Here is a 144,179-nt window from a genome sequence, read left to right as displayed (position 1 = left end):
TGCCAATCTCTGTAGAATTTAGTCTAGAATGTTTGCAGGCTGAGAAAGCGCTGAAGTTTAGGGCCCAACTAGAGAAACACGTAGGCATGTTCTCAAAGTCAGAGAGTGATTATGGTCTCACCACTGCCGTTACTTATCGCATCCCTACTGGTGATGCCCAGCCAATCAAACAACGTCATAGGCGTATTCCACCTCAAGTCTTTCAAGAAGTCAAATGGCATGTACAAGACCTTGTTTCCCAAGGCATCCTAAATGAAAGTTGCAGTCCATGGACATCACCCGCTGTGATTGTCATTAAGAAGGATGGGGGAATAAGTTTTTCCTGTGATTACAGGAAAATGAACCAGGTAACCTGTAAAGATGCATACCCGCTCCCTCGGGTGGAGGAGTCAATTGATGCCCTGGGAAACAGCTGTATATTCTCAACACTTGATCTGACTTCTGACTACTTCCAGGTTGCCATGGATAGCCAGGATCAGGAGAAGACAGCAGTGACTACTCCCTTTGGCCTATTTGAATGAACCCACATGCTCTTTGGGGTATGCAATGCCCCGATGACCTTTCAACGCCTAATGTGGGTGGTCCTGGGAGATTTGACATTTAATACTCTGCTGGTATATTTAGATGATATCATAGTATTCTCAAAAGTCTTTTATGAGCACTGTGAGAAGCTGGATATAGTATTCACTCATTTGAGGGAAAACAATTTGAAACTGAAGCCTAGCAAATGTTCTCTGTTCAAGGAAAGGGTCGAGTTCCTGGGCTATATTATATCCAAAGAAGGTATCCAATTAGAACATGGAAAGGTGCAGGTATTGGAGAGACGGCCAGTTCCAAAGTCTACTAGGGATGTACGACAGGTATTGGGGTTCATGAGCTATTATCGTCGATTTGTACCCAATTTGCACAAATTGTAAGGCCCCTACATGAGTTGGTAGGTAAATCCAACAAAGATAGGACATCACCCAAAACCCCTGCTTTCCAGTGGTCTGAGCAGTGTCAGAAGGCCTTTGATGCATCAGGGAAAGCTCTAATGACTCCTCTAGTGTTGGCCTTTCCTGATTTTAGCCTTCCATTTACCCTGACAACTGATGGAATTCTTCAAGGCCTTGGAGCCATCCTGTCTCAGAAACAAGATTGTGTGGAGACTGATATAGCATATGCCAGCTGGGGGTTGCGTGGCTTAGAAAAGAATGACCACAACTATAGTGCTTTCATATTGGAGCTCTTATCCCTTAAATGGGCAATTACAGAGAAATTCAGAGAGTACTTGTGGTACAGCCTTTGAGATACCTCTCTTCTGTGAATCTCAGGGCTGTAGAACAGTGTTGGGTTGCTCAGTTAGCTGAGTTCAACTTTGATATCCTGTACAAACCAGGAAGGCAGAATGTCAATGCAGATGTTCTGTCCAGGATCCCAGATCAGATGGAACCAAAACAAGCTGATATAGAGCCAGACTTTTTGCTAATAAATGAGGAAGAGGTGAGGGCCAGTCTTATGTCTCATTCCAGGTGCAATGAGAAGTGTGATCAAGTGTCAGTTAGACAGTGTGTAGTGATGGGGCAGTGGCTGGTTATGATTGAGAGGAAGTACAATAACTGCAGCAAAATGACATCACTATTGGTGTAGTACATACAGCTATCAGGGTAGGTATAAGGCCAACAAGAGACCAATTGAGGGCCATGGATATACTGACTAAAAAGTTGGCTGGTCAGTGGGACCACCTGACCTTGTGTCAGGGAGTGCTCATTAGGAAAATCAGAGATCCTAGGGATGGTGAGGAGGTTAGGAAGCTGGTGGTGCCAGAAGTGTTGCGCAGACAAGCGTATGAAGCAAAATATGATCACGGGGATCACTTTGGTGAGAAGAACACCATCTTTTCAATGCAAAAATGCAACTAATGGTCAGGGATGTCTAAGAATGTCCAGGGGTGGATAAAGCAGTGTAAATGGTGTGCATTGTCAAGGGATGCTTTTCCGACTCAGAGGACCCCCATGACCTGCATTAATGTTGCTGCTCCATGAGAGGTAGTAGCTATGGACTGCATAATGCTAGAAAAGTCATGTGATGGATTTGAAAATGTCCTTGTATTGATCGAAATGTTTACAAGGTTCACTATTGCTGTGCCAACGAGAAACCAGACCGCTCACACCACAGCTTAGGTGTTGTTGAACCACTGGATCATGTATTATGGCTGTCCTGCCAGGCTGCATTGTGATCAGGGCCATTGCTTTGAGGCTAATGTCATCAAAGAGTTATGTGAGCTCTATGGGATGACCAAAAGCCATACAAGTCTGTAATGGGAATGGGATGGGCAAGGAGGAGGCGGGAACCAGCTGAGCAGTCAGTGAAACTTTTAATGACAAACTCAACTTAAAACATCATAAAACATAAGACAAACACAGCAGCTGTGCGCATTTCTCTGTCTCCTGAACTGGCGTCTCTGGCTCCCTTTTATCTCGCTCTCCCGCTGATCAGTTGACTCAGCACCAGCCATGCAACCTCACGTCCCGGCCATGCCCTCCTCCTCATCACAAAGTCCCTATCACCCACAGCGTAATGGACAGTCTGAGTGATTCAATCACACAATGCATGAGATGTTACGAGTTTTGCTTGCAGAAAAAAGCGCAGATGGACAGACCATCTCCCAGAACTGGTAATGGCATACAATAACCAGACTCACTCCTCTACTGGTTATTCTCCATTCTACCTTATGTTTGGGACTGATGCATGTCTACCTTTTGATTTACTGGCAGGAGAAAACCTAAATGTAGACATGGTGGACAATCTTGATGATTGGGTCAGAGCTCAACATCAACGATTGAGTTCTGCTACAGATATCGCCCAAGCTGTGTCTGAACAGTCAGCTAGATGAAGAAAGAGAATCTATGATAGGGCTGCCTCGGGAGCATTGATTCGGCCCGGGGATTGTGTCTTGCTTCGAAATCATAGGCATAGAGGTCGGAAAAGATTCAAGACAGGTGGGAAGATCATACATCTACTGTGGTGAAAAAGAATAGTGCAGAATGCCCTGTGTTTACGGTTAGACCAGAACTTGGAGGAGATACCAAGGTTGTGCACAGAGACAAAATGAAGCCCTGTACTTAAGAGACCTTGGTAAGACGGGGTAATCGAAAAAGTTTCAGGGCTGACAGACACACAGATACATTGCAGCATGAGAATGTGGGGGGTGATTTGTATCCTGACTCTTTATGGGTCCTAAAACCCAGGGTAGAGTCAGTGAGAGAGCCCACAGAGCCTACATGTTTCACAGACTGTGACTCTGTGTCAATTAATGAGTCAACTTCTGTTTTGAGGAACTCACCTGGTGTTCAAAAAGGGGAGGTTGATTTCGGCACTGCAGGTTCAGTGGTGGAGTCTAGACGCTCCACAAGAGAGTCAAAGTGTAGACTTCCTATGAGGTTTAATAATGAGTACAGTATGTCATGGGCTAAAGAATGTCATGTCAAATGAATACTGTCATGTGTATTTTGTATTATTTTGTTCTGTTCTGGAATGTCACAGTGATGGCAGGGTTTAACAGGGGGGATGTAATGATATAAGGGAATGTGTTGCAACATTTGATTGGTGGTGCTATGGAAACCAGAGGAATATGCAAATGAGACTGGGAAACAAGAGAAAAAAGAAGAGTCTGAGCAGAAAGGAAAAAAAGGATGCAGCAGAAATGAACAAGGGTTTAATTGTTTATTTTGGACTAAAAGTGAATAAAATACAATAAAGTTGGACTGATAAAAGATGTGAGTCTTCCTGAACATTTAAATGCCTGATTTGAAAGTTTCTTAGGCACTCAGAGAGAGAGAGGAAATTGTATGAATGAGTAGACATTGCTAAATTTATACTGATCCAAGTTTATATTGATTGTCGTCGTCGAATTAAACATTCAATCCTGACATTTTATCAGATTTGTTAAGTTGCAGTTGGAAGAGGATCCAAGCTTTGAGGGTTTTGTTTTTTTTTACATCTCCTGACATTCAGGGAGCTCTGCTAAAGGGAGACCTGCTTCACACCATTGTTTATCTGACTGGGAAGCAAGAAGATGTGAGAAATCATTAGGAATGTGCCGTGATTGAGCAGCGTCATCATTTCAGTTCGTTAGAGGAGGAATTAACCCTCTCAGCATGGATGCAGGGAATCAACAGACAAGTCCAGTCTACCCTGCCATCCGGTAACATTGCAGACTATGGAATTTCAACCAAGTAAGGTGTTTTATCATGTATTCAGAGACCTTTGTGTTGAAGAATTTAATATTTCGAAGTGAAAATCTGAACAACCTTGAACCTTTCTAACTGGAGTAATTGAACTGTTAAGGACTGGATTTTGTTGAATTTGACTGAGCGAATCACAGTTCTGCTGATCCGAACTGAACTTGATATACATCTGAACTACTGATAAAAGAGTTGGACTGTGTTGAACTTAAAAAGAACAGAACTCTAAAACAAAGTGAATTGAATCTTCTTTAACTTGGGGAAAGAATCCACATCCCCTGTAAACAACGAACAAGAGGTTTATTTGTTAATGTGAAAATTGTTATTTAGAAAAAAGTGAAATTTTTTATTCAAACCGTAAAAATGTTTATCAGAAAATGTGAATATTTTCTAAAAGAGTTCATTGAACAATGTAAGTTTTTTTTTTTTTTTTTTTATGGGATAAGGTTGAACTTGCCCTTAATTGATTCTCTTTCTATTTGCCGATTCAGTGTTTATTTTCATTGACTGAATTTTAAGCTCCTTGTCTCTACTGACTCTTTACTATTTGACAAGCATTTCAGTAATAAATTGTCTGTTCATGTTAGATAAAATCTACATTGCTTGGTATTTCCTCTTGCTCAACTGCTCCTGGTGTTAACAGTATTTAGGCTTTTATGTGATCATTGGTTCTGGAGTAGGAGCACCTCTCTTCTATGCTGCAGGGCATTGTGAGGTTGGGAGGTACTAAGTGGTATAGTGCACTACTCATATGTACCAATATCTCCAGGTAGATCCCGTGACAAAATACAAAGCCTGGAGCCACCTCATTTTACCCAGATTGTTCTGGCAAAATAGTACAGGGGCAAACTGAATTGGGGACAGGAACTAAGATCCTTTTGTCAACATTCAGCCGGGGCCACACTTTACTCAACCCTAACAGACAGGTATAGTTGCCTGTTACACATATGGGCAAAAAAGCTTCAGTTTAGTGCTGTGGTCTGTGTGGATATAATGAAAGTTTTTACAGATTTGACGCAGCACTTCAGATTTAACTTGCAAATGGAGCAATCGATGTTCAGCGGTACAGGCGGTTATCTGGCGCAGAACTGATAGCGCATGGAAAGAACAGTAGAACAAAGTCCCAACGGCTCTTAGGCACATCATTAGGCATCTTCTCTAAGTGTTGTTGAACAGATTGTCTTGGTCAAGGTTATGATGCACTCATACATCTTAAGGAATGTGTGTGGCACTTGGCTGTCTCCCCCCACCCGCATCATCCACCAGAAGACCATCTTTACAAGGTGACCTGAAGAAGGTGATAAAAGTAAAGACTAATCAACATTTTCCATGGGAGGCATTGAAACTGGGACAGAGAAAAGTGGTGGCACTGCAGTGCTGAAAAAATAAAAACCCACCCAATATAAACAATACTCACACAAACCAAGCCAACCATATTCCATCCATGGTTCACTGAACTAGATCGGCAGAGCTGAAGATTGTGACATGGGACTCTTTTTTTAAATAGATGAATTAACACTTAAACACACACACAGATCTAGACACTTTCACACAAAAGCATTACATGCAAATGTACTGCATGTCGTCTCAAAAGAATGAATTTCCATCACACACCATCACCCTCTTGTTCCGCTCACTGAGTTTAACAGGATACTCTCAATACATTTATAATTGAGAAAGTGTTTCTTTACGAAACAGCACAAAACAAAAAAAAAAAAAAAAAAAAAAAATCATCACTACATTTTAGTCTTTCTTCAATGTTTTATTGAGCAATGGGGGTGGGGCAGAAATAGCATAAAAAAACAGAAGATAGCAATCCATGAGTGCAGCCATTGATAATGTTTTGTTTATAGCTCCTCAAGAATAATCTCAAGTGTGTGAGCAAGAGTGTGTTTCACCGGTATCTGTCATTCGAGTGTCAATCCAACTGGCACATTTTACACTTCGCTAGCATACAGGCCTCACCTGCTGACACAAACACACAGCACCCACTCTCTGCCAGCATTGACGCAAGAGCATGTCCAATCCATCAAAAAGGGACCAAGCGAAAAGAGAGAAAACAAAATAAACCAAAGGCAGCAATTTGATGGAGAACATTCACAGAAACCTTCTCTGTCCTCTGGTACATGTCCTGGTATAAATTGTTATGTATTTGTTTAGAAACGAGCAGGCAGAATAAACTACATTTGTTGCATTTTAATTCTGCAGAATGCCTTTAAACTAGGGCTGTTTATGATTAAAATTTTTAATTGAATTAATTTACATGAGATGCCGATTAATTAATCAAATTAATCACACATCAATATTTTCTGAGAAAGGCACTCAAATAAAAAGAATTAAATAAACAATGGTTAAATAATTAGACATTGTTTAATAAACTATAAATATAATTATATAAACTCAGCAAAAAAGAAACGTCCTCTCACTTTTAACCTCTTTTATTTTCAGCAAACTTAACATGTGTAAATATTTGTATAAACATAAAAAGATTCAACAACTAAGAAAAACTGAACAAGTTTCACAGACATGTGACTAACAGAAATGGAATAATGTGTCCCTGAACAAAAGATCAAAATCAAAAGTAACAGTTAGTATCTGGTGTGACCACCAGCTGCATTAAGTACTGCAGTGCATCTCCTCCTGATGGACTGCACCAGATTTGCCAGTTCTTGCTGTGAGATGTTACCCTACTTTTCTACCAAGGCACTTGCAAGTTCCTGGACATTTCTGGGGGGAATGGCCCTAGCCCTCACTCTTCGATCCAACAGGTCCCAGACGTGCTCAATGGGATTGAGATCCAGGCTCTTCACTGGCCATGGCAGAACACTGACATTCCTGTCTTTCAGGAAATCATGCACTGAATGAGCAGTATGGCTGGTGGCATTGTCATGCTGGAGGTTCATGTCAGGATGAGCCTGCAGGAAGAGTACTCCATGAGGGAGGAGGATGTCTTCCCTGTAACGCACAGCATTGAGATTGCCTGCAATGACAATAAGCTCACTCCAATGATGCTGTGAAACACCACCCCAGACCATGATGGACCCTCCACCTCCAAATCGATCCCACTTCAGAGTACAGGCCTCGGTGTAACACTCATTCCTTTGATGATAAACGCGAGTCCGACCATCACCCCTGGTGAGACAAAACCGCAACTCGTCAGTTCAGAGCACTTTTTGCCAGTCCTGTCTGGTCCAGTGAAGGTGGGTTTGGGTGACGTTGTTGCTGGTGATGTCTGGTAAGGACCTGCCTTACAACAGGCCTACAAGCCCTCAGTCCAGCCTCTCTCAGCCTATTGTAGACAGTCTGAGCACTGATGGAGGGATTGTGTGTTCCTGGTGTAACTCGGGCAGTTGTTGTTGCCATCCGTACCTGTCCCGCAGGTGTGATATTTGGATGTACCAATCCTGTGCAGGTGTTGTTACACATGGTCTGCCACTGCGAGGATGATCAGCTGTCCTTTCTGACTCCCTGTAGCACTGTCTTAGGCGTCTCACAGTACGGACATTACAATTTATTGCCCTGGCCACATCTGCAGTCCTCATGCCTCTATGCAGCATGCCTAAGGCATGTTCACGCAGATGAGCTGGGACCCTGGGCATCTTTCTTTTGGTGTTTTTCATAGTCAGTAGAAAGGTCTCTTTAATGCCCTAAGTTTTTATAACTGTGACCTTAATTGCCTACCATCTGTAAGCTGTTAGTGTCTTAACGACCGTTCCACAGATGCATGCTCATTAATTGTTTATGGTTCATTGAACAAGCATGGAAAACATTGTTTAAACCCTTTACAATAAAGATCTGTAAAGTTATTTGGATTTTTACAAAATTATTTTTAAAATACAGTGTCCTGAAAAAGGGACGTTTCTTTTTTTGCTGAGTTTATATATATATATATATATATATATATATATATATATATATATATATATATATATATATAAAATGTATGTATTCATTCAGATTAAAATACGTTATATTATTGTGGCAGAACATTGATTTGACAAAACAAAAAGTAGCTTTAGAATGCAATATGTTGTTTATTTCCATTTCAAGCCTATCATTGGCCTGTAGTCTGTAGCAATGCATTTTTAATTGAATTCGTCAATCTGTCCACGATGTGCTTATTGTAAGGGCTTTTTTTAAGGAACTGTCAATGTACACGTGACAGACGGAAAGTTTTGGAGCAGTATCGCACAATGAACACAGTTTTTAGGATTTAGTCAAACATGGTTTGAAAGTTAAACATAGTTCAAAACTTAAAAAACACATCTCAAAATATTTGAAGTTGCACCCCATCTAGCTGTGTTTCAACACATTAACATGCCACAGCCACCACCATTGTGTCCTTGACCTAACTACATGTTGCTCTGGGGGAATTGTCCCTGTAATAAGTGCACAGTAAGTAGCTTTGGATAAAAGTGTCTGCCAAATGCATAAATGTAAAATGCAACAGGTTTGTTGACATTATAGCTGTGTGTTGCCTGTATTCAGTGCAAGTTGTGCCTACTGTCCCCTGCTGACTGTGGCTTGCAAAAACATGATGTTGGTACTTCAAGCCTGAATTGCTCAGTTGGTAGGAATTTTCTTTATTACAGTCCAAGGCGTAATATTGCCTTAATTTTTTTTAACAAGTAATTTTTTTGTGTTAAATTAATCACACTGAAATAACTTGTTAAACTGACAGCCCTAATTTAAACATGTAAAAATTTGTTAAACTGAGTTAAAAGTACAACAATCTTAATAACTACTTAAAGCACTATAAATTGAGCTAATATATTTAATAAACAAATATGCAAGGGGAGTAGGATCTGTGGAAATTTGTGAATGACAAGTGTACCAAATCTGTGGAAATCAGTTTTCTGCTGAATTTCTGCACATGTAGATTCTGTATGGGCATGGAAATAAGAATTCTTACATGCTGACACAAAATACAGTATATTACGAAAATACTGTATATTCCAAGTGAGGCTAAACTAGAGGTTGGATGATCTGTAACAGTCTGCTTGCAGCATATAAACTGCAAATTTACTCTTTGAAGACTAAAGAAGAGGCTATTTTACTTATTTTTTTTCTCTAAAAATCGACAGCAACAGATAATTAAATTTGATCAATTACTGTTGTTTTTAGAGCATTTGCATGCTCTTAAAATGTTTTTACAGCATTTTCATAAGCGTTCAGAAACACAAATGATGCAGATTAAGATGTATTAGACAGGTTAGAGATTTAACACATGTTGTTAATATTTATGCATCAGAAAGAATCATGTTGGTGATTAATGCAAACAGACTCAAAGCTGAGTCCCTGCATGTTGCCTGCATCTGTCTTTCTATGTGTCTACCTGTCTACTCCAGAAGTGTTTAATGCATAATATTCAGCCTCTCACTGAGGTGTGTGAGCCTGTCTCTCTTTGTCACATGAAACACGCACACAGCTTAACCAGGTCAACTTAAACCAGCTTTACTCCTCCTTAGATTGCCAATGCTGGCACTCAACATGGCAGTGCCAGATTTCAGTTTCCTCCTTCACACTTTCATATACTCTGTTTATGAGAAATATGCCATCAGAGGCTTCACGTGAGCATCGTTGTTTCTCAAAGCTCTACTGTGACCTCTGTCACTGCTGGATTTTGGAGTGAGACAGGATATCTACCTCTGCATGAATCCTGTGTAGTACACTTAATTCCCAGAGGAACACAGTGAGCAGGAAGGCTTCGGCGGGGGAACAGAAAGGCATTTGAGAGCAGATTAAGAATATGAACAGCAATATTCCCGTCGGCGGCATCTGCATGTGCCCAGGATTACAGGGTTCTGAGGAGATTACTGGCAGGGGAAGAGAGGTTACAGGGGCTGCAAACTTCCTCACCTAATGTATGGCATGGAGCATGCATGCACACAAACATTCATGAGTTTTATATTCAGTATATCTGATTATGAGTTTGAGTTTGATATTATTTCTTGAGTTTATGAATGTGTGATCACCTCTATCGCATTTATGTGTGACGGCATGGTTCATGTGACACAAAAATTTCACATGACATTCCTTTGTTTCTTTATAACAAACAAAAAATAAACCATGTAGTAGTCTGATATTTTACAGGTCTGATATTATTAGTGGAATAGTGCACTCAAAAATTACAATTCTGTCATAATTGAATCACCCTCATTTATACCAAACCTGTATGACTTAAGTTGAAAAAAATGGTGGTGTTTTAATGACTATCACAGTCTGTATTTTCAATACAATGGCAGTTAATAGTGCCTCATGTTAAAGTTTAAAAGAGGACCCAAGAGCATCATAAAAGTACTCAACGTAACTCGTGCGAGTCTGGTGACAGACACCAGGTTTTGGTGAGAATCAACACAAAATCTAAGTATTTTTCAGTGAAAATCTTGACGTTAATTGTGCGTTCATGAGCGATATGAGAGACGCTCACAGTGGCTTGCATGTTCACCAAAAATTGTGACCTATTGTATGCTTTCAGAAAACCTCAGAAAAAGATTATGATGCATGATTCGCATGGACTACTTTAATGTTACATTTGGGTTCTTTTAAAGCTTTAAAGTGAGGCACTATTCACTACATTGTATTGACCGAAATATTAATTAAAACATCTATTTTTGTGTTTCATATAAGAAAGAAATCATACAGGTTTGAAAAAACAAAAAGGTGATTAAATTATGACAATTTTCATTTTTGGGTGAAATATTCCGTTAAAGATTTTAATTAATGTTCTACAAAGCCATCATTTTTAAATCTAATTCAATTTCTCAGAAAACATCTGTACAAGTATCTGTATCTGTACATCTGTAAATATCTTTATATAGTCCCTTGAAATATAGATCAGATATGATTTCAAAAGAAGTCAAATTTCAGATGTGGTGATTACTTACAGCCATCAGTCATCTCACAGACAACAAAGAGTTTGTGTACATCATGGTGTAATTGCATCCAAATGTCCAGTATGAGCAGTTACCCCCCCCCCCCCCCCCCCGCCCTCTCTCTCTCTCTCTCTCTCTCTCTCTCTCTCTCTGAAAGGCCAATGCTCACCTTTTTTTATTTACATTTGTTAAACTCATAGGTATTTCATATTGTATGTATAAAATGTGTGGGGTGTAGGTAGAAAGCAAGTGATAGTTGTTGTTGTTTTTTGTTTGTTTTTTGGCTCATTTCTTCCGTGCCTTAACTGTCAAGCTTGATTTTAGCTTCTAGCACGTGCTGTTTCCCTCTACCTCTGGCCTGTCGCTTGGCCAACTGTTTGCCACGCGTGCAAAGCAAGCACAGGAAATCTGTCCACCCCTAGGAGACAGCTAACAATGCTATGACCAGGCAATTTCCCTCCGCACCTTTCGTGTGAGGGAACATATACATATCTCATACTCAACCACCATGTGCAATCAATTACAAGCCTAAATGAATGCCAGCCGGGCATTCACACACAAAAGTGTGTGCATGTGTGTATGTTGAGGGGTTTGAATAAGCTTTTTACCATTTAAGTCTGTACAAGAATTAAGGCTGTAAAGAAACATAAATATAAACATATTACAAGGAACCTAAAATCTAAAAGAAATAGATTTATGTTTTTACTTAGTTTGACTTCCAAACAACATGGACAGAGAGAGAGTGAGAAGAAGGACTAAAGAGAGAAAGACACAGACATATGTTACAAATGTGTATCAGGAGAGATAGAAAGCAGGCGTCACCACTTCCCAGACACAAATGTTAACTTTGTTGATGGTAAGGAGGCCACATACATATTGGGAGGAAGGAAGGAGGGTAGGTGTAACCCAGCCACTTCATACAGGGTTGTAGTATCTCTGCCAGTCTTCCAGTGTTCCCTGTTCAACGAAAGACCCAAGAGACATTCAACAGGGACTTTCCCAATGAGTTTCCGTGCCTTTAGCTTCCGAAATGCGCTCAGTAGTCATCAATTAGACTCCTGACAGGCAAGGTCTAAACTTCACACTAAAACCAAAACACACACAAAACACTCACACAAACCAAGACAGTGCTCAACACAGGCTGCTCATAATGAGGTTTGATGATTTGACCTGACCGGATACTATGATTCCAACAAGCTATATCAGAGCAAATCTTGTAGTTATTCCAAATTCCAAATAAACTCCTTGTGCATTGTGTTCTTTTAGCCTTTGACATTGAACAGAAAATATTTAAACAACTTTAAAGATGTACATAGTATTTTTATTGATTTATTTATGTATTTATTTTAGCTAATTGCTAAAAGTTTAAACAGAAATAGTTTCAGCTTCAGCATATCGCCGCCCGTTCGGCCCGGTTTCACAGCTGGCCCACCAGGAAAAGTCCCGGTTCTCCCTATGGCCAGTCCACCCCTGATGAGGACCAGTAGGTTGAGACCATATGACCACCCAAATATATTATTTTAATAATTCCCTTTAATTGGACACTTTCACTTGTGGAATAAATGTATCATAGTTGACTGTGAATAGCGCATTTTTACAATGCCATCGGAAACTGAGAACGTTTTTTGCGTAATGCTGCATCTACGCTGCTAGGTGTCAGCATAATATAAACACAGCGCTAAAGATAAGAGAATGAATTTCACATTTTAAATGTATTATTGATGTTAATTAATTCTTTTCATTATGATATTTGTATTTAAGTACATATAGTACATATTTTAAAAATGTAGTCTGTTATATGTAAACTCAAGAGATTATACTGTAGATCTTAGCCTTGAAACACACAAACATATTTATACCATAAGGCAAATTGAAGACAATTTCCTACCACATCAAAACAAGCTGTTTTTTGCTCATAAATCTCTTACTGTCCTCCTGCACAGAGTTAAAAAGAATAAAACAATTGCACTGCATAATGGTTGCTATCGGTCTTACATACCATAAATTGCTTTTTACAATTACAATACAATTCTGCGGTGGAAAAAGCCTCCCTCATTATCCATAGGATTAGAGGGCAAAAGTGATCAAAAACCGTTCCTAAATAACATCCAAAGCTCCATCAGCGGATACATCTCTACTCATAAGGCAACGAATTTATCATTATTGAGATAATGTGGTGGATGAATTACCCAGCGTGCATGGGCCTTGTGGGGGCTGATCCAAGATCAGTCTCAGATTAAAAGAACTGGAGGGTTCAGGAATTATTTTGTTATATTGCAAATGGGCATCCATATCAGTATGCTTAAAGTGCCTCTGAGGAGATGTGTATATCTGTGAGTGCCTTGCACTGCAATAAGAATACATTTTCTATGTATATGTACAAGAGACCAAACAAGATGCAACATTGCAGCCGAGTGTTAAGGGGATAGTTCAGCCAAAAATTAAAATTGTGTCATTATTTGCTCACCCTCATCTTGTTCCAAACCCATATTACTTTTTTTCTTTTCTTTGGTGAATACATGTTAGGGAGAATGCTAGCCTCATTCAACATTCACCTAACATAATTTAGCATGATAAAAATGCTTGAAAACCTTTTCTGTTAAAGTTATATCCAATTTTACAACTCCATTGCCATGACAAATTAATGCTGTAAACCCCAAAACGACTGTAAAAACGATAATTTAGACAACTTTACAGCTCAAATACAACACAAGTTTTAAAAGAAGCATTAATGTAAGTGTTTTTATAAAATTACAAGCTTCACATATCTGCCTTTAAAACCTCCACAATTTAGCTCCATTCACCATTGTAAGTTATTCACTGTAACCTCGATTTATGCATCTTTTATTTGTGTTTTTTAAAGAAAAGGTGGAACGAGTTAAAATTAGTTTTTGAAATAATCAACATTGTCACAAATGCTGTCGATTGAGCTTAACTTGTATTGAACCCGGAATATTCCTTTAACATTCTGCCAAACATCTGCTTTTGTGTTCCACAGAAGAAAAGAAATCATATGGGTCTGGAACAAAATGAGGATGAGTAAATGATTTTTGGTTGAACTATCCCTTTAACAGATTTGAGCTATAAGCCTGCTGCAATTACTTCTGCAGTGGGAGTGTTATGAATGAGAAGCTGATTTGGGAAGAGTAATCACAGAGGACCTAGTAATGCAGCAATGGATATGGGTCATGATAGTCTTGACCTTTGCTTTCTCTCTTTAAACTCACTTCCGATTCCCTAATTTCATAAACACACACCCATACATGTATGCACACTTTCTGTCAAGACTGATCCCCTTTCAAGAGGAAGAAGCTTTTAAATTATTTAGCACTATGATCCAGAGACATTCCAAGCAATTTCATACACCACTGATATTCACAATACCGCTCTTAGGAAATGTGTGGGGCATATGCTACCCCCACGATGCTCATACACACACACAATAGCAATTGTGACATTGATGGGAGATATAAAAAATAATGCAGGGGATTATGGCCTGATACTAGGCCTTATTTACTCATAGATGTATTAGGAAAAACACCTGCCTCCGACTCCAATAGGATCAAGAGATTAATCTTACTGAGACTTAATACATACAGATGGTCAGACAGGAAAAATTAGAAAAATATGAAATATGAATACATTCGTCTTGTATAATATAAAATATGATTAATCTTTTGCAGAGATTATAGCTTGATGCATTGGTGTACTTAACAAGGAGACAAATCTAATTTCTTTATAGGCCAAATGTTGCTGGCACGATCCCTAGTATAATAATGATTCTTCTGGGAATTTTATATAAATTAAATTTAAGCCGTTGTCTCTGTTTGCATATTAATGGCTGCTGGTGCTGGACTTTTTTGATTCTTACGCTGTCAGATCTTTGTGCAGCTGCCACAATGTTCTGCTCCTAACATCTGACAGCTCAGAACAAGTCATTTATTCAACACCAAATCACGCTCACCTTTAATGTTGGAGATACCCTACATAGCCCAGGCCTTTTTCAATCTGAAGATTACAGTTTATGTGCTGTTCTGGATCTACTAACAGTGCTTATAGTGCAATGTCTTATAAACGGAGACTCTGATTTATTGAAGTACTTTAAAAAAAAAAAAAAAAAAAAAAAAACAATAACAATATGGAATAGGAATTAAGGCAATTGCTGATCGTCAAAGCAAAATTTATAATAAAGGTTCTCAAAGGCTCTGATTTTCAAGCTGCACATTAGTACTGTAAAAGTTAACTGCATCCGTTTTACCTACACTCTGTAAAGTGATCCAGTAATCTCACTTTGTGTCTCTTTCCTCCCCAACACCCCACTGGCCTTTACTTCCTCACAAAGGTCCTTCTCCATATCCTGAACAGAGACCAAGAGGGTAGAGAAAGGTATGAGTAAGTGAGGGAGACAGAGAGAAATTAACAGAGAGAGAGGGGGGAAGAGGAAAGGAGAGAGATGGCGTGCCAGGTAGAGCTTAAAAAAAGAGAGGGGGCCATTTAGGCAGGATTTAGATCACAGGCAACAGGAATGAGGGGAGGCAAGATGTCTGCACCAGAATAATCAACATTCTTACTCCCTAAACACATGCACACATCACAACAGAGGTGCTAGTTTTATGCAGCAGACATAGACGCCAGTCTACTGTTTTCAGGCGGCACATTCATACATGCAAGAAAACCACTAGCGTGACTGATTCTGTCTTGTAACACAAAAGTCCTCAGACTGTAGCCTCCGGGCTGGATATGACTCAATTCCTAATATCTATGGCCTCTTGAACAACATCCAAATTCCAAAGAGAACTTAGTCCATTCCTATTTAAAAAACTGCCTAATAAAGTGATAACCAAGGAACTTCCAGGAAATGGAAAAAAAGATTATTGAAACTTATGCTAGCAGCTAGGGGGCACTACTCTCTTTCAATTCAATGAATTCTGACTTGTCAATCAGAGACAAACATGCTGCAGATCAGATGTGGCTGAAAATATACTTAGCTCATAAATCAACCATTAGAACTCAAATTTCTAATTAATTTAGTTAGACCTATTTTTGGTTTCTTCTTTCACAAAATAGTTTTAGTTCTCAGCCAACATAAATTCAAGTGTAGGCTCTCACCTTTGTTTATTTCAACAGCTTTTATGTCTGCTTATGTAATGTATGAGTTCTAAGGCATATAGACCCTATTCAGAGCACAGCGGCATTTTTAATTTTTGACAGGAATGAAAACAAGGCTGAGAGATATGAAGTCTCATCAATGCGTTGTACTGTTGTGAAGATTGTTGTTGATTGTTCAGCAGATGAAACCTTGAAAAACATTTCCAAAAAAAAAAAAAAAAAAAATAAAAAAAAATTCAGTAGATCCAAAACTGCAGAAAACAAAAATTAGTTGTGAAAATTAGATGTGATCTAGGAACTTTATATAGTGAATTACATTGTTAAGAGTCTAACAGCCTCATTTTCATCCCATCAAAAAATACAGCGCTACTAAATGTCCTATATGTAAACAAATACCATACCATCTTTGCCTCTTTTTTAGTGGCTCGTTCATTTTGTGTGCATGTGTGTAATGTGTATAACACATGCAAATCCTTCTGTATGTGCAAGTTATGTTAGCAGAGTAATTCTGAAAACACTGATTGTAACTGAACTTTTTTGTGACATTAAGAACATGCAGTCTGATTTGGAAGTTGTGACAGGGGACAACCCAAAGCAGAGTAGTTAAATATTAAAAATCCATATTTGTACACAGTTATTCAAATATGCTCTTTGGTATTATGCCATCTGTGTCACATATAAATCATATTCATTCAAATACATCTCTTACTGTACCCACACAGTTAAAGCTGATTAACTATGCTTACCTGAGTATATTACAACAAACCTCAATCAAGGACAGCAGGACAGAATTAGGACATTTTAATCTGTGTGAGAGACAAACATGCAGCAAACTATTCTAATATCACAAATAATGTATACACAAAGTGCACACAGTAAAACACATGTTTGAATCCATATTTGCCAGGTAGATATTAATGTATTCATAACTAAGTACAGGCAGGATAACATCAGAGCACATGGCTGCACCTAGGGTTCCACTTAGATGGGAGGAGAGTGGGAAAGAGACACTTTGACTGATGTGCCATTGTCACTAAAGCACTTTCAACAATTGCCTTCTTTTAAATCTAGAACAAAATAGTTTACAACATTGTCAGTATTCACATCTTTAAATGCAGCAACTCAGAAATATATGTATATATATATATATATATATATATATATATATATATATATATATATATATATATATATATATATATATAATTTATTTATTTATTTATTTTTTTAATCATTAAAAAGTCATCCTGTTCTGTCAGCCAGCTGAGAAATAGCCCTGTAATAATATGTAAATATTTTAAAGTAACTAAAAACAATTCAAGGTACCAATGAATATTTCATCTGAATGTTCACACACTTCTTGATATCCTTTAGAGTAATGTGTAAGAGGCTTGAGAAAACATCAGTATTTCAAACTGGTAAAGGGTAAACAGGTTCAGAAAATGGCCTAAAATGTGATTCTCCGAGTTGAATTTTCTCAGTAAACTCAACCACACCATCTGCACCAACAGCAAATAGCACTAGTATGAATATGCCTGAGTTTAGATGAAGTGCTGTTGCCAAATAATCTAAACGTCAGTTACGTCCTGATTGCTCTGAGGGATATGTGTGTATGTGTTCCAAGCAAACGCACGCATTACAAAGGCAAAGCAAAGCAATCACTCAAACTTGTTTCCACATGCGCCTGCGGAGCGCGCTCACACAGGTTGAGAATATACGCACTCGCTTGTCCTATAAAGGCACAAATCATTTACATGCTCGTCTCATCAAAGGCAGCTCTGATAATCTCCACTGAGATTTTCCGCTGATCAGAGTGCTCCACTTGCATCTCCAAGCATGACGGGCTAACCTTTGCGACTGCCAAGAAATGTGATACATTTTTTAAATACAGCTGTTGACCTATTATTGAGAAAAAGAGATGCCACAGGAGACACTCCATGCACCCACTCCGTCATTATGGAACGCGTTATTCCATCAGTGTTTACAAGCTCACGCTCAAACAGAAACATGCTTGCGGAAAAGGCGGTGAACCAAATTTTTACAAATACTGTTCTGTGCCATTTTCCTGAGCAAAATGCCAATCAAACCAAAGCCCCTAGATTCATCGATGCCTTTTGACATTAAAATAATAACAACAATAGAGAAATAATCACTTCAAGAAGCATTTGAATAGCTTATTAATGCACTCATGATTAAACTATGCCAGAGATAATGGGTTTATGTTCAATAATTCATCGCAATATTTCCATCACTGCGCTATGTGTCATGTAACTGTAACAGCATGTAGGCCTACTTCACAAAATTAGCTTGACAAAAGTACTTAACACAATTAGCCTAACCCGTTCTTTTTAGTTCAGTTCAGTTGTTTTATTGTCCCACTCTGGGAAATTGGATTTGCAGCACTGGTACCACAGTCTATACAACACTTAAATACGACATAAATACACCAATACTAACGAAAACAAATAAAAGTTTCATTACATAAGAGCACAGTATATTTACAGTGTTCACCACAATTTAGGATAGCAGATCACTCTTCAGGATTAATTTAGTAGTACAATTGCTACCGACACAAATGAGTCCTTAATTCTTTTGGTCCTGCCTCTTGGCACTCTAAATTGACGACCAGATGGAAGCATCTCAAAATTTGTTTGTAAGGGATGACCTGGAGTACTAAGAATTAAATGTGCTTTACTTAAAACCTGTTCATTAAAAATAATAAAGTTACGGATGTCCCGATACCGATACTGGTATAATACAATAGCTGAAACAATAACTTTTAACAGTTCATCTCTCTTGGTTTTCTTTAAAGTTGTTATTTTAAATAGATTTTTTTTTTTTTTTTAAACTGTAACATTACAAAAAAAAACTGGTATCGGTATGGGTGAGTACTGAAAAGGAAGTTCTCCCAAAAATGGTATTGGGACACTATTTTTAGACAATATATTTAGGCCTATTTAAGATCAGTGTTGGGTAACAAATGACTAATTCTCTAAAACTATAATCAGAATACTTTCGTGATTACTTCATGGAGAAAGTAATCAAATTACAAATTAAGTTGCTTTTAAATTACTTTCTAAAGTAATTTTCACATGATTTTTGTGTGTGTTTTTTAGGGATGGGAATCGTTTGGAATTTAACGATTCCGGTTCCGATTCCTCTCAACGATTCCAGTTCCTTAATGGTTCCAGTAACAATTCCAGTAGTTCTTTTAGTACTTTTGAGGAAGAATTATTTGAAAATGAGAAATGCAATTCTTATTGGATTCACTCTCCTCTACAGTCTGTTGCCAAATGTTGAGATCCTTTAAGATTTCTTCAGAGCAGATATAACAAATCTTGTTCTTGTAAAAGGTGTGTTTGCTGACTTTTTAGAGATATATATCCATTCCAATAATTGATCCTAACTAGGCTATATATGGACTGTATCTAAACAATAAAATAAAAAATAAATAAAAAATAAAAATAAAAAAATAACAAAATTCCTTGTATTACAAAACTTGTGTATCTTTAATTAAACATTGTCATATGAACAACCAGTCAGTAACTGTACTGCTTGATTAATGTCTCACAGGTCTAAAGTCACATCGCATAACAGTAACAGTTCCAGAGACAGTTTAGACTGTGTTCTGTTGTCTAATGTTGTACTTCAGGCTTGTAAGACTTCAACAGTTCTTATTTAATTTTGAGTTGGACATTCATAACTTGCACATCAGTGTGATTAATACTATACCGGACTAGACCGTAAGCACTGTATGTTTTTGCGCTTAAGATTTAAAAGAATCAGCTCATATGAGTCATCCTTTCGGAAATCGGACTGTTCCGGAAGCGCTGTATGATTCACACTGTAGATTCAAATGAACTGGCTCATCTAAATCGTTCTTTCGGAAATCGGACTGTTCCGGAAGCGCTGTATGATTCACACTGTAGATTCAAACGAACTGGCTCATCTAAATCGTTCTTTCGGAAATCGGACCATTCCGGAAATGCTGTCTGTTTTGCACTGTAGATTCAACAGAGCTGGCTCATAAGAGTCATTTGTTTGTGTGTTTTACGCTTTTGACCCAGTAGAGGGCAGCCCTGCTGCAGAAATACGCTGCTGGAAATACTGTCAGAGTATTTCAGTATGGTGTTCCCCCTGCATCAGCGGAAAATTCACGCAGGGGAACCATTAACAGAACAGAAATTCACGAAGATCATCCGATTGCGGTATTTTGTAAAGAAAACAAAAAACAGTTTTCGGTTCCCAACCCTAGTGTTTTTCCACTTCACACATTCAAAATAATGTCTATTTCATCCCTGTTCATTTATCACTGTTCTGAAACACAAGCAAATGTACAAATGAACATAATTCATGTTTCAAATGTTTTCTACATAAACATTATTTTTGAGATGTTTAAGCTAAGTAATGAACTTAAAGTAATTAACGTGATTGAAAGTCAGTAACTGTAATCTGATTTCTTTTGACTAAAAAGTAATAAGATTGCAGTAAGTAATTACTTCGTAAACAGATCACACCCAATCAAAATAGCCTAAATTGTTAATCAAAACAACAAGAAGTGATGAGGTGCTCTCTTTATAAATAAATAAATCCTTCCTAGTGCATGCAAATCATGCCAATTTTGTGAGGGTTTCGAGTGACCAGCATTGAATTTAACTTTGTAGGTCAGACTTGTACACTTGCACTTTATCGAAAAATGAATTCACTTTGTTGTGAGCACTTGTACACTCTCACATCCAAATTGGAACAGCACCACAAGTGTCCAGTGTAGAACAAACCAGCAGGGACAGGTCACAGCTCAGTGGCACATGAGAACATGGTCAGAACATGTCCCAAATGGACTGATGGGCCGGCAGTGATCTGATGTGTTGACAGAACTTCTGACATGACCCAAATTAATCCCCAACACTTCGCAGTACCCTCCAGAATAAAATGGGCCTAGCCTGATTCAACCAGCTGGGAGTACTGCAGTCAAGAATCACACTAGTGGTTCAAGAGGAGGAGCAAGGGCCAGCTGGACATGAGAGAAAGAGTAGAAGAGGACAGTCACAAGCCTCATGTAGCATTCCCCTTACACTAGTGACAACATGGAGAATGTGTAAGTGTGTGGGAAAGAGAGACAGAGAGAGAGATGGCTCTTGAACAGACATAGATCCTGGCCCATGGGAACTAACTAGAGAGAAATGCCAAGCAGAGTGAAATATGATGTTTTCACTTTGTCAAAGGCTTTCCTGACTCCTACAGAGTCATCTTATAAATGTAGCCTATTTAGTTTTAAACTCTGCCAAGAATGTTGATTAATTTTTTTATTAACCAACAGATGAATAAGTTGTGCATTTGCATTCTGGTGGAGAAAGTGTGCATGTGTGGTGGGGTTGGAAAACATCAGCAAGAGAGACACAGAAGGGAGAGAGCAAGCTATATAGGTAAAGGATCTCTGGCAGTCAATAAATGGAGAACAAAAGAAACAATTTGCCTAGTTTAACATCACAGTCTCCTTATGCCTGTTGTGCATTCAAAACATAGAGAGAACAGGACACCTCTTACTGTTCAATTCACAGGTAGTAGTCCAAATGGTGCTTTCATCATATAAGAGGAGGGAGAGCTGGTGCAATAAGCAAAGCCAGGCACAAAGGGGCCAGAAAGAAGAGAGAGAATGAGAATCACTTCACACTTCAGTTAATTTTGTTTGTTTTTTTTGTTTTTTGTTTGTTTTTTTTCATTCTGTGTATGGTCCTGAGCATGAAATGAGTCTTGTCTCTGGAAAGAGATGAACACTCGCACCATCTGCAAACACTAAGAGATTTATATATATATATATATATATATATATATATATATATATATATATATATATATATATATATATATATATAATTTTACTCTGTGCAAGGAGAATTGACAGGTGAGATATGCAGTAGAACTCCTTTTTGAGAGCATTCAGACTGTTCGATTTCAATGCTAAGTTCTCCTATAAAGAGCCTACATCAATATACTGTCGACTTTAATCCCTCCTTTGGAGAAAAAGAGAGATGTCAAGAGGAGTTAGAGGAAATCCAGGGCCAAACTGCAGGCTTGCTGAAGCTCAATAAACCCCACTGAGGACACATCAAGATATGTAAGACCTTATGTCTACCACCAGAGGGCACACGTACTCTAATTTGGATTCATTTTAAGGACTCAGACCTTACACTCATTTGGTAATAATAATACAAAGGTAATATCATATAGGTAAGGTTGCCATTAATTTACTCTTTTTTGTAAAAATTAAATAATGTAATTATTGTATAGTACATTTAAAAACTATTTTTTGTCTAAAGTTGTGCACTGCATTATCACACAGACTAATCATTGAAAAAGTGCTATACTCAAAATAACAAACAAATGGCTTACAAATACAGTGCTTACAGACTTAAAGGAACAGTTTGCCCAAAAATTAAAACTGTGTCATCATTTACTCACCCAAATGTTGTTCCAAAACCTTTTCTTCCATCACAATAGTAGTGAATGGATGCTGAGACTAACATACTGACTAACATCTTATGTGTTCCACAGAAGAAAGTAAGTCATACAGGGGAGTAAATGATGAAAGAATTTGTAATTTACGGCAAACCAAAGATCAAAGAAAAATATGTCAGGATTTAAATGTGTCAGTTGTGTAGTGAGGGCATAATGTTCCTTTGGAAAATTAATTTATAGCCTTGGCAAAGCAACAAAGAAGACACAATCACCTTTTAACATCAACCTTAACAGAAGCAATTGGTTTGAGGATTTTTTAGGCCTGGTGTCAAGTCATGAGCTGCTTACCAGTGAAGAGAGAGCAGTAGGCCTGTACTGAAAAAAAAAAAGTGTCCATTTGTTCAGCGCAGGTCAGGAGTCTAGAACCTTCAGTCTGGAGTAACTGCAGTGAACACAGGGATGAATCTCAAGATAATTTCAGGCCAATATAGCCATTGCTCTGAGAAAAATAAATAAATAAAAATAAATAATAATTTTCAAAAAATCACAATGGCATTTATTTATTTATTTATTTTTAAATTTAGGGCTTAGTCACATTTAAACACAGAGTTTTTTGACATTTAAAGTGTTGCATTTGAGGATAAGGACACTAAACTGTACACCAGTGCTTGAATTTTTATTTTAGTAAAGATAAAGTACGATAGTGAATATATATTAAAAATAAAATGGAGTAGGCAAGTTTCCTGTGCCTGTCAATTAAAGAGTTAAAAACTCAGATGTTGTTGTAGCCCAATCTGGGAGGGTACATAACCAATAGGTGAGATGGGGGATACAATGTTACCGATAAAAGAAATGATTAATGAGGTGAATTTCGGTCGTTTTATCCACATTAGGCCACGTTTAAAGCATCGTTTCAGTATTTCAAAATGCATTTTCACAACTACACCACCAGAGGGAAGGCTTTTAAATTGGGGAATTGGCGAATTGGGTCACCTCGTCTGGCCTGAACACATCTGTTGAAGTCAAAGGAGCGTTTTCAATTTAGAACCACGAAGGCAAACATTGGAATCAGGCACAAATTTCTTCCCTGGGAAAAGATGTAAACAACTAACCAACATCATTGAATCACTATTTATTTATTAATCTGCTGTACTGTAATAGTGTGTTATGCTATACTGTACAGTGTGTTGTAGTTTGTACAATACCAATTCACCAAAACAAAGTCCTTGTGAGGGCAAACTAACTTGTCCGAACACTTGAAACTCCATGGCTCTGTGTGTACATGGTGCGCGCGCACACATCTCTCTGTTGCTCGCTCCCGCTGTCTCTTCTCATATTTCACTGCTTGCCTGAATTCTTGGAGCTGGAGGCAGAGCAATCTCTAGCATCAGAGCAAGCAGAAGTCATTCCACAGTCCACGGGAGCAGGATGTTTCGCTGAGGAAAAGAAAGAATATTTGAAGTGCAGTCGAGAAACTCTTAAAAGCTTTTTGACCACCTTAATTTTAAGGTACAGGCATCTCTGAACCAGACCAAAATGAAGCGCTTTAAGTTTTTCAACTGTAGGCATTTTGTCCTCAAAGTTTTCCTTGTGCATTTTTTTGCGTCCCTGCAAACCTTTGCTGCGCCCTCACCCATCATAAAGTTCCCAGGGGATGATAATACTCACACAGACAAAGAAGTGGCCCTGGTGAGTGTGCTTTCATTTTACTGGAAGGATTAAAACAGTCCCAATTTAACAATTACCACAATTTAAGTTTAACACCCTATGTAACCTATGTCCCTATGTAATATTTATTAGTATAAAAATTATACTATTTTTTTTATTGTTTATTTATTATACTATTTTTCACTATTACTTATTGTATTATTGCATCTTTTTTATTAGGCTATATATTTTATATTTATTTTTTAAATGTTTATTTAAAATCTATATAGAAACAACTTTGTAATGCATTGGTAATACTGTTATAAAACTGTCATGCCAATAAAGCTGAATTAAAAGAAAAAGAAAAAGAAACGTCTATTATGCATGTTCTTCTCGCCAAAAATAGAGTAGCATTTCATGTGTTGACTCTGACCCTTGAAATATGACTTTTTTCTTTTAATTTGGAAAAAAACTTTCCTAATATTAACACACTAGCATAATTTATTTGTGCAGATTTTTATTTTTTCTCCTTTGACGCACTGTTAAATGGAATCTCTCTCTCTCTCTCTCTCTCTCTCTCTCTCTCTCTCTCTCTCTCTCTCTCTCTCTCTATCTCTCTCTCTCTTCCACAGCATTATTTAAATAAGTTCTATGGCTGCCCAAAAGACAGGTGTAATCTAATGGTGTTGAAGGACACACTGAAGAAGATGCAGAAGTTTTTTGCCTTGCCGGAGACAGGGGAGATCGACCAGAAGACGGTAGAGATCATGAAGAAGCCACGATGTGGAGTTCCTGATGTGGCCAATTACAATTTTTTTCACAGGAAACCCTTGTGGGGACAGAAAAACATTTCATACAGGTTTGTGTGTGTGTGTGTGTGTGTGTGTGTGTGTGTGTGTGTGTGTATGTGTGTGTGTGTGTGTGTGTTTTGTCTTACTCCTTTAATTCCCCATTGTTAGTCAGCAGTTCCAAACCAAGTTCATTAACATTAAATATGTATGATCTTATATGGTCTTGACAGTGTTTTGCATATAAAAAACATTACAAAAAAAAGAAAAGAAAGAAAGCGGAGACCCTGTTTGTATGACGCAGTAAGCCAGTCAAAAATACATACATAACTTTTTAAGAATGTTCCCATTAGGACCTTTGTGGTTAACTTGGAGAACACATATGGAGGTGGAACATCTAGAAGAGCAACAAATCTAAATTGATTAGAGGTTATAAGTTACTGTGCTGACAACAGGAAATGCTACTATAAGGAATGTTGGCCACAATGTCCAGTTAACAGAATTTGTGCTGTTGGTGAAAGAAACTGACCAGTAAACAAAGCACAACATAGACTGTTGTAAATAAGGACTAATACATATTAGAATATACAGTATGCTATAAGCTTTAGTGTGAATAGTTCATTCTAAGAAAAGAGGGGACAGAGTTAAGAGATGGGGGAGATTTACTGGCCTACATGTCCCGACAGCTTTTCCGTTTAATGAGTCATGACCACAGCTATGTTGCTTTAGCAGTAACCAGCTTTCAGGCTCAGTATGCAGATTGTGGAAGAAATGGTTCAGCCTCAGCTTTTCTGCCAGCATGCAGCTTTGCTCTCTTTTAAAATTATACAATTATAGCAAATGAGATCTAGATTCAAAATTGCTGAACTGACATGAAGATTTATTTAACACAGGTGTTAAACTGAATACTCCAGTTACAACTGACTCTTCTGACGCAATAATATAAAATAAAAAATGCCAAATATCAACTGATTAATCAACCTAGCCAAACACAGGATTGGTGGACCACTAGCACTCTAATTTTTTAGGGAACATAAGCATAGGATGATGTTTATAGGCGGTGCAGTGATTTTTTATTTTATTTATTTTTTTACCAAGTTTGCTTGTTTGTTGCCATTGACCTTGCTTCACTGTTAGATTATTTAGATAAAAGTGCTTGATGTGCTATGAAACCATATTGCAGTTTTTAGAACTCAAAATTTCCTCCCCAGTCCAAAAAGAGCCTTTATTGGAACTAAGATGCAAAATTGTCTCGTTCTGAACTTCCGCAACTCTGTGACATCACATAGATGAATGTATCAACACATGATTGTCTAGGTTTACTCGTAAATGAAACCTATTTGGTGTTCAGAAACTTGGCCCTTCCAGTCATGGTGAGGTTATAGGGAGCAAGCCAGATGCTTTTATTCCTTAATACTGAAGAACTAACAATAAGAGTAAAATGAGGGAAAGTTAATCAAACCTTGTGCTGTTGCTGGCTGGGTGTGGTGCCTGTCGCTTTGCATAAACTTTTCATTGTTAATAACACCATTTGTGCAGCACATTTCAGCATGGATTGTTTTGATAATTATGCCACAATTTAATGGTCATTGCAAACTATTTTATTTTTGACACAACAGTAAACCCAGACTCTTCAGAATCTGTCATAATAACAGTGTCATTCATAAAAGTTCTACACATTCCCTACCCCTTGCATGTTTTTTTTTTTTGTTTTTTTTTAAAGAATTTCATCATTAATCATTGAATAAAGGCTTAAATTTGGGTCTGTTCTTCTTCAAGCAAAACAATTAGAAGACTTGAATACTACCAGAACGGAACAGGTTATTTCAGTAAAGCTGAATGTGAAAACAACGGATTAAACGTTAACCATTGCAAACTAACAAATGTTGATGATTAAACATTAACCACTGTGAAAAAATGACAAAATTGTTCCCCATCATATAATTTCATGATGATAAAATTCTGATGCCCTTCGCATCAGTCTATTGATGTCAAAGGTTTCTCATTGAAAGCAATGTGCTTGCCGGCTATGTCGCTACAGGATGCTTTTGCCGTCTACATAGTGACGCGAAGGGCTCTTGCACAAACGCCAGAATTTGATACCTTGGGCGTGACTTTAATTTGTACTTTTTTTAACAGTAGCACTTTATTTCAGAATGCCTCAGGTTTATCTAAGTGTTGGGTTGCATACTAAAGATGTTAAGTTTTGTGATTAAATTGCAATTAATGTTTCCTCCCGAGGACCCTTCCCAATCATGCTCATGTAAGGAATGCTGCACATTGGACAGATGCACCACTGCTCCATGCCAGCTAAATCTTCCTGCAGGGCCTTTGTAGTGATATTGGGGCTTTCTTTTGCTTTCCTGACCAGTCTACAGGCAGTTTTTTCTTTGTCTTTCAAATCTAGTCTTTTTCTCTTTTTTCAACTTCCATTTTTAATGACATTGCGGACAGTAGGAATTGCAAGCAGAGGAGCCCATGGCTGGTGAGTGTAAGCATATAACCTTGAGAGGTTTGAAGATTCAGAGAAATTATTAAACTCTGGAACTGTCATTACCTGACACAGATCAAGGCCTAAACAATCAATTAGGTTATGAGACCTTATAAGAAAAGGACGCTTGTGGATCAACTGGAAAAGTTGGAAAAAACACTTTTTTCACATTTACTCTTTTATTTTTTCTATTTGTTAATATCAAGGAATAAATAGTAACTGTTTATTAATATGTGTTTGGTCACTGCTCTGCTGAGGTTGTGTTAACTTCACTTTTCTTTTTCAAACTTTTGCATACAGCTGTAATTGTCACATGCACAGTGTGCATTTGCTAGTTGCTTTGGTGAGCATGCACCTGCCAAGAATATAGTTTTATTGTTTCATTAATTTCTTCATGAAATATACTTGCTAAAACTATGGCAAAATCTCAGAAAAGCATACAACCTTGTGTTCTTGTTTTTGTTGTGATGATTGTGTGGAAGGTTTCAGTGATGGTCTAAATGTGAAACCTTGGACATCCCCATGTCTCTTTTTGATGAAGAATGAATTGGTGACGGAGCATTTTTTTAATTATTATTTTATGGCAACAAAAAATGAACAAAAAATGATGCAGTGAACCCAAAGATTCACTGCATATGAGCAGTTTAAATCCAGGAATTCCCTCCCAACATCATGCCATTGTGGAACTTGACATTTTCCCAGAGAGTTGTTACCTGGACTTATTCCCTTAACCTTATGGATTCCTGAGCAAATCATAAAATTGTGAGGGTGAAAAAAGCAAATGCATTGCTTGCATAGAAATAATACTAATAATGCTATAATAGTATCATAAATCTTAAAAAAAAAAAAAAAAAAAAAAAAAAACAGCTTGAAAATGTGTTGCAAGTATTATATAAATAGCAGATAAATGCAGGAAATAATTCTTTATTTTCTAAAGTATGAAACATGCTGGGCAATATAGATAGAAAAAGAAAGCAATACATGATCAAACTGGAAGGAGCTGAAACCTACGCAGTTTCAAGGAACAAATTTTATTAGGATGTAAAATGGCTCATTGTAAGTTTTCTTCCTTCCACAGGATCTTGGGCCACACCCCGGATCTTGATGAAGAGACAATTGATGATGCTTTCTATCGTGCATTTAAAGTCTGGAGTGATGTCACACCTCTGAACTTCACCAGAATCATGGATGGAGAAGCGGACATCATGATTAACTTTGGCCGAAATGGTAGCCCAGAAAATGTTTGGTCTTTCTGTAGAATGTTTTAAAATGTACAAAATTCTGTAAATTTACAGACCTCAGTTTCTTTTTGTCCTTTTTTAAAATCATATTTAAAGCTCTAAAGTTCTATTTTTTCAATACTATTTCAACCAGTCACTCCAGAAAATCATTAGTATAAATCTTCTTTCACCTGAGACTGTTCGTTTTGTGGTCTTTAGAAATAATCTTTCTAATTGCAGAAGGCAATTACTAAACAATACCAACAGTATGAAAATTGCATCACAATTGCAAATTAATCTTTTCTGAGACCCCTTGGCTTAAAACCTTGCAATTAGCTACCTTGTGTTCAGTTATCAAATGGCTAGCCCTGGTGCATTGGAATAGGTTTATTTGAAGTTAAAAATGTCCTGTATTTTCTGTAGAACATGGTGATGGTTATCCATTTGATGGGAAGGATGGTCTTCTGGCTCATGCATTTGCCCCTGGACCTGGTATTGGAGGAGACTCTCACTTTGATGATGATGAGCTTTGGACGTTAGGCGAGGGACAAGGTATCGATTTAGTTCTTTTGTTTCTGGTAACTTGTTCTTTAAGTCTCCTTTAGGTCAAGCAGTCCAGAGTTTTCTAATAGTTTACTCAGAACAATATCAAATCTGTTCATTAGAAGTCACAGAAGGCAATTGCAAATTGCTCTCTCTCTCTCTCTCTCTCTCTCTCTCTCTCTCTCTCTCTCTCTCTCTCTCTCTCTCTCTCTCTCTCTCTTTCTCTCGTTTTAGTGGTAAAGGTCAAGTATGGTAATGCCGAGGGGGAGTTCTGTAAGTTTCCATTCTTGTTCATGGGTAAAGAGTACACCAGCTGCACCTCTCAGGGTCGTGATGACGGGTTCCTTTGGTGCTCTACCACATACAACTTTGATGAAGATGGAAAGTATGGCTTCTGTCCTCACGAGCGTGAGTATCCTTTGTGCTAACTTGTGCAATGCATTATGTGTTTACAGATGTTCTACCCAAAGAGTTTAAAAGTTCAGAAAGTTAGAGCTAAGACATAATTTGAGGAAAAAACACTAAAAATATAATTACCAGAAAATATCACAATCACTGACTCATTGAGGTTTGTATTCCTCCCTGTGTTGCAGTCCTGTTTACATTGGGTGGAAATGCTGATGGAGCCCCTTGCAAATTCCCCTTCACATTCCAGGGAGAGAAATATGATGGTTGCACAACCTCAGGCAGGGATGATGGATACCGTTGGTGTGCCACAACAGACGATTATGACCGGGATAAGTCTTATGGATTCTGTCCAGAGACGGGTGAGTCTATAAGTTTCACTTTTCTTCATGTTTTGGTTGGAGTATATATATATATATATATATATATATATATATATTTTTATTCAATTGTACAATGCAAAATCTAATCACTAATTATTACGTTTACACTGCGCTCAACCCTGGGTTCTCGTCTTTTTAAAACCTGCCTTTAACCCCATGTAAACAACGTTTCACACTTATGATTTAGAAAGGGGCTTTTAATCCGGGGTTATGACACCCTGTCCCAGATCAGGGTTAGCACAGCTTTTGCGGGGTTGCGGTGCCAAATGTATAGAGTGTGAAACAATGCAGTATTAGAATGTTTCAGAAAGTTGTATAGCAACAGACAACTAATCATATAATGCCTCAGTACTTACCTTATTTACGATTCACATACTTTGTCGCAGAAACGTTGACAAGCTGTTTGCATTCTCCATCTGAGGGAAACCGGTAAAATGTCGAACAGTGATGGCAAAAGCGAGAGACGGAATTCCTTTTCCATGTGTTTTCGTGGTATGTTTTAAGAAGACAAAAGGCAAACAGAGCTGATTTGCTTGGCAACATTTCCACAGAAGAACATCTTCTTTGAAAGGCTGCTTGTCCATTGCAAGCTGTGTTCGTCCAATCATTCTTATTGACACTGCAAATATGCAAATATCTTACTGACACTGCAAATATGCAAATATGGGGTTTAAGAATGTACAGTGTGAAACCTCAGAACATGAATACCCAGGGTAAAGTATGAATAGTGTGAAACACGAAGCAAGATACTGCAGTGATAAGGATGACCCTGGGTTAACAATTCAACTGTGAAAAGCGCTGTAATGTGGTTTATTTCATAGATTTATTTGATGTCATCATTATCAGGCTGATTTACCTTTAACATGCAACAGGTGTCAGTAATTTATTATCGGGCAATAGGTGAATTAAACAGTTTCAAGAGCAGTTCTCTTGTGCTGGGCTACAATGTATGATTCCTTGTAATTTTACCTAACAGGATTTTTCCTGGTTCAAAAATGGTCTTCGGTGGTGGCCGAAATACACGTTCATCATGATGCAGTTTTTTTTTTTTTTCATAATTGCAATTAATATCTAAGATAAGTTGTTGCATTTCATGTTTGTAATGAATATTATTTATTTTTGATCATCTGAGCATCTAGAAACTTCTGAACTCAACAGAACTGTTTGTGCTTCAAGGTGCTGTGGGAAATCAAACTAACTTTACACCTAATTTCTATAGAGCTAGTTATAATATTCATGAATAAACCACTTTATTGATATGGAACTGTGCTTCTAAAATAAATATGTTTGTGTTCTACTCCATAACAGATATTGTTTTTCTTTTATCAGATTCTTAATAATGTAGGAATTCAAACCAGGCCAGTTTGTTTCCTAATACCAAACATCATTAGAACAGGAAGTATATTACCTACTTGCCCTCGTGTTTACCATAGTTAAGACCATGGATTGCTCCTCAGTTGTTAGTTAGGTAGTCTTTCTTAGAACATAAACTGTTTATTTGTTGTGAAAAAATAATAGCCTAAACACATTAAAAAATTTAACTTTAATACAACTACCATTTTGTAATGAAATCTATTAAAGTTTACTGTGCTAAATGTTAGTAAGGGTGTGTTGATATGTAGATGTGAAAAGTCTTGTAATTGATGCTGGTGCAGGGCATAGTGTTTTCTCTTTCCCTTGTTAGTTCTGTTCAGAATGTCAGTGCTGTAGCTGTTTGAAATGGTTGAATTGCTCCATAGCTCTTAAGAATAAAATTGTCATGTTGAATTCAAATGGGTCGCATGAGGTTTCTTATGCGCCATGATATCGAGGGAAGCTAGTTTAATTGCACATGTGATCCGCTCTGCGCTATCCTGTCACCGGAGCTCACATATCGAGGGAAGCCCAGCTGACACACGTGCACATGCTCCAGTGTACTGTAGTATAATAGAGAAGAGTGCATCATTTGTGCAAGAGATTCTCGCTGGATAGGGCAACACACAAGTGATACCAGTTCCCTATCGATTCAGTTCACTCCACATTCTCTGACACCTAGTTGAAACCCTTGTATAATAACGCCAATCTTATGATTGGCAATGGTGTTTGAGCCCCACCCCTTTAGGCACGCAGTTGGCCTATATAAGTGGGTGCGCGAATGCCATTTCTTCAGAATTTCCTTCTTTCAAGACCGACATAGTCTCGGCTTGACTAAGACAATCATCTTGTCTTGAACTGCCCTCTCTTCACCATCGACGGACACCCTCCAGCGGATGGGACTTCCCTGCAGACGCATCAGGACGTTCATTGCCTCTCAGCGCCTGCAGCGAAAGATTCACCCGCCCCCTCTAGTGTTCCGTGAAGAGTCTCTCCGCCTTGCCGCATGCATCGGGTACTTTGCCTCATATATAATATTCCATCCACGTGACGTAAAACACTCAATAAAGAGCCACTTGTGTGCACGTGTTTTTTTAAAGTTGTCGTATCTCAAGTGTTCATGCGAGCGACCGTCAGATCAACATGACAGCTGCGTTCACTGCCTGGGCCGCGCCCATGCCGAAGCAGCTCTCATAGAGACAGACTGCCCTCACTGCGAGGGCATGAGTCTCCGGACGATCCGCTCAAGTATCGCCCTTGTTCTGAGGGACGATCCCGCCTCCCACGCCCTCCCACCCTCCTGCGCCACTCCTCTGTGTTAGATCCTGAGGGTTCACACAGGGAGGCACAGTGGGGTCATGAGGTTGAGTTGGATGAAGTCGAGGAAGATCCCGCACTGGCGCAAGCCCTGCGATCCCCTCAATCTTCCGATGTAGCATCCGTGCCAGTACAGTATACGCATGATGAGCTCCGGCCCTCTATCGGAGCGCATAGCCTTATCACGTTGGCGATTCTGATGATGGGGATGACGTCATGTCCCTCGAGGCATCAAATATGAGCGAGTGGTCCATGGAGGATGTTGCTATCCCTTCCCCCAGTGAGGGTGAGGAGCGTGGGCATGCAACTGATAAGAGCTGATTTGTGTCTCTCGTGGGTGGTTGAGGAGCTCGGTTTACAGTGGTCCCCTCCTGTCGAGACAGAAATATCTCACCTGGATGAGTGGTCCTGTAAACCCCACCCCTGAATAGTTTCTGTGTGTTATGTTCGAATAAAGAATGTTCTCACAAGAAACAGAAATGCACTCTCTGCGGCCTTCAGCACCTAGCACTTCAGTCGTTTGGAAATACTATCTGTCTCTTAGCCTTGAAGGCTTTGCTTTCTGAGGTAGCGAATCACCACGTTCTGAATCCATCGGACAACATGACAGTGATATGCAGGCGCTGTCAGTTGACAGCTCATGCATGGTATTTGGGCTGGGTCTTTCAAAAGCCACTGTCAACCCAGAAAGGCTATGTGCCTAAGGTTCTATCCACGCCCTTCGGGTCTCAGATGGTCCGAATACAAGCCTTCTTTCCCCCACCGTTTAATTCGGATGAGGAGCAGTCAATGCATTTGTTTGTTATGCCTTGTTCATTACAAGCATTACACATGTATGTGGAGCGCACCTGCCAATTTAGGCTGTCATATCAGCTCGTTTGTTGTGGAGGATCTCCAACCAAAGGCTCTCTCACTGGATCGTTGATGCGATCGCCCTCGCTTATGAATCACAGGGCGTGAGATGCACTATTGGTGTGAAAGCGCATTCAACCAGAGGCATGGCATCTTCATGGGCATGGACAAACGGTGTATCCCTACAGAATATATGGCTTGCAGCAGGATGGTCTTTGCAGAACACGTTCGCGAGGTTTTATAACCTATACGTGGTGTCCATTGCTTCGTGAGTCCTATCTGTCTAGAGAGCTTGCTATTCCAACACCAGCGGGTGTGTCCGAACTCCTTATTACTGGTGGGCTACCTACTATAATTTTAATACAACCACCTGTGTAGGCTGTTATTCAGTTTACTCCTACTAGAAGTCACAAGCACTTCCAATAAGAATAAACATCCCTCCCTACCTCTGGTTATGAAGGGGTTAAATTTATACTGTGTGTATTATATGATGATATATATATATATATATATATATATATATATATATATATATATATATATATATACCCAGCATAAGATTAACTTTCCGTCTGGTTGTCACCATGTGGGGTTATTCATTATTCTATACACTTGAAATATGTTGTAATAAGTCACCGCCCAGTAGGCCTGTGACCTCTTTTACAAGTGTTTATACCCTGGTGTATCTCTCAGGGTATGACATTATGTTGTGCGGCGTGATGGGACTCATTCCCCAAAAGCGTTTACTGCAATGTTGAGTGAACTGAATCGATATTGAACGTTTCCGGTTACACATGTAAACTCGATTCCTTGAGATGAAGGGAACGAGACACTGCGAAACATGGCTGCACTACTACTATAAAGTTTTAGGTACGAGCGATGCATTCTTGTCCTTCAGTCTGAAAATTCTGAAGAAATGATGTTCGTGCACCCGCTTATATAGGGCCAACTGCGCACCTAAATTGGCGGGGCTCAAACTCCATTGCCAGTCATAAGATTGCCGTTATTATACAAGGGCTTCAACTTGGTCGTCGGAGAAGGAATTCCCCAAAAGCGTTTACCGCAATGTCTCGTTCCCTGCATCTCAGGGAACCGAGGTTACATGTGTAACCGGAGACGTTTCAATCACCCCACGCACATCCACGTGCCACACGAGAAGCATATTTAGCACTTATTCATCTTGATTTCCACACTTTATGTGATAAAATTTTCTTCGGCGGCCCGAAATTTTGCCTTGCCATCTGTTGAAACATTTTCAATGCTGGAAAAACCCTGCCTAATCCATCACATGTTATCTAATCAAGCACAAGAGAGACTTTGCAGAGACTTTAAATCAATTATATATTCATTGATTTTTAAGCCACGTCAGTGTTTAAAGCTGTGCGTCATAGCTCTGGACTCCATTCACTCATCAGTTTCCTGCAGACCGTAAAAGTTTCTCCTTATTACGGTATATTTTCCATCGTGTTCTGGCATAAGCAAGCCAAGAGCACAGAAATACTCATCTGGTTGTAATTCTCTTGGAATGCAGCCCTCTCTTCCTATTTGTGTGTGTGTGCTGATTAAGAGTCTGCCTGAACAACAGAACAAGTCTAGTATGGTGCAAGCATAAGCACAAATGGAGCTTATGACCACAGGAAAGGAGAAGCCTTCATTTTAAGGCTGTTGAGTTTGTTTGATTTAGAAGAACTCCTCCCTGATGTCTCTCTGAGCTGCAGTCCTGTAGTTTTACCTTAGGTTTAAATGCCATCATCTAATAGCACTTAGGTAATATATACAGTAGGTTTACCACTAACTACCAGTGTTACAGCTTGTGACATCAGATTTGAAAAACAGACACACACTTAATGCCAATGTGAAAGTTTCAAATCTCTGCTTCTTTTGCCTCTCTTAACATTCTAGCAATCTAATTGTTTAATAGATTTGTCTGCGCAGTAAGACAACCATGTTTTATTTATTATTTTTTTTTTCTATTAAAGAGCTGGAGAAAACCTTGGCCCTGAGCACAGTAGCTTTATATAAAGCATGTTTAACATTCAATCAAATGCTTTTACTTTTCAGGCATTTTATGCTTTTAAAACACCATTTTGGTCATTACCAACCTTTAAAGACTTTGCTTATTTACATTGCCATTACAGCCATGTCGACGGTTGGAGGAAATTCAGAGGGTGCTCCATGTGTCTTCCCCTTTAAATTTCTGGGCAATACTTATGACTCTTGTACAACCTCGGGCCGCAGTGATGGGAAGATGTGGTGCGCCGTCACCAAAAGCTTTGATGATGACCGCAAATGGGGCTTCTGTCCTGACCAAGGTGGAATAGAGATACTTTTTTATCTTTTTATGGCATTGTTTATAGAATTATAACTATAATGTACTCTAATACAACCAAATAGCCAATACTATTAAGTTCTTGTGGCAGAGTTTGCACAGTCAGAATCCTCTTGCATATGAGTCACATATGTGTGTCCTCTAGCACATTAAATGAGCCAATGGCTTACATTTTTCTGTCACTCTTCTCAGGCTTGGAAGTATGATGGTATACTTTTTATGTAACTTATGTTTGCTACATAACTTTTATGTAGCAAATAATAAATCAGCCTCTGTTCTCAGGCTACAGTCTATTCCTGGTGGCGGCCCATGAGTTTGGTCATGCCCTGGGACTGGAACACTCAGATGACCCTGGAGCTCTCATGGCTCCCATCTACACCTTCACTAAAAATTTAAGGTTGTCTGATGATGATATTAAAGGCATCCAGGAGCTCTACGGTAAGTCTGAATTGTCAAAAAAGCTTCCAGTTGTTATGGATCTAATGTACTTTATTCATATCATATCATGTGATATTCTTATTCCTTTATCTCTTTCTGCCTCTCTTTTCCTTCTTCTTCAGGTGTACCAACAGACAAACCTTTGCCTACTCACATCCCACCAGTCACTCCAATGGATGTATGTAATGAAAACATCATATTTGATGCTGTAGCCCAAATCAGAGGAGAGATTTTCTTCTTTAAGGACAGGTAAATACAGCATAATTCTCACCCAATTCAAAGAAAGTCCTGAATGTGGTAAGTGATATGATATTTTCACCTTAACCACATTCCCAAGGTTGATAGAAAATGACATGGTAAACATCTTATGGTAGACTTGAGCAGGAACACAAAACTGGTTATTTTATGCACCTTACACACAAAATGTCTATGCAAGAAGAATTTTAACGGTTGAAGAGAGCACCATGATTCACAGCAGTTAATACCAGACACACTACTGTGGGTAGCAGATTTTTCTTTTAAGCATTTGCTAGTAGGTCCTGTTCAATTCATCTGTTTTAGTGGTTTCAGAACCTTTCTGCTTGCATGCACAGGAAATGGGCCCGTTCGCCATATGGGGACAACTTCATGACCAAAGTTTATCTGCCATTAAAAACTAAAGCAAATCTTTTTGAAATCATTATTGGCAGAAATAATTGCTTTATAGTGACTAGAATAACAGTATAATGATTTAAAGAGAAGAAGAATCCAAGTTATGCTGAAGCTTTAGCCACATTTTTAGTTCAGAATTTAAATGAAAACAATGAAGTAAGCCAGCATGCTCAAGTGTTGTGGTGAGACTAGAAAAGGGAAAGTCCACAAATCTGATCCCACATCTCAAAAGCAAAACATTTCACCACATGCATTACCATTTTAGGGGGATTTTTAGTCCTTTGAGCACATTGTTTTTGTTCAGCTGGTGCGTTTTACTAGAGATATTTAGTGATAGGCTCAATTTGCTGGCTGCTTTCATTTATGATTATGCAATCCACATTTCTGACTATAACAGACATCAGTATTTACTGGTTTTAAACGTGTCATCCCATATGAGATCTTAAATAAATTTGGCAACTCTTGGTAACCCCTTTGCCTAAGACCACTCCTGTATTCTAAATGGAGAAAAAAAAAAGAAAAAAAAAAAGGAACTTTTCCAAAGCTGGACCTAAAACCTGAATGAGCCCAACTTAAACCACAGGAAGTGATGCAACACATTGTCTTAGCTGATTATTAAAGGGAGAGTTCACACAAAAATGAAAATTCCCTCATCATTCACTCATCCTCATGCCATCCCAGATGCGTATGACTTTCTTCTGTAGAACACAAATGTAAAACACTTCCAGCAATTGGAGAGTGCCTCAAGTTGTTCCTAGCAGGGTACTCAGCCTTACAAGCTCCATATGGTTAGGATTAGGATAAGGGTGGGGTTAGGGCATCTGCTGTCTGCCAGGAGCAAATAGAGGCGCCTTTGTACAATGAGCTTCACTTCCACATTCTTCTTCCTTTGTTTCTAGCGATTTGCATTCTTCATGCATTTTGACACATACTGTTAGGTCAGGTCAAAAGTGAAGATTTATTGTAAATAAAGGACTTCAATATTGATCTGTTTCTCAGCCACACCTATCATATCACTTCTGAAGATATGGATTTTACCACTGGAGTCATATGGATTACTTTGATGCTGTCTTTATGTGCTTTTTGAACATTCAGAGTTCTGGCCACCATTCACTTGCATTGAATCGACCAACTGAGCTGAGATATTCTACTAAAAATCTTTATTTGTGTTCTGAAGATTAAAGAAATTCATGCACATCTGGAATGGCACGAGGGTGAATAAATGATGAGAGAATTTTCATTTTTGGATGAACTATTCCTTTAATCAAAATCATTGGCTCATTATAGGTGTGCGTCATATCCAGAATTAAAATATTGGAGGGAAGTCCAAAGCAAATGTAAGGAGAGCATAAAACTTTCTATTACTAGTTCTCACAAATATGCTCATGGATTAGGAGGTCTGGAACGAAAAAGAGCCACCCACTCTCCTGCACACACTTTCAGTTTTAAAGCCGACAGTGATCATCGCAGGACCACACACACACACTGAAAAGAGTGTATGCTGGGTATGAGAGAATGTCTGCATAGTACTCAATGGGCTCTTGTCTAAGACAAAATTTTGATAAAATGGTTCAAAGAACCAGATCATAAATCTAAATAAAATAAAGATTATGATTTTGAAATCCCTTATTTATGTTCTATGCATAGAAAAACATACTGTACTAAAGACAAGACATGGGAGTTAAGCATCTCAAAGAGACTGTCTACTGTAATTGTTTTTATATGACATTTCCATAACCTTTATATTCTTATTAGTGGTGCTTGCTAAGGTTAGCATGACTATTACTATTACTCAGAGTTTGGCATTTGAACAAACCTTACCCAAAGTATTAAACTTTGGTGCTTAACTAACCATGCACCGTTTGTGCTATGGACATGAATTATACCTCAACTCGTGCAGCTAATTGGAGAGGTGTGTTTTTAATTTTCTTATCAATCGAACTTGCGATTTTTGCCTGATGGATGATAAAGTAGCTGAAAAAGGAGGGCTATTTCTTAGGACTATAATATTATAAATCTTTTTATGGATCTTTTGACTTGGCTATAAAACTATACCAACCACATAACAATGCCCTAGCAACCAACCAGGACACCTTAGCAACCACACTGCACTGTGCTAAAAATTACTCTGCACACAGTAGCAATATCCTGCAATGTGGAGGTGAGTTGCAAGTACCACTCACATTTTCTTCAGAAAATTGAGAAATCTAGTTATTATTATTTTGGGATTCAAAATAAAAAAACATTCCAAAGCAATAAAAGACATGATCAAAGTGTTGATATAATATTGCATCTTATATCCCTGGTTGTTGGTTGCCACACATTGTAGTTAAACCTAGATCTAAAAATCAATACAGCACAGTCTAAAGGTGTTCAGACTTATCCAAGTGCCTGTGTCATCTCCATATTTTCACTGATTAATATTGTTAGTCTGTGGAAATGTCATTATCGCAGAGTTCTGATCATATTACAGCATAATTCTGTGAATCTGTGGATTTCTGCAGCTGCAAGTCTCACTTTACTGTGCGGCCATGAGATCTCAGACATTCACCCAGCTGGATAAATGTGACAGCTGTTTAAGCCATTCCAAAGAGAAAATGGGAGGGAGAGAGAGAAATGAATGTAAGGCCAGAGAGTTCACCCCCAAAAGGTTCACTAATGTTTTGTTTATTCAGCTGCAACAGAAAGTCTTTATTTTTATCTAATCTTTGGCTCAGATTTATACATATGAGGCATTCCATAAAATGAATTCTTCTTCTGTCTTGTTTTGTTTAATTAATTGGACAGCTGCAAGTCAGAGATGACCTGCACTAGAGTCTCAACTACAAGGGTGTTCCTTGGGATGTTCTGTTATAACATGTTTTAGTGCAGAGCGAGAGAAGGGAGGGATGCTCAATCTTTAAATCACTGTGTATACTGCTGAAGGAGTGGAGCTTTGTGGCAAATGGCTTGATTACTCATCAGTAATTTAGTCTAACTCTCTAAGCTGACACTATGATGTAAAGTTAAACAGTGCAACTCACAGAACATTTCATTATGGTGAGTTATAGTCGCATTGTTCTAAAGTCCTGAGATCCGTCTTCTTTGCGAGACTGAAATGTTGGCCTTTGAAAATAGGTCAGTGGAAAGAGGTCTGGGGTGGTGGGTATTGTTTCTGTGGTTGATGCTGGAGCAGCAGGCAAGTTAGAATATGTCCAACTGGCTCTTAACTTACTCTTCAACAATAATAAGAAACAGCTGCTCGATTAATCACCTCATTGTAGCTTGAGTGCAGTGCTCTTTATCTCTTTCTATCCTATTTTCTATCCTCCCTTCTCTCCTCTGCACACATATATCATTACGGCTGGATGGTACCATGTATATTCTTTTTGATATGATACAAAGTACCAACAAATAAATTGTACCAATACAATTACTAATGTTTAATTGAATATTTGTGTGTGTGTGTGTGTGTGTGCGTGCGTGCGTGCGTGCGTGTGTGCATGTGTGTGTTTGTTTGTTTGTTGGAGATAAAATACTGTAGGTAACTATAGCCAGTGCAAGCCATTATTAACATTGAATAGGTCTAAACTACAAATTATCTGACAGTTTTTTTTCTTCTTCTTTTTTTCTGTTTATTACTTATAAAATACAATCAAACATTTACTTTTTTTTTTTTTTTTTTTTTTTTTTTAAATTTCAGCATATTTTCCACTAAGTACAATTCACAAAATCACAAAGTAACATTTTCACCACAACAAATAAGTGTTTCATCTATATACTGTATCGTGTGTGAGCATCTGCAATTTGTCAATGTAGAGCAGGATAGACTGTAACAGAGAAGAGCACTCAATGACTTTATATACAAGAGGCCCATCAAAGTTGTCAAAGAGGTGAACATCAGTGGGAGGGAGGAAGAGGGTAGGGAACTGTTTTGCCCAATGAGATATGGGCTATCATTGTCCACTATGTGATACAGTAAACAAAAGCCTACAGTTACTAAAGCAGAGGCTGCCGAACTACAGCAACTCGCCCAATCTGAAAAGGATAAAGTAAACTGTAATTTCAATCATACTGTACTGTAAGAGTAGAGTTGTATACAGTATAGTAAATAAAATCACAGTTTACATTACTTGTTACACAATTCTTAATGTGTCCATTGCAGTATTGACAGCATACTCTGGATAGAATTGACAAAGAAAGTCAATCCAGTGACATACTGTATCTTCATTGATCACATTGAAATTGTGTGGATATTACAGGCATTATGAATTCACATTAATGTCCATTTTATTTGGCAGTGTACTGTTAGTGTATTTCCTAATGTGACTTTGAAGTACTATAACATTTTTATTCAACATCTTGAAGGTCAATTTAAAACATGTATCTTACATTGTTTATTAAAATGACTAAATTGAAAGAAGAACATTTTATTGTGTTTTGCTGATTAAACCAATTTTTCTATACTATTCTGTTTTCTTTTACTATACTTACAGTATTTAGTATAAAGTTATAGCTCTCTCTATTTGAATGACTGCTGTGAATGAGTGCTGCTTGTGTTCTGCTTGTGCAAGTGTTGCCATTTCTCTCTTTTACCTCTCTAACGCTAACCCTCCTGTTACAGATTCCTTTTCAGGACTGCTGATGTCAGGAAGAAGCCGACAGGCCCCATGCTGGTGGCTACATTCTGGAGTGAACTTCCAGAGAAGATTGATGCAGCTTATGAGAATCCTCTGGAGGAGAAGACAGTCTTCTTTGCAGGTAAAGTGGAGTATAAATAGAACATACTGTATGCAGTTTTGGGCAATGCAGATAAAACAAAAGTTAGGTAACTATCACCCTGAAACCTTACATGTCATTGCAAGGTTCTTCTTTTGATTCCACAACTCACTTGTAAATTAAATGATATTTTTGCATGATTTTGCTTTATTTCACTTCTCTTGACATTTTTGTTTAATTGATTAATGGGTTGCAATAATGTTTACCAGGCAACTGCTCCTAAGACGTGTTAATATCTCTCTTTCCCTCTCTCTCTCTCTCTCTCTCTCTCTCTCTCTCTCTCTCTCTCTCTCTCTCTCTCACTCTCATTTTCTTGTACCGGTTTACACCGCAATTTTGTGTGTGTGTGTGTGTGTGTGTGTGTGTGTGTGTGTGTGTGTGTGCAGGTTTAAGTGGTTTACGAGGACTTTTTTTTAGGTTACAAACTGGTAATTACAAGGGTATTATGCAATAAATGTGGTTTATGAGGAGATTTCTAGTGTCCCCATAATTCAGATTGCTCAAAAAACATACTAAATGATGTTTTATTGAAAATGTAAAAATGCAGAAAGTTTTTTGAGGTCTAGGGGTAGGGTTAGGGGATATAATCTATAGTTCGTACAGTATAAAAATCATTATGTCTGTGTGTGTGTGTGTGTGTGTGTGTGTGTGTGTGTGTGTGTGTGTGTGTGTGTGTGTGTGTGCCGCAAACACGATCACAAACACAATAATTTTTATTATAATATTGTTAACTGTTTTCTAGGTGATGAGATGTGGGTATATTCTGCCAGTACTCTAGAAAGAGACTATCCTATGAAGATCTCCACTATGGGTCTTCCTTCAGATCTGCATGCAATCGATGCAGCCTACTCCTTCCACAAGAGCAAGAAGACATACTTATTTGCTGGGAACAAGTTCTGGAGGTTATACTTTTTTTTTTTTTTTTTCTTAATTAAGTATAATCTGTGTTGACTGTGTTTAAATGAAAAAACAAATTGTAGAAGAATACAAGCATTGTAACTATAATGCAACTACCAATGTAACTACAACTACTTTCATAACATTAACCATTTGTTTCTTAGGTAAATCTGCAATTATGAAATTATTGACTAAATTTAGCAATAATTTAACAATTTCTTTCAGGCTTTTGGTACAGTATGTTTATTTCCAGAGTTTCAGTGAATATTACTTATCTAATTAGGTTAAAAATGAAATCTAATGAAATTCCGTTACGTTTAAATATAAAACAGTGTTATTTTAATTTAGGTTTCCTGGAATTAGCCCATTTTAAAATGACACACCCACTGAAGGATTATCAGGAGAAATTTATAAGTAAATGGAAGAGTTAAGAGTATGTATGTATTTATTATAAGAGAGCAATTGCTCACATTTTTTTTTTTTTTTTTTTTACATAACTTTTCAGATACAATGAAGCCAAGAAAAAGATGGATCCAGGCTTTCCTAAACTTATTGCTGATTCTTGGAGTGCTGTCCCTGATGACCTGGATGCCGCCCTCAGCCTTAATGGTGATGGTAAGAAACAAATGACCTAGTTGCTTGGCAGTTACATCTCATACGTTTCCTCTCCCACACCTACACTCTGTTACAGTAGCTCTCACAAGTTTATTGGATTTGTTCCAATAACTGTACGCTGTGTAGGACTCAGTGTATGTACAGTGTGTGTGTGTGTGTGTGTGTGTGTGTGTGTGTGTGTGTGTGTGTGTGTGTGTGTGTTGGACCAAAGTGGAGCCTGGTAGAGAATTCTTGGCAGGAAACTAACCCAACTACTGCTGGCATTTGGCCTTCAGCAACAAAAACCCCGCAATATGGGTTTTTTTCAGTAACGGCCTCTGTCTGAAACACACATAAAGACTCTAAATGAGACAAAAATTGAAAGTAGAGAAAGAGAGAGGTGAAGAAAAGAACAGTTTTACGTAAGGCACTCTGGCTTCGTTTAGATTTACGGGAATTTTACACATGCGTTTGCTACCACCTTTTACAACAACTTTTCCCTCCACCATCAATAACGCACATACAGTATACTGTACATTCATACTGGCATACACATACACACCTAATAGAAGCAAGCCTGTGCCATTTCTGAAAGGTTCTTCTGTGTGTGTGCATGCATTTGTGTGCGTGTGCATGTGTGAGAGGGAGAGAGAAAGAGAGAGAGAGAGAGAGAGAGAGAGACATTAGATAACTAATCTATTTTTAATATTAAGCTATGTATAATAGATAATAAATTAAATTAAATATTATAAATAGCTTTGAACAATATTTTGTTCATTTAATATTGTTTTTGATAAACACAAAACAAATATATAAAGACCAGCCATTAGAACATTCATAAATAATAATAATGAAATATATCATAAAAAAGGAATGTAGATTTAATTTTGATATTTTGATTTGGTGTTTACACTTATTGCATGTCTTCAGGTCATAGCTACTTCTTCAAAGACTCCCATTATCTGAAAATGGATGACAGCAGTCTGAAAATGGTCAAAGTCGGGGAAGTCAAACGCGACTGGCTACGCTGCTGAGCGTCAGCAGAACATTCAGCCTGTAGCACTCTGTGATGACCTTCATCGCTAGGTAAACAAGGCCAGTGTGCCAAATGACAGCACTCACATTTACCATACTGCCTCCTCTTGGTTACTCAGAGCCTATTCGAATATAACCCGTCCTTAGCTAACCAGAGAGGCCTGGTGATTTCCTTGATTGCCTGGGTGCATGTTGAATAAGAACATAGGTAAACAAGACTTTCCATAATTGTGTTGATATTTTATTTTTATTTTTTTCATTTTTTTTGTTTTATTTTTTTGTGTGATGTTTCTTGTTCATTTTTCATTTTGAAAGTGTTTAGTGTAACCTATGTGTGTATCATCAGATTTTAAAGGACTTCTGACATTTCCCATTTGAATATAAATGTGTCAGTGGTGTCAGTGAGGTGTATCTCCTGTTTATATATATATATATATATATATATATATATATATATATATATATATATATATATATTTGCACAAATTAAATCCATCCAAGCAGAATGTCAAAAGCACAAATGTAGTATTTTGATAGTACTGATATGCAAAGATTAAGGACTTCATGCATGTTGTATTAAATACTCTTGAATAAAAACGCCTGCATTACATTTCATTAGACAACACATTTTTATACATGATAATTGTGATGTATACCAACACAGAGACCAAACAACTGTCAAAGCAGATCTTTCTTGTTAGTCTTGTTTCGTTCCTCTCATTGTACAGAGAGATTCACGGCACGGGTTGCCTGAAGACTGTATAGAGTTTGTTGCATGATGGACTCATGTCAAGCAAGTATCATGAGAATACTGATTAATAATCGTGTGTACTATTTCACTCTCTTTTTTGTAGTTTTTTAATTGACATTTGCAATCTGTTTATATTTGTATTGTTTGTTTTATTATTTTCTATCAGCTTTGTGCACTTTACTATCTGTCTCAAAATAAAGATTTATTATCCTTTTCGTGGGTTTTTAATATTCAAGTTGTAATTTTTGGAAAGCATTGTACAGCATTCACAGTGATGATGCTTCACTTTGCATCAAGACAACAAAAGGAACAGAATGGTTCCCATTATTTCACTTCTCAGATCTAGACAAACAGCGACATCTAGTGGTTCATTCAGTAAAGAGCATAGTTCTAGTATCTAGTTATTTATGAGGCGAGAACATTGTTTAATGTTTTTATTTAAGACAGGAATATGGGTGTGTGATTTAATTTCAGTATTTTCTTAAAAGCAAAAGCTTTTTCATTTCTTTTCTTTTCTTTTTCTTTTTTCCTCAGTGTTTTCTGTTAGGCTAAATGAACTGCAGCGTCTGCCTTTTTCAGCGTAAAAACATGTTCTGTCTGAATGGCCCCAGAGGCAGCTCACAATGTTTTGAAACACTGTGTGTATGTGTGTGTGTGTGTGTGTGTGTGTGTGTGTGTGTGTGTGTGTGTGTGTGTGTGTGTGTCCAGATATTCCCTATGTTGTGGGGACATTTGTAAAACCTGAAATTGTTGACGTTGTGGGGACAATCAGTAGGTCCCCATGAGGAAAACAGCTTATAAATCATACTAAATGATGTTTTTTGAAAATGTAAAAATGTAGAAAGTTTTCTGTGATGGTTAGGTTTAGGGTTAGGGTTAGGAGATAGAATATAAAGTTTGTACAGTATAAAAACCATTATGTCTATGGAAAGTCCTCATAAAACATGAAAACCCAACATGTGTGTGTGTGTGTGTGTGTGTGTGTGTGTGTGTGTGTGACATCTGAGTGCACAAAGATCTGTATTTACCTTCTCCAGCCAGTCATGGGCTCTGCAGCCCCTTTCAGAGGCTGTCTGAATGTTATCATTGCAGCAACTGGCCACATGACTGAGAGGACGAGAATCAAGAAAATGGATCGGAGAAGCACAAGGATGATTCCCAGAAGAAAACACTATATACAGAGACATGAGGAGGATAAACAGACACACCCACACAATGAGTGTCAATTAGCAATAATTCCATATTAGGCAAATTACTTGAAGTTGAATTTGTATGTGTATTCAAGCCAAAAGTGTTGCAAGGGAGCAGCAGTTAACCTCACTGACATATTTCCATACAGACCTTTTCACAATAAGACTGCCATTTAATTGGTTTGAGGGTAAAAAATAATAATTACGCATAAACCAAATTATAATTATCCCTAAACATGAAGCTGAACAACTATTATTAGAAGTAGCTAATTTAAAAAGTCATCTGTCTAATGCATCAACCTGCTGAAAGTCCAAGGGCTCATCTCTATTAACAAAGAGAGAAGAGAGTAAGGGGTCTCATATATTATAGGCTACAGACAGGGGCGTGTTTATGACTTCTGAGGCCTGAAGCAACCAACCAAGCCCCATTTCGAAAATGTTTGCTTAAAAAAATTACATAAAATGTGTTTTAAATCAGAATTTTAAATTCATCCTATCAACCATTGTAGCCAAGTACATTCAACATGTTTAATGAAATAAAAATCTTGTTAAAGATAATTAATGCATGTTTTCCAGTTTTTCCACAATACAGTGATAAAAAAAAAAAAAAAAAAAACATTATTTACCTGCATATATTTTTATGAAACTATTCCATTTTTATTTTTTTATTTTTTTTATTTTGTGAGCAAAATCTACTACTTTACCCAGTAACATTTTGGAATTCAGTTGTTATTTATTAATATTATAACCAAACAATTATTTATTGTTGTCCAGTTTGTCATAATAATATGATACAGTATTATTATTACTTTGAGGATTTGTTGTATACAATAGTAATATATTTCTGTCTTATTTACTTTACTTTCACCTGGAGCTTATATTCTGATGCTGCAGTGTATTGTTCACCATGTTGCAAAAGGCTGTATTTTATGTAAGCATCATGGGCAACAGTCGTAACAGTAACAGTAAACACATGAGGCACAGCGGCCCCTCAGCACACTAGAGCAGAAGGAAAAAAACATTGCTGTTTATCAAGCGCTGAAACTTTGCTTGGTGCAGAACAATCTGGAATAATGTTAAACATTGTAACAGTACCCTCTTTGCAACCTGAACTTGTTCAGAACGTTAAATCTTTGTGACACCTGCGCTAAAAAACAAAAACAAAAACAATCTAGACACAGTGTAACGACTGATACAGAATGCAGGTGTCCGCATTTTTGAAACCTGAAGCTCTTATTAACTTGACACAGTGTCTAAAAATGTGCCAGTCCTCCGTGAGACACTGAAGAAACAGCGAGACTCGGTACAGCTTGTATGGACGTTCATCCAGCGCGTTTACATAGGAAAACAATGGAAAAACAGAGCAGACGCAGGCAAAAACACGTTCGGTGTGAACGGCCCCAACTCATCAGTTCGCGCGTATCTGTGAGTGAGAGCGCGTGCGCGAAACAAGTTCGGACGGCCTATATATATATATATATATATATATATATCTTCTTCTTCTTCTTCTTCTTCTTCTTCTTCTTTTTTTTTTTTTCTTCCATAAATTACAAACCCAAACCTTACTTAAAAACTCACCTGTCCTGACACCGAACCACTGACAACAGCGTTTTTACGCATGTACCCAGAACATAATTTCTGCGGAGCTTTCCTACCGGACTCTCCATAGACATAATGATTTTTATACTGTACGAACTATAGATTCTATCCTCTAACCCTAACCCTAAACCTAACCCTCACAAAAAACTTTCTGCATTTTTACATTTTCAATAAAACATCATTTAGTATGTTTTTTAAGCGATTTGAATTATGGGGACACTAGAAATGTCCTCATAAACCACTTTTAAAGCATAATACCCTTGTAATTACCAGTTTGTAACATAAAAAATGTCCTTGTAAACCACCCAAACCCGCCCACACACACACGCAATTCACACACTGGTTTCTCCTCATGGCTTCCATGTTTGCCAGAATCAGATTTGGGCTTGGGTATGTGGGTTGCCTACAAGCCATAACTAGCATATACAGTACTTCTGCATGGCCACTTTGATCACCTGTCTGGTGGTTGACTTGCCATTTCTGGCCATGTAGATATTTCTCTGTTATTCCTTTTCAGTGGTGGATTTACATTCTTAACACATATACTGTGTATTTACACTGCCTAGATTATAGCAAAGATTGAAATGCACCTTTCCAAATTATATCGTATTTAAACAGTAAAAAAAAAAAAAAGATACTAAGGCTCTTAGCCAAAAACTAAACCAGCTCTAGCACTTCACCTTAGACCTTACAACTTTGACCTTACTGATAGCACATCCTTTTACCATTTTCAGGCTTTTTCTTAGTTCCTTATTTGTATCTTTTGCTAAATGCTAAATTGAAATGAGGTAAATTGTAGGAATTGTAAAGGCATAATATATGTACAGTGCACAAATAGTTATTTATGTGTGTAAAATGTGTTTGTGTATTCACAGACAGTGTCCTCTGTATAAATAAGTGATGTATGCATTTGTGATGTGAAATTTGTGATAATTGTTAAAAGTTTGTACATTGGGTGGGATCTGGTTTGAACTTTGTTTGTCACAGTTTACTGGTCTGTTGAGAAATCGTACCCCTGTTGGCCTTTCACTCATTTTGCTGTGTATCATTTCTGTTCAGACCAACCACACTAATCAGATAAATTAACTCTAATCGTAGAAGGTAGTTGGAAGGCTGTTGGAAGGATGTGGTTTTTATCTTAACTGATGAAACAACATGCTGATCTGTCACCCGATGAGCTCACCAGTATCAAAGCTGTTACAGCAAACATTTTGTATGTTTGACGGTTAGTTCACCCACTGTGATTCACCATGTTTTATTTGTTTGTTGATGTGATTTTGGGCAGGTTTATGTGCCAAAGAATGCTGATGTTTCTGGGCTGGATGTATTTCTTAGATATGGGCTTTAGGTTGGTGGTGAAGGGGAAGCAGGCCAGCAGTGCAGTGGCTCCTATTCTAGCTATCGTTGCTCCTTGCTCATGTCAGATCATGGACAATGCAGTAGAGAGCCTTGCTGTCATTCCTATTCGCTGCTTCCTGCACTTTATATATATTTATTTTTTATTTTTATTGAATAATGTGTTTCTATGTAGTGCGTATAGTATACTGTACAGTGTATGTTATTATTTCCATATTGTTGAGTGTAATTATGTGTATATCAGATGTTTAAATTGTGCTGTGTTAATTGGTACTGTCTCATCACTGTCACGACTGCTATGTTGATCGGAACTGCACCCAAGAATTTCACACACCATTGCACTTGTGTATATGGCTGTGTGACAATAAAGTGATTTGATTTGATTAGATTCAGCTCCTTTGCGCTCTAGCCATTCCTTTTTGTCCATCCGGCAACTTCGTTTTACCTTCCTATCCAGTTCCTTGTACTTGGCTATGGCCTCTTCCTTTCCCTCTCCCAACTTGGCCCGGTCTTGTTGGCACTTGGCAAACTTACTTTCGTCAATCAGGACCCGTGTTCGATCTTGAATCCATTGTTCTTTCTGCATCCCTCGTCGATGCCCAATCACCATCTCTGCACTTTTCATAACCATTTGTTTGAAAGGTATCCACTGGCCTTCAACGTCAACTGCATCCTGTAGTGGTTGGAAACAATTTCTCAATTCCAGTTGGAACTGCTTAGTGATGGTATGGTCCTTTAACTTCTCGATGGTATAGGGACATGAGTGCTGTCGTTCTTGTTTTTTCTTTAATCGAAACCTGAGCGTGGATCTCAGGAGATGGTGATCAGACCCAATGTCCACCCCACGGTACGTCCTCACGTCCAGAAGAGCAGAGCGCTACCTTCCACTGATGCAGATATAATTCATTTAATTGTTTGTGACGCCATCTGGTGATCTCCAGGTCTTCTTTTGGATGGTCTTTTATGTGAAGTAGGTATTTCAAAAGCACAGGTGTTTCATGCTGCAGAAAGTAGCAGACAGTCTCTGTTGTCATTTGTTTGTCTGGCTGAGCCGTGGGTTCTAATTACATGTTCCAGCCCATGCTGATCTTTGCCTGTTTGCACGTTGAAGTCGCCAATGAACATCTTGACATCGTAACTGGGAATGTCATTTATGGTGTCTTTCAGCAAGTTGTAGAATGCATCCTTCTTCTTTTCATACACATCTTTGGTAGGTGCATATACTTGGATGATGGAAATCTTAATGTGCCTGGACTGGAACTGTGCCGTGATGATTCGATCATTCACTGGTCGCTACTCCAAAAGGGCACATGATGCTTCTTTGATCAGTATCAAGCCGACGCCTTTGATGGTGCTCCTCGTGGCTGGAGTACAACACCGTCTTTCCATTGCTGGTAACCCTACCACTCCCTGTCCATTGCATTTTGCTGACGCCCAAGATGTTGAGCACGTAATTGTTGAATTCACGTAGAAGCTGCATCAGTTTTCCACATTGGCACAATGTCCGTACATTCCAGGTGCCGATTTTGGTGACAGTCGTTGCACTGAGAATAATGGATCGCATCAAGCATTGGACAGCCATTGGGGTTTCCTCCAGTGTCGTCATAGTGGGAGAACCAGAATTCCCTTGTGACTCAAAATTATGAAGTTGGGCACATACACATTTCATCAATCAGGTTCATATCAGATCAGTAAGTGAAAAATTGTGAAATACCATATTCCACACAAAGAAACTAATTTGAAGCTGAGGCGGCTTCTCACACTTATTTGGCCAATAGCAGAACAGGATGACAGCAGAGACTTGATTGGTTTCATTTAGTGGTCGTCGCTGCTACTGAGTGTGGAATTTCCAAGCAAACAATTAAAAGGAAACTGGAAATTTTCTGGTCCTTGTTACAGAAAAAAATACCCATTATTGTTAACAGTTTTGAATGTGTTATTATTACTTCTTAATATTGTGATACCTATTGAAGTATTAAGTGCATTATATGTTCCTCAGGGTTTTTGCGCAGTGTGCAGCCAGTGCTTGTTTCACGCAAAGATCCAGATTCTTGTAGAAACACCATCCTTGAGATTGAGAGGAGAGCACAGTCAGGCTGGCCTGCACAGGTGAGTACTTCCCTTTACTTTAGGTTCTGCTCAGAATCTTAAAGCCCCAATACCTGTAACACCACAACCTTTGATGCTTAATTTCCCACAAATGATTGCCCTGATTCACACTAGTATTTACAATTCTATTTTCATATGTGAGTTTAAAAATGGTTAAAATTGCTATGATAAAATTGTTCAAAAAGGTTCAAATTCTAGCTCTGAGAGTGAAACTCACAACGTATCAACAAAGTTAGTTCCGACTTTTGAAAGCAGGAAATTACTTGAGATCCATCGAGTGAAAAGGATGTCCGGTTCCCAAATGTCACTCATTAAAGCCATATTACAACTTATGTTGCAACATTGTGATTTATTTTCTTTTACAAACTGTAAAAATGCACATATTGTTAAGTTTTTGTGAAACAAACTGTGATCTCTATTTTAAAAACCATATTATAAGTCAAGTTAATATATTGGTATTTGCATGAAAATTAAGCCACCATGATGGCTACCACTGAGAACATTGCTGGTGTTCTTTTCTTTTTCAGATACTCATTTTTCCTGAAGGAACATGTACAAACAGATTGTGTCTCATTACTTTCATACAAGGTTAGCAGGTTGTGTGTTTATTTGTGTGTTTTTATTGTTGTTGTTTTGTAGAAATGTTAATTATGATATTGGAGAACATTCTTTATAAAAGGCAGTTAATTATTTACACCTTAGTTGAGATGTAAATAAAATATATTGTAGCAAAAGTCCATAATTCAGTACATAAATAATGAAGGAAGTGCATGAACTATACCATATGAAAATCATGTTGGCTATCATCAGTTATCATATAACTACTGTAATGCAATGCAAATGTATACAAACACACACACACACACACACACACACACATACATTAAGAGAAGGGAAAGAGAAAATTTAATGGAATTAGTTGTCGTTTGCAGTTGTTTACTGAAGAAACTAGAATGAGGCTTGCTGGGGTCAGCAAAACCACTAGCACATGAAAGAGAGAGAGAGAGAGAGAGAGAGAGAGAGAGAGAGAGAGAGAGAGAGAGAGAGAGAGAGAGAGAGAGAGAAAGAGAAAGAAAGAGAGAGAGAGAGTTTTGTCTATGAATAAATATCATTCTCACCATCAAAAAACATTTTTCTCTTTGTGTCTGTGACAGTATATATATATATATATAAATCTGTCTGTAGTATAGTTTGGTTATTCAGTAAGTTGCTGTGATAGTCACTGTTGTGATATGTGTGACATATTGATTCTTTCTACATGCGGGTCATATCATGAGGACAGTCCATGAACTGTATGTGGGGCATGGTGTGATCAATAGAGTGTCAGACAGGCATTCAGCTTCATTCTGAAGCATATACGCCTCCAAAAAGAAAGCAGATCTTTTTAGCCGGTTTCCTATATTTAAAATAGAGGACAGCCTCTATATGTATTGCACTGTTGTACTGAACTGTTTATTTAGGAGGTATGAATCTAGGTGAACCACTAAGGTTAAAAGAACAAAAGGAACAAAAGGGATGAATGAAAGGTGCTTATGTGTTACTCTCTTTGACCCCACAGGTGCCTTTGTCCCAGGGGTCCCAGTACAGCCTGTTCTTATCAGATACCCAAATAAGCTGGTCGGTATTCAGCAGAAATTCAACAGAAACCTCATATAATTGTGATAATACCTCAGTTTCTGGTGGCAAACAGAATGGAATAATACAGCAAAATACAATATAGCTAAAAGCTTTTTGAAAACATGTTAAATAAATAATAATAATAATTATAAATCCATAATAAATCAGAGACAAGAACATAAAGTTGGATAATAATACATGGGACCACCTGCCAAACATATAAATATTGCAATATTTATATCAGCTCTAAAAAGCTTCTGTCTTTCTAATACTTACAGGACACAGTCTCGTGGACAGGGCAAGGCCCAAAATCGTGAGTAATGTGAAAAATAAACAAATCATAAAATCATTTATACAGTTGACATAGTGCTCTTTAAAGGTTTGAGCACCAGAATTAGACCTTTCCAGTCACTATAGCAAAAAAAAAAAAAAAGAAAGTATTAAAAAGTCATCAGATTTCAAATTACGAGCCGAGCCTGGGTGTAATGTTGTAAGAAACACACGTTGCTATTTTTCAGGAAGGGGATTGGGGTAACATTTTTAGCTGTTCTGGGTAAAAAGCATGCTGACTCCATGAACAGCCTGTCTGTTGTGGGAAGTGAGCATCTCAGGGATGTTTTATAGTGTTTACTGACATGGGGTGCTAAATTTATTAAGTAGAACAAAGAAAGATAAACAGCCTGCTGTCTGACTAAATTATCATTTTTAAGATCTCGATCTTCTCTGCATGTCCAGACCATATCTTGTACTGTTGTTCACATTCTTGAATAAGACACCCTCTGAGTATGTTGTAAATGCAGTTGCACCATCATGCATATAAAGAGGGCAGTGCTTCCTGAGATTGCTGTTGGTATGGAACCTCACCTCTAGTTCCTGTTTTAGGGCCAGACTACTGCTGCTTACACTCTGTCAGCTTTACACAACAGTGGAGATTGAGGTCTGTGAGAAACATTTGTGCTTTTTTTTCTGGCAGTGTTCTTTTCTTACAAAAGTTTGATGTAGAAGCATTTCAAAAGGGCATCAAGACTTAAAATAGCTCTGCACAGCTTCATGGTGTTCCCAGATGTAAATTACACTTAAAACGAATCACATACAGCTTCAAACAAGCTAACCTTCACATACAGTCCGGCAGCCTCCATTTACTTTATGGTTGTAATGAGTGCGCATTTGATTGTCTCTGTGTTTTAGTTTCTACCCCCTTGGACTCCTACAGAGATCGAGAAAAAGAGTCCTACCAAGTTTGCTCATTCAGTGAGAGCTGTCATGGCAGAGTAGGCACACCATTTTTCTCCTATTCTTTTGTATTTGCTATATCTACACATGGGCATCTAAAGTGTGATCACAATGAAGCAATAATGTTTATAAATGGTTCACAAGTGTGTGTGTGTGTGTGTGTGTGTGTGTGTGTGTGTGTGTACATGTTTATACTACATTGTGCAAGGATTATAAACCTGAGATCACCTTGTGGGGACCAGCCAGCAGTATGGGAAATGGCTTAGTAAACATACTAAATGATGTTTTTTTGAAAATGTAAAAATGCAAAAAGGTTTCTGTGAGGGTTAGGTTTAGGGGTAGGAGTCGGGGATAGAAATTAGCGTTAGATCTGTTTAAATCCATAAAATGCATGGAAGTCTATGGAGGGTCCCCACAATGATATAAAAACAAGTTTAAGTGTGTGTGTGTGTGGGTGGGTATGGGTGGTTTATGAGGAATTTTTTTAGGTTACAAACTAGTATTTACAAGGTATTATGCTATAAATGTGGTTTATGAGGACATTTCTAGTGTCCCCATAATTCAAATTGCTTAAAAAAACATACTAAACGATGTTTTATTGAAAATGTAAAAATGCAGAAAGTTTTTTGTGAGGGTAGGTTTAGGGTTAGGGTTAGGGGATAGAATCTATAGTTTGTACAGTATAAAAATCATTATGTCTATGGAGAGTCCTCATAAGGATAGCTGCACCAACATATGTGTGTGTGTGTGTGTGTGTGTGTGTGTGTGTGTGTGTGTGTGTGTGTGTGTGTGTGTGTGTGTGTGTGTTACTAGGTCGCTAGGCTTGCCGGTCACAGACCACACTTATGAAGATTGTCGTTTGATGATTGCAGCTAGACAATTGACCCTGCCTACGGAAGCAGGCCTCGTGAAGTTTACCAAAATCAGCAGGAAATTGGAGTATGACTGTTAAACCTAAAAATGCTTTACAAATAACTTCTATGATATAATTATTTTGATCTATGAAAAATAAGTCAAAATCGATGCCAATGATAGTTGTTAAATTAGTCTCTGTTTCTGTTGTAAATTCAGACTAAAATGGGACAATGTGAAGAAGGAGTTGCAGAGTTTTGCCAACATAGCTTGTTCCTGCAAAGGTGGGAGAATCACAAGTGAGGAGTTTGCCATTTTCTTCAAACTGCCCATCAGCCCAGCTCTGCTGGAGCTTTTCACTCTGTTTGACAGGGATAGTGTGTCCATAACTAAACCCTGGAAGTTAGTCACAAGTATGAAATACTTGCTTTAAGATCTTTGTTTTCAGTCTAAAAAATGAAGATTGTATGGATTCTTAAAAAAAAAAAAAAAACTTGCATTTGTTTTGTGTTCCTCTTTGTAGAATGTGGATGGCACCATTGATTTCAGAGAGTATGTCATTGGTGTTACTGTTCTGTGTCAAACAGCTAATAATGAGGATGTTATTCAGACTGCTTGTAAGGTAATGATATTAAAGCTAATGTTATTACAATAATATAATTGCAAAGCATTGATTCTCAAAGAAGCATGAAAAGATTAAATGAAGACAAAGTTTGTGTGTTGTGGTTATATGAGGGTAAACCATAAAAGCAGTGATGTGTCAGTGGTGGTTAGCACCTTAAGGTGGTTTTTACTACCACTTGACAAAAAGAAGCAGCATTATTTGGGTCAGCAGTAGATGTGATGTGATACTATTGATAGTCATGTGATTTAATGTCAAAATGTGTTCATTTATATGTTTACAAAGAGGCAGATTATTAGTCATGTCTGTGAACTGTTTCTGCAGCTGTTTGACATTGATGAAGATAACTGTATCACACAAGAGGAGTTTAGCAGTTTGCTACGTTCTGCACTTGGAGCGTGTGATCTTGACGTCCACAGGCTCTTTACAGAGATTGATGCAGATGGATCAGGACATATAACTTATGGTCTGTATGCCTGTGCAACTTCCACAGTGATAAGACTGTCAGTCAAATTAGCAGTGCTATCATTCATATTCCAGATAATACAACTCTTTGGTTTGAAAAAAACTGTGTTGACCTTTTTTAAGTTTTGTAAAAATAGAATTTATGTGTTTGTTGTCATACTAAGTAAAGGTAGACCGATAAATTGGTTTTAGCAGTTAATCTGTGCCGATAGTAACTTTTTGGAACTAGCGGTTATCAGAAAAAACATATGCAAATAGTTTTTTTTTTCTTTTTATTCCTCCGTTTTCTCTGTGGTCAGCGCTTAAGTATTCTACAGTTAGAACGGCTTGGTTCTACAGTATAAATGTTGCCTTTAGAGGTGAAATAAAAACAATCATGTGGGGATTTGCTGTATCTAAAATCTTTCATCATCCTCACTTGAATGCATATTTTGTTACTTTGATTAGATAATTAAGTGTTTAATTGAAGCGAGGGCATGTAAAGAAAAATGCAACTTAATTGTAGTAAAAGTATAATAATCTTACAGAGCATTCCACAGTAATTTGACGGATTTATTGAGCATCACCCTGTCACCCAGGAGCTTTGTCTACACCTGAAAGTATCATGGTTAACACTATTGATTCCATGCTTTGTGCATGTGAATGCCTTGGCTTGGAAAGTAGCTGCTTGTAATAAAACTTTGCTTGGCGAACACATCTGTCATGAACATTTTCAAGTAATGACTAGTTTTTGTTGTTGTTTGTCTAATCTATTTGTTGTCAAGGTAAATCATGTTTTTTGTCCGATCAGTGATTGATTGCTTGTTGAAATTTGGAGACAGTATTATACCAGAAGTCTTCATGAAGTATAAGTGATTTCAGTCTATAGCTGCATACAGTGTACTGGATTGGGGTTGCAACCTACTTTAGTGCTTCTGTTTAGTAAATAAATATACTTTATCTCCCTTTTTCTCTTAGATGAATTCTGTTGCTTTGCTCTCACCCACCTTGAGTATGCCAAACTTTTCACCATCTACATCAAGTTACAGCGATACTAGGCTCTTCAGCGAGAGGAGCCTGACTGTAACACTGCTTTGTCTGAATGCTGTACTGCTTTTCATGATGATCACCAAGAGGACAGTCAGACCTCTGATAAAAAAGATGACTGACACATCCAAAAAAGGTGAAGCAACAAAATATGGAGCAGAAGAAGATGCAGCATGTAGCCATAAGTTTGAAATTCTGTCTTGCCATTTGAGGAGGTGCCTTAGGTCTGGATAGATGTTTTTTTTTTTTTTTTTTTTTTTACTTGTACACAAGCATATGCCCTTTCACAGTAAAGCAAACTTGGTTTTCTGTGTGCCCCACTAAGTTTTTCCAAACAGTTTGATGTTTTATTTAAAGGCCTTCAGATCTGTGTTTACAAATGTTTACAAATGTCATTATATGAAGACTAATGAGTTCATAATTATTAGTTGGGCACCTGTAATAGCCAATGAGATTTTCTGATCTGGTAATTTGAGTATATATGGCCCCCAATAAAGACAATGGTCAAAACTTAAGTGTTTTTTTTTTGTTTGTTTGTTTGTTTTTTGTTTTTTTTGGACAGTGGATTATTTTATTATTATTATTATTATTATTATTTAATAATTTTTTGATGAGATGAAAGTAATCCAAAAATAGATCTTATACAAATAGAATCTTTTCTTTTTTTCTTTCTTGTCTCTCTTTGCTCAGAGACTTTTGTGCAGAAAGTTTGTTTTAATCAAAGGTTTTTGCTTTGCATTTTGTATTTATTTGCATTCCCATTGAGGAGAGATGTTGCTGAGTTAGCATTCTGTCCCTGCTGCTTGTTCCGACTAATACTCTGTTGCATCCACTGAAAATAGGCCAGTTTGTGAGCAAACAGGCAACACAACACGCCCAAAACAGCATGCACCAGGGGGGCTTGGTTCCAAATTATCCCACTGCAGTGGTATTTATTTAGCAATGCAGGTTGGAATTATGATTTTTGTTAAGGCAGCAAAGTTAACTTATTTTGAAATTTAATTAGTATTTGTTGTGCCTTTTATGTTTGAGTGCATGAGCACTTGTTAGAAGCGTTTTTACTCTCTTGAGAATTATCAGTGGCTATGGAGGGAAAAACTGCTGAAGCAGCCTTCCTGCTAACAAATACTCTAATACTTAAAACTTCCACTAGGTGGCAGCAGCTCCCAGTATATAGGTATGATAGTCTGCATTAACTGCTCCACTCATTTCCAGAAAAGGAGATGTCCGAAAATCAGTCTGTAATGACTCGGCACAAACTGTATATTTACATCTGGAAAAAGTGGCTATACTGCTTCATGTAAATTGTTGTGTGGCCATGAGCTTCTTCATAATAAAATTCGAAGTCAGTAAAATTAGATGTCAGACTACTTTTGTAACTATGCTAATGTCGCACAAGTACACAGAAATAATTTTCTTAATCAGTATTTCTGTCTTGTAATCCAGTAAAAATATCAAAACATCCTTAAAACAAAATACTTTAACTTGACAAGCAAAATGACATGAGATATAAAGACTACCAAAACTAACAAAATGAAGAGGTTTAAGCTAGAAAAAAAAAAAAAAAAAAAAAGTTTACCAATGGGGTGAGAAAAATACACTTGTTTTCCATTTTAATTAAGTCTATTATTCTCACCCTATTGGCTGGTTGGTTGGTTGGTTGGATGGATGGATGGATGGACTGATGGATGCATGGATGGATAGATAGATAGATAGATAGATAGATAGATAGATAGATAGATAGATAGATAGATAGATAGATAGATAGATAGGAAACATTAAAAACTAATGAGAAACAAGTTCATCATTAAGTGTTTTGTATAATTGTATAAAGTTGCGTTATATCAAAAACAAGTTGGACATCCTGTGCAGCACCAAAGAAAGAGTATGTAATGAGTGACTTGCTGAGTGCTTTTGTCAATATAATATCATTAGAGGGCAGGTCAGGGATGAGGATAATGATGATATCCTATGAGAGGCTAATGTTCTCTCCCTCGTCAGATACAGCAGGATGAAGAATGGGATTGCGCTCACTTCATTAAAGTCCTGCTGCTCCCCACGCTTTGATAACCAGCTGTGATTTCCACTGTCAATTTGTTCTAACCTTTTCAAACGTGAGGGGGCATTTCATTTTAATCACAATTGATGAGATTGCATGGAATCAATTAAGTCACATTGTTGTTTCTGTTTCTTTCCCTTCCTTTCCTTTCTCTATCTGTTGCTGTCTCTCTTTCTCTCAAAGTCCTTTCTCCCTTTTTTCACTCACAATATTGCTGCATTCATTTCTATTTCAGCCTGAGGTGAGTCTGTCTAGTCAAATTGTGGACAATCAGCCCAAGTAATCGGGTTTTATTTGCGCAACACCAAACAAGCATTAGCCGGTAGGGCTTTGGCTGAGCAGTCTGTGCTGAAACAGATGAGGGGGCTGATCAGGGGCTCGCCTGAAAAGGTCAGTGCCGACCGGCTACACTGTTAATTGACAGCTTGCAAAATAGCTGCAAATCATAGACCCTTCACTCCCATTGCAAGAGTAGACAATGTATAAATTAAATACTTTTCCCTTAGAAGGAGACATCCAAAACATATTGCATTCTCTCTACTCTCACTTTTATATTTTACGTTTAATTAGCATTTTCAAAATGTCAGAACATGGCTTTAAATCATTGTGTTTTATACTTTTCATTTGTCTCTCTGTGTGTTTTTAATTTCCTTATGCTAGCAGGGCAATCATGGACACAGACCAGAAGGTCCTGACCTCGGTGAGATGCATCTTAAAGTCCTCTCAGAAAGAGTGCATAAACCATGCATTATCCATCCTCCAACCACTGGATGAAACTATGCTGATGTACTCAACTCTGTCCTCTCAGACATATCAAGCAAAACACAACATTAAGTTTTATGCATATCACCACCACACATACAGTACTTCTGCTCTTATATTATATTATATTATATTATATTATATTATTAATAATTATATCACAAGTAGTTCATAGTGGACAGTACTCATAGGCCAAAATATTTTAAAGTAAGTGCCTCTTGATTGTAGTAGACACATGGACTCTTTCGTCCATTACCCATCCATGTGTGGGTATGCATGCATCTATCCTTTAGTTCACCTCTCTGTTTATCCATCCATTTATCCAGTGATTCTCAACCAAGGAGCCGGGGCTCACAATAAGCAAACTTCCAGTGGGGGCCTCAAGATGACTTCAAATAATTTAAAATAAATTATATTGAAATTACTTGAATAACCACTAAAAAAATTAAGCTTACATACATATATATCATCTATTACTGTATATTGTCTGGTGCCTGTGAATATTGTCTTAAACAATGGGGGGAGTCAAAAAGATTGTGAACTACTGCATTTATCTCTTCTTACTTAGAAATATTACTCATTCTCTTTGGATATGTTAAGAACGGTGTCTTAACCTTAGGGAAATACAGTACTGAGAACTGAGTCTGTACATGTGCAGTTTCTAAAGGTTAAGATTTGAGTCCAGATGTTATACAGCTTTTAGACAGAGCCTAACATTACTATGAGCTTTGCTGTCACAGGAATCATATTATTGATGATACAGAATGCTCAACAAATTCAATTCCAGTTCAGTCTCTGATGATGGGGAAATTTGATACAAGGAACTATGGATGTAAAAAGATGTAGTTCTGTGGATCAGTGGAGAAGTTATTGCTGTCCAGCTTTTGTCTTTGTTAACGTTTCAGTAAAATTTGATTTAATGTTATAACCCCTTTATGGTGTTCCTTCCTCACTCAGAATGTAAAAGTTTATCTTACTGTGACTACAAAAAAACTAAAACAGGAGTCTTCAAGCACTGTTACTATGTTGCTTCTGATTCTGTAACAAATGCATTTCTGTCCTTCACTTGTATAACTGACATGCCGGTTGTGACACCAGCTCAATTAATATTGACGTATAGTCAAACTGAAAGCTGTATGCTGCTTTATAATGGTGGGCTGCACTGTCCCTGCTCTAAAATCTCCTATACATTCCTTTCAACTTTACATAATTAAAATGTTGCTCATTAAAAAAATTCAATCAATTTGGCAACTGATCAACTCTTTTTATTATAGATCCAATATAAAAAATGAATAATAGCAAATGTAAATCCTGTTTTACTGCAACTGTAAATTCTCAGTTCAAATTCAGTCCGCTTCCACATTGGGATCAACACTGATCACATGCTGATAAACAAAGGAGGGTGATGTTGATCCAGGTTAGAGTTAGCCAACATTAGGTGATACCAGGGACGGACTGGCCATCGGGAGCACCGGGTGTTTTCCCGGTGGGCTGCTGGGTAATTTGGGATGGCCCACTGCTGCGCAAGTACCAGCCTATCCTAAAGGCGATATAGGCGGCCACTCTGAGCTCCAACATGGTCTCGCAGAACCCGTAACAGAGCGAGAATTTAATAACCTTAGTAAGGTCAGAACAACACAACGGCTTCTATTTTGAAATCATTCAATGACTTTTAATTTGAAATCACTTACAAGGTGACATGTTTTCCATATGCGTGTTTAATTCCGCAACTACTTTGTTGCTGTTTGAGTCTTTGAGGCTTACTTTGTTTAAAGGACAGCAGAAACAGCGCTTGTCAAAGCATTGGACTTTTCACTGTTTCTCATGAATAATCTGCTGGGGAAGGAATTAAAACACTGCAGATATAAAGATGCATCAAACTAACATAGAGGGAAAATATTGTATGAGCAATCAATCTGCAAAATATCTTCAAAGATCTACACTTTAAGAGTTATGTTTAATATTATTTCTTACATGTATTTATATTTGTTTATATTTATATACAGTATGTACATATTCTGGTCAACTTTGTTTTTATTGATTGTTTTTTAAATAAACATTTACACATAGTTATTCAAGTAATTGACATGAAATTTTAAGCACTGTCATCAGTGTCCTGCTGTGTGACACTTTCTTCCTCTAACTATTTTAAACAACATTTTATGATCTTGTATAGCTATATATACATATATAATATAGTATTATTATACTTGTTGTTTCCACAACCTCATATTTACTAAGACAATAGTTTATTTGCAATTCTAGAAAAAAAGTTGAAAGGTGATTAAGATCTTTAAAAATTTTGAAGAAATGTTGACTTGTCACAGCACCTAAAATGCACAGTTTCCCTTGTACTTTCATAAACATTTTAACCTAACATCTGTAAAGTTTTCGGACATGTTCTTTGTCTGAACTATAAAGTACTTATTTTAGTGCTTTCTCTAAAAAATCCACTCATCACATTTACAGTGGTTTTATATGTTTTAAAGTTATGACAGTTTTGCACTGGTGGGGCCCGTTGTCATGAATAGCAGTCAATAGAAATTGCTTTTTTTCAACACAAAAATCTGAAATTGAGCCGGAAAATGAAATCAATGAACTGGTGTGTTATGGTGTGATGCGTTGCGGGCCATGTTTGGTGGGCCGCTCTGGGCTAGAAAGTCCAGGGCCACTTTTTAATCCCAGTCCGCCCCGGGTGATACTGAAAATTTACAGTAATGTAGGAATTCCTCATCCAACTCTGTGGTTCCCGGGCTTCCATGCACAACAGTTTTCTGTTATTGAGATGTTTGTGGTGTAGAATGTTACGGTCTCCTACAATATCCAGATTATATCATCATGCAAATAATATGTAAATTGAGAAAATGAAAAACCAATGTAAAAGCAATTATACAAGAGGTTTTTTTATTTGATGATACTCTCTTAGTAAATATGTGTATGTTTAATGGTCAATGTATATGTATATCTAACATAGCAGAGTAGGAGTATTGATCTGTGATTACATTCAAACTACATGAAAATACATTGATTAGAAAGTGAAAGGGCACAAACTGATCCTAGGTCATCACTTTTGTTCTGATTGACACACATGACCCCATGGTTGTTTATTGATCTTTAAGGGAACTGGAAGCAGCATAAGTAGGGACATTCAAGAATACAAATGTCTTGATATCAGGGTCTTAATCTGATGTCAAGACACTAGTAAAAAAAGAAAAATCACACTCTGAGTGAGTCCTGACAATGTCAGTCATAAATGTCAAAACAAAAACAAAAACAATTTTTACTAATAATGTGTAGTGTGTTACAAATATTCTTAAATGTACCTATATTGGTATTGGAGTCCGACTCAGCTTATCCATCAATTAAAGTATGGGTCATTTGGTCTCCACTTCATAAAGCGTTTGGCTTGGTCTTCAATCAAAGGTGTTTTAAAAGAATTAAGGAAATAACACTGAAAGACTTTCATTTGATGAGCCAAAACACATTTTAAAGGGCAAGCTAGTCATGTATGATCATTAGATCCTGAAATGATGTGTAGCTGGACCATACTATGTAATGATTGGATGTAAATAATAGTTAACAATAGTTGTAATTCTATAATTCTCATTCTGAGATTCACAGTCTAAGTAAGACTCCTCAGGTCAAAGGTTATCTCAAGACATTATGGTAAAACCCAAGCTGTGCAAATATACCCCTTGAGGCAGTACGGCGGTGGATCACACAGTCACTATCATAATCCATCATAAAGTTTATACATAGTAAAGTAACCTCTATTTTTCTCAGTGGGATGGAATATTGCATGAATCATGTACAGTAAATTGATCAACACTATTGAAAGGGATCCTACAACCTGACTGGCTTTTTATAAGATACCAAAAAGTTATGGTAGTGGCCAGCTCTTACACCTGCCAAATGGAAACTAATTGCAATATTGATGCAGAATAGGCAAAAACCCTTCATTTTACATGGAACGAGCTGGCAACTTACTTACTCTAAGGGTGTGTTCACACTTGGCAGGTTTGGTTCAATTAAAATGAACTCTGGTGCGATTGCTCTGTTAGTGCGGTTCATTTGAACAAGTGTGAATTCTGCCATCCGAACCTTGGTGCACACCAAACAAGCGGACCGAGACCACCTGAATAGTGGGTCTCGGTCCGCTTCTAAACGAACGCTGGTGCAGTTCGATTGATATATGCAACATGGACCAAAGACGTCTAAACGGACCAAAAACAGGAAGTTATTTGCCTAATACTGATCTCAAGCATACCTGGTTCTTCTCATCATAGGAGCTATGTTGCCCATTACAGTTCGGTGAAGGCATTGGAACCGCGTCAGCCGTCCTTGCAGCATATCTTCATTTGTGTGTGCAACGAAGGAATTCCTGGCGCTGTTTTGACTCCTTTACCCATTTTATTAGCTCTTCGTTTGTTCTCAGCTGGTAAAAATACCACCATATATACATATATAAATCTAACGAGCGCATTTCACCCAGCAGCCAACATTGTTTTGGATGTTCAGCAAGTTCCGTTGCAAAATATATGTAATAAAAGCTGTCCAATCAAGTTGTGACTATTTCCTGATGCCTTTTGTTTTGTATCTTTAGGTTCGGTGTTAAAAATGCCAGTGTGAACGCTAAGCGAACCAGGACTAAATGTATTGTTTTCTTTTTTGGTCCGGACCAAGAGGACCAAGAGAACCGAACTACAAGTGTGAACACACCCTAAAGGTGACCTTTAGACCTTTAGCGTCACCCTTGCCCATGACAACATCCTAAAAAAGTAAACAGAGATTCCAGCTCCTATGGAGGAAGAATGTGTGTTAACGAACAAATAAATCAGCATCTAAAACCTTGTTCCTTACTCTTGTTATCTAATCTGAACAAGAATATGTACAAAACTGCACAAAACAGGCCTGTGAAGGTTTCATAAAAGAAACGCTGGCTAGCTTTAAGGGGACATTCATTGACTTTAATGGGATGAACTGATCGCCCATATCTAATAGAAATCGTCGCCTATGGCTAAAGCGGGTGTGGAATTAGATTACACGTGGAACACAATGCTTTTACTGCTTCTTAGAAAACATCTAATTTAATCTGTGAAGAAAAGGAAGAGAGAAGAAACTGGCAAATCAAGGAAGAGGGAGGGGATGGGGTAAAAGCTAACTTTTTAAAAACTAAATTCTAGTAGTGGCAGGATACAGATTATAGGCAGTTGTATAATTCATGCTTTTGATTTGTAATTTAGCCTCTTAGAAATGCTCGAACATCTTTTTGAAGTTTCTAAATGTCTAATTGAGAACATCTTTAATATTAAGTGGTTTCAAGCTTAACTTTAATTACAGTACGTGTTCGTGTAGTAGGTTACGACCTGTTTACAATTGTCTAGTTGCAATGGATTTATTTGGACAACTTTGATGAGATTCAATGTCAAAAAATAAAATAAAAAATAAAATAAATAAAGACATCTTGCAAGGTGCTTCCTTTCTTAAGTCCAGCGGTGGCGCACTATGTATTTGTGGATGTGTGACATTCAGGGGCGGAGGGGAAAGCTTCAAAAAAATATGAACAAGAAGGGGGTGATGATAATCATATAGAAAATATCACGTGGAGAAACTGGATGTTGCTTTTAAACGTTCACAGTTTACAGCCACTAGCTACAAGGGAGGGGAGAGTAAAACTTCCACGAGAAGCTCCAGTGTCTCATTTTCTGGATCAAGCAGGAGGGACGGATCATGGAAGGACCCCCTCAGAATGACAAGTACTATGACAGACTTATATCTCGAATTGAACAGCGACGCAGCCTCTCTTTATACAGATTCACATTTATTCCATGAATTGTGGCGCGTTGAGACGCGAAGCTAAAGTGCCAAGAGGAAATGTCGAGTGAGTGTCACTTGTAAAGTTTATTTTTTTCTCTTTATCCGTGACACAATGATCTCGCGCATTTATTGTAGACCGTCTTGATTGCTTACAACAATGACAGGCAAAAGTACTTAGCCTATTCAGGGTGTATGAGGATGCTTTAGGGGGCGTTCAGACCGAACAAGGTCTTGCGGTCAAAAGCCAGACGCAGCACAACGTATATAAAAGAACGCAGGTATCTCGTGACACGCTTTTAAGGGTCGACGTTCCTTTTTACACCTGATACGGCGTCAAAAAAACGCGGCACTTTGAAAAAACAAAGAACTGGACGCGGCTCAACGGTCAAAGACGTCCGTCTAGCTAGTTTACAAAAAAAAAAAAAAAAGCGAGACGGACACAAAAACGTGTTCGGTGGGAACGGTCATTAACTGGACTGATTTTGCTACGTTAATTGGCGCAGCATCACTTCATACAGGTATTCAACGAATTGTTGCACGTTCAGACTCGATGCTCATCGAATTTAAGTTTACAAGGTGTAATGTCAGGTGATTGGGTCTTGTAAAGTTTTTTTCGTTAAACGTAAAGGAATGATGTCTTGCAAGCCGTTTTAACCGTTAATGTATTGTTTTTGTATGGTTGTACGCTGGAAGCTCCTGTCACCAAGACAAATTCCTTGTATGTGTAAGCATACTTGGCAATAAAGCTGATTCTGATTCTGATAATCATAGCGACAGGCAAAAGTACTTCTCATATTGAGGATGCTTTACTCTCTTTCGTTTTGCAACGTCATACATATATCACAGCAGTAAACTTCTCATTTCCCCTCTCTTTCACAGCTAATGAAAGCTGGGCAGAAACATCCACCTCACCGGGAGAGAAACTGTAGTGTTTTCTATTCATCATCATCATCAGCATCATCATCAGGATCATCATCGTCAGTGCGAGCGGCGCGCGCCTCACTTTCTCCACATCATCGGGGCCACGAGAGCGCCAGGGCGCGAAGATGAACATCCAAGTCCTGCCCGAGCACAAACTGTCCGCAGTGGCCCCGTTAAAACAGCTTAACGTGGAGAAAAAGGAAGTGGAGCTGATCCTGGTGAAGGAGCAGAACGGTGTCCAGTACACGAACTCCTCTGTCGTGGCCTCTCCGGGCTCCACTGAGGATGGGGAAAGGGAGACATGGGGCAAGAAACTGGACTTTCTGCTCTCTGTCATAGGCTTTGCTGTGGATCTGGCCAATGTGTGGAGGTTCCCCTACCTGTGTTACAAAAACGGAGGAGGTAAGATCAGTTCGTGTTCTCTAATAACATGCTTCTTTTGATGTTTTAAGGGTCTCCCTTGACATTTCTATGGTCATGTTACAGAGTACGTAAGTGACTAATAATACCAATGAAAATTATTGTGTTTGCTTGCACTTAATACAGTGTGTTTACATATTATTTTGTGGAGCAGCTCGTAAACGTATTGTGTTCCTTTTTCTTATTGAAAGTAGATTTAAAACGCTAATGATGTTTAACAGACACTGTAATGTGAAATGTAACTGTAACACTTTTACAATAAGGTTCCATTTGTTAACATTAGTAAATTCCTTCGGTATCATGAATTAACAATGAACAATATATTTTTTACATCATTTATAAATCTTTGTTAATGTTAGTTAATAAAAATACAATTGTTCACTGTTAATTCATAGGGCATTAACTAATGTTAACATATGCAATTTATTTATTTTTAGAAATGTATTAGTACAGTATGTTAAAATGAATATGAACCAAGATGAATAAATATTGTAAACATATTGTTCATTGTTAGTTCATGTTAATTAATGTAGTTAACTAATGTTAAGTAATGGAACCTAATCGTATAGTGTTACCAGTGTACAGTAGATAAAGCCTATACTTACAGTAGAGTTCAGTCATTACTGTTCTGACAAGTGAGTGTCAAGTGGTTCTAAAAATAACAGACTTTTTAGAAAAATTGCTCTAGGTCAAGAGGTTTGAAATATAATGTTTGAAAATAGCTTATTTCACAATGTCATAAAAGTTGATGCGAAGAAAAGTAACGACCACTTCATTGGAATTATGACTCATTCAAACATTGTGAACAAGTTGTTTATCAGAACAACCTGCAAGCGATTTTTGTCACAAATAAAATGTTTTGCTAGGCAACTAGTTAGGAACTATGATCAGGGCTGGGGAGTAACGGAATACATGTAACGGGATTACGTATTTAAAATACAAAATATAAGTAACTGTATTCCACTACAGTTACAATTTAAATCATTGGTAATTATAATACAGTTACATTCAAAAAGTATTTTGATTACTGAAGAGATCACTTTGCATTTTACTGTCATTTGTTTAATTTAACATTTATACATATAAATGATGCGATCCAAAGTGCATTTGAACAGCAGTGAAACACTTTCTTATGATGTGTTACATTCATACGAGCAGACAGAGAAGTAAGTTTGAAGTAAGTATGGAGCAGAAGAAATAGAAATAAACCTTGTGTAAATTGTCAGCTTTACACTAAGCTAAAATGTTATTTCTAGCCATTTTACATGCATGTTACCAGGCACAATCATATTGTTTTATCAAGAAAATTCACGTTGCATCATAATTTCTTTTTTTCTAGTAAGACCTTTGATATTAGGGCAAAAATCGTATTCTTGATAATAATTTTTGTATTGTTTTCCTGTAAAAATATCTAAAAATCCTTAAAACAAGATCAATTTGATTGATCTTGTTTTAGAAACAACACGCATAAGATATTTAGGTTTTTCAGAGAATGTATTTTTAACGTGTATTTTGTCTTACTGTGCTGGCAGAGTTTTTATAGTCAAAACAAGTGAAAAAATCTACCAGTGCTGAAGAAGTAATCCAAAGTATTTAGAATATGTTACTGACCTTGAGTAATCTAACGGAATACGTTACAAATTACATTTACAGCACGTATTCTGTAATCTGTAGTGGAATACATTTCAAAAGTAACCCTCCCAATCCTGACTATGATATAGTGCTGTAAGTCAGACTGACTCTAACGCTACAGTTAATTTGCCATGCAGTACAATGACAACTTTTGTTCAGCTATCAATTTTTTCTTGGCTTCCCTTAGGTATTTTTCAAGTACTGAGTGTAAAATGATGTAATGTATCCCCCAGGTGCCTTTTTGATCCCATACATTCTGTTCCTGTTTATTGCTGGGATGCCACTGTTTTACATGGAACTTGCCCTGGGTCAGTATAACAGAGAGGGAGCAGCTACTGTTTGGAAGATCTGCCCTGTGTTTAAAGGTATGTTGAAAATTTTTATACATCCAATTCTATTGACATGAAAGTTGCTGAGGTGGAATGTAACATGTTCTCAACACCCTATGGGTCAAATTCACTAAACAGTTGTGCATGTTTTGCACGTGTTATTTCAGCGCAAAAACCTGTATTGCATTCACTCACCACCTACAATGTAGTTTAAGCAGCCGCAGTCAGCATTTAAATTGTGCTGTATCTTGAGCCATTACATTTATTCATTACCATTCCTTTCCACCCGAACAAGGCTAATAATTTGCAAGGCTATGCAAATTAGGCTCATTATAGATTGCGCTTCATTTACAAATCATTTCCGGTACAATTCACATTGCGCTATTACCGCCGGATGAAAGCAGGCGGTAAAATGTATTATATTTAAAAGGGATGTTTTTATACATTTTCTGTCAATCAAATCAGCAGTAATTCATCAAATAATGATCAAACAATGGAGAAGAGCTTTATAACCTGGTATATATCCAGATGCGCAGTGTAATCAAGCACACTTTCGATATGTTAAAGAGTTGATTCAGGTGTCTAAATCACAGTAGTGGGTGATGCTGTACAGTCTGGCCAGAGTTTGTCAGATCACGGTGGTCTGCTGCGTCCTCTCTTAGCACTAAGAATTGGCCATAAGATCAGAATTGTGTGTGGAAATAACCAGCAATTTTACTGGGTGCAATGAATTCTTAGTGAATTCCCCCCATATGAGTTGCAACAATACAGTCACAATGATCAGGCTTAGTCATCATTACAATGCATACACTTTATCTTCATAAGTTACAGAAAACAGAAACCTGAAACAAATGAAGATGGCAACTTTTTGCATTTAATAACAATATTTGTGACTTTGCTCCTCAGGTGTTGGCTACACTGTGATCATCATAGCATTATATGTGGGGTTTTACTATAACGTCATCATAGCGTGGTCACTGTATTACTTATTTGCCTCATTGACGAGTGAGCTGCCCTGGCTCAACTGTGGTAACTTGTGGAACAGCCCCAACTGCACAGATCCACAGCTCATTAATGGCACCTTCTTGGGTAATGGGACCTCCTATGCCAAGTACAAGAACACACCTGCAGCAGAGTTCTATGAGTAAGTTCTTTGAGTTCTAAATTAAATTATATAATTGTCTTTTTGCCCTGGGACTTTGTCATTGTAATTGAATGGCTTCCTTTTCCTTCCTTATGTACTATTGTTTCACAAGTTTCTTTGTAGTAGTGTGATTGTGAAACAATATAAACATCAGTTTTATGAATCCAGTCACACAGTTTATACCTTTGCTTCTCACAGCTGTCTCTGAATCAAGTTAATAGACTCATAACACACTGCAGTAAACTCAAGATTTGCTCAAATTATTAGTACAAGTATCATGGTTATGTGGTTTCATTTTGTCTTGTGAGTATAGTTTTTCCAAAATTAAAAGTGAATTAAAAACATCCCTAATAACACAGTCAATTAGGTCATCTCCTTATGCTTAACAATGACTGTGATGTATATAGTTACTCTTTTGACATTGTTCTACTTTGTTATGTTGTACCAGTCATTTGTCGCTTCCTATGGTGTCTTGCTGATATGGCACCTAATGGAGCTATCACTCAGTTAGCACTGTTCAGGATTTGTTTTCCATGTATTTTTCATTCCATTGTGCATGTAATGTTTTGCAGGGCTGGCACGAAGCATGGGATATCTGTATTATTGGCTGTGATGTGTGTGTGTGTCTGCGCATGCTCATAAAAACAATTCTTTTAGATACAGTATATATGATTTCTTTTGGAATATGTAGAAAAAGATGAAAACACATTTGAAACCTGTCTCTGTCTCTGTCAGGCCATGTTGAGGGGTTTTGCTTTAGTTAACCATTGCTTGTAGTTGACTGAGGAGTTAGCCTTGAGGGAGGTTTTCTAGCCTAAATGAGTCAGGCATTCGCACTAGATTAGTACCAGAAAGTACAGCAGGTTGATTTCCAGCCATCTTTCTAGCTGTTATAATTTATTTTTAATGGAAGGATGAACGTTTCTGAAGCACCCAGATGTCTTATTTTTTTCAGTAAACTGTATGACTTCTGCAGATTTTTGAATATTTAAAACAAGACTGAAAGTTAGAATTGTTTTTTGAAGAAAAAAAAGTTATAAAAGTAATATGTAAAAAAAATTAAAAAAAAAAATATTTTTTTATATATTATATTATATTATAATATAGTGTAATATTGCAGATATAGAATGCCAATTTCATTTTATTTATATATACTGTAAATCATCCAGGTATTTCTTCTGCCTGTTGCTGCTCTGGGGTAGAACACAGGCACAATGATGAGCTTGTCGTATGGGAACGCTCATATGGGAATGCTTTTGCTTAACAAAATTAGGTCAATATCAACTTGTATGTGGCACCTGAAACTCTGAAACTCCCTCCTACACTTGATACAGGGCTATGTAAGAAGCTCAGTTCCGTAGCTTTTGATGTTGACTAAAAGAAAGGCACCCGTTTGCACTTCAAAGGAAACCAATCCTTTCCCGTGCAAGAGAAAATTGGGCTCCCTGTGTTAGGGAAAACCAGAGGAATGCCTTGAATAATGAAGAAAATTTTTTGTCTTGCTGACTTGTTAACAACCAGTTATGAACAAAAACAGAATAATCTGAGAGACACTTGACATCGGTGTCTAGTGACAGATCATTTTGTCTTTCATTTCCATTGAAAGAGAAATGTAAGCTTCTGGGAACAAAATCTATACAGTATATGTAAATACACAAATATGATTTTTATGTAAATATAAATACTGTATATACTGTACTGTGCAAAGTTTTGGGCAGAATAATGCTATGAATAATTTTTATTCAATCAATTAGCTTTAATATTTGGTGTGACCACCCTCTGCCTTTAAAACAGCAGTAATTTTCCCAGGTACACTTTGCGCACAGTTTTTCAAGGTTGTTGGCAGATAGGTAGGATCAAGCATATTGGAGAACTTGACACAGTTTTATGTATTCAGGCAGTCTCAGTTGCTTCCGTCACTTCTTGTAAAGTAATCCCAGACTGACCCAATGATGGTGAGATCCGGGCTCTGTGGGGGCCATGCCATCTGTTATAGGGCTATCTATTTTTATTCTATTCTATTTGCAAAAGGAATGCTTGGGAATCTAAAATGTATATTTCCTATTGACACTCTAAAGCTGAAGATATAAAATAACATCTTCAGACAAATGTTTTTGTGAAACTACTAATGTGCCTTCTACACAGTACTGTTTACATATAGTTACATGTTTATTGTTTACATGCACAATTTGTACTATTTACATTGATATGTAGAACAAGTGCTAAAGCATACTGTCTTTAACCATGGGCGCTTTAAAGTCGTTGGGTGGGGGTGGAACTGCTGTGCAGTGAACATGCGCTACACGGACACCTTTAACGGTTGCGCAACATCTCCGTATCAACAACTGCATCTCCTGCTGAAATCGTTTAGATACGCTCCTTCTGCGAACATGGATAGGGGAAAAGAGGGTGGCGGACACAATGTGCTTGGCCCCATGGGAGTTGTGGGTCCCTGGGCTTCAGCCCATGTAAGCCCATGCGTTAATGTGCCCCTGTCTCCAACCAAAAGTTCAGCATTTTGTTTTGGTTGAGCGGATATTAACAAGAATGGAGTTGCATGGCTTCTTTATTATAATTCAGTGTTTTGTGTGTGTGTGTGTTGTTGTTTTAAATTAAAAAAAATAATTTTAAATTACTTTTTAATTAAAAGAGACATTATCAATGACAAATGGACTGCGTGGGTCTTGTATTCGGACACACATTAAACAATTAGGGATGGGAATTTTGGTCATTTTGTTTACTTGAGTACTCAAAGTAATTAGTAACTCGTTGAGTATTCTGGCGGGGGGGGGGGCACATAGACATGTACATATACAGTATGTACATATATGTTATATTCTTTGGTTGCTGCATTGCGTGTCGTTGTTCCAGTGTATATTCATTATTATAGGCTGTTATAATGTAGTCTGTTTTAAGAAGTACAAAGGAGGGCATAATCAAAATATAATGCATGATATTTTCATTATGTGAAGACTCGCTGGCCAATTAATTGATACAATGCTCAGAACACGTGTCTCTGTTCATCATTCAGGTTACCGTAATAAACTTAGTAAGTGTGCACCTCTGTTACCTATGTCACCTCTGTTTCCCTCCTAGCCTTTGGCCTTTTTTCAAAAAGCAGAGGTGTTTGGGACCCAGCTTTGGCGTTGCTGTGTCCGGTGCGTGCTTTATGCATCTATTTGGATTGCACGCAGAGCTTTAGATGCTCCAAGCAGCTCTTTGTCTGCTTTGGTGGACAGCGGAAAGGAAGCACTGTCTCCAAACAGAGGATCGCCCACTGGGTCATTGATGCTGTTGTGATGGCATATCACGCTCAGGACGTGCCGCCCCCCATGGCGCTACGAGCCCACTCTACTAGGAGCGTAGCGGCCTCATGGGCCCTGACCAGTGGCGCCTCTTTGGCAGACATCTGCAGAGCAGCGGGCTGGGCAACACCCAACACCTATGTGAGGTTCTATAATCTGTGGGTTGAGCCGGTTATATCCCGTGTGTTGTCAGGTCGGAACAGGTAAGTTCTGGGACAGCTGGCCGGGTGTACCGCTTGCGCATAGCGCCTTTCCCCTCCCATGAGGTGAAGACGTGCGCCTTTGACTCCCAGTTGTGTTCACAAGTTCTGATCCCTGGATGACTTCCCTCCTTAGCCCTGTGGCAGACGAGTTTACGGAGAAACTCGCTGCCGGCCCAGTACATGTGCTAACTAAGCCCTGTACTGGGGTAGGTGCTCCACATGCGCTGGTTCCCCATAGGTGACCCCATGTGATATATCTTCCACTAAATTGTTTCCCTAGGCTAGCCTGTCCCTATTTGTTGGGCAATCGACTTGTTCCCGAAGGACCGTTCGACGCTCATAAGAGCGTTGGGGGGAGGTTACGTGGCAGCCTGGTGCGCTGGCTACGAGGCATGCAGCGGTCTGCCCGTCTCGCACCGCAGTCCACGTAACACAGTTCAGCTAGTTGTGGCGTTTTGTATAGGGACCCCTAGTGTCACTACATCGACACAATGTTGAGTGAGTGACGGATAGGGAATGTCCTGGTTACTTTCGTAACCTCCGTTCCCTGATGGAGGGAACGAGATGTTGTGTCCCACTTGCTACAATGCTGAACTACCCACTGAAATGGCCGGGACCTTGTCTCGGCTCCTCGGCACAAAACCTGAATGAGTGGTTGTATACCATCTCCTTTTATACCCGTATGTCCGGGGGAGTGGCATGCAAATTCCACTCGCCAATTCCCTTTGGCCTTTTTTCAAAAAGCAGAGATGTTTGGGGCTCCCAAGAGTGACCCCTAGTGTCACTACATCGACACAACGTCTCGTTCCCTCCATCAGGGAACGGAGGTTACGAAAGTAACCAGGACGTTTCTGAACCGTGTATCTGAAAACCGTGTTTGGCGTGATTGGAGACGGCATTACCATCGTATTTTTAAAATGCTGTGTTAAGTTGAAAATAGATTTGAAGACCCTGCATTCTGTTACATTCAGCTGTGCTCCATCTAGATGTCTGATAGAAAGATTTCGCCTAATGTGTGTGCGCACGCTTCTCCAGAGTGTAGAGCGCTGTCTTTGGCCCGTACAGAAAACCACGCTGCTCTCTGATGGAGTTTGTTGCTTTGATGATTCCTCTCATTTAACTAAGAATTTTAAACTTCATACTGGGAAAGCTGCAATGGAATGGCACTTACAACTTGTGCAGAAATCTTCGGCTCTGATTTCACTTAGATGCAGGTGTGTGACATCATGCAAACATGTCAACACTGAGGGAGATTTACAGTCAATGATAAATATTCACTTTTATTAGATAATCGACATTATTGAGTCAAAGTTTCTACAGTATATGACAATAAAACTTGTTTATCAAACGTGTGCAGAGACAGATGTTCAAAACATGGTGAACCTGTAGAACAAACGCTAACATTGCAGCATCGTTTATCAGTTTGGTTGCTATGAGACGTCTCTGTTGACAATCAAGGTACCATTTGCAATCACAACGTAATCAATCTCAGAATTGAAAATAAGGCCCCTCTTTGACACTTTTGTGTATAGTCAGGTAGTTGTCACTGAATTTTGAATTCAGTGAAGTCACTTCATGCATTTTCATTATCGATCATCATTTTCATGATCGATCATTGCTGTCACTTCTGAGTACTCATGCCCATCCCTATACACAAATCAAACTTTTACTCTCGACACGCAATGAAAAGATATCGGTGCTGAACCCCCCATATTAAAAGATCAATCTTGGGATTTTAAGAATCTATATTGGATATTTCAAATGAGGATTGCAATTAATTGGAAAAAAATATATTTTTATCCAGCCCTAATCCAAATTATTTTTAGTCATGCCTTTTGTTTTAAAGGTTTAGCAAAGCTAAATCCAATTATTTTCGCATACCCCCTGAGTTATAGTACTGCTTCACAGTGTGGTTGTGAAATTATACTGTATGTCTGCCTCTTTTAATTATTATTTTTAATTTGTCCAATTCTTCTCATTTCTTTCACCCCTCATCATGCCTTTTCTGGCTATCTATCTCTTTTTCTCTCACAATGTCTTGTAGACTCTGTCTTGTTCTCAGTAACTGTTTAGCTATTTCTCTCACTTTCTCCCTATCCTGCTCTCCTTCCATGTTTTGGACTGGTTTCCCACCAGCAGTGCTTTGAAGTGTCATTTCCCCAGCTGTCTTGTGTTTGTGAGGGGATGTGTAAAGCTGTCATTTCCTGCGCTCTTCCTCCCTCACGCTCTATTATAATAGTCTTCGGTCACCGGTAACCCTGCCATCTTGGGACAGCACAGAGGGCAATAGAGAACATTCATTAGTCACACATATAGCATAGTTACACACTCTGCAGGTGTGCCTTACACTGAATATTAGATTAAGCAGCGTGCTGCTCAGAACAGCTAAAAATGACAGCGAGAGCCACAAATCCATCACAGAAAAAGGTGTTTAACCAGCAGCTGTCAATCCTGAATCTCAATCAAACACACTAAGTTCACTAGCCTCACACAAACCTTCATGCCACACATTTTTTGAAAACAACTGACAACCAGACAAAAGCAAAAATAAAGACATATGACAAGCTCAACAAAGAAAATTTCATCAGTTTGTGCATCACCGACATATCCTTTGACTACATTGTCTCTGCTAATCTTGTCAAGTCTAAGTCTATCACTGTTTGTTGAGAATAATGAACAGTTACTGCTCTGTTGTATTGTTTTACACAGTGGGTGTCCTAAATCTAATTATCTCATCATTACTAAAATCATGTTACATCATATTCAGTCTCAGATTTAATGCTGGGCTGATGTCATAAAGACAGAAATAGTAGATTATGAGAAAAAAAAATAATAATCTTATATTAGATTTTAACCGTAATTGAACCTTAAAAAATAGTAAATCCAATGAATGAAAATCATGAAGTTTTAATAAATTACCATAGGGTTGTGTTTCAGTAATTAACCTACTTCAAATCAGCAAAGAACTACTATGTTTAGCAACTACTAATGAGTAATGTGATATAAAGGTAAGAAGTCTCACAAATATTGCCTGTAAAAGGATGAACAGAAATTGCAAAAATCAAAACAACACTTAATTCGAACTTGTGTCAGCAAGCACTACACTAAGTAAATAACAACCACTAATGTGCGGCTTCACAAAAAACATTTTAGAGATTCTGTTATTTGCTATGAAAACAAACATAATACACTCCAGAATTTAGCAAGCTGTGAAGAGATACCAAATAATATCATAGTTCTGTTCTGGTTTGTTTTCTGGCTGAGAGCACATGGCTGAGGATATTATTGAAATCATACGAGTTTGGGTTTTGCTTGGCAAGAATAGGACCTGTGATGAATGGATAGCTCTTGAGGGAACGCTTGCCAAGATACTTGCCAAACTAATGTAATTACTGAATTGTCTGTACTCACATCTGTCCTGACCCAGCCAATGAGAGAGACTTAAGCTTAATTTGTACTTTGGAAGAAGCCAAAATTTTTGCTCCTGGATGAACTAAAGCACCCTAGGTGAACTAAGCTGGCGTTTATACTATGCACAGCATTGTTTTAAAATTAGTTCATTGAGGGTGACATCACTGTGTTTAACGTACTGTTACACCCACTGAATTAATGGCAATAATCCAGGTCTTTCTCACTGTGGATTGCCGCTTTTAGTGCTGTATTGTTTCTTTGCCATAATAAACTTCACAGAGCCACTTCCACTTTTGGCTGATTTAGTTTAGTTTAGTAATTTATCTTATCTGACTTCATAAAAACCACTGTCTTCACACATTTTTCATGGCCATGCTGTCTTTATGGAGTTTATGTTGTGAATCATATAAAAAAATATACTTCTGTAAGAAACGATACACATCACAATACAGAGATCTTGATACAATACATATCGTGATATGATATACAGGTATATCGTGAAAGGTGTTAATTTTAAATTGAATTTCTCATAGTATAACAGCTGTTTATAGGAAACAGTAAAACAAAATCGAACCCTGTTTTTAAAGTATGCAACAGTTAGACTTTTACATTTGAGTTTAAAAAACATAACTCAAAAAGTCAAACACAACCCATATCTACACACTTTTCTTGTATTCAATTGAAGAGTTGTAATAATCATATGTATATGAAACTGTAATTAGTAATTTTAAATGTAACTCATATAGCCCATATTTTAAGCCACATTTCTTAAAACACAGAAAGTTTCACAGATTATGGCAGTCCAAAATATAATTTGCAAAGTGAAAAGTAAAAAGATAAATTAGCTTGCAATTGCATTTTCTTACTATAGTTAGTCCAACTCACCCGCACATGTGATATCCATGATGCCTCCACTGCAGATCTTTGGCATTTTATGCACCTTGGTTGATAGCGAGCCCATAGCGATAACTTTTTTGACCCAATTTTACATCCACCCTTATCCAATTCACATAAACATCTATTTACAATCCATGCACAGATGTACAGTGATTTAAACTCAGAGTAGCTCCTGAGATGGCTTGAGATCATTTGCAGTGCTCACATAAAGAAATAGACTGTTTGCAGGCCATTGGCACAGAGAAGATAGACTCTTCATATGCACATTCTGTGAGAATTGCTCACGCTGTGCTCATGAGCGGGAAACCTCAACAAACCTCAAATCAGACAAACAAGTGGCACTGGCCACTTTTTTTTTCTCTTGTCAAATGTCGGTCTTGTCCTGTTCAGAAATGGTATTAACATTCATCTCTGGAGATCCGATGGCAAGTGGACAGCGCTAAACAGAGGTGCAAAACGTACAGGTCGTGAGCTAAATGACCTTACACTGTTCAAAAATTACCTGTCTGTTGGTTAATTTCATTCCGTGTTTGAGAGTAAAAGATGTGCATATTGCCAGCTGTAGATGGAAGTTTGTCGTGTAACACAGTACTTTAGTTTTGCAGTATTTGGATATTGCGTGAGTCATGTCTAACTCCCAAATGCCGAGTTTACGCAAAAAGCCAAAATGCACATGTTTTAGGTTTTCCGCAGATAGCAAGACTCTCTTCCTATTTAAATGTGGTTGTCTACTACTGCTCAGGTAATTAAAACAGCCAGCTTGCATCGCATGATAGACGTGATCACTCAAACTTTCAGTGTGCTATGTAATATTGATACTGATGCAGCTGCGAGGAGAACATGAAAAATGTCAGCAAACGAACACCTTGGCAGAACAAAAACATCACTGCATTTTGTCATCATTGTCAGGCATACTAAAAGAAGCCTGCTCCCCCAGTAAGTTTAAATTAGCCTTTAGGAAGCTCCAGATCTGATTTTTGTCTATAAGTGCATGTTTGGACTATATATAATGGCAAGGAATTTTGGCATTGTGCAGCACCCAGTTTTGCACTATGTACCAATGATGTGTCAGTCTTGTCTTTTGTAAACACAGTAAACATCCAAGCTTTGGACTTCATAAAGTACATAAATCTGATGATTCCATTATTATTGTTTATAAAAGTCAATATCCAAGGCAAGGCATGAACAACAGGTGACCAGTTTGTTCCTGATTCTGCCACATCATTCTGTTAGTTCTAAGGGGATTAGAGGTCTGCTGCACGGGCCTTAAAAATAAGCCCGACCCTAACAGGCCCGACCGGTACTGTGAGATTTTAAGCCCGAAACCCAAATCGCTCACTCTCTTTATAATTTCTTCTCCAAGCAAATAAATGTATTGCAATAGGCTGTAGTTTATGTCAGCATCATAGGCAACATGAGTAACAGTATAGTAACAGTAAACATACACAGTTTTTACAAGGAAAAAACTATTGGTTTACCATTTACAGGTGCCAAGCTTTGCTTGGTGCAGAACAATCTGGAATTATGTGGAACAATGTAACAGTCACATGAATTCCTTTATGCAGCCTGAACTTCTTTAGAACGTTGAATCTTTGTGCACCTGTGCTAAACACAAGCTAAGGCTCTTTTTAACTTGACGCGGTATCTAAAAATATGGCAGTCCTGCACGAGACACTAAAAAAAGTGAGATGCGGTGCAACAATCAAATCGATCAGGTTTGAGATTTTGCTATACAGTACATGAAGTCAACTGCACTAGTCAAGTCAATTTTATTTGTACAGTGCTTTTTACAATACACTTTGTTTTATAGCAGCTTTACAGACAATAATGCCTTAATTCCCCCAGTGAGCAAGCCATAAGACAACTGTGGCAAGGAAAAACTCCCTAATGTTCCCTAACTCACCAATCTATCGTCACTTAAATCACAACTAAAAACTCATCTCTTCACTCAATATTATCTCTTGGCTGTCTCGGGTGCCTTTGTTGCCGTATTTTGCACATTATTATGCACCACACATTCTCAATTAGAGACAGGTCAGTACTTCAGGCGGACCAATCTAGTACCTGCACTCTGCCTACACAGCCATGCATTTGTAATCCAGGCAGTGCAATATGTGGTTTGGTGTTGTCCTGATGGAAAACCATTTCTGAATGCACGTAATCTCCGATCACTCAGACATCACTGTCTTAAAAACCGTCATTCGTATGTAATGGATATCAGTGGCACCTGAAGCTGTATGGCCGTATGCACTGTGCATACCACGAGCGCTCCGAAACATTTACTCTCCGAATATTTCAGCAATCATGAAGTGTGTCCCATATTTCTTTTGGCTGTTTAAAAGAACTAGCGATGCCCAATTTGTGAAGGAATAATACTTTTGAGTCAGTTCTTTTCAGTGAATTGGCTTTCAAAATGGTCTGAATCGATTCGTGATTCAGTACAATTTGTTCAGAGCGCACTCTTACTGAATCATTTGGATACAGTAAAACAGTATCGGGATATTTATGAACACAGAGCAAACAGCGCTGGATAAAGTGGAAATTTACCTACAATCAACTGAAACAAAATGCTGCATTTTTGAGAGGTCATTTTGAGAAACTTCAGCTAGTGCTGTGTCATGTGAACAAGGAGCTGTTCAAAACCAACGTATTTTTGCGCCAGTTCGTGCTGTTTTTCAATCTTTTTTCATGTAAACATTGGCTAGATGGTTGTCTTTTGAAAACTGCGCCACGTTTCAGTGTGTTTTAGCATCTCTCACGGAAGCTGCATTTTTATATGCTGTGTCAAGTTAAAAAGAACTTCTTCAACTGATAAAAATGCATCTTAAGACACCTGCGTTCTGCTCTATTCATTGCCGAGCGTTTTGCTTTTTAGCGTGAGAACTCATTGTTCTGAATGGTTACTGGAAGAAATGCTTTTAGCCAATAGTTACATGAACACTACTCATACTCGAGAAAATAAATAAAAATGCTTCTCTCAAAGTTACCAGAATTTAATCCTTTGGTGTTGTTTTTGCAAAACAATTCTCCTGGGGGACCATGCCCCCAGATCCCCTAGATATAAGATTGTATTAGGCAGATTTCTGTGCATACCCTCAGATGAAATCCTGCAGGCGCCCTTGTTGGATACCATTGCATGGGCTTGGGAATACTTTGGTAAACCTTTGTCAATCAACTCCATTTGCTGTTACATCCATAGGTATAAGTTTAGGCTTTAACATGCAAAGCAGAAACAATACGTCAACACTGTTCAGAAGTGCCGCTGACTTCTCTGGGCTCGGTCTCCTCTGAGATAGAGAGTAGAACAGTGGAATTGTGTTTTGTGGTCTGACGATTTGGAAAAGACAGATGTCGTGTTCTCCGGGCCAAAGAGGAAAAAGACCATCCAAGCTGTTATCAGTGTCGGGTCTGTCATGGTATAGGGTGTATCATTGCCCATGGCATGGGTAACTTACATATCTGTGAGGGCACCATTAATGCAGAACAATATGTATACATTTTGGAACAACAAATACTGCCATCCAGACGGCGTCTTTTCCAGGGATGTCCCTGCATTTTCCAACAGGACAACACCAAACCACATACTGCCTGGATTACAAGTGCATGGCTGCATAAGCAGAGAGTTCAGGTGCTAGACTGGCCTGCCTGCAGTCCTGACCTGTCTCCAATTGAGAATGTGTGGCGCATTATGAAGCGCACAATACCGCAATGAAGGCCCCGTACAATTTTGCAGCTGAAGACCTGCATAATGGATGAATGGGAGAAAATTCCACTTGCTAAATTTAACAAATGTGAGTCTTAAGTGTCTAAATGTTTGATATGTGTTATTAGAAGAAATGGTGATGTTACACAGTTGTAAACACTCGGCTGTCCCAACTTTTTTGGAGTGTGTTGCAATCGTGTGATTTGAAATGAGTTTATATTTAAAAATAAATAAATAATTAAATACATTTCACAGTAAAACATCAAATAATGTGTTGCAGCACAGGGTGAGTAGAATTTACAAATCACTTATTTTTGTTTTTATTAGCATTTGCCGTACTGTCCCAACTTTTTCGGAATTGTAAATAAGTTAACAATTATAGGTAGTTGACCTGACATGTCACACAGCAAGACATAAATACTCCATCTAAAATTATTTTAAACAGCATTTTGCTAATTCTTTTATTAGCAAAATAAAAGCATGCAGCTTTCAAAACTTCTTATTAATGAGACTATATGGAATATGTGAACTTTAAAAATATAGATATTTTTTTCTTTCACCCCGCAAGACCATTTAAATTTAACTAGTGAAGGCAAACTGGTGATTAAAAAAAAAAAATGGTTACCAGTTACAAGACCTAACACATACACTTTCCTTTATGCATTCATTTAAATTTTTAGCCTAAAATCTTTAAGTCCATGGACATGCTATTCATTAACTTCCCTTGTATAACCAAATTATTTATTATACATCTTAAAGTGTAAAGGAGCTCGTATTTGAAATTATTTATATTCATGACAAACCATGACACTGAACATTGTTGTACTGGATTTGTATGTTAAAGTGCCAGAGGTCAAATTAAGTGTCACTGAGAGTGTATTTAAGGTCAAGCTGTAGCAAGACAGACAAGTCAGCAGGTCACAGCATGATGTTATTAGCAAAGATGATGTAAACTGGAGACTTCAAATGGCAGTTCCTTAATAAGCGGACTGGGATTGGACCATGCCTTGAGCCCTGAGGGTTCACCTGGTTTTCCTTTTCCTCATTAGCTGAGCCATAATAGCTTCATCACCCATCTATCTGTGGGCCTCACTCACGTTTATCCTCAGTACAGGACTAAATTACCCTTCTGATGGATTCATGAGAAGTTGAGCAAATCTCAAACTCTCCCCATCTTTAAAGTCTGGATACAGTTTTCCCCCATATGGACATGTTTGGGAATGTTGCGAAACCAAACCTGCGTATCTGATCCACATTGAATCCTTTATTGTTACTGTCAACATCATAAAATAACCTATGGCATATTACACAGAAAATTGTACATCTGGGAAATAAATCGGTAGGGTGGAGAGATGGTGAAGAATTTCAAATATCAATCATTTAGGAATGACACATCACTTGACAACTGTGCTTAGGCTGAAATTCTGGGTCTTAAAGCTTGGTTTTTAAAGTTAAAAAGAGATAGATCAAGTCTGCTTCATATTTGGAGAGAATATTTCATTCATGTCAAGGCTACTAAATCCTGAATCATGAACCAAGAGTGTTCCAAGAGTGCTATAGGGCTTTGTTAATAATATAAGAACAGTGGCCTTTACTGTTTCTCCTCTTTGAACCTCAGCACAGGAATCATTTAGATCCCATTCTACAGAGACACTTTTCAGAGGGTGTATGCAGATATTTTGCTCAAATGAGGATTTTTAGCAGATTCCGGCAATAATATTCATCACTGGATAGTTGAGAAACCATTTGTCTCCACTATTATTTACCCTTTTTTTTATTTATGCAGCCATAAACCTTATAAAGAAATAGGGAATTATGGATAATTTATGTTCTGGAAAATCGGTTGCAAGGATAGTGTGTGACACAGATTGAGTTTGTGTGTATGTGCAGGAGAGAAGACCATACACAGGACACAGTCATAAAATAAGAGTGTGCATATCATAAAAAGCACATGAAAGGGCGTAAGAATGTGGTGCAATAACAAGACGTGGTTCCCTAGACAGTCTTGGTCTGGACTAAATTCTCTATTGTTGATGATAAAAGGTTCTTTATAGGACCTTTAATTATCTGGACAAGGTTTTATGATATCCTCATTTGAAAGAACATCCCTTAGTATTTAAGACATATAGAAATCCCTCCCGTATACATAAGAGGTGATCTCCCAGTAAAAGCCTTTAGATCTTTAAATCTTTTTAGATTTCTAATGTTTACATTTAAAAAGTTTAAACTGACAGTCTGCAGTGGGTTTGGTTTAAAGGGATAGTACAACCAAAAATAAACAATTCTGTCATCATTTACTTACCCTCTTGTTATTCCAAATCTGTATGACTTTCTTTCATCTATTGAACACAAAACGTGATTTTAGGGGGCGTCCTCTATGCCAATGGACCTATAGATGTAAATATCTACTGTTGATATAAAAGGTTATGAGATATTTTATTATTATTTTTTTCTGTTTTAAATGTGTGCAGGGATGTAACTTTACTTTGGATAAAAGTGTCCAAAAAATAAGACATTTAAATCAGGTATTGAATTTAATATAATTGGGATATGTATTCAAAATAAGTGAATAACAAGCCCATAAAATTGCTGCCATCACAAAACCTGTATGTCAGATTGAGCGAATATAAACAGGAACAATTACTGAATTAAAATGAAAAGTTTCTTTAATTACAGTACACTGACCATTTCTTCTCTATAGGCGCGGAGTGCTGCACATTTATGAGAGTAAAGGCATCCATGACCTGGGTTTTCCTCGCTGGGATCTCACCCTCTGCCTTGTCGTGGTCGTCTTTATCCTCTACTTCAGCCTGTGGAAAGGGGTCAAATCATCAGGAAAGGTACAAACTTCCAGTGTTAAATGATAATTATGTAGTACAGATGTGTGTTGTAGGCCATTCTGTCTAAGTTAATTTTATATTTTTTAAATGCTGTATGTATACAATATATATTGTATATCTGTATTTGCAGAGTTTTATTTGTGCTTGCGTGTGTGTTTAGGTGGTGTATATTACAGCTACTATGCCCTACATAGTGTTGTTGGTGTTGCTGATTCGAGGCATCACACTCCCTGGTGCAATGAATGGAATTAGGGCGTATCTCCATATTGACCTAAAGAAGCTCAATAACCCTCAAGTAAGTTCATGCTCATGTTCAGCACATTTCCAGATATAAATCTCACAAAGACATATTTTTGTTTTTTTTCAGACCGATTATCACTCATTTGAAATATGCCGATGACACAGTAGTGAGCCTGTTGGTGGGGGATAAATAAAATAATAAAATGATCACTTCTTAAAATGGGGTCGCAATAATGTTTAGAGTTTAATGTTCATAAAACCAAAAAGATTTGTATTGACTTTAGGTGGAAACCTTCTGCTATCGCTGGCACACTAATTGATGGACAAGCCATTGAGCTAGTGAAAAGTTATAAGTACCTAGGCACCATAATTGATAATAAGTTGACTTTTGAAAGAGATACAGATAACTTGTGTAAGATAGGTCAGCAATGTTTCTTTTGTTTAAGAACATTGGGAAAGTTCTCTTTTCTATAGCGCTTATATTGAATTTATTCTGACATTTTCATTTCTTTGTGGGTTTGCCTCAATAATGGTGAAACAAAAAAAGTGCATTAATGTGGGTAGTCAACACCTGTAGCAAAATTATTGGAGTACAAAAGGTGAGTTTGAGTAAAGTTTTTAAGAAAAGCAAAGTCCATCGTGTCCAACAGTGCCCATCCTCTCTATCGATTGTTTCAGACCTTGCCCTGGGGTACCTTTTATAGGGTTCCTTTAGTGAGGACAAATTGATAACGTTGTACTTTGTGTATTGTAATACGGGGCTCTATTTTTGTGACCGCGATAGGTGCAGCGCAACACACACAATGTCTATGTCTTATCCAGTTTTCGTGAGAGCACAATGCGCAAGTGGGCATGGGTGGAATAGTTTGCGCTATCTGTGGGCATATCCATGCAAACTGTGAGTGTATTGGATGTTAATGAAGTTGTGCAAAGCGTAATTTGCTATTTTCATGAGAAACAGGTAATTGCTCTAAGACGTCTGAGAAGCACATCTAATCTCAGCGCAAAGTCTAAAATCAGTTCCTGCATTTGCAGTTTGGGGATTCCACCAGCAGATGATATTACAGAGCTATCAATCACTTTTAAAACCATAATTTGTGTGTCAGTAGCTCAATAATAATAATAATAAGTTTATTTTGTATAGCGTCTTTCCAAATCTCAAGGATGCTGTACGGCAGACCTGCTCATTACGTTGATCACGATCGCAAGAAAACCACTGGTCAATCTCGATAACAGGTCAAATAGGAAAGAGAATAGAGAGAGCAAAAATATTAAAGATTGACGTTTTATTTCATTGCTTCTGTAGCCACGTGCTGTTTGACTGACAGGCAGCCTATGTGTGTGCGCTTTACATGCCCGTGTGCTCCAAGAGCAATTGTTGAAATGCGGTTACATGCCTAAACTGTCAAATACACTTCAAAATTCAGCCAAAAATGTCTGTCATGGTGAGGTATTAATGTAACTACAGTCTGTAATGTCTAAAGTGAATGTTAACAGTGGGACAAAAAAGCAGATTTTTATCAAAATGTCAGACTTGAAGTTTAAATGTAACCTAATAGACTTGCCGCTGATAAGTATGTCATTAATATTAATGAAACAACAATAACAAGAAAACAAATAAACCACTCACTGCTCTTGGCTGGATAAATTTGGTAGCTTTAAAAGCATTAATGGAATATAAAATATTGAAGACCAGTAGTTTTATGCTACATTTAATTTCATTCTGAATGTTTACATGAAAACTTGACAGGCTACTGCTGTTAATTTTTTAAAGCTGTTAATAAAGCACTGTTTTCTTATTTTATTATATTTTTTCTATTGTTTTTAATTGGTTTGTTTGGTCTATTTATTGCTTTTTTATTCTTTTGTTGTTGTTGTTGTTGTTGTTGTTCTTATTTGATTACAGATTGTTGACTTGTCTTGAATAATTACTTGAGAACTTCATAAATGCTTACATAATAATAAAAAAAAAATATTATTATTCGTTGTGGTTATCAAAATAGAAATAGAGAATCATCAAATTTTACTACTGTACCTACTATGTATATATTTTGTGGTAGATCTTGCTATAATAACATTATGAAAAAGTATATCTCATTCCATGCGTAGAAGTGTGAGCACCACTGTTGTACAGAAATTAAACAGAAAATATTAAACAGAGAAACATATAGCAAATATTCAATACAATAAACAATGGGAGAGCAGCAAAGCATCAAGCGTCCTGTGAAACCATCTAGAACGCAGGTGAGACAGGCAGATAAAGAACACATACACTGTGGTACGAAGACAGCTACAGGAGGAAACAAAAACTTCCTCTGTAGGATTTCACTACTAAACACCATAGTACTGAAACGATGGCAGACAAAATGAAAGAAAGTTCACAGCAAGAATGTTGTTATTGCTGAAAAGAACGTAAGACACAAATGGTCCATATTTCTATTATTCTAATTCATTACATACAGCCCATTCACTCTACCAAATTCTTATGAATAGGCTGTCTTATATATAATATGGATATATAATATATAATATATAATGGATATATAATAGGAAGCAGATGTTGCAATAACAGAATTAAACTGCTTTGCTTACTTAGCGCATGCTTGCATGAAAATGTAAAAACTTCATGGTCCTGCCCACTGACTTTGCGTACCTTGTTTTATGTCATTGCTACAATTGATATTCAGGGACAAATAAAGGTTATGTTATCACAAATTTTTGTTTTCCTGTAGGTATGGATTGAAGCAGCTACTCAGATTTTCTATTCTCTTGGAGCAGGCTTTGGGGTCCTTATTGCCTTTGCAAGCTACAATAAATTTAACAATAACTGCTACAGGTAAGACAAATCTATGGTATAAGTTTTAAAGACTGTCTATAACCAGTGTTGTATTAAGGTCTGCTTTGTCTTTTATTATCTCTATCATTAAAAATATGTCCAGTTCTCAGCATCCAGATAATGGGCAGATAGAAACTGGCTTTTTACCTGACAATACATGTTCAATTGTGCACACAATCTCACCTCAGAGCATATATTGATTTTTGCTTGATCTGTTAGCCTAACACCATTCCATGCTGCAGTTTAACACTGGAAGTCCACTGAGACTAAGAAGTTGTGGCTATGTTTGTTCTTGGATCAGAGTTCTCCTGGGAAAACCAGCATGCTTTTCCGGAGATAATAGTTTGGAAAAGTTGTTGGTGGGACCAGCAGGGTGGCAGTCACCTTGTGGACTGCATGGATCCCAATAGTCATAACACATAAAAAATGGGCTGTATGGTCTGTGGCTCTAAAGGACTATATCATATAGCCTATTAATAATATACAATTCTGTCTCATATGTCACACTCTATAAACAGTTTAATTGGTCTCAAAATGCTGGTGGAAAAGGTGTTTTGTCCAGTAACCTACAATGTGCCTCATGTGGTAACACTGTACAAATGAACTGGTTGTATTTAAGTAAAAAAAAATATTACAAAAAATGACTAAATCAATCTAATTACATTAGGGTACACATACGAAAGCATCTTGGTTACTGTCATAACTTCCATTTCCTGATGGAGGGAACAAGACTTTGTGTCGATGTAGTGACACTAGGGGTCGATCTTGGGAGCCCCAAACACCTCTGATCTTTGAGAAAAGGCCAATGGGAATTGGCGAGTGGAATTTGCATGCCACTCCCCCGGACATACGGGTATAAAAGGAGCTGGCTAGCAACCACTCATTCAGGTTTTGCGCTGAGGAGCCGAGACAGGGTCCCGGCCATTTCAGCGGGTAGCTCAGAGTTGTGGCCAGAGGGACACAATGTCTCATTCCCTCCATCAGGGAATGGAGGTTACGACAGTAATCAAGATATTCCCTATCTGTCACTCACTCGATGTTGTGTCAGTGTAGTGACACTAGGGGTCCCTATACGAAACGCCACAACCAGCTTAACTGTGTTACGTGGACTGGCGGTGCAGGTGCAGGCAGACCACTGCGTGCCTCGTAGCAAGTGCACACGGTCCCCACGTAACCTTCCCCAACGCCCCACAAGTGTCATACGGCCCCTTGCACCCCAGGGACAAGACGAACTCATAGTGGGGACAGGCTGTGCCAGCCATGGCCTCTTCTCTTCTTTTTTCTCTGCCGAATTTCTCAGCTGAATTCGCTTGCCACAGGGCTGAGGAGGAAACACATCCAGGGTTCACCGTCTCGTGAACTCGCATGTGGGAAAAAAGCGCACGTCTTCCCCTCCGGGAGGGGAAAGTTGCTGTACGCAAGCGGTACACTCGACCAGCTGCCCCGCATACTTACCTGTTCGTACCTGACAACACACGGGACGAGAGATCCCACGAGGGAATGAGGCGCGGCCTAGGAGGATTCAACCTCCTCGTGCCTCTAAAGAACCTGATGATCAGGTCATGCTTCCCAAGGGACTTACCGTCCACTGCGTCATGGTGCGCCACTATAGCGGCCACATACACCTTCAAGGTGGAGGGGGACAGCTGCCCCTCCAACCTTTCCTGCAGGAAGGAAAGCACCGACCCGACTGCGTATCTCTGAGGGTCTTCACCTAGGGAAGAACACCAATTTGCGAACAAACGCCACTTCAAGGCATACAGGCACCTCGTAGAAGGAGCCCTGGCCTGAGTGATCATGTTTACAACCACTGGTGGTGGGCCACTTAGGTCTTCTGCGTCCTGTCCAGGGGCCAGACATGGAGATTCCAGAGGTCTGGTCGTGGGTGCCAGATGGTGCCCCATCCCTGAGAGAGGAGGTCCTCCCTCAGGGGAACTTGCCAGGGAGGGGCTGTTGCGAGGAGCGTGAGCTCCGAGAACAAGTCTGGTTGGGCCAGTAGGGTGCCACCAGGATGACCTGTTCCTCGTCCTCCCTGACCTTGCACAAATTCTGTGCAAGCAGGCTCACTGGGGGAAACGCATACTTGCGCAGCCCCTGGGGCCAGCTGTATGCCAGCACGTCTGTGCTGAGGGGAGCCTCGGCCAGGGAATACCAGAGCGGGCAGTGGGAGGATTCCTGGGAAGCAAACAGGTCTACCTGTGCTTCGCCGAATTGACTCCAAATCAGCTGGACCACCTAGGGGTGGAGTCTCCACTCCACTCCACTCTTGCTATGCCAACGCAGTTGCGGCCTTGTCCAGGATCCCGTGGCTGCATGCCCGTTGCACACGGCGCCCCAGCCTAACTTGGAGATGTCTATCGTAACAACGACATGTCTGTACACTCGCTCTAAGGGGACCCCTGTCCGCAGAAATGCAAGGTCTGTCCAAGGGCTGAACATGCGGAGGCAGATCAGCATGTTGGCCACTCAGTGTGTGCCGTGGTGCCATGCCCATCTCGGGACTCGAGTCTGAAGCCAGTGCTGGAGCGGTCTCATATGCATCAACCAGAGCGGCGTGACCGCCGCCGAGGATGCCATATGCCCCAGGAGCCTCTGAAACTGTTTCAGTGGGACCGCCGTTCTCCACCTGAATGACTTCAGGCAGTTCAGCACCGACTGCGCATGCTCGTTCGTGAGGCGCGCTATCATAGAGACTGAGTCTAACTCCATCCCGAGAAAAGAGATGCTCTGAACCGGGGAGAGCTTGCTCTTTTCCCAGTTGACCTGAAGCCCCAACCGGCTGAGGTGCCTGAGCACCAGGTCCCTGTGTGCACACAACAGGTCTTGAGAGTGTCCAGCTTGTCTAAAACTAGATTAATATTCAAACACACTTGCAATCATGTTTCTGATGCCCTGTAAATTACATATTTAAAGTATGTTAAAGACTTACAGCAATCAATATTGATTTCACATCACAATATGGTAAAGCTGGACCTGTGCTTTCTCTCTCGGACACAGTTGTCCTGCAAAGGCCTAGCATCTACAGTTATGTCAAAAGGTTTTCAAAAGTTTCTTACAAGAAAATAACTATTGAAAATGCCCTTTTGTATGTTCACATGTTTTACATTTAAATAAATCAATGCATACAGTAATATTCAGCAGTCCAGCTCTTTGGCATTTGGCTATGATGATAATAATGTATATTGCAACTTACAAGCAGTCAAGATTTGGCCCCAGCTGAAATAGCTGTTCAGATTTATGTGCTTCTTTACAGACTACAGTAAATTATTCCACTCTGGATTGCGCACTTTGAAATCATTCAAATCAGGCATTTTTGTTATATTCTTTCTTCTTTGTTTAAAGCATTCTCTGTTATGGTAATTGTTTAAATTGTTTGGTGATGAGTCAGGCTATTGCAAAGTCTAGGTTTTTAATCGTTTAGGTATAAGAGATATTCTTTTGTTACATTGCTTATTGGAAATGGTGTGTCTGTAGGGAATTGATAGTTTCAGTAATTTGTTAAAAGGTTAAAAGAGCTATCTAGAGTCATTGTAACTGCCAAACACTTTGGGACCATGACAACAGGATTTTAAAAAAACAATGCCAAACGTCACTGTTTGTGCTCTGCAGCAAGTGTTTTCGAGTTGAAAACTGGAACAGCATTTTCCTCCACTGAAAACAGAGACGTTTGAAAATGCTCACTAGTACCAGCATAATTTGGAAATCTATTAGATTCAGAAACTGAAACTGAGTTTTCAGATGAAAATATTAGTATGGACGTGGTCTGAGCCTTGATATGAACTCCAAGCTGATCCACACTAGGGCTAAGCCACAGCTTTAGCATTGCCTTACTGTGGCTTTTAAGTATTCATATTGTAGATCCTGTTCAGTTGTTTTAAGGCTTATGAGGCTTAATGCATACATTTATCTTGTACTCTGTTGCAGGGATGCTCTCCTGACCAGCACAATAAACTGCATTACCAGTTTCTTCTCAGGGTTTGCCATCTTCTCAGTACTGGGGTATATGGCTAATCGGCATGGTGTCAACATAAAGGATGTGGCCACTGAGGGTCTGTGGCTCCCACAACTTCACAGTCCTTTCATTTTATATTTGTATCATCTATTAGTCATGTGTTTATCAGTTTTACACTATGCATTCTGTCTCCTCCTTTTCCTTTTGTGGTTAACCAGAGTATGACCACAGACAATCATTCATTTCATCTTTGTATGATTTTGCTGGAGTTTTACAGTGTCCATCTGTGTAGTGATTGTGTATTCTATGTGCAGGGGCTGGACTTGTGTTTATCATCTACCCAGAAGCGATCTCAACTCTACCTGGATCTACATTTTTTGCGATAGTCTTTTTCATTATGCTACTGACACTTGGGATTGACAGCTCTGTGAGTACTAAGAAATATTGGTATTGTCTTGGTTTATAGGCAAACAGTTTGTATTTTTTTTTAATGCTATATAAAGAAGTTGAGGTCTTTTTCATCTCACATGAAATTGAATAGACATAACTGACTTGTTTACATTACATTTATTTAAGCTTCACAACAATTACACCAATAATATAAACTTCAACTAAAAGTAGTATGGCTATAAAATATACTCCCCAGCATGCAAACAATGCTTGATGTCATATCCTGTTTAGATGGGCGGCATGGAGGCAGTAATCACAGGGCTCTCAGATGACTTCAAAATCCTCAAGAGGAATAGAAAGGTCTTTACGTTCGCTACAGCATTTGGGACATTCCTAGTAGCCCTCTTTTGCGTCACAAATGTAAGTCTTGTTTGGACAGTAAGAAGCGAACATTATAAAAAAAATATTTTTCAGACATTGTGCTTCACATACCAAGGTTAAGACTTTGGCCACACCAACACAAATCTGTTTAAGTTCAAAAGCGTTTTCAAAAGTCTTCGTTTTAGGTGGAGGAAAACACTGTTATAGTGTGGATGAGAGGTCCATCAATGCATTTTTTAAATTAAATGGATTAGTGTGAATGTGGCCTTTGCTAACACCATAAGGGATGTTCAGTCAGTGTAAAATCCAACAATTGTCTCTGTGTAGGCAGCATCACAATATGAAAGTATCAGAAACTCTTGTTGATTTATTTCACATTATTTCACAACACATGTAGCTATACATATATCCACCCATTCATAGGAATGCCTAACGTTCATTAACAATTGAGAGAAATGTATAATGAATGTAATATATATATTTCTTATAGCCATGCAGACTATGCAGACTTCTGAACAGCCAAAATGATGGTACATTTGGACATGTTAATATTGTGAAAGAGAAACAGGGCCAGTGTCTTTAGATTCACATGGTGCAACCCATTAATTGCATAAATTGGAGCTATTAACATTGTAGAAAATGCCAACATGTATTGGCTGACATGCATAAAAAGAGTTTAGCAGATAAATTAGTGTTTAGTTAATCAATTGTTATTTGATTACTTGCATCATGATTAGGCAAAATAGTTCTCAGTGATGAATCTCTTCAATACAAAATTCCTTTCATAGCCTTTGTAACATAATCAAACAAGCAAGCAAACAAACACTATATTAATGAATTAACCATATAAAAGACCTTTATTCAGCAGCTCTCAAAATCTTAATTTTTTGTCCTTGTTGTATATTGGCCATGCCAGGGAGGGATCTATGTGTTGACCTTGTTGGACAAGTATGCTGCAGGGACATCCATTCTATTTGGGGTGCTGATTGAGGCCATTGGAGTGTCTTGGTTCTACGGTGAGTAAATGCTTCATAAATGTGTTTTAAATGTATACCTCTTATCACTACTCATTTGAACTATTTATGCCACAAAGTCCTCATCATGAGTATCATAATATGAGTATAAACAACATGTATGTTAATGGATCTTCCACTTTCTACTGAAAATAGTGGTAACCTAACTTGACCCTTCACTAAAATTTTTGTTTATTCATGAATGTTTATGTTTATCCAACTTCTGGACACAACTTTTTGCTTCTACATGCAAATAAATAATTGGTTTTTGGTGATTTGTGCATTTGTTTAGTGTTTCTCAAGTCACCCCACACCACTGCAAATTGTATATTTTGGATATAATGCCTGATTCAACTCATTGCATTAGTAGAGTTTCCATGAGTTGAATTGAGTGTGTTAGATTACTGAGACCTAAAATACACAGTGTGAGGGCCCCCAGGAGCAGGATTGTTACCAGCATTGATGCTCAACACACAAATGCATTACAGTATAAGCCTTTTGTCTAACATTAACTTAACAAATCAAGGTTGTTTCCTGTACAATGATGTAACTCACTGCTAAACCACCAGAGTATGTTGCATTGTTAGAGAAATTAACTAGCTGCTTCCCAAAAGTGTTGAAACTGTGTCGCACACCCATCATTCGAACCACATTGGTTCAACAATATAGAGGTGTCGTTAATGATGTTATGCATGGGGTGGAGTAATAACTTCAGAGAATATGAAACTATAAAAGTTAATTTACATGTACAACAGAAATTTGTTTGATGCAAGAAAGCTTCTGAAGGCAGGAAAGCTGCATGCACTGTGTAATGTGACAGATACATTCACTGCAATAGTGGCGTTTCCCTATACATCAGACTTTGGGGTTCCCCCGACGCACTTGAGCACATATGTACACTCTTCAAAAAGCATATAAACGGCACTTATGCGTTAACATAAACACATAAAAGACATATTTTCCGACAGAAACTATGTGTGATAAAGCGCTTTCTTTCAACAGTCTTTAATCCTTGAAACGGATGCATTCGCATTTACGTGATGTTTCAGAATGCCGCTTTCAGCAAAACCCTGGAATAAGTTGCTTTGTTAAATGCATGTAAACGTGGTCAAAGTGTTGAGAGAATAAAAGATATATACTGTATGGAATGAAAGACATAGAAGCCTCAGCGAAGACAAATGATGTCAACACAGCAAAATAACAAGGAACTATGCTTCAAACCACAGGTAAAGAGCTGTAGTTCCAACCACCCAGTTGTGCGATGCTGTTTACAAATGTTCGTTGGAACTACAGTTTTGCGAAACACCAAATTATTGAACTGTGTTGGTAACGACAGAACTTGTGACCATAGCTAGCTAACGATGCTTTTGGGAAACGTACCTCTGAGCGAGAACTCATGGCTAATGGTACAACAACGTGACTAGTTTAATTTATAAAGATTGATGGCTTACCAAAAAATTAAGCATTTATCTTAACATAAAAATGATTAATGCAGACCATGGCATGTGCAGTTCTTGCATTAAGAGGGAGGAAATTCATACTTCTGTGGCCATATTAATGTGTATAATAGAAATGTCCTATCTTTCATCATAAGACAAGGTAAAGAGAACATATCTACTGTAGATCCTAAGTGACATTGACATGGTTACTAACAGATAAGATAGGATTCTAGAGTTAGGATGTCTCTGTAAAATGACCGCTGGTGTCATAGAGGTTGCATTCATGACTGAAAGCAATCTCTGACAATCTAAAAGTCTAAAATTGTTTGTTTACATTCAGTACATTGTTAGGGCAATCGTGTTAATTCCATAATATTATTACACAATATTTAAAAAAAGATAATAAGCAATCTCATGAATATAAAGATCAGTAACTCCCCCCAGAGCAAACAAGTACAAAACTGTTTGTCAGAAAATTCAAGATTAGCGGCCCTGCATTCCATGACATTGCTTCCTGACTTCCAACACTTCCCATATCTCCTTCTAATTTTATTACATAACATTCAAAAACATTTCTGTATGAGAGTACAGTACAAATGGTTCAGATCATCCCTGATATTGTTTAAAGAGAGGCCACAATTCAGAGAAAGGTCTTGGGTGTCTTTTTCTTGAAATTATATCCAGATGCTGATAATTTATTTGTACGTACTGTATGTCCCTTAGGTGTGGACAGATTTAGTGAGGATATTGAACGCATGATGGGCTTCAAACCAGGAATCTACTGGAGGCTTTGCTGGAAGTTTGTCAGTCCAACGTTCTTACTGGTAAGTGAAAATGAAGAGAAGGTGTCACAGATTTTAATATATGCACCTAATGCAAGCAATTTAACTTGAATTTGATTTATTATGATTTATCTTTTCTCTGCCTTGTTATATTGCACTGTAAAAAAAAAAAAAAAAAAAGATTATCAGTTAACCTAAAATTTATTTCATGTGGTAACATAAATAAACTGGTTTTACCCAAGTCAAAGAAATTATTTAACATTAGGCCTACTGAATACATATGGGTAAACACAGAAGAATTTTTAAAAGTCAGATGAGGTAAAAATACTGTAGCTCTTTAAGGGAACAACAAACTAGATTATCAAATGGACGTTTTTTTTTTTTTTTTTTTTTTTTACAATGTGGATTGTTGTATTATTTAAGACATTGACATGGTCATGACAAGGGAAACTCTAACCTTTATTACACTAAAGTGATAACCTGCAAAGTGCCCATTTCTACTTGATCTAACCCTTAAAAATTGTTTGTGTAAACTAATGTAGTCAGATTGATTAATTTGTGTTATTTTTTTTTTTTACTTGAATCAAACCAGTTAATTTAGACCATTTATTACCACACGAAGCACATTTTTTAGGTTACCTTCAGTGTATCTGTGATATTCTGTAGGCAGATGCCACTTTTAGGACCGTGTAATGTTTTAGCCTTTGATACTTATTTTGATACGAGTAGAGTTGACTGACTCGCTCTACTTTGTAGCCTAACCTTCCACAGCAGTTCTTACAATATGGGGGAACTTGCTTTTACTCCCTGAGTTTACTGTCTTAGTCATTGTTCAGATAAAACAGGCAGCAGTATGCACTAGTGGAACAGAAAAAAATTGCTCAATTGAACTCTAGAAATACAACTGATACAAATAATTTCAATCAATAAAAATGACTTGGCTTAATTTCTGTTATGCTAACAAATATTTTTAGGTTATGTTTATATCATTTCTGACTTTCGGTGCAGTTTGTGGTGATCGCCAGCATTGTTACCTCCAGTGACCTGAGATATGATGACTATATTTTTCCTTACTGGTCGAATGTGGTGGGCTGGTCCATAGCCTTGTCCTCCATGCTGGTTGTACCCATCTATGCCATCTACAAGTTCCTGAGTATGCCAGGTACCTTCAAGGAGGTTAGTAACAACATAAATACACAGAGGACCCAAAAAGTATTTACATGTATTAATTTTAACAAATGTATGTAAATTGAATTGCATTAGATAACAAAATATCATAATTAGCATCAGCAAATAAATTATGCTAGACATTTTCTGGGAACTTCTCTGAGCCATTTTTGCAATTTCTTTTTAACAAACTGGTCCCAGTGGATGTATCAGTTCCCATCAAGTTCAGTGCCACTGCTGTATAGTTTCACAATAATTATGAACATAGTTCTACTACATTTGATTATTAATCTTGAAAATTGGCTTAACTGTATTTATTTATTTTTTTATAAAACTAACAAACTTCTTTCTGTGACATGTTATGCTTGTAAAGTGTGCTTGTGCTATTTTTATTTTATTTTTTGCAATAAATGCCACTTGGTTAAATTTTTAAGTATGCCATAAGTGTCTATACACTTTTTTGGTTCACTTTATACATTTATGGTTATTTAAATTCAGATTACACAGTTCCATATCTAGTTGTTAGCTTCATGACTTTATTGTGTGGTCCTAGATTTTAAATATCAGTTTCAATTTTAAATGTTACTTGCCGAAGCCACAAACATGCTACTGACAACTGGCTCAGTGCATACATACACTCACATTTTCCACAAACACCAAAAGTCTTAAATGGTTACAGAGATAATCTAACATTTGAATAATAAAATGCCACAATTCCCTGCTGCCATCTGTTTTTAAGCAGATGATTAAGTTTTTGTTTGGACCAGTGCATCATTATTGCTGTGTTTATACTTGCATGTTCACTTTGTTTTCTCAATGTCTTCCATTTCAGAGGATAGCATACTGCATTACTCCAGAACATGAACATCACATGGTGGCCGAGGGTAATGTCAGGCAGTTCAAGGTCAGACCCGAGCACAACACAATGCTAACGGTACCATTGCAAATACCTATTACCAGCTCCAAACGGAATCTGCTGACTTTTTCACATTTTCTGCACTGATTTTGAAGGAAAATTGCAAGAACACTTACTTCTTTCTTACGTCAGTTGTGCTTTGGCATTCCTCTTCTGCGCTTATGGTTTAAGCTTACCTGTGTTCACCAAATCATCTCGGAGATCACCTGCAGAACCGGAGTCATGATGTGCCATTTTCACATTAATATTTTGTTATTCAATTAAACAACAAATATATTACTTGCTTTGATGAAGATAACACTCTTATTTTTCATATTTTAATATGTTTATTCTATTTTTAATATGGTGTGTCTCATCCACCACACATTAATATTTGTATCGTACTACACTTAAAATATCCCAAATTTAAGAGGCGAAACCACTGAAATGGCTGATACAAGTTTACAATTTATAGCCTCAGTGAATAATGCAACTAAAGCATAAAATAGTATGCACACAAAACTAACTAAAAACACAGATTCAGTATTGATGGGTTTGAAATGTACACTACTTTATTAAACATGAAAATAGAATGCATAAATATGCAACATAACAGTCACAATAATAAGCTGTTTCCTTATTTATTTCTTTATGTGTAAAGTTATAATGAAAAAAAATTGAGCTAACAATCCATATTAGGACTGAACATTTTAATGTGTTAATTCCTGCGATTAATAGTTGACTGTTTAACGCTTAAGAAAACAATTTACGCAATTAATGCAGTATCTATTGTTTCCACTTACTGAAGCTTCAATAAAGCTTTTCCCCACTTACTGTGGCAAAAATTGGAGGAACACGCTCAACTCACTGCACATTCTATCACAGAAACTGATTGTGTGGAGCAGTGTACACTTCTTCATTACACGCTGTATAAACATTCTTTACACACATAATAAACATGGGCAGCGGATTTAAGCCTACTGCATGGAGAATGGCGACTTCACACGCAGTCTGGTGAGTCAGGTGTGGAGAAATACAGGCAAGCTGCCGTATCTTTTTGCATATCATCTGAACCAGTGTCAAAAGCGAAACCGCTCGAGAGATACTTGGCGTGTGCCTGACAGAGACTGAACGGCAGCCAGAGAAAATAATAGTTCCCCTTCTGTCACTCACTCGAAGTTGTGTCAATGAAGTGACACTAGGGGTCGCTCCTGGGAGCCCCAGACATCTCTGATCTTTGAGAAAAGGCCAATGAGAATTGGTGAGTGGAATTTGCATGCCACTCCCCTGGACATACGGGTATAAAAGGAGCCGAGTGGTTGTGTTCATTCAAGTTGAACTACTACTGGCCCATTCATCTCTCTTTCTCTCACGAGTTGTTGGTCTTACGGTGCATTACAGCGGTTCTCCCCCCTTGCACCGGCATTGTGCAGAATACATCCCTGGGCGCTTCAACAGTGAGAAAAAAAAGAAGAGTATATGCAGCTCTTTTAGTTGGCTCACCGTGTCTGACACGGAAGACTTGGCTGGACTCCCACCCTCGGGTACAGTGATCCAGTCGCAGGTGGACGCGGAGCTGGCGGCCATGCTTGCCCGGGCAGCCAGGAGTGTTGGGCTGGAGTGGAACCCTTCGCTCCCCACCGAACCCTCGCGGATCGACGATTGGTTCCAGGGGCCGGAGCGCCGCTCACGGCCAAACTCCACCCCCGTTCCTTTCTACCCGGAAGTGCATGAGGAGCTTACGCGGTCGTGGCAGACACCTTTTACTGCCCGCACCCGATTCACAAACTCCTCCGCTCGTACTACCCTCGACGGTGGGCCGGCGAGGGGGTACTCGGTGGTTCCTCGGGTGGATCAGGTGGTCACGGTGCCACCTGCCGGAGTCGTCCGAGGCTCCCGTCCAGGGCCTGTAGGCTCACGTTGTCACTGACAGCTAAAGCCTATGGCGTTGCTGGACGTGCCGCCTTCGCCCTGCATTCCATGGCTCTCCTGCAGGTGCACCAAGCCAAGGCACTTAAAGAACTGCACGAGGGTAGTTCTGACCCGGGATTAATGCAGGATCTGCACTCGGCGACCGACCTCGCCCTTGGCGACGAAGGTCACGGCGCGGTCCCTCGGGCAGGCGATGTCCACCTTGGTGGTCCAGAAATGCCACCTTTGGCTCAACCTGGTCGAGTCGAGAGAGGCTGACAAGACTCGATTCCTTGACGCTCCCCATCTCCGAGACTTTGCCCGGTAGTTTTCAACGGTAAGGAAGCAGACGGAGGCCATACAATATATCCTGCCCCGACTCGGCTCAAGGCCCCACACCCCGTCTGCTCATCGCCAAGGGCATCCCCCTGTGGAGGTAACACCGGCTCCGCCGCAGCCCGCCCCAGTGGGCCGGCCCCGGCTTGGAGCCACCCGCAGGAAACAGACGCCACTCATCTCACGGCTGGCCACGAACCCACCCAAAGAGACCACTCCTTCCCCCGATGGAGGGTCGGGTGGAGAATCCTTATTTTCCTTATCTTTCGATTTCGCTGCATGCCCAACGGGCTGCGGTACCCACTTTGTCAAGAAAAGAGCACCTTATTGGCCCACCCAGACTTGAATCTCGAACCTCACGCTCCTCGTGACAGCCCCCCGGTGAATTCCCCTGAGGAAGGACCTTCCTTCTCAGGGACAGGGCACCATCTGGCACCTGCGACAAGACCTCTGGAATCTCCATGTCTGGCCCTTGGACGGGACACCGAAAACTTAAGTGGCCTACCTTAGTGGCAGTGGTAGACACGATCACTCAGGCCAGGGCTCCCTCGACGAGGCACCTGTATGACCTGAAGTGGCGTCTGTTCGCTAAGTGGTGTTCTTCCCAAAGCGAAGACCCCCAGAGATGCGCAGTCGGATCAGTGCTTTCCTTTCTGCACTAGAAGCTGGAGGGGCGGCTGTCCCCCTCCACCTTGAAGGTGTATGTAGCAGCTATATCGGCACATCACAATGCAGTTAACGGTAAGTATTTTGGGAAGCGCGACTTGATCGTCAGGTTCCTGAGAGGCGCGAGGAGGTTAAACCCCCCCAGACTGCGCCTCGTTCCCTCGTGGGACCTCTCCATGGTCCTTCGGGGTCTACGGGGAGCTCCATTAGTCCCTAGAGTCAGTAGAGTTAAAGGCGCTCTCTTTGAAGACTGCCCTCCTGATGGCGCTCACCTCCATCAAGAGGGTAGGGGACCTGCAGGCATTTTCTGTCAGCGAACTGTGCCTGGATTTCGGCCCGTGTGACTCTCACGTGATCCTGAGACCCCGACCGGGCTATGTGCCCAAGGTTCCCACAAACCCGTTCAGGGATCAGGTGGTGAACCTGCAAGCACTGCCCCTGGAGGAGGCAGGCCCAGCCTTGATGTTGCTGTGTCCGGTGCGTGCTTTGCACATCTACTTGGATCGCACGCAGAGCTTTAGAAGCTCCGAGCAGCTCTTTGTCTGCTTTGGGGGACAGCGGAAAGGAAGCGCTGTCTCCAAGCAGAGGATCGCCCACTGGGTCATTGACACCATCGCTATGGCATATCACGCCCAGTCTACCAGGGGTGTAGTGGCCTCCTGGGCTCTGACCAATGGCGCCTCTGTAGCAGACATCTGTAGAGCAGCGGGCTGGGCAACACCTAACACCTTTGCGAGGTTCTACAACCTCCGGCTTGAGCCAGTTTTGTCCCGTGTGTTGTCAGGTTCAAACAGGTAAGTCTCGGGACAGCTGGCCGGGTGTACTGCTTGCGCATAGTGCCTTTCCCATCCCTTGAGGCGAAGACGTGCGCTCTTTCTCCCAGTCACGTTTACAAAAGTGTGGACCCTGAATGTTCTTCCTCCTTAGCCCTGTGGCTGGCGAGTTTTCAGAGAAACTCGCCACAGGCCCAGTACGTGTGCTAATTAGGCCCTGTACTGGGGTAGGTTCTCCACATGCGCTGGTTACACCATTGGTAACCCCATGTGATGTATTTTTCGCAAAGTGGTTTCCCCATTGGTAAACCGCATCTTCCTTGGGCAGACACCCATCTGCCCGGGTCACCGTGTCTGTAGAAACTCCTCCCCCCTCGGGTAGGACCTACCATGGGACCCTTCCACATGACGTGCTTCCGACTAGACTTGGTAAGACCATGTGACTTATTTCCACTTGAAAGCCCCCCTCTCTGGGTGGGGTGTGGTCTCCGTGGTGTCCTCCTCTTTGGAGGGACACCCCCTGACATGGACCTTATATGGCCCCCAGCTGAACGATTTCGTTCCTTTTGGGGAGAAAAAAAAAGAGAAAAGGCCACGGCTGGGCCGGCCAGTCCTTATTTTTTGTGCAGTCGACTTGTCCCTGAGGTGCAGGGGACTGTTTGATGCCCACAAGAGCGTTGGGGGAGGTTACGTGACGGCCCGGGTGCGCTGGTTACGAGGCACACAGAGGTCTGCCCATCTCGCCCCGCTAGTCCACGTAACACAGTTCAGTAGTCGTGGCGTTTTGTATAGGGACCCCTAGTGTCACTTCCTCGACACAACGTCGAGTGAGTGACAGTAGGGGAACGTCTCGGTTACTATCGTAACCTCCGTTCCCTGATGGAGGGAACGAGACATTGTGTCCCTCCTGCCACAACACCGAACTACCCGCTGAATGGGCCGGGACCTTGTCTCGGCTCCTCAGTGCAAAACCTGAATGAGTGGTTGCATTCCAGCTCCTTTTATACCCGTATGTCCGGGGGAGTGGCATGCAAATTCCACTCGCCAATTCTCATTGGCCTTTTCTCAAAGATCAGAGATGTCTGGGGCTCCCAGGAGTGACCCCTAGTATCACTTCATCGACACAACGTCTCGTTCCCTCCATCAGGGAACAGAGGTTATGACAGTAACCGAGACATTTTCAAGTCTTGAGATTTTAAACTTCAGCAAATTGAAAGTCAGCATTTAATTTGTTTTAAATCTGAATGTATAGTCTCTAACAAGGAACAAGAACACATTTCAGCAATTCTGTAGTGCCTGTTCTAAAAAAGCACAAGCTGTAATTGTCCACGAATTGTCCTCTCCGCTGATAATGTGGATATTCTGATTTTCCTGAAGAAAAAAAATTGAAAATTGAGTGATAAGTATAAGTGGTGAGCTAAAAGGCAAAAGACACAGAAAACTGCACTGTTCATGTCATATCTGTGTTACAATATTTATAATTACACTTTTTATACTTCTAATATTTTTTTTTATACAATGTGCATATAAGAAGCTATTAAGTTTTGTATTGTAATTTCATTTAAGAAATAATGCAGTCATGTATAAATGAGCCTTCACAATAAGAATTATTGCCCATCAGCCACTGCTTTCAAAATAAATTAATTAAAGAAAGATTCTTTGTTTTCTCTGCTGTACCGAAACCGTACCGAACCATGAATTTTGTGTACCGTTGCTGCCTTAACATACATACATACATCCAGTACACACATATACTTAGGGAACTTCAAAACTACAACAATGTTGTAGTTTTGGTCACTTTTATCAATACTCAGAACTCATGAGTATTGATAAAAGTGACCAGAAAACCTATATAGTACCACAATAGTAATGTTTGATTCATTAAAACATTACAACCAAATAAAGCTTCAAAAGCCCTGTCAGAAAACATACCTAAGCATTATAGCAAGTAAACAACTTTGCAAAACAGTTAACAGAAGACGACCAATGGATGACTGCTGACATACCACAAGCCACCTAGCCGGTCCTTCTTTTCTTTACTTACGGAAATGATATAAACATGCACGGACGAATGATGTAAAACTGCAATTTTCCTCCAAATCCGAACCAACAGCTCAAAATATAATTCATTATTGTAAGCTTACAATTTTAATTGTAAGATTTTGATATACTCCCTCAATAATGGAATTTTGTTCATTTTTACCCCCCAAAAATACCCTAGTTCAGCTTTAAATAGAGCTAAGAGTAACATACTCTTATTGGTAGTGAAAAGCATACTTTAATTAGCCTAAATATTTAATTTAAAAAATATCCAAGGGGTGGGGAATGTGCATAACTTTTGTAAATCACAAAGGCTGCAATTCTGTGGAAATTCTGGAGTTCTATGTGCGCAGATTCCGTTTGGGCCTGCACCTTACCAAAATTTAGCCAAGAGAGGCTGTATGAGAGATGACCTGTGGTGAGCATGGCCTTTTCACAAAGAATGTTAAGTGTCTCACATTATTTCCATTGTATTTTTTGTCTTGTTTTTCCAGCTCAGACATTGGTTATCCATCTGATGAAGGGGCCAGGTGGGAGTGCCCTCTTAAATGCTACTTGAATTCTGGAAAGATACAGTGTGTGTGAGAGAGAAAGGTTTCTGCAAAGGTCTCTTACTAAATTAAATGTGTCCCCTCAGAAAAGGACAAAACGAAGCAATGGCTATGTGCTTTTCTCCACACCACACACTGTACTGTCTGGACTGCTCCATTTGTGTTCAGTTGTGGACTTTACTTTTTTTATATTGCAGGGCAAAATTAATGTTGTGCCTGTATTTTTTTCATACCCAAGGATTTAGTCACAACACATCTCAAAAATTATATTTATGGAAAATACAGGTATTTTCCACTTTTTCATTGTAAAAATAATTATTAGGTTGTACTAGTTTACTTTCATGATGGTTATGGATCATTGTTTGTGACAGTGTATACAGAAAAACACCCCAGCTACATTAAACGGTATGGCTGGGAAGTTTAGTGTGTTATATGGAAAACGTTAAGTGGGTGTAACAAGTTAACCTACACTAGGGATGTGCCCAAAGCCTAATACCTTATTCGGAAAGGCAAGAATAATGACTTCAAAATGAATAATGGATTCATCCAAATAATATACAAAAATATTCGTATGACTGATTATCCAAGAGACACAAGTATAAAGCGACATTTTAAATAAACATATACAAAATTACAAAGAATTTATGAATCTCTGCAGCCAATATTTCTAGAGTGTAAACCTTATGAATGAAAATGTGCATGTTGTGATTTCAAATCGGACGGGCGCGGTGTTGACTCTGTTTGCGGTCTCTGTTAATTGTGTGCATCTGGAGCTTATCAAGTGACATTAAGATACAACATCATATACACTTTCCACTTCTTGAAATGTCTTTGTTAATGTATCACACGTTTCACACGTGATTCCCATGTATTTATTTATAGCCTAAACCTGAGCGTGATGTTAAATTCATGACCTGAAGTGATGATTTCATGTCAGAGCCCATCTATCCATCTTTTAAAGTTGACCACATTTATATTCACATCAGCAATTAAGGTAATTATCTGGTTAAGACTTTGTTCCAAAAAAAAGTTTAAATGCTCCATAAAGGTTTAAATGCTCCATAGAGTATTCATTTATTAGGAATATTCCTCCTTATTTAAAATGAAGAAACTGAAACATTCTCCTTCTTTTTCTTCTTCTTTAAACTGTGCTACCTCTGGTAAGGCGCTATATACATTTTACATTATTATTATTATTATTATTTAACTAAATAATGGTGTCTTAACGTAAAAATTCCTGATAGATTTATGGGGCTTTCACCTGTTTGTAGGCTATATTAATTTTATTTTTATTTCTTTTAATGTTTCAATTTGTATTTATTATTCACTGCAAAATGTGTGCTTGACATTTCATATTTAGCTGTATTTTATATATAATTGTTGTATAATAATAATAATAATAATAATAATAATTATTATTATTATTATTATTAGGCTATTATGAAAAGGCATATACAAGGCATATTTTATTAATAGAAACTATAAATGTAAGAGTAACATTTAAAAATGGGCATTTCATTTAGTTTTGACACACCACCGGTTTAAGCCCCGCCCACTCCCGGTTCTATCCGAATACAGAGACAGATACTGATAATTTTGTTATAAAATCAGATACAGATACAAATACAGATAATGGTTTCGCTGCACACCCCTTACCTACACTGTATTTCATAGCGCAAGATGTTGAGGTTTAGGTAATAATACATACAAATGGAAACTCTCTTGATATTGCAAGAGATCATTCACTCGATGTAGCAGGTTTGAAGGGGTTTTGAGTCATTGCTCTGTTTTGGGGTGCAGCTGTGTGAGTTTATCATATATTACCTTGTTTTTTGGAGAATGGTTTGGTTTTTCAGCAGCTGGCTTTCATCAAGGGCTGACTGAGAATTATCTTGAGCACATCTTTTCCTTTTTGACACACCTTACAGAGCAGACATACACCACTGTGTCAGTGCCTTATCTAGCCATAAACTTCCTGCCGTTAAGTCACTCATCCTCATGAAGAGAATGCAGGGATGTTCATTGAGGAGAGAGCTTCAATTATCTCCATGCCAAGGGAACTTTATACTAAGCTTTCAAAATAAACCGAGACTTGTTCCAATGAGCTGCCTCAAGTAGAACTTTCGGGCTCTTCATTTGTTTTATTTCATTGTTTTATTAAGCAAAAGGGAATTTATTTTTATGTTTGAGTCTAGCCAATGGATCAACATTTAGCCTTTGCTCAGATCAACATATATTATTATGATAACAAATGTTATTACAGGACAGATTTGCTACCTAGGGGCAAACCTATATGGCCTTTCAAATGAATAATGTTTGTAATGATTCAAAATCAATAGAACAAACACATAGAACTTTATATTTTGAAATCAAAGACTCTATGAAACCGGTTGTTGAAAGTTACGGTAAAAGTGTTCTGAAACACTAGACAGAGGTTTAGCCTATTTAGTTTGAATTCTGTTTGACATGACAAAAGTTCCATTCAAAATCTTCGATTCCAAGAAATACAGTTATTTAATTGGAATGCATTCCATTTCCACTATACACTGTCAACTGCTGTTGAATTAATTGAGCTCTTGTGGTAGTTCCATTATCATGTGGACATTTGAACATTTCAAGTCTTTGTGTTTGCATTTAGGTAACAGATTAGGTCTAGTTCCAGGTCTAGTCTATCTCCAGATTAGGTTGGTTTTCAAACCCCTCAAAATCAATGATTTGTCTAATCTATGTGGTCTTTGTCTTGAGATGATGCATACATACAAATGTAATTCACATTAGCTTTCTTGTTCTAAGATAATGTTTCACTTACATTTTTAAGTGACAAAATGTACTTCCATTATGGCATCTCTGTTCGTTTGTGTTATATTTATTCCTTTCAAATACAAAAATAAATAAATTAATTAAACATGGTCACTGGTAGAAAGCAAACAACATTGTGGATCATGAAATATAAAGAGATTATATTCTTTTGTTATATATCTAATATTGTATGTATCAAATTCTTTATGAAACGTGAATGTAAAACATTTAAAAACAAAGTGTCTAATGTTATATCATACTGTGTGATGTTGGTAAAGATATAAATATTCAGAATTCAGAGATGTATAATGTAACCGGAGGTGACGTAGCCACATGAATGTAAACAGAGCAGCTCTGGCATTTCTGAGCGATGCTTACAGAATACTGTGTACAAATACAAATTTGTCCTTTTGATTGTGAGTGACAATTATATATTAAAAGTCAAAATATGCACATTATAACAATAAAATCCTTTCCAGTACACACACAGATCGAAATGTGTTTTTTGTCTGCTCTTAATTGAGCTTTTTTGTTGTTGTTTTTAATCATTAAAACTTGAAACTGATCACCGTTTTGTTTTGTTTTGTTTTTTTGTTTTTTAGAAATGCACATGGACTTTCATTCATAGTCCTCTAATCAAACGTTTTGTGTTCTGCTGAGCACTGGCTGACAGAGCCGTTTTTGTGTGTCACTTTATAGCATTCTGCTTTTGTGTGTGCACTGTTCACTTGTCTCTGCCGGATGCACACTGAGGTTATACAGAAGCCAAATGTGTGTCCCCACTCTGCCCCATGCTGTTTAAATAATAAAATGCCCCTGGGTCAGTTCATCACCTGGAAGATTCTCCTCTGTTTCAGCACATTCAATAAAGGTTAGTGCTACATGGATAGAACGATCCATTGTGGGACTCATAATATCTAAAGACCACCCAACAGTCTGCTACTGTTGAACAAATAGAAATTTCAATACAGAAATAACCAATAACCAAGCTTTTTCTTCTTAACAAATCTTGCATATTTGGAACTGAGATTGTATTACAGGTCTAAAATCATATTTAGACTCTGTTCCAATCCCTAGTAAGATGCCTTGCTGTCTACTTTCTAGCATACTCAAGAAATAGAATCTCAGCAGGCCCACGTGGAATTTGCAATCTTTTTCACATTTTCTGTACTAATAGTGGGGGGAGGCCTGGGGAATTCTGTGCAACTGATTAAAATATAAAATGTGTTGAGAGTTGCGAGTATTATAAACTTATAGCAGAAAGGATTATGTGTAGAATTTTATGAATGATTCAAATTGTTTGCAAATCTGTGGTGCTTTCTGTGGGCACAGATTCTGACCATGCCAATCATTTATAAATTAAAACACTTTTAGGCAGCAACTAACTTGCAAATAGTGCTCACAGTGGATTCTAATAGTTTGATGCTTGCATGTTGCAAAGCTAACATCTTGGTAATCTAAACACAAACTGCACAGTACACAAATACTAAATGAAATACTCAATGTTAAATAAGATGGAACTAATAGAGCTATTCAGTATTGTCATTTCCATTATTTTCCATCTTATATTAAAATAGTCACAATAGTTTGTCACAATATCAGCTGCTTTATCCATAAAGGATATATGCAATGCTGTTTTTGTTTGATATGATTCGTCAGACACTCAGCAAATCATTCAAATAACAATAATTTGAAGTAATCTAAAAAGTTGTCTGCAAAGCAATTAATCTGCCTGTGGTCTGTTGTTATTGCTGGAGGTTTTCCAGAATATGTAGGGTACAACGGGGCTAAATGACCCCCAGGGTAAAAGGCATTTTTGATTTTATTTTCTCCCAAAACACTAAATAGTAACAAAAACTCCCACAGTACTTTCCTAAACACCTCTTTGTCACTATACACTGCAAAATATTCCTGATCAATCAGATCAAATGTTTTAAGTTTGATTTAAGGTCATTTGATATAATAATTAAAAGTTTTTTATTATTATTAAACTTAATGAGAATCCCTGAAATTATCACATTTATTTTCAGACAAAATACTTATTTGTTATTTTCAGTTTTGTTCAAGGTGATTAAATAAAAAGTGTTCCAATTGTTGTCCAATAAGTGATAGTATTTGGGTTAAAATGCCCCATGTTGCATGGGCTAAAGGCCCCCGCTAAACACATTGTTTTTCTCTAGTGAGTTGAATAGATTTGTTGATTTGATGAAAAATGTTTAAATTGGGCTCACATTGACTGATCCAATCACAGTGGAGATTAATTTGTTTATAGAATACTTGAGATGTTATAAAATGCCAAATGTGACTGAATTAACAGAAAATGGTTAACCCTTTTCTGAAGTGCTTATTTTGAATAAGCACTATGTTAATTTGTTTATTAAAAAAGCATCTTGCAGTCTCAAATGTATTTAAGTTGACAAACTTTGCCCTATAACTATTGTCTCTATATCCACATGATCACTATATCCAGGTGTGGGGTAAAAGGACCCCTCACCATAATGGCAGTTTTTTAAATAATAATAATATAGAAAATAATAATAATTATTTTAATCAAAACATTTCCGTTATTATTTCTTTTAAAGCAAATAACATTGCTCCATAATTATTCAATAAAATTAAATAGATTTTTTTTCAATCTTGATAGACCTTGTGTCCATAAAACAGAAAATTTTCCTTAAGGTGTGCCTTTAGCCCCTTTGTATACCCTAACTGATAGCCAGATCACTTTCAATGACAAAAAAAAAAAAAAATGTGGAGGGTTTAAACACAGAAATGTAAAGCTTAGAATTTTATAAAAGCACTTTAATTCTTCTGTTAAAACTTGTGTATTATTTGAGCAGCAAAGTTGTTTAAATTGTAATTTTTACAATATTTTTATGGTTTTAGGGTTTGTTGACTACATTGTCATGGCAGCGAAGTAGTAAAACTGGCTATAACTTTACATAGAAAAGGTTAGTAAGTGATCTTGTCACACATATCATGTTAACGCATAATGGCTAAACTTTTGAAAAAGTTATTATTTTAAGGTTCATTCACTTCCATTTTAAGTGCCTTACTGTGACCTCGAGTTTTATTTTTTTTTTTTTTTTTTTAAAGAAAAGGTAAGTCAAAATAATTTTTTGTGGTAATCAATATTATGCAACAAATGCTGTCGATTAAGCTTAACTTGTGTTGAACCCGGAATATTCCTTTAAGAATAATTTGGGAAGTTGTGAAATGACAGAAAAGGACTTGGAGAATTTCTGTCTCTCTTTCCTCTCACTATACACATGCAGTATGTTGTCTTACAGGACAAATTAAACAATGAGCCATTGGAATGGTATTAGGGAATTAAAACGTTTTAATGATTTGATAAAAACAAAAACAAAAAACAAACAAAACAAAAATACAGAAAGACAAAGGAACAAAGCCATTGCGTTTGAAAGACAGACAGACTACATACACAGGAACAAGGAACAAAAACAGAAACCGAAAATAAAACGAAATTCTCTGCAGAACGTAACCGAAAACCGGAACAAAGTTATTTTCAATTGTTCCAGATTGAAAACGTTATTTTTAAATGCTGGCAACCGGTTAATTTTGTTCCGATCATTTTTTTCATGAAACTAAAATCCAAAGTGTTTATCAGAGTAAATTTTTTTTAACTACATCACTTCATTTTGCCCCCAAAAATTAAACGTGCTTTGATCCTGAAAGAAACTGCTGCATCACACATTTCTTTGCCTAACTGTTGTGGATGTCGCATTCTCTGAATGAAGAACTTTTTAACAACTATGTATAATTATACATGCACTGTTAATCCAGATACAAGGAAATATTATTAGAGGTAAAAAGAACATTTCTCTGATGTTTCCAAGTCTTCACTGAATTATTGTCAGATATGATGCAATACAGATTTGATGCTGCCGGCTTTTGACTGAGAAGCAGATATGTAATTTAAATTATACTTAACTGTTAATCAACTGCTTGTTATGATTTCTATGCTGACAAATCCACTACACAATTTTGGTGAGGCAAATGGCTTATTTTGGGCTTGTTTTTTCCAGACCAGGTTGCTTGTTTCTCTTGTGAGATCTAGAAACACTGCAATTGGTATTTCACCCACCCCTTAGAGCAGAATACTGTCATTTTAAAAAGAATGTTATTAACCATTTTTTTATTTTGTTCTAACTGGTAACCTTTTGGAAAGGAGGCTGCTGAACTTTTGAACTGGAATGAAAAAATACAGTTTTTGCTCAGAACAAACTGAAATGAAAAACATTTCGTTTTTAGTCCCTGCACAGGAGACAGCAGGAATTAAGGGCCTGAAAGGAGATTATTCTGCTTCAGTTTGTCTAATCTTGGGTGAGAAAATAATGAATCAAGGAGAGAAAATGACAGGCTACTGTTTTCAACAACTGAGATGGACACAGACAATTAGAGAATAAGGAGAGCATTTTATAGGGACACAAAAAGGGAAGATAAGACATAGACGTAAATAGCTTTAAAGAAAGAGACAAAACTCCAGAATACACAAACTGCCGTCATAGTCAAAACATAAACTTTACGAAAATGCCACTCAGCCACAAACCAGGCAGCCTGTAGGCCGGTCAATCCACCTGCAACCTCTCAAATGTGTCCTTAACAAGCAAAGGTAATGGGTCGCCAGTGTAATGGCAAATGGTTTAATCGCTCTCCTGCAGCGTGTCTACTAAATGACACTCCGTGAGTAGACTCTGGCAGCTTACTGCAAAAAAAAAAACAAACAAAAAAAAAACACATTAGGCAAACAGAAGCAAGATTTATACTGATTTATAATTGAATTCTGCATGAGGCAATTAAGCCATAATACTGAAAATGTGGTAATTGTGAAAAAAAAAAAAAAAACACTATCTAGCTAAATTGTGATTTTCTAGTTGATTGGCAATTGCTACAAATGTTTTCAACATGCTGACCCAGTATGACAAAACCGATGCCTGAATAACCTGAAAAGGTTAATATCCTTTGGGTTATCTAAACCATTATAGCATATAAGTGTGTTTTTATTACAACCCCAATTAAAAAAAAAAAAATTGGACGGTATGAAAAATGCTAATAAAATCAAAAATGAGTGATTTGTAAATTATATTCACCCTTTGCTATATTGAAAGCTCTACAACTACACATTATATGATGTTTTACCCTATGAATTTCATTTTAAATTAAAAAAAATATTTTTTATTTTTTTTATGTTCAGTAATTTCAAATTAGATGATTGCAACACACTCCAAAAAGTTGGGACAGTCGAGTGTTTAACACTGTGAAATATCACCATTTCTTCTATTAACACTTATTAAGCATTTGGGCACTGAAGACACAAGTTTAAGTTTAGAAAGTGGAATTTTCCCCAATTCATCCATTATGCAGGTCTTTAGCTGCACAGTTGTACGGGGTCTTCGTTGCCGGATGGTGTGCTTAATAATGCGCCACACATTCTCAATTGAAGACAGGTCAGGACTGCAGGCAGGCCAATCTAGCACCCACACTCTCTGCTTACACAGCCATGCACTTGTAATCCAGGCAGTATGTGGTTTGAAGTTGTCCTGCTGGAAAATGCAAGGACGTCCCTGGAAAAGACGGTGCTGGATGGCAGTATATGTTGCTCCAAAATTTGTATATATCTGTATGCATTTATGTTATTCTCACAGATATACAAGTTACCCAGGCCATGGGCACTGACACACCCCTGGCCCATACAGACACTGGCTTTTGGACCTGATGCTGATAACAGCTTGGATGGTCCTTTTGCTCTTTGGCCCGGATAACATGATGGCTTTGTTTTTCAAAAACTTTTTGAAATGTGGACTCTTCAGACCAAAAATCACAGTTCCACTGTTCTACTTTCCATCTAAGATGAGACCGAGCCCAGAGAAGTCGGCAGCGCTTCTGGACAGTGTTGATGTAGGGCTTCTGCTTTGCATAGTAAAGTCTTAACTTGCATCTACGGCGAATGGTGTTGACTAACAAAGGTTTACTAAAGTAATCCCAAGCCCATGGTCATGATATCCATTACAGATGAATGATGTTTTTAAGACAGTGATGTCTGAGGGATCAGAGATCACGCACATTCAGAAGTGGTTTTCGTCTTGCCCTTTACGCACCGAGATTTGACCAGATTCCTTGAATCTTTTAACTATATTGTGCACTGTAGAGGGTGAAATGCCCAATTTCTTTCCAGTTTGTCTTTGGGGAACATTGTTCTCAAAGTGCCGGATTATTTGCTGAAGTATCTGTTGGCAAATTGACAAGTCTTGTGCAATCCTTGCTCTTGAAGGACTAGGCTGTTTTTGGAGACTCCTTACACAATATACAGTACTATGACACAACTGCCTCACCTGTTTAACATCTCCTGTTTCACATCGCCTTGTGATTTCAACTCGTCAAATTGTTATTAATCTTAAATTGCCCCTGTCTCAACTTTTTTGGAGCGTGTTGCAATCATCTGATTTGAAATTATTGTACATTTTCAAAAAACAAAAAAACAATATATTCACAAGGTAAAACATCATATGTGTAGTTGTGGTGCATTCAATATAGCAAAGGGTGAATGTAATTTACAAATCACTCCTTTTTGTTTTTATTATAATTTTTCATACTGTAGAATACACTTCGGGTAGAATACAGACTATAGTAAATCCCAGATATTCAGTGCATTTAGTGTTTCCCAGGATAAGACTATATCAGCCGAGAGAAACACCATATAAAATAAAAGTTACTGTATATGCTGCGGGATACATTTTATTTCATTTTATTTGTGCTTTGGCCATCCTTCTAAACTCAGTTATTCCGGTCTGTGTATCCTCCACTGATGAGGAAGAGAGATGACCTGTTCTGAATTTCCGCACTCTGCTCTCCCAGCACTCCCGATACAGGAAGATATTCAGTGCTGATAACAATTTCTCTCTGCTGCTTTCCCTCTGGTTGCATTTCTCTCTCTTGTCCTCCCCCACTCTTATTCATCTTATCTGCTGTGGTCTGCCCTGCTTAATGCACCAAAAAGGTCAAAACCACAAACTTTCATCAAATTTCCTTAGCCAATAAAAGTCAAGCTGGCTCTCCGCAGACAGCGGGCTAATTGCAGACCCTCTGCAGATGTAATGCAATTAAAGAGCTAAGGGACTTTTTAAGGTTCTCTTCATATTGAAGGCCTTGTTCTCTGCCTCTAATCCAATCGCTGAAAATTAATCCATGTGAACACATTGATAAAATTTGTAGTTTCTGTCAATGGCCTGTCAAGAGTGTTGTTGTCAGAAGAAGATTAATTCAACATTCTGCAAAAGTCAAAATGAAAAACAATGTTGGCAACAAGAAACATTCCGTGGCAGTAAATCAGCTCCTGGTAATTCCTCTCATTATTTTTAATTACACAGATTACAGTTTATCACAAAAGCAGTAAATTAATTTTCAATAGAAGCAGCGTTAACAAATAGTCACCTTAACATGCAGCACAAAGACACTTGAGAATCTATATGAGCACTTCTTGAGAAGTTAAATTGGAAGTGTGAGCTGATGTTGACACCAATATATTCAACTTCACCAGTCACATCTCTTAAAGGGATAGTTCAACCAAAAATGAAAATTCTCTCATCATTTACTCACCCTCATGCCATCCCAGATGTGTATGACTTTCTGTCTTCTTCAGAACACAAATTACGATTTTTAGAATAATATTTCAGCTCTGTAGGTTCATACAATACAAGTGAATGGGCACCAAATTTTTTAAGCTCCAAAAAGCACATATAGTATAGTCATTCTAAAAGTATTCCATAAAACTCCAGTGGATTAATTAATGTCTTCTGAAACAAAACACAAGGTGTGTAAGAAATGGATCAATATTTAAAACTTTTTTTACTAAAAATTCATGAGGGTTGAGGTCAGGCACGTTGGAATGTTCACATGAGAACTGATGCATGAAATATGAATAAACGGAAGCACAGTGTTGTTTACAACAGATGAGCATAGAGAATCATACATAGATGCCTCATTCAGCTGGTTTGAATACGTCAACTGCGGAGCCATCTTGGAATGGTGAACAAGGAGTGCTGTTTGAATCGGTCTGAATGCAAGTGAATGAGTCAAGGGGATGCCTCAGACCAAGCTCCTTGCTCAGACTGCTGCATAAAATCCTTTTGTGTCTAAAAAAGTACCACGGTCCATAGACACAGCTGCTAATAAGGGATCCTATCTTGGTCTGAAACCAGACCAACGCTGCAGGGGGCGCCGGGAACAATCACGCTCAAATTTGGACAGCAGCAAATGTCCCCAGTGTGAAAACCACCAAGTCACAAGTGGCATATGTTGTTTTTTATGTGTTAGCTAAAGGTCATCTACTTCTGGCTTTATCAGATTTTAAACAATTACATTTATCCAGGTTCAGTCTATTGAAGAAATTATTATATTTTAATAAATTTCAAGATAAAAAGATTTTTTAAAAAGGAAAAACATAAATAAAGAACACAAGTGAAGAGAAAAGTCAGAAAATGAGAATCAACATAAATTTGGTTTGTATTTATAAAATGCAACATGGTTTATTTATAAAATGAATAGAACATCCTCTGAAAATGTATTTTCCTTATGAAGAAATTAAGATTGCAAAAAAAAAAAAAAAGAAAATCCATACCCCCAAGATCTAAATTAATGTAGCTTCATTTTATTTCTTATATTTAGTACCAAAGTCAGGTTCACTTTTAACTTTGTGCAACTATGTATGTTTTGATTCATTAGACCTTTAGATTCATTTTTCCTCCATTTCTATCATCAAATAAACCAAAGTTTCAGTTGAGGGTAGCATCAACTTTCTGAATGGAAATATTAATTTTATAGTCTGCTTGCATTGCTATTTTCCCTGTGGAATAGCATCTGCCAGTGTTGTAACTCTTATTGTAAGTGCATCTCTAAGTTTTAAAGAACAGGGTCAATGCAGGGCATTTCCTCCCTTAACAGCGACTATTTGGGGTGTAACAAAGGAAGTCAGGAATCAATGATTTTCTTCAGTATAGAGTAAATATTCCCAATGGTTATTTTTGTTGGGCTGTACCAAGGAAGAGAAACGAAAATCAAGTATTGAGTCTGTATAGCCCGGGTGGATCAGTCACTTGCCAAAGTGACATTGTAAAGTTGAGGACAGATAACTGATTTTGGTGTGCATAAGGATATGGAATTTTGTTTTTGGTAGATCCTAATATTCCATTTAGTTTCCAGTGAGATGGGCCAAACATATTGGATGTGTAATAGTACTGCAGTTCCCAGATAAGTCTTGTTGCTGTCGAAATCCAGAACACTGGATGCACTATTACTTTTTCCCCGAAGCCTGAACAGACGTACAATATACAGGTGCATCTCAATAAATTAGAATGTCGTGGAAAAGTTCATTTATTTCAGTAATTCAACTCAAATTGTGAAACTCGTGTATTAAATAAATTCAATGCACACAGACTGAAGTAGTTTAAGTCTTTGGTTCTTTTAATTGTGATGATTTTGGCTCACATTTAACAAAAACCCACCAATTCACTATCTCAAAAAATTAGAATACATCATAAGACCAATAAAAAAAACATTTTTAGTGAATTGTTGGCCTTCTGGAAAGTATGTTCATTTACTGTTTATGTACTCAATACTTGGTAGGGGCTCCTTTTGCTTTAATTACTGCCTCAATTCGGCGTGGCATGGAGGTGATCAGTTTGTGGCACTGCTGAGGTGGTATGGAAGCCCAGGTTTCTTTGACAGTGGCCTTCAGCTCATCTGCATTTTTTGGTCTCTTGTTTCTCATTTTCCTCTTGACAATACCCCATAGATTCTCTATGGGGTTCAGGTCTGGTGAGTTTGCTGGCCAATCAAGCACACCAACACCATGGTCATTTAACCAACTTTTGGTGCTTTTGGCAGTGTGGGCAGGTGCCAAATCCTGCTGGAAAATGAAATCAGCATCTTTAAAAAGCTGGTCAGCAGAAGGAAGCATGAAGTGCTCCAAAATTTCTTGGTAAACGAGTGCAGTGACTTTGGTTTTCAAAAAACACAATGGACCAACACCAGCAGATGACATTGCACCCCAAATCATTACAGACTGTGGAAACTTAACACTGGACTTCAAGCAACTTGGGCTATGAGCTTCTCCACCCTTTCTCCAGACTCTAGGACCTTGGTTTCCAAATGAAATACAAAACTTGCTCTCATATGAAAAGAGGACTTTGGAACACTGGGCAACAGTCCAGTTCTTCTTCTCCTTAGCCCAGGTAAGACGCATTTGACGTTGTCTGTGGTTCAGGAGTGGCTTAACAAGAGGAATACGACAACTGTAGCCAAATTCCTTGACACGTCTGTGTGTGGTGGCTCTTGATGCCTTGACCCCAGCCTCAGTCCATTCCTTGTGAAGTTCACCCAAATTCTTGAATCGATTTTGCTTGACAATCATAAGGCTGCGGTTCTCTCGGTTGGTTGTGCATCTTTTTCTTCAACACTTTTTCCTTCCACTCAACTTTCTGTTAACATGCTTGGATACAGCACTCTGTGAACAGCCAGCTTCTTTGGCAATTAATGTTTGTGGCTTACCCTCCTTGTGAAGGGTGTCAATGATTGTCTTCTGGACAACTGTCAGATCAGCAGTCTTCCCCATGATTGTGTAGCCTAGTGGACCAAACTGAGAGACCATTTTGAAGGCTCAGGAAACCTTTGCAGGTGTTTTGAGTTGATTAGCTGATTGGCATGTCACCATATTCTAATTTTTTGAGATAGTGAATTGGTGGGTTTTTGTTAAATGTGAGCCAAAATCATCACAATTAAAAGAACAAAAGACTTAAACTACTTCAGTCTGTGTGCACTGAATTTATTTAATACACGAGTTTCACAATTTGAGTTGAATTACTGAAATAAATGAACTTTTCCACGACATTCTAATTTATTGAGACGCACCTGTATGTATGGAAAACTTTACTGACATTGGCGATGGTAGAACTTTCTAAAGAGGGGCCAAATTGTGCCGAGGGGCCAAATCATAATAGCATTCTGAATAAATAAATGTGGAATTATGTAATATGTCAGTGAGAGTAAAGGTAGTGGATATAAATAAAGCTTTATTTTAATGAAACAAGAATACAAGACTACAAGACAGTAGGGTTGGGGGATATATCGAATATTAATAATATAATCGAGATAATTTTGCTGATCATGTAAAATTGACCAATATCGTGAGTATTGCGATAATTTTAATGTGCTTTTATTTGGCCATTATGTTTCATAAAGAGCGCATCAGTAGACAAATTTCACAATCCTTCAGGGCTGCACAACTAATCAAAATAACATCAAAATGGCGAGCTGGTCATATGGGATTATAATCCACAAAAGGCTGTGATTTAAAGACAGATAAACATGGTCTGTGTGTGATTCAGAACAAACCGGTGACACGCTGATCTGTGTGCATGCGAAAAGCAGCACTCTCAGATCAGTCCACGTGCATTGTGAAATCAAAGTAATGCAGGTTCAAGCATTTGTGCAGTTCCAAACATTGATAACCGCTAAAGATATTATACAAATCTGCAAACATGGCACTGTATAACAGAAAAGGAGGAGTTTCAGGAAATGCGGAACATTGTAAACTGTCAAATACACATTGCCTTTTCTGTGTCAAAATAAAAGCTCCTTGTGGAGTAAACAGGACAGAAATATATAACTTTTGTATAACGCAAATCTAATAATCAGAATAATAATGATAATTCAGCATTATATTATAATAATAAACCTGACATGTCCAACAGTAATAATTCTGTATTGCAATGTTCAACTGGGGTTTCAAAAATAAGTGTAGCTTTGCACACCTCACAAAAATGTCTTAGTAAAAACATTTGAAGGTAAGTAAAGTTTTTTATTGAGCTACTATGTATCATTGTATATGAAATATAATATAAAGTGCATATCAATGAAAATGATTGAATTTCATTCTCCCTTGTGCTTATTTAATGAAAGATTAATGATTATATTTTAATTTAATGTCTTTAAAATATCGAATCTTTGCAACAATGGTTGTTTGGATGAAATTATGGTTTCTCTGATAAAAGATAAAAAATAAACACTTTTGAGCCATTTTAGAGCAAGTACATAATTATCGAGATATATATTGAATATCGTCAATAAGCTATATAATTTAAGTCATATTGACCAGCCCTACAAGACAGCGAACAAAAGGGAAATCATGAACACCAAAACTCACCACAAAACAGCCTACAAAAGGACAAGATCTGACTAGGACAAAGAACACCACAATTCAAGACTCATTTGTATTCATTTTTAGCTATTTAAGATGTGACATACTTAAACTTAGAACACTCTGTTTCTTAATGCTCTTAAGCAATTTACTTTTCTTTTGAAATGTTGACCTTTGAAACTTTTTAGATGTAAAAAACTTCATTTAGGAACCCATTGGTTCCCACTACCAAGTTTGTTTACACATGGACCGGGATTATATCAAGCAGCGCAGATTTATTTAAATAGCATTGCACAATCTAAGCCCACTCAACTAATGAACAAACTTGTTCTGTGGTATCAAACAATATACAGTACAGTATGCAAGTTGTCCAGCTTTTCTTTAGTAGTATGGAATTTTCAGAGTACATGTGCAAGTCCTGAGTCAGGTTTTAAGTCAGCAGTGCGTTCAGTCAAGCAATACAAGTCAAGTCAGTGGTTAACCTCAAGCAAATCGAGTCCTGCTAAGAGTCAAGTCACAGTACAAAACAGAATTGAGGACAGAGGTTACAGTAAGCTGTATCACTTATTTACTGTCTTTCTTGAGCAGAACACAAATTAAGATTTTTAGAAAAATGTTGAAGCTCTGTAGGTCCTTATAATGTAAGTAAATGGGTGTCATCAGACTGCTGGATATTTGACGGTCCAAAAGGCATTTTAGGAAGCATAAAAGTAATCCACATGACTCAGTCGATCAATTAATGTCTTCTGAAGCAAATCGATAGGTTGGTGTAAGAAACAAATCAATAATTAAAATATGTTTAACATACACATCTGGGATGGCATCAGGGTAAGTTAATAATGAGAGAATTTTCATTTTTGGATGAACTATTCCTTTAAAAGAGCTACAGAAATATGAAAAACTCATGTGCCCTGCAGACATGTGGTATGCACAAATTGCGTTCAATACTAGACTGAGTGCTCAGCGGAAAAGGAAACAGTAAAGACTGCTGCATCTTAAAGGGGCAGTACCCAATTCTACCTGATACAGATTTCCCCCTGCTAAACAAAGGCTGACCTCAGCTATATACAACCGAGGAACATGCCTACACTTAACAACCATTCATGCATTTTTCAGTTGAAAACCTACTAGGATAGAGGAATAAATATTGCACAAACAGTAAAAGGCATACATGTCAGTACAGTGTACTAAAGTTTAACAAAAAACAAAACAAAACAATAAACACATGACTGTGTGATGCAAATCCATTTTTACTTTTTTCTTTAACAGACTGAACAAACCTCGAACATTTATCAACAATTAACACCAACATCACAGTGTCATTTGTTTTTATTTCAAATCAATCTTTTGGTGAGGTAGAGGCAGGGTTGGGAGGGTTACTTTTGAAATGTATTCCACTACAGATTACAGAATACATGCTGTAAAATGTAATTTGTAACGTATTCCGTTAGATTACTCAAGGTCAGTAACGTATTCTAAATACTTTGGATTACTTCTTCAGCACTGGTAGATTTTTTCACTTGTTTTGACTATAAAAACAAGACAAAATACACATGTTAAAAATACATTCTCTGAAAAACCTAAATATCTTATGCAGTGTTGTTTCTAAAACAAGATATATCAAATTGATCTTGTTTTAAGGATTTTTTTATATGAAAACAATAACAAAATTATTATCAAGAATAAGATTTTTGCCCTAATTTCAAAGGTCTTACTAGAAAAAAAGAAATTATGATCCAACGTGAATTTTCTTGATAAAAAAATATGATCGTGCCTGGTAACATGTGCATGTAAAATGGCTAGAAATAACATTTTAGCTTAGTGTAAAGCTGACAATTTACACAAGGTTTATTTCAATTTTTTCTGCTCCAAACTTACTTCAAACTTACTTCTCTGTCTGCTGGTATGAAAGTAACACATCATAAGAAAGTGTTTCACCGCTGTTCAAATGCACTTTGGATCGCATAATTTTTATGTATAAATGTTTTCCATCCAAAAGGACTAAATATTAAATGAAACAAATTACAATAAAATGCAAAGTAATCTCTTCAGTAATCAAAATACTTTTTGAATGTAACTGTAGTGGAATACAGTTACTTATATTTTGTATTTTAAATATGTAATCCCGTTACATGTATTTCGCTACTCCCCAGCTCTGGGTAGGGGTTAGTTCACCTATTGACCATCCAGTCAGAAGTAATTCGAGGGACCCGTCTTGGTCTAAGTGCATAATGGTCAGTACCCTGGAAAGAGTCAGTACAGACTGGTTCATGAGTATCAGTGTCTGGTATCATGTCACAGGAATTGTTGTCTGCAACAACATCTTTACCATCAGGTTTTATTTAAAGTGCACGTTCAAGTAAGTGTTCAGGTATGTTTTCATTTAAGTGCTTATTTGAGAGTTCTTGTGAGTAGTCTTCACTAACACAAGGGTCAGCATGGACAGATTCTCCAGTGCCGGTCTGAAAACTGATTTCTCCATTCAGTGATAGTGGCTCATCATTGTCATCATGGAAAATTTTCTTGGACAAGGCTGTATCCCATGAGTGAAATGGCTGTAGATTCACTACATGAAACATGCCAGCATCTTCACCAGTGTCTACTTTTGAGAGTCTGTAATTAACATTAGACAGTTTCTTTGTGACACGTTGTGGTCCTGAGTACTTGGCTGTGAAGTTTGCTAGGGCATCTGATTTGGGGTGTGTTTTCACCCTGAATAAATCATCCACAGTATAAGAAACTGTAAGCCGTTTCAGATCGTAGTAGTGTTTTCTGTGCTCATGGCTGATCTCCAGAGCTGTTCTGATCATAAGCATCTTGCAAGGAAGCTCTCAAGCTCTCTTGGTAAGGCACATAGGGGTCATCCACTGCATCAGCACTTGGTAGTGTGATTCAATCAAGTGGGGTCTCTAATTCACGTCCATATAACATCATTGATGGAGATAGGCCTGTGCTCTCATGAGGTACAGTACGAGGAGCGAAACAGATCTGGGGTATGTATCTGTCCCATGAAGTGTGTTTGTCTCCAACATATGCGTGGATGGCAGTTTTCAAGGTACGGTTCACCCTCTCCATGACACTGGTTTGTGGTTAATATGCCATCGTCAGCCTGTGCTCCGCAACAAGGGCAGCCACCACATGTTCAAAGAGGTTGCTCACAAATGGCATGCCTCAATCCGACATCAGGTAAGTTGGTGCGCCGTGGCAGGCAAAGATCTTGCTAAGGAATTTACTTGCTGTGACCTGTGCTGTCACTGTCCTTACTGCATTAACTTTGACCTATTTCGAGAAATAGTCAACAAAGTCAAGTATGTACTCACTTCCATTCTGTGTATGAGGCAGAGGACCTACAAAATCCACTCCTGTATATTCCCAAGGTTTCTTTGGTTTGACTGGGACCATCAGACTTGCTGGTTTTCTTTGACTTGGCTTTGTCAACTGATACACGGAGCAGGAAACAACATATATTTTGACATCTGCTGCCATTTTCATCCAGAAGAACCTAAGCTTTAGCCTGGTCATTGTTTTTCAATGCCAAGATGGCCAACTGTAGAGTGGTCATGGTCATATTTGAGCAGTGTACCTCGAATGGCTGTTTTAGCATAAAGCAGGCCATCTTGAAAGATGTACTTTTCATCTGTGTCTGCCTTTTCATTACTCTCAAGGTCATGGAGAAGATAACTGACCACTGGGTTGTTACCCTGCAATTGTATCAACTGTGCTCTATCTGTTAGAGTGACTGATGAGACGTTACAGAGATCCATCCCTCCTATGATGGCATAATCTATTATGATGTAAATGGAGTTGTCATCATTTGGAAGTCAGCTGCAGGACAGAGCAACTGGAACTTTGTTTTGAACACCTGGCTTGTGGACGATACTGAAATCAAAGTCCTGTAGGCACAATGACATCTCGCCAGTCATTCTGAGGGGTTTGGGCGGTTCATCAGCCATTTCAGACTGCTGTTGTCTGTATAGACTGTCACGTGAAGGCCTTCTATATAAGGTCTAAACTACACCAAAGCCCAAATCACTCCTAAGCACTCTTTCTCAGGCATTGAGTAAGGTTTCTCAGCCTTGTGTAAAGCTCTGCATGCAAAAGCCACTACAGTGTCTTGCCCCATGTCATCTTTTTGCATTAAGGCTGCCCCAAAACCGCAGGCATCTGTGTGAATGAAGAATGGGCAGGTGAAGTCTGGGAAGCACAAGATCGGTGCAGGCATGAGACACTCTTTCAAGAAATCCATGGAAGCTTGACAACTCTCATCCCAGCTGAATGGATTCTCTTTCCTGGTGAGAGCAAAAAGTGGTTCTGCTTTGCGGGCATAATTTGGTATAAAGCGTCGATAGTAGCCTGTGAGGCCAAGGAATCCTCTGACTTGTTTCACATCTTTTGCCATTTGAACTCAGTCACTGCTTTCTCTTTTGCCGGGTCTGGTGATATACCCTCTGGGTAACATGATAGCCAAGGAATATGAGCTCAATTAAACAGAACTGACACTTGCTCAGCTTCAGAGAGAGACCCGCTGACTCAAGTCTTGACAGAACTTCCTGAAGGTCTTCCCAGTGCTGTTCAAAGGTCAGTGAGGTGATGACAATGTCATCCAAGTACACTGCGCAGCATTAATAGATCAGACCAGCGAGTATGGTGTTTATGACCCTTTGAAATGTAGCGGGGGCATTGCTAAGACCAAAAGGAAGAACTTTGAAGTGAAAGAGGCCACTATGTGATATGAAATCTGTTTTTGGTCTTGACTTCTCAACAGACACTTGCCAGTATCCTCGAGCTAGATCCAAAGTGGTAAGGAATTTCTCACAATCTAGGAAGTCCAAGGATTTGTCAACTCAAGGTAGAGGGTACAAATCTTTCAATGTGAGTTGATTTAGACCCCTGTAGTCAACACAAAACCTGGGTTCACCACAAGACTTTTTTTAACAATCAGGACTGATGCAGCCCATGGTCCTGAAGACAGTTCAATAAAGTTCTCCTCCAGCATCTTTTGAATCTGGTCTTCTATGATTTGTTTCTTGGCTGTGGAAGTACGGTAGGATGGGAGGTTGACAGGCTTAGCATGGCCAGTATTGATCACATGCTCTGCTAATGAGTTGTGGCCCAGGTGACCATTGAACAAGCTCCCAAAGTCCTCAAAGAGGTCTAGTAATTGTGCTTTTTGCTCCATTTTAAGGCACGCGTGATCAACTTTCTCAGGCAAAGCAGATGGCTGGACATCCAGAAACATTAAGCTTCCAACCTCTGGCTCCTCCATCCACTCACTTGCTAACTTTCATGGAAGGGGAGTTGTTTCACTGAGAGTTAGAGTCCTGCCACCTGGCATTCCACAGGTGGCATTTATTTGCAGATCACCATCAGTCTCACATGAAATTGCAGTTGGCAAACACTCCACTGTAAACAGCGTTACTGGATATACAAAATAACTTACCCAAGCCCTGCGCATATTCAGTGTGCACAACTTGGGTTCACTACGTAGACTACGTAGATTTTCTGCATTTAATCAAGAAAGTCATTGGTCCATAAATTTGCACTCTGCACTTTTTCACAAAGACCCAACCACTGCAATCTTAAAGGACCCTGTAACGTTCTCACCTCTTCCTGCTGTGGAGGCACTGGATCCCCCATCACACTGACTATCTACTTTCCTCCCTGACCTAAAATAACCAGAAGGGGATCTCCTGACACAGTTGGTTGCGATTTTTTTCTGTGTCTCATCCTTCTGCCACAATAGAAACTTTGTACTCACAGAATAATTGTTGTGCTTTATATATAGTCAGGGTCTGGATCTGTGTTGCTCAGACTTCAATAAATTTTGTATGGTTTATTTCAGTGATTGATATATGCTTAGCATTATATGTTATCTGATAACAGCTAATGTAGGGCTGATGGATGTTCAACCGGCCAAAAGACCACACTCTAGCAGGATCAGCACATGCTGCGGTCACTGCACGCTACATGTACAGTAATAGTGATTGTGGGCAATGAGGGTGCTTTTAATTACCAACCATTCCTTTCTGCCATGATTCTGTTCTGCTCTCTTGAGTAAAGATTGGTGGTGATGTTCAACTGTGTTTCCTGTTTACTCCCTCAAACACCATGACTTTTGTGACTTCAAACAGCAATCCCTGGGACAAGGTTCAGCTTCCAGTGTAGGGACATCAGCACTCCATTAGGTTCTTCATAAACATTCAGTATTTCTGTTGATATGAATTCCCTTGGCATTTATTTATCACTATGTTCTCAGATCCTTTTTTCTCCTTTTACTAATGGATTGCATATTCATCAAACTGATCTTACAGTAACAGGTGGACTTATCTTTAACTAAAATCGGTCTGTATGGACATATGTGAGCTCTATTGTCCAGATACGTCCACAGATGGGCTCCAAAAGCGAGTTGTGAAGAGAGTTGTTTTCGGCTCTACAGGCTGAAACTTATGAAAAAAAACTTACATGCAGTGAGGAGGAATGCATATTTTATAAACTGAACCCCCCAACCAAAACTCAAACCTTCACATAACTGTCAGTGGAGTAAAAATTTAATTTTAAGACCTTTTCACAATGGAGGTGCTGCCATTATGCATAGTGAAACACAGGCAAATTACCCTTTCACATAGAAAGTGATGCAAATGTTCACCGTTAGTACATTCATGTCACAATAGGTGATGCTAAATGACAAGCAATTTTACCCTGGTAGGGTAGGTGGCTCAACACTCCATTGAGTTGGTCCACCCTCCACATATGATGAATGAGAAGAAGAACCACTATATACTATAAATGTCCTATAAATCTCCACTTTCACTTTCTTCTTCCTTTGTTTTTGCCGATTTGCATTCTTTGTGCATACCGCCATCTACAGGGCAGGGAGGAGAATTTATAGTAAAAAAAAGGACTTAAAGGAATAGTTCACCCAAAAATGAAAATTCTCTAATGATTTACTCACCCTTCTGGCATCCCAGATGTGTATGACTTTCTTTCTTCTGCAGAACACAAATTAAGATTTTTTGAAGAATATTTCAGCTCTATAGGTCCTCACAATGCAAGTGAATGGGTGCCAAAATGTTGAAGCTCCAAAATCCACATAAAGGGAGCATAAAAGTAATCCATATGACTCTGGTGATTAAATCCATGTGTTCAGACACGCTATAATAGGTGTGGGTGAGAAACATATCAATATTTAAGTCATTTTTTATTATAAATTCTCCTCCTTGCCCAGTAGGTGACAATATGCACAAAGGATGCAAATCACCATAAACAGAAGAACGAGAATGTGAAAGTGGAGGTTGACTGAGCAGGGAGGAGAATTTATAGTAAAAAAGGACTTAAATATTGATCTGTTTCTCACCCACACCTATCATACCACTTCAGAATATATGGATTTAACCACCAGATTAGTCTGGAGTACTTTTATGTTGCCCTTATGTGGATTTTGGAGCGTCAAAATTTTGGCACCTATTAACTTGCATTGTATGGACCTACAGAGCTGAAATATTCTTCTAATAATATTTGTTTGTGTTCAGCAAAAGAGAGAAAGTCATACACATCTGGGATGGCATGAGAGTGAGTAAATGATGAGAGAATTTAAATTTTTGGGTGAACTAATCCTTTAAATATTGATCTATTTCTCACCCACACCTATCATATTGCTTCGGAAGACATGTATTTAACCACTGGAGTCATATGGATTACTTTTATGCAGCCTTTATGTGATTTTTGGAGCTTAAAGTTTCTGGTGCCATTCTCTTGCATTGTATGGACCTACAGAGCTGAGATATTCTTCTAAAAATCTTTGTTTGTGTTCTGCAGAAGAAAAAAAAAAGTCATACACATCTGGGATGGCATGAGGTTGAGTAAATGATTAGAGACTTTGGGTGAACTATCCCTTTAAGAGAACCCATATAAGGAGAAAAAAAAAAAAAAAAAAAAACTTTTTCAGTTTTTAAGGCATTTGATGCAAATAAGATGCACATTTTCACTGTTGGTTTAGGACCTCGAGTTACTTCAGCTTTTAATTTTGGTTGTCAGAACAGCTTACTGTGCTTTAGCACCTCCAGTTGCACTGGTTTTGGTAAATGCAGCAGCTCCTGACACCTGATCTAAAGCTCATATTTTATTGGTCAGGGCATTTCATTGCCCAGGGAAGAAAAAATATCGACACACTCACCGTAAAAAAAAAAAAACAATAAAAAAAAAAACTCACTTTGTCTTCATCTTGGATAAAAGCTCTGGACAAAAGCATAAAATGCATATATGTAAATATTATTATAGGCATACACATAAAGAATGTGCATGGATTTCAGTTTTGTGTACTCAGTGTAGCCATATATTGGGACTGCCAAGGGGAATTTGACTATTTATTAAATATTATTAATTAAATGTTGCTTTAAAAAGTTTTAAAAAAAAATTATAATTTTTATTTTTTTTTTTAAATAAAATTAATTTAACTTCTTTTCTTAAGAGACATACTAGGCTAGATGAATTAAGACTGAATGCATTACATTACGAAAATAAATAAATATAGGCTATATGTGAAGAAGCATATTTAAAAATGTAAAAAAAATATGGTCCTATTAATTTTGTTCAACTGCAAAACATAAATATGATAAAGAACCTTTCAAGGCTTACAAGGTTCGTGGCATTGTATCTTTTTTTTTTTTTAAATTACAACTTTGAGGCAGATAGTTGTAATGAGGTATCCCCGCATGTTTGACAAACTGCTTATGATGCACACCAATTTTATTAACACCCCAAAACATCTGTAACACAGACTCAGGCTGAGTGGGATCCATGTGTGGTTTATTAAAACACAAGTTCAAAGTACAAACAGGCCTGGGTAGGATAACCAGGGCAACCAACAATATCAGAGACAGGGCAGTAAACGTAGTCAAACAGGCAGAGGATCGGGGCAGGCAGCAAAACAGCAATAGTGATAGTCCAGGCAAACACAGTGATAGGCAGGCAGCAGAGAATTATAAAGGGTAATCTAAAGCAGAGTCAAACACGGGCAGATCAACACAGTAAATAATAATGCTCAGAAATGTAGCCAGGGCAAACAAGACTTTGCAATGAACGAACACACACACCGGGCTTAAATAGTCTGAGTGATATGAGGCAGATGTGGAGTAATCAGTCCAGGCATGTGGACACTAGGGAAATGTAGTTCAGTGTTAATATTCAGGTGAGTGAGACCTCTGGTGGTCAATTGAGGAATCTTTACCGGCGTTTGTGATAGAGCCCCCCCCCCCGCGAGCGGCTCCGGATGCGAGAGCACATCCGACGTCGGAGTTTTACTCGAGGTCGAGGGGCCTGTTTGTCCGGGTGAGTCCTATGGAATTCTGCGATGAGATTGGGGTTGAGGACCTTTGACCCAGGACCTCTCCTCTGGACCGTACCCCTCCCAAGCTACCAGATATTGGATCTGGCTTTCCCGACATCTGGAATCTAGCAGATCTCGCACTAGGAATGCCTCCTCGCTATCCACGATCATGGGTGAGGGGCCTGCATCACCGCCTTCCTCCTCCACCCTCAGACCACCGGCAGGTTTCATCAGAGAAACATGAAAAGTGGGAGACATATGATATTTAGCAGGTAATTGGAGGTGATATGACACAGGATTGATTTGTCTTATAATTTTGAACGGACCCACATACCTGGGACTGAGCTTCTTGCAAGGTAGACGGAGACGAAGGTCCCGGGTTGAAAGCCACACCCACTGTCCTGGAACGTAGTTGGGATTTGGACGACGATGGTGGTCAGCTTGTTCTTTTCCCCTGTTTATGGCACGCTGTAGATGGACATGAGCTTGATCCCAAACAGCCTCACTACGTTGAAACCAGTTGTTAACAGCAGGAACATCAGATGGTTCACCAGACCATGGAAATAGAGGGGGTTGGAACCCCAGAACACACTGAAAGGGCGTCAATTTTGTGGAGGGTTTGAGGATTGAGTTCTGCGCATATTCTGTCCAGGGAAGAAAGCGGCTTCAGTCAGCTTGATTCTGTTGACAGTAAATGCGAAGGAATTTGGTGAGTTCTTGATTCAGATGTTCAGTCTGGCCATTAGACTGGGGGTGGTAACCTGAAGTGAGACTTATATTGACAATAAGTAGTCGAAAGAAGGCTGTCCAAACCCTTGATGTAAATTGAGGACCCCGGACAGAGACAATGTCTTCAGGAAGACCATAGTAGCGGAACACATAATGGAAAAGATGTTCTGCGGTTTCAAAGGCTGATGGAAGCTTAGACAGGGGTATTAGTCAACATGCCTTAGAAAAATGATCAATGACAGTTAATATGGTGGTGTTTCCTTGAGAGATGGGTAGATCGATGATTAAATCAATGGCGATGTGGGACCAAGGTCGTTATGGTATGGGTAGAGGTTGTAGCAACCCTGCCGGTAGTTGTCTGTTGTTTTTTGCTGTGACGCAGGTGTGACAAGCATTCACAAAGGTACTAGTGTCTGCCTGTAAGGTCTTCCACCAGAACCGATTTCTCAACAATCGTACTGTGGTAGTAATGCCTGGATGGCCAGAGCTGGTGGAGGAGTGCACCCAGCGGATTACCTTTTCTCGTAGACTAGGTGGCACAAACGTTCGGTTGGGTGGACATTCTGGATGGGCCGGGTTCTGTGCATGTGCCTGGGAGATTTCAGACATGATGTCCCACTGGACCGGGGCTAGGATCAGAGAGGATGAGATGATGGGTTCTGGAGAGGGATTCTGAGGAGTGGAGTCAAATTGATGGGATAGTGAGTCGGCTTTGATGTTCTTTGATCCTGGATGATAAGTGATTGAAAAGTTAAAACAAGTGAAAAATAGTGCCCATCTGGCCTGCCTGGAGTTTAGTCTTTTGGCTGAGCGCAAGTATTCAAGGTTGCGATGATCGTTTAAAACCAGAAATGGATGTCTGGCCCCCTCCAGCCAGTGTCGCCATTCTTCGAATGCTGCTTTCATGGCCAACAGTTCAAGATTGCCCACATCATAATTCTGTTCAGCAGAGGAGAGTTTACGTGAGTCGTACGCACAAGGGAAAAGCTGAGGAGGATTACCTTGGCGTTGAGAGAGGATAGCGCCAATACCATTGTTTGATGCGTCTACTTCAACCACAAAAGGTACGTTGGGATCAGGATGATGCAGAATAGGAGCAGAAATGAAGCGACTTTTCTATTCATTAAAGGCTTGGATGGCGTCAGTAGACCAGCGAAGTTTGGTGTTACCTTCTTTAATCATGGCGGTGAGTGGAGCGGTGACAGTGCTGAAGTTTCGAATGAATCTTCTATAGAAATTTGCAAATCCTAAGAATCATTGTAGTTCCTTTACTGTAGTGGGTTGAGGCCAGTTTAGAACCGCCCGTACCTTGCCCTCATCCATAGACACCCCTTCTGGACTGATGAGATAACCGAGGAAGGAGATTGAAGTTTGGTGGAATTCACATTTCTCTGCTTTGGCATACAATTGGTGTTCCATGAAACACTTCAGAACTGCCCAAACCTGCTTGATGTGTTCCTCCAGGGTGTCTGAATAAATCAAGATGTCATCTATATAAACAATTAAGCCATGGTTAAGCATGTCTCTGAATACGTCATTTATGAAAGACTGGAATGCAGATGGACTATTGGACAATCCGAACGGCATAATGAGATATTCATAGTGCCCGCTGCTGGTAGAAAAGGCAGTTTTCCATTCATCCCCCTCTCGAATGTGAATGAGGTTGTACGTGCAGCATAGATCAAGCTTAGTGTAAAACTTAGCAGTTCTTAGTTTTTCCAAAGCTGCGGGGACCAGGGGTAAGGGATATCTGAATTTAACCGTTATATCGTTTAGAAAATGATAATCAATACAAGGATGAAGGCCCCCATCCTTTTTTCCCACGAAGAAGAATCCTGCTACAGCCGGTGAAGTGGATGGACGAATGAAACCCTTGGCCAGTTCTTCTTCAATGTATGATTTCATGGCTTTAGCCTCAGGTTCTGACAGGGGAAAGATTCTTCCTCTAGGTGGTGAGGCACCAGGTAAAAGATCAATGGCGCAGTCGCTAGATCGATGCGGTGGTAGTTGTGAGGCTTTGGTTTTACTGAAGGCTTCAAATATATCAGCATACTCAGAAGGTATATGTGGTGCTATGTTGGACTCGTTAGTCACCATAGTGGTATTCACAGACATAGGGATGATTGATTTTAGACACTTGGACGAGTAGCTGGGATCCCATCGCATGATCTGCTTCTCTCACCATGAAATTTGTGGGTTATGGTCCTGCAGCCAGGGTAAACTGAGGATAACTGGGTTGTTTGGAGAGTGGATGACGAAGAGGTGTGTTGTTTCAGAGTGTAAAATTCCAACTTGCAGAATGAGGTCAGTGGTGGTGTACAATACCTGGCCGGTCCCCAGGGGGCACCCATCTAGCGCTGCCACTGCCAAAGGAGAGTCGCAAGCAATTAGTGGTATCTTATGCTGAAGGGTGATCATGTTGCATGTTGTTTGCAGTGATTGGAACCATTGTTTATAGTGAAATGGTCCCTCACCTGATTTAGTCAAGCCCTGTTCACGGGTGCGCTTTAGTGTTGGGGTCTCGCGAATGTGACATGCAGCACGATCTACAGTGCACATTCAAGCCAAATTTATTTTCGGATAACTTTACACAGTGTTTTCCCCATGTCATTTCTTGACACAGTTTTGCGCTCTGATTTAAACAGGAAGAGGTTCTACCTGGTTTTATTGAATGCCCATCTCGACTTGGGAAATGACCATCTTAGTTTAGAATTGGGGTGGCCAGTCAAATTCTAGGGGTGGCCAGGGCCACTCCAGGCCACCCATCTGGACATGCCTCTGTAGCATGGGATGAATTTCTGAAGCTAACCAGTGAAACTCTGACACCCTGCTATCAACTATTTCAGATAACCACACCCTAAATAGCACCTAAAAACAAAACAAACAATCGCTGGTCATGTTACATGCTGGTCAGACCTTATTTTACTGTCTAAAAACAAGTCAAAGTGACATCTACTGTAAAAGTCTTTTCATCACTTGATGTACAGTTTACAGAAGTTAGTATATCTATCAGTCCTTGCATGTGTTTAACACATTTGCTAGATTTCCTTGAGAAAATGTTTCCAGCATAGGTTTGAATACCTGCTGACAGAAATATGATCACAGTAATAATATGATATGACTCCCCTTATTGAGAGGCAATTATTAGTTCCTGGAGACAGGGACGTAGCAGTCATTTTAAGACCCAACGCTTACGGTGCAGTATTAATATATTACAATATATATTAATATATTAGTATGATATAAGGATTATATCAATATATATATGTATTATTTACTTTTAATATTTGTAGTATTTTGAAGATTCAAGTATTGCAAAATGATTGCAAAATTTTGCAAAATTAGCAGCAAAAATAAAGGGCATCTTGTGGAGCACTTGCCTCTGTTTCACACATGACGATAAAAGACTGAGCACAAGCTGGTCCTGAATAAATTATTTAATCAATTACAATAATGACAATTGTGCATGTGCATGATTTTATTTTTTACTCTGTGCTTGTGCATTGTGGGATTTAAATGTATCCAAGTGGCTTGAGTATTTTGACTTTGTCACCAAAATTCGTTCAGATCCATTTAATGATTCAGTGACCATTTCTGGTGATGCCAGAAGGTGGTGACAAATGAGTGTCTTGTGTAAAATTAGTCACTGAATCAACAACCAAAAGAAAATTGTAATCCTTTGAAATTTGTATGTCTACAGACCTACAAAGAGACTTTAGTAGAGGTTTTAATCATTATAAGAACAAAGCAAATCTTTCCTTTCCCTTCAGTTTGTGAGCTGCTGAGCATGACTTTTATCAAAAGACAACAGTAATAGTCTTATAATAATTATAATAAGTTTCAATAATGTTTGTGTTCTAAGAACACAGCATATCTATCTTTATTCTTAGAGTTTGTCATCTGCACACCAACATAGAGGTAAAAAACAGGAGATGATATGAAAAATAGCTTTACATATTTAACATAGATCTAGTAATCTGCTTAAATTGGCAAAAAAATAAAAAAAAAACTATTACTTCACAAACATAATGTAAAAAGCACAACTTAATGAAGACTCATGTGCTGATATACACTCCACTTAAAATGTGTGCTTAAAAGAAGGATTGTCCTTTGTTTTGTTTTTTTCTGCAGTGCATTTCACGTAATGCTGCCAATAAAGAACAATATGCAAATAAATAACTCAAGTGTGTTCCTCTTCTCTAGATTATCAATTTACATCAACATCAATGGCGATAAAAAACATGGATAAATGAACATTGTTGAAAGCAGCTTTGTAGAAATGAACGGAGCTACATTGATTAGACTCTCTGACTGATGGCCTATTGCGTAAGGGTTGTTTCGGCTCATGAAACTCACCTGTGATTGGCTGGATGGTTGCTCAATCAGCCCAAAGTAACAAAACGCAAATAATACTGAATGCAAATCCACCATTTGGACTCAGTATGGGTTTAGATTGGAAAAGTGTGGGGGACAAAAATCACCTTTTTCAAGAGTGCGAGGGATGTGTCCCCCATGTCCCCAGTGGCTGCTATGCCCTTGCCTGGAGAGTATAAGAGAAGAGAGCAGAGTCAGAGATTACAGAGATTACAAGATGTAAGCTGTATGATTGACAAACCAAAAATAAAAACCTGCAATGCTATGGGAATTTTTCCATCTCAAGGACTCCCTAGTGTGTAAGTAATTGGTAGTTGTAAACTGGAAGAAAAATAGGATCAAATTTAGAAATAATAGAGAGCAACAGAAAAAGAGAGGGAGAGAGAGATTTGTCATATCATGACATTCAACATTTAAACAACTATCTATGTTCAAGCAAACATTAGAGGCTTAAATGAAGTTGTGAACATTGAGGTGGGTGTTTTTGTAACATGGTTAGTGGGGAAGCACATTCAATCAAAGTTGTTTTTCTGCCCTAATAAAACAAGACAGCACAGAAGCACACTTGTCATCAAATAGTATCCCACTGAGCCTTAAAAGGGAGACGTGAAAAGAGACGGGAGTACAGACTTTGTGGACTAAACCAAAATCTACAACTAACTGGACCTTTGTAACACTGTACTATAAATAACATTCTACAATGTGCAATCGAGCATTCAGTTGGCTTTTTGGAGACCAAAAAATTAAAAGACGCTTAAAAGTTCCACTTAAGTTGTACAGCAACGAATAATGGATGGTAGGATATAACTTATCAACAGGTGTCTGCTGTCATTAGATATTGGTTAGTTTAGTAATTTTTGAGAGATTGCAGAAAATGCTTAGGTATAAATCGCTTTAATACATTCAGTTCATGTAATCCAATTCTAAATGAAATTGTGTATCTCAAGCCAAATGAGAAACTGTATGTAATGGCACTTAGAGGGACTATTGTTTAATGACATATGCCAAAGCACAAAAGACCTTCTGTCTGACCAACTGTCCCTAATAAATACAATCCAACATAAAAAAATTTTTTTAGGGTGGTGTATTTAAAAGAAGAACCAGTGAAGACAGAATACCTTGTGTAAATCTTTTAATTTAGCCTTTTTGGTAGTTCAGACTATCAGATGTTCCACAGGCTACAATCACACATTCCTATCAGCTGTTTTAAATGTTTGGTCTGATAACATGTTTTATCTTTATCTGTTCAGAGGAGGCTATTTTGATATTTCTTCAAAACTGCCACATAAATGCACAAGGAAATCCGTCAGGTCACAGCTTTGGGGGGAGCATTAGAGCTAGTCATTCTTATACCAAACCAATGTGTGGGATGGAAATCACACTGTTTGCCTGTACAAGACAGCAGCAATTCCAGTCAGTCACAAAACTGAACAGATTTGTTTAACACCACACAGCACGCATGCTTCCGGCACAGATGTTTTGTGTTTGAGCTTGTTTTGTCTGCTATGAGGGTCTGGTGACATGTCTTAAGGTTCAAGGACATGTCACCACTTTACGTTTCTCCTGTCAACTAATGTGTAGTTTTTAAATCACATCAAGTGGACTTTTCATCTGACATTCCAAATAATTCCTCAGTAGAACGCAACAGTCTGGTTCCGGAAGTAAAAATCCCATTAATTTATGCCATAGACTAAATGATTTTCAATGATAACTTCTAAACCTTTAGAGGCAGACCTACTGCGAGCTACGAGGTTGTTCATCGATCGCATATGCTTCCGTTGAAGCCATCCGTCTGCGTTATTTCAACTTCATTGTTTAAAAATTGTTTGATAGCGGCCTTTATGGTAAACAACTACATTAACCATGGTCCAACAAGAAAGCTTCACCAATCAGAGAACCGTAGCCAACGAAGCCCGTGAAACGTGCCTCATAGCAACCGCCCACTCCCATGACGCACTGTGATTGATGTAACTGAGTCATTCTCCCTTCACCGTTAAACTACTTATCTATTTACACATATCAGGATATTTTGCAAAAAACGTAAAATATATTTTTCTATATACTTGATTGTAGTTTGTGCCCTAATAATAGACGGTAAGTTCATAGCCTTGTAACTTTGTCTTTTTGTCCGATTTTCAACTACTTTTTTTGCCTCAATACAAAGTTTGTGATGTGATTAACGTCGGAGCTAGTTGGTTTGGTTCATGGTTCACAACTCTTTTAAGAAGAATTTTAAGAAAAGTCTATGGAAGAAATGAATGGGGAAAACACATCGGAACCCAGACTGCTGAATCAGTGGGCGGACACATTTAGTTGGCTATTTTTTATTTAAGGGGAGTTTGTCTTAGTTTGTATCAGGGCCGTTACAACAATATACTTTGAGGGGGACGATTCCCCCCTCCTGTTATAAATACATCATAACAGTAGTCCATATGACAAGTGCACTATATTCCAAGCTTTCTGGGCCTATACAACAGCTATGTGTTGTATGGACTACTTTTATGGCGTTTTTATAAAGATTTTTTTCTCTCTCTTTGGACCTAGACAGCAGTGGTCAATATGAAATGTTTTTTTATGGAAAAGAGCAGCGTTAGGATTCTTGAAGAAATTATTGTGTTAAGATTCAACTGGGAGGAAAAAACAATGAGGGACAACTTGAGGGCAGTAAATAATTTTGTGTATTTTGTTTTTGCTAGCCAGCTGACACAGTCATGTTATTTTACAGATACATCACTGATGAAAAGAAATTCATATTATATTCATCTTTTCTTTGAGACAGCACAAAAAAGAAAGAAAGAAAAGATTACTGAAACAGGCAAATTGCTAGCAATGCAGGCACAGTGTTTGTCTTGTACTATGTAAACTTTATGTGAACATGTATCTTTTAAAACCAAAAAATATAAAATTTTGGGCATTTATCGCATATCAAGCCTTTATTCAGAAAATCATTGCATTCAGTGCCTTTACTATATTAAAGGACCAAAGAGGACCATTATATCTGTGACCTCAACACCCATGTTAAAGAGATTGAGTCCCCATGTAGCTACCTGATGTAAACTTACAGTAGGCTATAATTAAAATAGTTTTTAATTGAAAAAACAAGCAATTTTTTAAAGAATATGCAATGGGATCAGGCCTTGACATTAACACCGAAGCAAATTTCATTGCATTTATATGGCGATCAGCGCCTTATAAGCACTAAATATGCCTCTCATAACTTACACATGTATCTGTGTGGAGTGTGCTTTTGCGCAGACAGCCACAGTGCACATCAGCGTGCTCCACAGATAAGATCCCCAGAGATCTGCGACAGCGCAGAGCAAAACCTGTGTGATTCAGTTGGGATTCGCTCGATATCACGGCAGCTGGTGGATGCCACAAAACTTATGTGACCACTTTGAATTCTACAGATAACATTCTAGTATAAAGTTCTATACAGAGGAAGTCGAACCTCTCAAACTGCTAGACATAATCAGCACTGACACAGTAAAGTCTCCACCATGCATCAACATCAATTGCAAGATTTTTTAAAATACACTTTGTCATCCAAACTAAAGTGTGTTTACTGCAGTAAAACTTAACTGGTAACTGGTATAGAAGCGTATTAAAGTGAGTAGGGCAAATCTATAAGAGTTCATTTTTATTAATAATAATTATTCTGTCATCATTCACTCACCTTTATCTTGATCCAAACCCATAGGGCTTTCTTTCTTCCATGAATGAAAGTTAAATGTATTTTTCCATTTATGAAAAAGGTGCAATGAAAATGAATGAAAAAAATTGGAAAAAGTAGGTCGACTTCTGTGTAAATTGGTATATGCTTACCGAAATTTAAAACACTGCCCCAGTGGCTAAAGTGGCAAGTGTTGTAGTGGGTCCCTTCAGATATTCTAAGACATTATTTAAATCATTAGGCTGTGTTCTGCTGAACTCTTGTAAAAATAATGAGTGGCTAGTGACTTAGGAATACCCTAGCCACAATGGACGGTAAGCCAAAAACTTAATGTCAAGCCCTGAATGGGACGCATCTTATATACATCTGAGGGGGATACATTTAGCTAAGCGTTCTAGGGTAAGGGTGGGTGATAAAGATTTCTGACTATACCATGTGCTATTACAAATTAATAAAGCAGGAAAGAGTGAAAAAAAAAACAACTCATTTTGGCTGCAAAATGTTTTTGTATGGTATCAAGGAGCAGAAATTAGTTCTTGACATTGACTTTTAGAACACTTACTAAGGTGGAAATCAAGAGAAAATGAGAAATAAACAGTGCTTTACCAAGGTTATTGTGAGAATATGCCATCAGCCATGACACGCATGTCTCACGTCAGCAAGTGAGGAACAGTGATGGGTGAAAGTTCATTTGGTCATGATTGTTTATGAAATGTCAGTTTATCTATTAACCACACACTTTCCAACAAAAACATAAACTATTACTATCTTGCAGTTTGGTCTCAGTGTTCCTTAGAGATCACAGTATAAGTCAAGCTTACTGGAAGTGATTTAAACTAAACATATAACATTCACTGTATTTGTAAAACACAATGTTTTCCATCATAACACTTAAAGAAGAGACAAACCATTTCAAGGCTGTTTGGCCAATCTTATGTTCTTGTTCCAAACCTGTGACATATTCTACCCAGGAAGCCTTTAAGAGCCAAAACAAAAACAGAGACTGACAAAGTGGAGGGAGTTCCCCAAATAACAGAGATCTTCTCCAAAACTTGCATGTGCTCCGAAAAGGTTTTATGAATTTAAAGGGAAAGCAACAACTTATCAGTAAACTTAAAAGACAAAAATGTTTTGTAAATGTTTAGATTCATTATGACAACTTAAATTAAAATACCCCAAGTATGTCACTATTTCCTCAGGTTATACAAGGTTATTTCATGTTCTCTCTGACTGTCATGCATGGTCATACATTTGCCCATTTTAGCAAGCAGCAAAGAGCTTTGTAAAGTAAACTAATTAAAGAGTTAAGTAAACTAATTATAGAACAACAGATTTCGAGATTAAGCAATGGGAAATGGGTGTTTTTTGAAAGAGGCAATTAAACGATTCATTGAAGGCACTTCATTGAGTTAATGTTTCTGAGTTCAGTTAAGTTTGATACAAACAATTCTTTGAGCTTGCTATGGCAAAAATTACAACTTCAAACTTACTACGGTCAGCTGAAATTAAATTTAAGACATGGCTTACTAAACAAACAATGACCTGGCCCTCTGCTGGCAAAAAAATCAGTCATGAAACCCCACAATCCAGCTACTGTGATCAGTTTCCAATTCAAAATAAAGCAAACTACAAACAAACTACAGTACATTTCGATACATAAGCTATGCTTTCAAAATTACCTCCAATAAACTGTCAAAAAGGTGTCTCTCTGGGCATTTCACATAAGGATAATATGGTTTAGTTTTATTTATTTTAATACACTACATATAGTGTGTTTTATTTATTTTAGTTCTTATTTATTTATGTTTTGGAAACTGGCTTCACAAGTTATCGATATCAAACATACTGTACACTTACAAATAAACATTTCCCCTTTGTATGTACTTTCATTATCTCTATCTCTTAGACAATCACAGTTTCCCTTGAGTCACTTGAAAGATGGTGGGAATATCAATTTGACTATCATTAAGTCTAATCCTTAAACACGTACGACAACACTAGAATCAGAGGAACAATTCATCCAAAATGATGTGCAAGTACAGCAATCTTGTCTTAGGAGATCATAAAGAAGTGGCACAGCAATCAATTTGTGTTATCAGATCTCTAAATCACATTGCATGTCATTACATAATCATCTTCACTCATCAGCAAATGTGCTGCAACATCACAGGGATTATTTCCCCATGTGACAAAGTCCATCAACATCCGTGACAACAAGTGAACATTAAAGGAAAACAGAGAACTGTCTGGAGTCTGGATTTTAGAGACCACAGTGGTGGTGGACTGGCTCAGATCATATCTTCATCCCTACAGGCCTAGGGAACAAACAGACTCAAAGAGAAAGCAAGGAAACAACACTGGAGAACAAATTTTTCAGAATGAATGTTTTATTACATTTCATTGTACTCCACATAGTTCACCTATACATATGTGATTTTATTGAATTGGTCTGTCTCTTTATCATCCTGTTGTGGACCACATAGAGAAGGACATACCACTGATGTTATCCTGTCTACCTATAAAACACTACAGGGTGGAGCAGCTCTCTTTGTGTCAGTCACCCAAAAAAGGTTCCAGTTAGGGTTGCAGCGGTATGAGATTTTCACGATACGATAACTGTCTCAGAAAATATCACGGTTTCACGGTATTACACAATTATAATTATTATTATCAGTTACAATGACCCTTAAAGGAATGAAAACAGAAGGTTTATTTTTGGGTTGAACAAACACTTTATTATAATTGAAACTTGAAACCATTTTTTTAATGGATATGTAAATAAATGAAATAAATAAGAAAGCTGCATATCTCCCATTTGAACAAAAGAAATTAGGAGGAAAAAAGAAGCTGGACCTTTAAAAAAGTAATCTCTCTTTAGAAATAAATCAATCAAACTGTTCTTCCTTTTGAATAACATAAATCTGAGAGAAAAAAGTGCAGGACATTTTGTTACTTTGTTATTTTCTGTGCTGATTTTGAGGGAAAATCATTGTCAATCATTGGTGAGAATACACACTTATTGGTACCTGAAAGCATTTTTAAACAGCCAAAATATTTAATAAATGAACATACAAGGACAGAGGGTGTGTAGAACTTTGTGAATTTCAGGTTTTCTATTCTGCAGAGATCTCAGCAGGAGCTTTATGCTGAGTTTTGCAGGCACTGATTCTGTGTTGGCCTGGTCAATACTGCTGAAAGACACTCTCAGACTTTTAGACTAGGCTGGCCTGTATGTCAGCTTGATGGGGAGCTCTGAAGCTACAAGACTTAATTCAGTTTTATTTGACTCTCAGTCTAAAACACTCTATCAGTGAAAGTTCAAATGGGGATCAATCTGTAGGACTGCAAATTAAAAAGGGGTTTAGGGTTCCATAAAAAATACATTTTTACTTTGAATTAGAAGTTAGTTCAGGAGACATTTCAAAGCTGTGGTTCTTGAGAGCAGTGTTGGGTAAGTTACTCTAAAAAAAGTAATTAATTACTAACTACTAATTACATCTTTTACAGTGTAATTATTCTGTACTGTACTAATTATTCTGTCTGAAATGTAATTGCATTACTTATGACTAATTACTTTCTAAAACCCTGATCAACCTCGACCAGATGAAAAATAAAAGGAACCATGAAATTGTTCTTTTAAGTCTTTCAAATAAATCATATAAAATCAAATAAATTATTCATGAACTGGCCAAAGAATTTAAAGGGGCAGCATTATATTTTAACATTAGACATTAAATTTCGATTTTAAACTCACTATTGTTTTATATAGAATTGTTCTAGTCTATACAGTATTTAACACAATTACATATCAGAAGTAACTGTAATTAAATTACTGAAAATTAAGAGTAATCCTTTACTTTTTTCTGTGAAAATGTAATTTAATTACCGTAATTAATTACTTAGTAATGCATTACACCCAACACTGCTTGAGAGCAAGGGTCAGGATAATACAGGTTAATAATCTAGGTTGGCTTCCTCTTGGACAGACAACGCTCCACTCTAAAATCAACGGGCCATATCTAAGACAACAGCTCGGAACTCTCTGTACTTCCTCAGAATCTGCACAAAAATGCAACTGAATTAAGCCCAGGAGGAAAATAATTTAACTGAGACAATTTTCACATAAAAAAATATTAAGAAATATGTGTTACATAAAAACAAGTGTGTCAATGTTAAACAATGTACAGTAAACACCATTGAGCAAACAATGCTCTCTTGTGGTTGCTAAAAGAACATGCGTTTTCAGGTTATAATTTAACAAGAAGAACTTTGGCTACACCCTCAGGGCAATAGTGGAAATTATTTATATGTCAAAAACTGAAATGTTCAAAACAAAAACTGAATTTCAGAGACTGGGTTTTTCACAGCTCAGGAGACTTAATTCTTTGTTCTAAGTTGTTTCTTTTTGTTTGACTTCCATTGTATGGATATATTCACACCATTTCTACATAAAAAATGAAAGAAAGAAGGTCATACGAGTTTGAGACAGCATAAGGGTGAGTAAATGATGAGAGAATGATCATTTTGGGGTGAACTATTTCTTTAACTAATTAGCTACTTTTGTAACTGAAGACTTGGAAAATGGAAATAACACAAGTCTCACTGCGCAAATCTCAGCAGCTATGTGCTTGGACAGAAGCCCTGAAGCAACACACAGTGTTTAGCAGCTCTTTAAACCTAGTGAAGTGAGAGTGGTTACAACAGAGAACAGAAGCAGTGTGGAAGGGATGAAAGTACTATAAAGGAATATGAACTCAAACAGAATTGGAATACAGATAGTGACTACCTAAAGCATCAAAACAGTTCTTAAAGAGCTAAGATAAAAGGAATTATTGGAGTCCTTATGTAGAGTGAGAGATCTGCACATCCATCAACACAGTATTAGGGCCCAGGCTCAGACCACCACAGACTGTTCCCTTCAGGAGCTTCAGCAGGCCCCTTTGGATGACCCAGTGCTCTGCCCTGAACTGAAAATACTGCACTGGGAGATGCAAGGAGTGAAATGACTAAAATATAAAACCATTCAAAATAATGACATAATTCTAAAATAAAAATACATAAATTATTAGAGTTATTAAGATTTATTGAACAAGAAATGCAAAATTGGGGGGGGGGGGGGGGGGGATGTCTGCTTTTTCATTTATCAGTAAAAGGACGACCTGTGGTTTCATGAAATTACATGCATAACTGCAGGCCATCAAAAAGTACCACGTGAAGTCAACAAGTCATTTGAACTTGTCAAAACGGGCCCAGCAGAACGTCCTTGACTGCTGCTATTTCTTCAGTGTCTCACGCAAGACCGGCGCATTTTTAGACTCTGTGTCAAGTTAAAAAAGAATGTCAGGTCTCAAAAACACGTGTTGAGACACCTGCGTTCTGTTTTATTTATTGTGCTGCATCTAGATTGTTTTTAGCGCAGGTGTCATAAAGATTTAACGTTCTGAACAAGTTCAGGTTGCAAAGAGGGTACTGTTGCAATGTTTAACATTATTTCAGATTGTTCTGCACCAAGCAAAGTTTGATAAACAGCAATGTTTTTTTCCTTCTGCTCTAGTGTGCTGTGGGGCCGCTGTGCCTCATGTGTTTACTGTTACTGTTACGACTGTTGCCCATGATGCTTACATAAAATACAGCCTTTTGCAACATGTTGAACAATACACTGCAGCATCAGAATATAAGCTCCAGGTGAAAGTAAACAAGACAGGAATATATTACTATTGTATACAACAAATCCTGTAATAATAATACTGTATCATACTGAAAAACTGGACAACAATGAATAATTGTTGGGTTATTATAATAATAAATAACTACTGAATTCTAAAATGTTAGTGGATGTAGTAAGTTTTGCACACCCTGTTAAAAACAAAAAGTGTTTTGTAAAAATATATGTAGGTAAATATTGCTTTTTTCATCACTGTATTGTGGAAAAACTGGCAAACATGCATTAATTATCTTGAGCTAGAATTTTATTTCATTAAACATTTTGAATGTACTTGGCTACAACGGCTGATAGGATGAATTTAAAATTATGATGCAATGTTTTACGAACATTTTTCAAAATGGGGCCCCAGGTTGATTGGTTGCTTGGGGCCTCAGAAATCGTAAACCCGCCCCTGGGGCCCAGTGACATGCTAGTTTTTCTTACTGTAGCCTCTGTACTGTACAAACCCAATATTAATGATCAGTTTACTAACAATCAGAAACAACTTTTTTTTTTACCTGTTTGATAGCATTATGGCTGTCTTTAGGCAAAGCATATGGTCTGCCTACCACTGAGTGCTGAGAAGCGCACTGTAAAACCACTGCCTTAGGAGGGCGCCAGAGACACATTATAGCTGAAGAGTTTCCTGTCTGAATGTAGAAAAAAGGAATATGTCAATTATACTTGTTTGAGCTTGAGTCCAACCAGTAGTGCTACATTGTATTTTTTGTTTTACTTAAAGGTACATGCATATGTGTTGCAGGACTTTGTATATCCAGAAAACACTATGTAAATAAATAGTTCAATTCTAATACAAACAATAAATGATTTAACTGCTCTTAGCTCCCTCTTGTCTACTTCAATTATCTGAAATTACCTTTGGTATCCATGATTCACTGCTATGAACTTTTGTGCCTCTCCTTAAAAGGAGTGAAATACTGGATGTCTGGCCCATAGTGTCCACCGTGGAAAACTATGTCTACCACTTCCTGCTACACATGAGTCAGTGAGAAACAGAGACAACAGATATTTTCCCTCTGTCCTCAGAGGAATATATTGTTTTCTCTTTCAAACTGCCCTTCTGAATCCATTATGTTAAATCCCAGTGCAGTCTAGGAGTAAACACGCATGTGATCGACAGCTTTCAGACCTTTGTGTGATACACAACACCATGTGAGACCTATTTGTATGTGCAAGTGTGTTGTGCCTACAAACTGTTGGGTTTCTGTTTGAACAACTGTAATAGCTGTCAGTTCTTCAAAATTAATTTAAGTGACTCCCAGCATAATGTCACTATAAAGTTTTAAATAGACAGATAAAGTGATGTCAGTTTAAAAATGGAAGTGTTATGATTTC

At 38.2% G+C, this 144,179-nt stretch overlaps 3 protein-coding genes across 7 annotated transcripts; all 3 read left to right on the top strand.

Annotated features, from left to right (window-relative positions):
• The first annotated feature begins 24,028 nt into the window (after positions 1-24,028).
• On the top strand, positions 24,029-45,336 carry LOC127448392 (72 kDa type IV collagenase-like). Its single transcript, XM_051710881.1, has 13 exons — positions 24,029-24,358; positions 24,949-25,175; positions 28,674-28,822; positions 29,239-29,367; positions 29,593-29,766; positions 29,952-30,125; positions 35,807-35,980; positions 36,280-36,435; positions 36,558-36,684; positions 41,690-41,826; positions 42,587-42,746; positions 43,247-43,356; positions 44,266-45,336. Exons 1-13 carry the CDS (start codon positions 24,206-24,208, stop codon positions 44,367-44,369), a joined length of 1,974 nt encoding a protein of 657 aa, XP_051566841.1. The 5' UTR covers positions 24,029-24,205; the 3' UTR covers positions 44,370-45,336.
• A 3,688-nt stretch (positions 45,337-49,024) lies between these two features.
• Positions 49,025-57,451, top strand: LOC127448486 (lysophosphatidylcholine acyltransferase 2-like). Of its 5 annotated transcripts, XM_051711068.1 has the most exons (12): positions 49,025-49,135; positions 51,266-51,375; positions 51,903-51,963; positions 52,934-52,992; positions 53,271-53,305; positions 53,875-53,929; positions 54,181-54,263; positions 55,039-55,164; positions 55,297-55,479; positions 55,601-55,699; positions 56,024-56,165; positions 57,122-57,451. In XM_051711068.1, exons 1-11 carry the CDS (start codon positions 49,066-49,068, stop codon positions 56,157-56,159), a joined length of 1,017 nt encoding a protein of 338 aa, XP_051567028.1. In that variant the 5' UTR covers positions 49,025-49,065; the 3' UTR covers positions 56,160-56,165; positions 57,122-57,451. The 5 variants fall into 5 exon arrangements, 1 of the variants encoding a protein (XP_051567028.1); XR_007898537.1 differs by lacking the exon at positions 57,122-57,451 and having other exon boundaries at positions 55,297-55,361; XR_007898536.1 differs by lacking the exon at positions 57,122-57,451 and having other exon boundaries at positions 55,297-55,376.
• An 8,177-nt stretch (positions 57,452-65,628) lies between these two features.
• LOC127448402 (sodium-dependent noradrenaline transporter-like) lies at positions 65,629-107,277 on the top strand. Its single transcript, XM_051710890.1, has 15 exons — positions 65,629-65,767; positions 66,708-67,151; positions 69,035-69,166; positions 70,037-70,274; positions 84,495-84,633; positions 84,794-84,928; positions 87,606-87,709; positions 91,634-91,758; positions 91,976-92,088; positions 92,343-92,471; positions 93,349-93,448; positions 95,608-95,708; positions 96,675-96,842; positions 97,666-97,767; positions 103,949-107,277. The coding sequence occupies exons 2-15, from the start codon at positions 66,875-66,877 to the stop codon at positions 103,970-103,972; spliced, it is 1,887 nt and encodes a 628-aa protein (XP_051566850.1). The 5' UTR covers positions 65,629-65,767; positions 66,708-66,874; the 3' UTR covers positions 103,973-107,277.
• The last annotated feature ends 36,902 nt before the right edge of the window (positions 107,278-144,179 follow it).

Source organism: Myxocyprinus asiaticus, chromosome 1 (assembly GCF_019703515.2).
Source record: "Myxocyprinus asiaticus isolate MX2 ecotype Aquarium Trade chromosome 1, UBuf_Myxa_2, whole genome shotgun sequence".
NCBI lineage: Eukaryota > Metazoa > Chordata > Actinopteri > Cypriniformes > Catostomidae > Myxocyprinus > Myxocyprinus asiaticus.
The sequence above is the reverse complement of the archived record's forward strand: the minus strand, read 5'-3'. Positions and strand labels throughout refer to the sequence as shown.

Excerpts from the sequence above, each read along its gene's own strand:
- LOC127448392 (XM_051710881.1), top strand. The coding sequence starts at position 24,206 with ATGAAGCGCTTTAAGTTTTTCAACTGTAGGCATTTTGTCCTCAAAGTT. Across the intron at positions 28,823-29,238 it reads GATTAACTTTGGCCGAAATG|AACATGGTGATGGTTATCCA; the intron begins GTAGCCCAGAAA and ends TATTTTCTGTAG. Across the intron at positions 41,827-42,586 it reads GAAGACAGTCTTCTTTGCAG|GTGATGAGATGTGGGTATAT; the intron begins GTAAAGTGGAGT and ends ACTGTTTTCTAG.
- LOC127448486 (XM_051711068.1), top strand. The coding sequence starts at position 49,066 with ATGCTGATCTGTCACCCGATGAGCTCACCAGTATCAAAGCTGTTACAG. Across the intron at positions 51,964-52,933 it reads TCTCATTACTTTCATACAAG|GTGCCTTTGTCCCAGGGGTC; the intron begins GTTAGCAGGTTG and ends TTGACCCCACAG. Across the intron at positions 53,306-53,874 it reads ACAGGGCAAGGCCCAAAATC|GGCCAGACTACTGCTGCTTA; the intron begins GTGAGTAATGTG and ends TTCCTGTTTTAG.
- LOC127448402 (XM_051710890.1), top strand. The coding sequence starts at position 66,875 with ATGAACATCCAAGTCCTGCCCGAGCACAAACTGTCCGCAGTGGCCCCG. Across the intron at positions 67,152-69,034 it reads GTGTTACAAAAACGGAGGAG|GTGCCTTTTTGATCCCATAC; the intron begins GTAAGATCAGTT and ends TGTATCCCCCAG. Across the intron at positions 92,472-93,348 it reads CCCTCTTTTGCGTCACAAAT|GGAGGGATCTATGTGTTGAC; the intron begins GTAAGTCTTGTT and ends TGGCCATGCCAG.